The sequence below is a fragment of the Rhamphochromis longiceps genome, linkage group LG2, assembly GCF_057381845.1.
Source record: "Rhamphochromis longiceps isolate RC_006_pf linkage group LG2, R_longiceps_female_GT1.1, whole genome shotgun sequence".
NCBI lineage: Eukaryota > Metazoa > Chordata > Actinopteri > Cichliformes > Cichlidae > Rhamphochromis > Rhamphochromis longiceps.
In genome coordinates, this window is record NC_140558.1 from 33,103,289 (window position 1) to 33,215,216 (window position 111,928).

The window sequence follows — 111,928 nt, forward strand, 5'->3', positions numbered from 1 at the left end:
ACATACTTATTTCTGATTATGTCCATCCAGGTCACTCCAATGAACATCCTGACACATTCAACTTTGCTACCTCAAGCTCTGACTCTTGCCTCCATCTCCAAACTATAAATCAAAGCAGGTCTCACTTGCATCTTGTAAACCGGTGGTATCTTGTATTCTTGTGTCACAAATCTTCCCTGACACTTGTCTCCACCCACTCCACCCTACCTGCACTCTCTTCTTTACCTCTGTTGTGTACTGTCCATTCAATCAGCTTGGTGACGTTACATTTTTCAGATGGTCCACTTTAAAAATTCACCTGAAGAAATAAGAGAATTCAGTAAAGACGCTTCTAATCTTTTATCACTTCTTTTGGATTTCTGTAAACAGATGAAATTGATCAAACATAATTTAGCAAATATTTAATGTTTTACCAGAAAAGGTAAATTTTGTAATAATGAGATTATTAAGAGTTCAAAAGTTAACTTAAAGGTTAACATCATGTGATTTTACTCTAGTCTTTCGTTTTTGAAGTTTATGGTTTTAATGTTGTTTCATGGCAACACTACACATGGTGATAAATTACATTCACACTATGCTGTTGACTCACATGTGTCTGAACTTCATAGATTTTCACATTAATGTTCCTGTTCTGAAGTTGAGTAAAATGTCTCAGGCCATCCTCCTCTTTAAAAAAACAAAAACAAAATCAAATCGCCCGAATCTTCTAAGACAAAAATCCTTGTTTAAAGCTTAGTGAAACTAAATGTTTCAGATGTTTGAATTAAAAAATTGACTTGACTGATTCCACCTTTACCAAGTTCAGATTACATTCACAACCTTTGTAATCAAAGCTTCCACAAATAAAAATGCAGAAAACCCTCACAGCTTAATTCAGCATGAGGTGCTTAAGTGAGGAACATAATTTGCCAAGAATATAAACAAAAATGTGTTGTTTTGTCAAATTTCAGTTGATAAAAGGTGAAACTAGGTGTTGGTGTAAGTTGCAGAACTCATTTCAATCATCAGAACAGAGTCCTCTGGATCTCCTCTTGTTTGCGGGACAGCAGAGACTTCAGCTTTTTCATTTTTCTTTTTCCTCCAAGCGAAGTAGATGTAAATACCAATTAACAAGAGAATGACCACAACTGCTCTCAAACCACATATAAGCAAGGAATTATCTGTTCAGAGACACCAAAATCACATGTTAGGCAGAGCTGTGAGTTTTCACTTACTTCTCATGGTAAGAAAGAAGAAAGTGTGTGAAATGCACTTCACACACACACAGTTCTTTATAGCCAGATGACATGTTTATTTTGAGTTTTCGTTTGTTGTGACAGTCCACAGTCTGGACAGCTCCGGTCTCAGCTGTTGCCAGCTTCCCCTCCGCTCCTCTCCCAAAAAGGGGAAGGAAAACCGTCATCAGACCAAACGCCATCACTTGTGTTCTCACCTGCCACCTGCCAGCACCGCCCCATTGAGCTCACTGCACCACTCCTTCCCTGCAGCCCGAGCCCGGGACCACACCTCCGCCACAAAGTGATGTAAATGAATCCAATTTACTGGAGTTAGTTTTCACTTACTATTGTGCCATGTGCCATCGCTGCAGGTAGTTTGATTAAAGGGTGTTATACTGTATTTTTGTGAGTTAAATCATAAAGATTTTCAAAACCATGTTAAATTTCTATCAAGTTCTTGAACTCATTCCTTACCTTACCTTGAATGAACAACTGTAAAGACTGCTTGCCTGTTTCTTTTCCATCTAAATCAAAGGTTTGAAGGGTATATTTACCACTATCATTCCTGCTCAGGTTATTGATCCTAAATCTTCCATTACTGGGAATAAAAAGAGACCTACTTTGTATTATACTATAAAGAACCTTATTACACAGTCACTACAACCACAATTCACTCACAAAGTTACACTAACAATGAACGTCATTCATAACTAATTTATTAACTAACTAAAAAAAATAAGTCACACAAACTCTCCAGTTCAGTCTAAAACAAACACTACATGTTTGTTTGTTTTAAAAAAATGAAAACTACAGGAGTGGAATCATGACTGATGACACTGTTGGAGAAAACAACATTGTCACTATTTCTTAATTTGTATGTAGAGTTCAGTTAGTCAGTTGCTAAGCTTTTAAATGGGAAATACCATAATAACAAAACATGATATCCATAAAACTTGAAAAAATTATATAAACTAAAAACTTCTTATTCATTCTAAACCAACAAGAATTACCTTGAATTAACAACTGTAAAGTCCATTTCCTTGATGATGTTCCACTTGAATCAAAAGTTTAAAGGCTATGATTACCGCTGTCATTCCTGTTCACTTTCTTGATCTTAAATCTTCCATTGCATTGAGAAAGGAGAGATCTATGTGATGTGGAGTTAGAAATACCCCTTTCTCTCTCACATCCAGTATATTTAATGAATTCTTTAACAATTGGTATCTAGGTATTTCTGAGGAGCTCTACCAGAAAATCATCAAGAAGAATTTCAGGACATGCTCAGAAATACGACAAGTCCACCTCTGAATGGCTCAATAAATAAATATTTTTAATATATATATATATATTTTTTACAGTTCTTGCTGCTAAGGGTCACACAACCACTTGTTAAAGTTATGAAGTAATTACTTTTTCAGATAGGAGTGGGTAAGTTTGGGTAACTTTCTTTTCCTCAATAAAAAATTAATAATTTAAAAAGAATGGTGGCCACCTTCTCGAGTTATCGCATTCATTAGAGTTTCAGATTACTGGAGATGTTACCTTTACCTAGAGGTCAAGGTCGCTTTCAGCAACAATACCTGATTGTGGCCACAAGATGGCAGTAATGAAAAAGATGGATGGATGCAAGGAACTAGACAGCATTATGGCACTATGGCAGCTGTGATATCTGCCTTTTGCACCAGGGGGTGCTACAGCACCTGCAGCAATGTGAAGCAGACTCAACTTTTGACACTGGTCTAAAACTCATGCTTTCACTCTTTTCCTTCTCTGAAGCAAAACCTAAATTTATCATTATCATTTTTGTTAAAATATGTGCACTTTTTAAAACTAGACGTTTTACTGAATAATAAATATCTTTAAGCTACAACATCCAGTGAATCAGGAAGGGAAACTTCATGCACCCCCTTTTTGATAACAAGGCTGAAATGTATGCTTACTTTCCGGTGGGGAGTATTTTTGTGTTCATGTGTATGTTTGTGTGAGAGTTTATGAGTGGGTGTTTGGGAGTTTCCCACTAAGTGAACAGAAACAAAAGTAGGTCACATGGTAATGTTGGCCATGTCAAAAGCAGTTGTCACTTTTTCACACCCCCCCCCCCCCCCCCCCCCCCCTTCAGATTGTTCTAAGTAAGCAAATACAATGCTTCACATTAATACATGTTTAAAACCTGTGAAGAATTCCGAGTCCCCACCATAACAAACAGGAGAGGGCTGATCCACTGCATCATGCCCTAAAAGAAGACAGGACAAGACCCTGAGGAGGAGTGTGTGTGAGGGGATTACTAGTTAGATGATATTCTTTTGTTGGTTGAAGATAGGAACAGTGACCCTACAGTGTCTCTTTTTCATTAGTAGTGTAAGTTGTATTATTGGTGGTGACACAGCAGGCCATGATGCCGTCACATGAAGCTAAACAGGTAAATAAAACTGAATTAATTTAATTGACTTTTTTTTTTCCCAGTTATAATATTTAGCTGTTCTTTAGTGTTGTTAGCTGAACCCTAAATGTGTTTCAGACACAGACTTGCATGAAGCACCTTTGCATACCATGGACTAAGACAGATGGGTGCAACCAAATGCTTTTTTCTGTTTTTGGTTAACATTTACAAATTGTGGTCAGAGTCCTTCTGGTTGGGACTGATAACTCGAAATGGTGATGCTTGCTCTTTTTCTATTTGCAGATGAGGAAACCTTTTGTGAAGGCAGGATGCACTATGAAGCTTTGGGGTGATCTGTGGCAATTTAAGTGATGGATAACACTTTATTTAGATAGCATATTTAGATTCTAGCTGTTAAACGATCAATCAAAAGTACTCACTGGAAAAAAGAATAAGGTTCTACTTTATAACACAGAAACAGGTTTGTGGTCCCACTAATGCAATAATTAGGATCAATAACCTGAGAAGGACAGCTAGTGGTGAATATATCACTAAAAGCTTTTGTTCAAGTGGACACATATCAGGCAAGCGGACTCCACACCCTAATACCCACAGCCATGTGTCAACTGCTATAAACCACCATCTTAATAGATCTTAATAGGTCTCTAAATGTCCCACAAGTTTTTCACACAGGGCTATGTAGGTTTGGATTTTATCCTCCCATTTTCTGTTTATTTGTCTTATCATTGTCTTTTATTTAAATTTGTTTGATGATCTGATCTTTGTTGTTCCTGGGACTGTGCTCTTCTGGACACAGATCTCGGATGTTGTTCATGGAATCTCTGAGCTGCTTGCCCATTTTGGGAGTCACAGCCTCAAGTGTTTTGATTACCACTGGGACCACTGCTGGCCTAACCTTCCAAATCTTCTCTAGCTTCCCTCTCACCCCTAGGTATTTCTCAAGCTTCTTGTGTTCCTTCTTCCAGATGTTGCTATCACTTGGTATAGCCACATCTGTCACTACAGTCTTTCTCTTCTGCTTGTCCACCACTACTATGTACTCACTCTCAGGGGTATATCCCATTTATATTCTACAATTACACTGTTATAGTGTATCTGTGCAAAAACCAAAATATATGAAAAGCTACATTTTTGTTCACATAACAAGTGTGGTACAAAAGACGTTTTATTTACAGTCATATTTTCATAAATGTTAAAATGCTTTCTCTTTATCATGTTTCCATTTACATGTTGGTCGAACCTTTACCAAGTGAAGAACTAGTCAAAGGCTTCCACAGAGTACAGATGCAGAAAACACTCAGTGTTTGTAATTAAATCAAGAGGTCATGTAACAATAGTTGTGTTAATGACCTGATATATTACAAAAGTGACAGTTAAATAGTCCAATACATTAAACCTTATAAGCTATGGTTTGTATTTTATACGGGGAATTTACATTAAATGAAGGACCTTTAGGCATCTTAACATCAGCTCCTCACTCCAGCTACTTTCAGTGGAGCTGTCTGTCCAAAAGCACTGAGCACTTCTTCACCTGACTTTATGGACATTAGCATACACACAATCAGTTCCTGCTGGTTCAGGCCTCCGAGGTCGCTTTGCAGACTTTACTTGGCCGTACTCCACAGCAGCTTTTTTCTCAGCTTGGTTTGCCTGCCTTTTGACAAACTTGACATCAGCAAAGACTTCCTGGTCATCTTCTTCCTCTGCAAAGTAGCAAAAGGGATGGTTCAAATATAGTATTAAAATAAGTGAATGATTAAAGGAATACAAAGACAGTAGATAACATAAAATGAGTCACACAAAATATGACATGGGTTCTTTAGCGAGCTTTAGAGTTTATAGTTTGTGGATTTTGCTTTGTTTAGACAGAGCTGTTTCACAGGTTTTTGTGTTAATTGTAGCAGGATAGCAGTATCTGCATATTTAACTGATATATGACAGAGTTATCAATAAACTCTTGACAAGAAATCAAAAATGTATTTAAAAAGCTTACTATTCCGTATATCCTAAAAAACAAAAAAGCAATCTGAGCAAAATAAGTGATGAAATAAAGTGTACCCTTTTTTGTAGGTTTGCTGTTTTGCTTTTTCCTCAAAGCACATATGACTACTACACCAACAACCAAGAAAATTACCAGCGCTGAGAGAACACTACCGATCAGTGGCAAATTTCCTGTTTCAAAAATAAAAGGCACAAACAGATAGCAGGTTGAATCAGAAAACATGTTGGTTTTTTATCAAGACAGAGAATGAGCAAAGGAGAAAATTACATCAATGGATCTGAAGTTACTTTTTACTTACTAATGTACCATGGCTCATCACTGATGGTAGTTCCATAATCCTTACCCACAGAAGTCTGTTTTGGTGGAGTACACAGGGTGTTATTAGCTTTATACACCCACCGTGATATCTGTGTCCCATTGACTGAAGTACAGTTAATGAAAATAAAGCCTATGAGCAATAAAACACATAATTCGTGCAAAGTTACTGTATTAATTAATGAATTAGTAATTATCATATATATATCAGATTATTTATATTCTCACTCACCACAGGTCGATATTCTCTCCTCTTTGGAGACATTACTGACATTATTACTGACTGAGCAGACCAGATGTCCTGACACGTGCTGTTTCAGAGTGATGATGTTAGTCTCATTATTTCCAGAAAGGAGCTCAGCATCTGTCAGTGTGCGTCCATCCAGAGTCCAGCTGTACTGAGGACTGTCCCCTCCCTCAGAGGAGCAGGACACCCTCATCTCTCCCTGGGACAGACACTCAGAGAGCAGCACCACAGAGGACACAGGAGCTGAGAGAAACACACACACAGATCAGTTTTTTAAAATAGTATTTGGTCATTCTTTATAGTCTCTAATGAAAAACAGGGAACGCAAAAAACACATGTATCTGAAATTTTGTGAGATGTATTATATGGATTACCAAAAATCTATTAATGGCTTAATTTCCCAACATTTACCTTGAATGAACAACTGTAAAGTCCACCCGCCTGATGATCTTCCATCTGAGTCAAAGGTTTGAAGGGTATAATTACCACTGTCTGAGCTGCTCAGGTTATTGATCCTAAATGTTCCTCTACTGGGAAAAAGATCCACTCTTATAGAATTAGAAGTAACCTTATTATTTCTTACATTTAATATTTTTAATGTATTTTTTAACAAATTGTATTTATTAATTTCTGAAGTGTTGTCCATCAGCTGGATTTTCACAGTTCCTCCCAAAGGTCCATAACACTGAGCTCCATCCCATCTGCCATCACAGTGAGTTTCCACACCTGCAAACAAAAAAGGATACACAGTTGGTTTGTTTGTTTTTAAGTTACAAATTTGAGTTTGGCAAAATCTGCAAATGTCTACCTAAACCAAAAATGACGTTTTTATGTCCACTGTCTGTCACAGATGAACATTATACAGGTCTGTGAATCACAGTTAAGGTTCAGCTAGCAGCACTATTTTCCCTGTGCTGATGAACAGTTACAAACTAAAACTAGAAAATTACAAATTCAAATTATACAACTAGAAAAAGTTGCACTTCCTGCGAAAATGTAGTGTGAATGCCGTGTAGTGGAATCTGAAAACAGCAGAAGAAGGAGAGCTATCTGTTGAAAACAGGTATAGAAGCTGAACTCTGCTTTATTTGAAAGACTACACTGAAGAGTGTCAAGAAAGCAGATTACATGTAAGCAGGGAAGATGTGCAGCATCTGTCCCATGTAGTACTCGAACCCTTGCCACCAGATCTCACAGCAGCTGCGCATCCTACTGCGCCAAACCATTTCTTGTCCGAAACAAAGATATGATGAGAGGAAAAAAATGTGCACTGTGCAGAAGAAGCTAAATTCTGCTGAAAAGAGGTGAAAATGCTGAATGTTCAGCAAAAAAGAGATAAGGAACCTGAAAATTGTGCTGAAAAGAGGTGAAAAGGCTGAAAATTGTGCTTATAAGAGCAGAAGAGGATGAAAATTGTGCTAAAAAGAGGTGAAAAAGCTGAAAATTGTACTGAAAAGAGGTGAATCAGCAGACTTTCTGCTGAAAAGAGGAAAAGAAGCTGAAGTTTGTGCTAAAAACAGCTTAAGAAGCTGGAATTTGTGCTGAAAAGTAGTGAAAAACTGAAACTTTTGCTAAAAAGAGGTGAAAAAGCTGAAATTTGTGTGGAAAAAAGTTTAAACAGTTGAAGTGTTAACTGAAGAAAATGTTGCCATAAGCAGGATTCGAACCCTGGCCTCCTGGTCTGAGAACGGCTGCTCATCTCACCGAGCTAAAACATGGCTCAGCCCGGCAAGCAAAACTGGTGATCACACTGATAATGTGGTTCCTGTCAGCAAAATGGGCTGATTTCTTGACACTCTTCAGTATAGTCTTTCAAATAAAGCAGAGTTCAGCTTCTACACCTTTTTTCAACAGATGGCTCTCCTTCTTCTGCTGTTTTCAGATTCCACTACACGGCATTCACACTGCATTTTCGCATGATTTAGCTGCTGTAGCTTTAGGGTTTTGTTGATGAAACATGTTGCCTTATTGTTATACCATCATAGTCTTACTTCATTTTTATTGCTATAGCCTATATGGCCTGTTAATGAAGGTATAGCCTTCGTTAACAGGGCACTCAAATGAGTATGTTTTGTCACAAATATCAATAGTATTGATACCAGCACTGTTATTGGTATTGGATCGATAGTACGACAGGATCTATAGTTTGTGTTCAACATATGTTGAACAAAATATCTTTAGCTAAATATAGCTCTTTCTTCTCTCTCTCTCCTTTTTAATCATGGCAGGAAACATATTATTGATTATGAAATTAATAAGTAGAGACGACATGACAAAAATAAGTTACTCACCATGAGAGACTCCAAGCAACACCAGCAACAGTCCAACTGCAGCTTCCATGTCTGTTCAGCCTGTGTTGATCAAGTCAGCAGCTTTTCCATCAAAAACAAAGGTGGGTGTGGTGCTCTGAACGGACTCCAAATTGTTAGTAAGCAGCCTCAGAGGCGAGTGAAAACGTTGGCGTCCGGTTTTGAAGTTGTACTTGTATATTCATGCACTGAGGGGATAAAAGGAAGTGGTGTCGGTTTTCCTTCCTCTTTTAGCTTTCAAGAAAAAAGATTCATGTGTGATGGATTGCGAGGAAGGGAGGGGAAGCATTTATTATTTATTACTAAGTGATGTTTTGAGCATGCCTAAAATATAAATTGGCCCATAAAAAATAATCTATTCATCTATAAACACTGTAAAAAAAAAAACATGTCTAACCCGTGACAAACAGGTCAACCAGCACATTTTGTGTTTACACACACTGTGCAGTATAGCAGTTAACTCCATGTTTAAAATCTAAGATTACTGAATAAAATATACAGTTCTAAAATGTATTCTTGAAATTAAATAATGGTTCATTCATTCATCTTTAAAGCTGAACAAGGGGTCATTTCAGATTTTTAGCATGTGAAGTATAACTGTACAAATCTTAACAAGACGTATAATCCACCAAAATACGTCACCCATATACTGTAACAACTGCAATGAAGTTGGATTTCAGTTCTTATGATTTCATTTTAAAACCTGAACATTGGAGGAATAACTGTTCTTTCATATAATGGCACGCTCTCCTGGAACAGAATAATAATACTGCTTCAAACTTTTCATTGCCTAGTTACACCTTTGTTTCCATGAACACTGACAACAATTAGTTATGTGAGATTCTTTTTTCTTTCTTTTGTCCATGCCCTCTGTCCATGCTAAATTATATTTGGGCATTTTTACACTGGTTAACATAGTGACAATAATAATATTGATATTATTCTGTCATCAATCTGAGAACCCCTTATTGTCTAGTATATCATATTTGATACATACAGGTTTTTTTTTAGTTTTTTCTAAAATTCTATATCATCTGTGTGATTTTTTTTCCTGTGAAAGCCCTAAATAAATTGCACAATACACTTTTAAGCAATTGAAACTCTCAACTTTCAAACATTTAGAATTTTCTGGCACTTATCTCATGGCTCAGTTTTTAAAGGGTTAACATTTTGTCAGCTCTCTTATGTTGACGTCTTGTACTGACCCGTTTGTATATGATGGCTTCACAGTGGTCAGATGCACTGAGATGTATTACAATCAGTGTCGGATCCTATCACAATGTCATTCTGTTTAGTTAAAGACTCGAGTTTCACGATGTTTTGTTACTGAAGATGCTTGTAATTAGGCTGCGGGCCAAATTTGGCCCGCAGCCTAATTACATTTGGCCCGCGAAGCAATACCAAATTACTATCAGAGCTGGCCTACTGGTATTATACAGCTAATATATATATTGTTTAGTATTAAGCTTTGCTTGTTCCATATTCAGTTTTTAGCAAAATGTGTTTGAGTCCATAAGAAAAGATTCATTCTTATATCTGGAGGAATAAATATATTTCAATAAATATTAACGTTAGCCCGCGACTTTGTTCCAGTTTTGAACTTTGGCCCACTGTGTATTTGAGTTTGACACCCCTGGTTCACAGCAATGCAAAGGAAGTACACATATTGTACAAGGTGATAAAATATGTGCAGCCACACTGTGCTATTCACACTTTTCTAAGCATGCTTTTTCACTGTAATGTTCCTGTTCTCAAGCTAACTTAAGTTTCTCATGTTATCATGGTCACTTGGAAAAAAAGTGAAAAAAACTTAGAGCAAATGTATTTATTTGGTGTCTAGATATTTCTGAAGTGCTGTGCATCACTTGGTAGACCACAATTAGTGCACTAATTTATTCACGCTTTCTTCAAGCAGTTATCTAAGTTATCTCTAAAATTAGAAACACACAGTGAGCTCACTAACACTGTCAGAGAAAAGTTAAGGGCTTCTCTCTTTACCTGACAGAGGATAAATTATCCCCAGTCAGCCCTTCAGAGTCCACAGCCTGTGATCAGAACACAGTTAATGCTACATCTGTAAGTCTTCCATTAATTACTTATGTCAATGGATCCCCGAGGAAAGCCAAGAAAGCTGATGCTACACTTGCTAAATATTTTATAAAAGTAACAGAAACAACAAGTGAGAAAAAAGGCATCTTCTTGAAAGATGACCTGTTTATGCACAAATGGGCCTAAGTTAAAGCAGGAAAATCAAGATGAGGACTAGGGTGTGGTATGGCAGATGGTAGTTCCCAAGGGGTACAGCCAAGGTGTGTTGCAGCTAGCCCATGAACATTCACAGTCTGATCATTTAGAAGTTAAAAAAACACGACCGCATCCTCCATCATTGGCTGAGTGCTGGGAACAGTTTTTCTGGCTGGGTCTTAAAACTGATGTAGCTAAACCTGTAGCACTTGTCAAATTGCTGGTAAGTGTGACCACTTTGTGCAACCTGTTCCTATCATTCTGCAGTTGGTGAGTCTTTAGAGTGTGTAATTGTTGATTGTGTGGATCTGCAATCTTTAGGTATTTCGAAAATAAAATCTCTAGCCTCAAACAAACATCTGGCATCAAACTTTAAAGATCATGATGCACAAATACTGCCTTGAGACTGAGAGACACTGGGGTAAAGGTCTTGCTTTCCTGCTGTTTGCTGCTCACAAGGCTAAGCAGATATCTCTCAGTTTTATCCCTGCTGAGCTGCTGTTTGGACATAATGTGTGAGGGCTGCTAAAAGTGTTTGTCCTTGATGTTGTCACACAGTTCCGAGCCTCTTCTTTTCTCAAAGTAACATAAAAACGCTATATGATAGGAAAACTGTTCAGTGTTTTTTTTTTTTTCAACCTGCTGACAAGTGCTAGTGTTGGTACCCACACACAGTTGTTTTCAGCAAAATTTGCAGGTCAGGGTTAAGTTAAAAGCAGCATAAATTACACCAGACTCTCCACACACCTGCACGGTGGAAGCAGACACGCCTGTGTTATACTAACATGCTGAAACTGTTCCAGTGACTTTAGGGAAGATCCCCCAAAATTCCCATCTAAAAGACAAACCTTCTGAATCCACTTTCCCTGTCTCAGTTTCACTGATATCCGTGCCAGTAGATAGTGATGGTTCCTTCACTATTTTTATTCATGCAAACCTTTTCTGCTGTTTTGTTTTTCTTTGTTTGTGTTTTTTTGTTTCACTTTAGAGTTTAGTGTGTTCGTTTCTTTCCAGGAGGATTTTTTGTTTGTTGTTTTGTCCTTGGAGACCCTGAAGATGAATTTGCTTCCTTTTCTCCTCCTACTTAAGTTAATTGTAAATAGTTGTTTGTAAAATTGTAAAATAAATCTTTGACTCATCGTTTATGGGCTTATGTATGGCTTGTGCTGTTGCCCTTGTGTGTTACACCCTTGTGCCCCCTAGACTTCACAGACAAATGAGGGGTCATAACAGTGTAATGAAAATTGCAATGTGATTACAGTAACATGATATCAATAGATGGTGTCAAAATCACCCAACTTTGCTTCTCACAGAGTCTATTGACACATTCAGTAGCTGTCAAAGTATAAATATTAATTAGCCTCATCATACAGCAGCTACATCAGCCACAATTATAGTTACAGTCAGTGGTACATCAAAATGTACCAAGAATTACAATGAATTATTTTTTGTGTAAAGTTTTACAAGCATAGGTGAAGCTTTAAGTTGCAGAACTTAACACAAAGGATGTTATTAAAAGCTACTCAGTGACTGTACTTGATAACAGAGCTATTGCATATTTTAAATAATTAAACAGAGCTAAACATAAGAAACTCCTAATAGCACCACCCGCAGTCCAAATGTAGCTTCGTGTTTCCTCTCTGTTTGTCTGTGAAGGTTCTCAGTCATCCAGGTCATCGTAGTCTAAGGAGCTTGGAAAGAAAAGCGTCTGGACTTCTTTAAGTTCTTTCCTCTCTGTTCACTTTCTGTCAACTTAGCCAGCAGCTTTCAGATAAACTCCTCTACTTTACCAAGATGCAAACAGCACAGGATAAATGCAAGCAGGCCTCTTTGCACACTGTGTGCATAGAGGCACAACTGGTTTCCTGTTGGTGACCGGCTTCAAATAAAAATGTGTGAACTCAGACCAGGCAAGATGTATGTCAGAGAAACCCAATTCTCAAAAGTACTTTTAATATTTACAACTGATTTATATCCAGTTTGAAGCTAATTGAACACAGAAATGACAAAAATACGCTGTATAATAAAGCCATATATATATATTGTTTAATACATTTAAAAAATAGAATACTTCAAACCTCAGAACACATTCACAGACATTCACGATCGTTGTGTTGCTGAAGTTTTGTGTGTTAAGGTTATGTGCATGCCAGTAGATTCTAATAATGAATAAAATGAAGTCAATCAGCATTAATAGTCACCATACAAAACCACAAGTACACATGTAGCTGTTACATAATCGAGCTATTATTCGTATTGATTGTATTGTGCTCTTCCCATATATTATAAGTCTGTACTGATATATATATATATATATATATATATATGAGTGCTGGGAATATATATATCCATAGCAGCTGGATAGCGTAGTGGTTAGACTACACGCCTTTGGAACAGAGGATCGCAAGTTCGATTCCTGCCTGGGGCGTCTGTATCCAGTAAGGGTCCTAAGGCTAGACCCCCTATGCTAAGCAAGCCTACCGCAGACATGAGCGAGACAGATAAATATGAAGGCATGCCGGCTCGGACGTCGCCCGGATCAACAAGGTCCGCGTCAGGTGTTGAGGAACCAGGGCACCCTGACGAAAAGTGGGCTACTGGAACAAGAAGGCATCGGTGGGCAAGAGACGAAAACAGGGCGTTGTTGGAATGCTACTATGCAAGTAACCCCGGCGGAAGGGGCTACATGAATAGGATGAGGGACCTATGGATTCTTCGATACCCAACATCCACAATGACGGCGAAACAACTAGTAGCTCAGTGTTCCAACATTCAAAAGAAGGGACTGCTCTCACACCTAGAGATTGACGAGGTACAACACAAATGCTACGGCAAGGAGGAGTCAGGACGCCAGGTCAGGGGGGAGATATCATCACCCCCACCCGAGATTGGGTACATAGCCCCAAGTGCGATAGGAGAAGGATCGTTGAGTGCGAGAGGAACTGACCTGAAAAATAGGATAATGGCCAAGCTTGAAACCTGGATCCCACGTAGCCGGTTACCAAGATTACGTGAAGTTCCCTCGGAAGGTCTGCTAGATGATGTTAATGCAGCACTACGGGCAATACCTACAACCACGATTACCGACACTAACAAGCTGATCTACAATACGGCAACAGTGATCAGTGAGATGCTTGGCTACAAGTTGAACAGCGACAAGGGGCAGTACCCTCCATGGAGAAGGAGGCTAGAGGGCAAGATCAAAGTAGCATGGAGGGAGGTTAGCCAACTAACGGAGTTGCAGAAAGGTGCGACAAATAAGGTGCCTAAGAAATACAGCAAGCTGTCCATACCTGAGGCCTTGGAAACTGCCAAGCAAAGACTCACAGCCTTGGCCAGCCGCTTGAGGAGGTACACCAGAGAGATAGAAGGCAGGAGAATAAACCAGCTGTTCTCCACAGAACCAGCAAAGGTGTACTCTCAGTGGCAAGGGAACAATAAGAGAACAGCACCACCAAGGCTGGAGACGGAGCAATACTGGAAGAGCATATGGGAGAAGGATGCAACCCATAACGGCAATGCTCAGTGGCTAGAGGATCTGAGGGCAGACCACAGCGACCTCCCTGAACAGGGTCCAGTAACCATCACAGTGGCAGATATCCAAGAAAGGGTCTCCAGTATGAAGAGTTGGACAGCACCAGGGCCCGACATGGTTCACGCCTACTGGCTGAAGAAGCTGACTGCACTCCACGAGCGTCTGGCAGCACAAATGAACCAGCTGCTATTTAACGAGAGACACCCGGAATGGCTAACTGAAGGCCGGACGGTCCTGATCCCCAAGGACCCCAAGAAGGGACCGGTCCCCTCCAACTACCGACCAATAACCTGCCTCAGTACTACATGGAAGCTCCTGTCAGGCATCATATCGGCTAAGATGAACAGGCACATGGGTCAATACATGAGCGGGACACAGAAAGGAATTGGCAAGAATACCAGAGGCGCAAAACACCAGCTACTGGTAGACAGAACAATCAGCCGAGACTGCAAGACCAGACTGACCAACCTGTGCACTGCCTGGATTGATTACAAGAAGGCCTATGACTCAATGCCCCACAGCTGGATACTGGAATGCCTAGAATTGTACAAGATCAATGGGACCCTAAGAGCCTTCATCAGGAACTCAATGGGGATGTGGCGTACAACACTAGAGGCCAACTCCAAGCCCATAGCACAAGTCACCATCAAGTGCGGGATCTACCAAGGAGATGCTCTGTCCCCACTGCTGTTCTGCATAGGCCTGAACCCCCTCAGTGAGATCATTAACAAGACTGGCTACGGATACCGACTACGGAACGGAGCAGTTGTCAGCCACCTCCTGTACATGGATGACATCAAGCTGTATGCCAAGAGTGAACGAGACATCGATTCACTGATCCACACTACCAGGCTATACAGCAATGACATTGAATGTCGTTCGGACTGGAGAAGTGTAGTCGGATGGTAACAAAGAGAGGGAAGGTAGTCAGAACTGAGGGGATTGAACTACCAGAAGGCAACATTGCAGACATAGAGGACAGTTACAAGTACTTGGGGATCCCGCAGGCGAATGGGAACCATGAAGAGGCCGCTAGAAAAGCTGCAACCACCAAGTACCTGCAGAGGGTCAGGCAAGTCCTGAGGAGTCAGCTGAATGGTAAGAACAAGATCCGGGCCATCAACACGTACGCCCTGCCCGTGATCAGGTACCCTGCTGGGGTAATAGGCTGGCCAAAGGAGGAGATAGAAGCCACTGACATAAAGACAAGAAAGCTCCTTACCATGCATGGAGGGTTTCACCCCAAATCCAGCACCCTGAGGCTGTACGCTAAGCGGAAGGAAGGGGGCCGGGGACTGGTGAGTGTCAGCACCACAGTCCAGGATGAGACAACGAACATCCAAGAATACATTAGGAAGATGGCCCCAACTGACCGAGTGCTCAGTGAATACCTCAGGCAGCAGAAACCCAAGAAAGAGGAGGGAGACGAGGAACCATCATGGAAGGACAGGCCCCTGCACGGTATGTACCACCGGCAGATAGAGGAGGTGGCTGATATCCAGAAATCCTACCAGTGGCTGGACAAAGCTGGACTGAAAGACAGCACAGAGGCACTAATCATGGCAGCACAAGAACAAGCTCTGAGCACAAGATCCATAGAGGCTGGGGTCTATCACACCAGGCAAGACCCCAGGTGCAGGCTGTGTAAAGATGCCCCAGAGACAATCCAGCACATAACAGCAGGGTGCAAGATGCTAGCAGGCAAGGCATACATGGAACGCCATAACCAAGTGGCCGGCATAGTGTACAGGAACATCTGTGCCGAGTATAACCTGGAAGTCCTGAGGTCAAAATGGGAGATGCCCCCAAGGGTGGTGGAGAATGACCGAGCTAAGATCCTGTGGGACTTCCAGATACAGACGGACAAAATGGTGGTGGCTAACCAACCGGACATAGTGGTGGTAGACAAACAGAAGAAGATGGCCGTAGTGATCGATGTAGCGGTTCCGAATGACAGCAATATCAGGAAGAAGGAACACGAGAAGCTGGAGAAATACCAAGGGCTCAGAGAAGAGCTCGAGAGGATGTGGAGGGTGAAGGTAACGGTGGTCCCCGTGGTAATCGGAGCACTAGGTGCGGTGACTCCCAAGCTAGGCGAGTGGCTCCAGCAGATCCCAGGAACAACATCGGAGATCTCTGTCCAGAAGAGCGCAGTCCTGGGAACAGCTAAGATACTGCGCAGGACCCTCAAGCTCCCAGGCCTCTGGTAGAGGACCCGAGCTTGAAGGATAAACCGCCCGCAGGGGCGTGCTGGGTGTTTATATATATATATATAGGAAGCCAGACTAAAGTAAGAAAAAGGAAATAAAACATTAAATTTGCTCTGTCTCTTGTTTTTTTGACAACAGCACACTCTTCAAACCATGCATCATAGCAGGTCTCACTATAATCTCATAAAGCTTCCCTTTCACTTATGCTACTATTCTTCTGTAACATATCAGCCCAGACACTCATCTCCACCCAGTTTAACCTGCCACCACTCTCTTCCTTACCTCTCTAATGCATTGTCTGTTGCTTTGATTTTTTGTTATTTAAATTCATCCACTATCACTACCTTTTCTTGTTGCATTTTTACCTTTTCACCCATCTCCCTGACATCCACACACATGTATTATGTCTTGTTTCTACTGAATTTCACTCTTATTCTCTCCAGAGCATATCTCCACCACTCCAGACATTATTCCACAATGTGTTTCTACACCAATCTGCATTTAATTATTAGTTATTGTTAATCTCTGGCTCTCTTCTACAGTGTGTTTTTGTCCTGTCTTCATCTGCTCGCCCTCAACTGGTTGCGGCAGATGGCCACCCCTCTCTAAGCCTTATTCTGCTGGTTTCTTCCAGTTAACACAAATCTAACCAACCAACACGACAGTAGACATGATCACGATTACCTGCTGAAGTTCAAACTGAGCATTCAAATACGTAAGAAAGCTGATTTTGTGGCTGTGAACGTGGCATGGTTGTTGTGGCATTAGTTACTAGTTACTTCTTCAAAAAAGTAACTGAGTTAGTAACTGAGTTAAAATATTTTAAAAGTAATAACTCAAAATGTTAGAAATATTCCAGTGTTAGAAAATCAGCACTGCTCAGTGTTAGCCATTGTTAATCTTCAAAACTGACTAGGTTACTTTTAAACATATAACACTGTCAAAAGTGTTAATTTAACACTCAACAGTGATGTATTTAACACTCAGAGGTGTGGACCCATATAGACACTCTCTAGTGTTAATTTAACACTGGAGATTTTGCTGTGCACTTGTCCTGACAACCCAACAGAGTGAACATTATTGCCACAAACTGTCACCTTCAAGCATGAGCTGAGAGTAGCTATGTGTCTCTCCTGTGCCTCCACCCAGACCCCCCACACCTAGGCTATGCAAGAAAGGGTGGAGTTGGCTTAGGTTTCTCATTACTCATCTTGTTGCTTGTGAAACCTCCAATGGTGAATGTGCTGTGGTTGATAAGTCACTAAAAATCCTCCATTACCACGTTCTCTTCATCTTATCTTCATTTTATTCCTGTACAGGTGGCGTGGGGCACCCGCAATTAGGTTGTACATGTACAATGACAAAAACGGTCTACTCTATTCCATTTTATTGTACTACAAACTTTTCAAAAACATTTAAAGGAATAAATGTAAACAAATTGAGTACAATACTATTCCTTTCAAAGTAAATACCTTAGTAGAGGTTTGCACACTCTGAGTGCTTCTCGTTTCATTTTAAGACCTGAACATTGGAGGCATAACACCAAGACAACTATTGTAAATATCGCACATAATGGCTCCTTCCATTGACACATATAAATAATGCTGCTTTCATTGGTTTTTTTTTTTTTGGCCATTTAAAGCTTTGTCTGACCATATTCTGTTTAAAGTGATTTTATTGAATGTAGTTTTTATTGCACTACCTCAAAGGCCCTAAATGTATTAGAGGAACCCAAAATAAACAGCTCTTGACAATAAAAGGTTTTTTAGGGTATTTTACACTTGCTGTAACAATAAGAATACTCTTTATCATCAACGCTTTCTTGGACTGACCTATTTAATAGTTAACAGTTTTACAGTAGTCATCTACAAGTTTGAAATCTATTGCAGTTTCTGACCTCATCACAGTATCAGTCCATGTATCCATTTAAAAACAAAGGTTTTGAGATGTTTTGTTTACAAAATTGCTGGTTGAATTTAACAAAACTTGGCTAAGCAAGTGGACATATCTGCTTATAAGCAGAAGCTCTGAAACTGTACATCTTGATAAGATATGGACAGTCACACTGTGCTATTGTTTCACACTCTAAACATCATGCTTCCTGTGTCACATGTCACTGGCTGTGTAGCAGGAAGGTTAGGACGCAAAGACAGAAGTTAAACTCAAAACAGCTTTATTGCTAAATGAACAAAAACTAAAATACAGAATAGAATAATTCAATCAAGGTAGAAACAGGAACTAATGAACTAGGTTTACTTGGTAGGACACATGAACAGCAGAACACACAGCAAGAGGCACACTGTCTAGAGGAAGAACAGAACATGAAACTAAATGAGACTGAGGCCATACATGAACATATAGGAAGATGAGGGAACAGGCAAGAGGTGGGAGTACAGACACTTATCCCAGGCTAATGAAATAAGAGAAACAAAACAGAACACAAAGCACAAGGGATGGCAAATTAAAACAGGAAATGACTAACATTAATACCTAGACTATGACATATGAGCTTGACACAAAGACAGAAAGTTAAGGAAACACAGAAAAGGCAGAACCAGACAGATACACAAGGTAAGCAAGAAAATGCAGCAATAAATAAACCTGTCCTGCAAATATATTGTTACAGTGTAGCAATAACAAAAGAAAAGTACACAGTATGAATCAGTGATGTTGATTTCAACCACTTGCAACAGTGCTCAAATTCAGTTTAGTACAAACAGTAGTTTCTGGTGGGTTGATTATTTCTATTTGCAATTATGTAATATGTATTTGATTTTAGGCCAAAAAATGTCTCAGATTAAAAGACTACTCTACTTATAGTTACAACATTTGTTATATTAGTTTCCACAGAATACAAATGCATAAGATACTCAGACCTTCTCATGGTAATTCAGTGTAAGCTGTGTAAATGTAAAACATGATTAGTGAATAAAAACAAGAGATACGTGTCATCTAAGTGTTATTTTCACACGCACAGAGATGTGAAATGTCAGTAGATCAAAGTTGACACTACACATTGCAAGAAGTAGAACTTCTCATTTCAACCATCAGAACAGAGTTGTCTGGATAGTCCATCGTTTGTGGGGCAGCAGAGACTTCAGCTTTTTCAGTTTTCTTTTTCTTCCAAGCAAAGTAGATGAAAATCCCAATTAATAAGAGAATTCCCATCACTGCTCTCAAACCACATAAAAGTAAGGAGTTATCTGTTCAGAGACACAAATATCACATTAAATTAGAGCTTTGACCAGGTTCACTTATGTATAACTGAGTTACCATTGGAGTAAGTGATACTACTAGAGGATTGATTCCTTACCTAGAGGAGTGTCAGAGACTTTTATAGGGCCCATTGTTGGTTTAATACACAGGGTATTTTTGGTTGCAAGCACCCACTTTGTAATGTGTGTCCCATCAGATAAAGTGCAGTTAATGAATATGAATCCTGAGGAATTCATTTGCTGTTTCAATAATTTATAACAAATGTAAAACTCATAACTCTTAAGATATTTTTGCATCATGTTCTTACTCACCACAAGTGCATATCCTTTGTTCTTTGGAGACACTATTGACATGATTTCTCACTGAGCAGACCAGATGTCCTGAGACGTGCTGTTTCAGAATAATGTTGTTACTCTTATTATTTCCAGAAAGGAGCTCAGCATCTGTCAGTGTGCGTCCATCCAGACTCCAGCTGTACTGAGGACTGTCCCCTCCCTCAGAGGAGCAGGACACCCTCATCTCTCCCTGGGACAGACACTCAGAGACCAGCAGGACAGAGGACACAGGAGCTGAGAGAAACACACACAGATGAGTTTTGATATTATATGTCAGAACTGTTCATTCTTAATAGTATATAAGGAAGAGAATTGTAGCCACAAAATACAGTTAAATTTAGAATTTTCAATTAAATATTCAAATTCAATCTAACTTGGTTAGGGCATCTGACAAGGATGCCCCCTGGGCGCCTCCTGGGTGAGGTGTTCCAGGCATGTCCCACCGGGAGGAGGCCCCGGGGCAGACCCAGGACACGCTGGAGAGATTATATCTCTCGGCTGGCCTGGGAACGCCTTGGTATTCCCCCGGATAAGCTGGAGGAGGTGGCTGGGGAGAGGGAGGTCTGGGCCTCTTTGCTTAGGCTGCTGCCCCCGCGACCCGGCCTCGGATAAAGCGGATGAAGATGGATGGATGGAATCTAATCTAATCTAATCTAATCTAATCTAATCTAATTTTATTAATAGCAACAAATCACAACAACAGTTGCCTCAAGCTGTTTATGTTGTAAAGTAAAGGACCATCTATACCACACAGAATATGAGATATATTATATATAAGATGATATGTTATGTAGATTACCCAAAATAATGTTGCATTTACAGGGCTTAACACATTTATTAGGCTACCATCTAATGCAACGTTTATACCACACCTGCCTTAAATAAACATTATTGATGATTAGCAAATATATTTTTTATGTTTCTATGATTTTTCATGCACCAATATTTATTAGCCCTTTAATCCAAATTATATTTTAAACACTATAAAGTATTTATCTATAAAGTTTAAAATGTTTGATGTTTTTATACATTTGTTAAGCACTATATATAATAATTGTAGTCATTTCTTGAAATGGAAAAAATTACCTTGAAAGATCAACTTGAAAGTCCACTCATCTGATTATCTTCCATCTGAATCAAATGTTTGAAGGGTATATTTACCATGCTCATTCCTGTTTGGGCTACTGATCCTAAATGTTCCATTACTAGGAAAAAATAGAAATTTGTTCTCTGTGGTATCATGAAAACTCTTATTGTGTTTCACATCCAATATTTTTAATGAATCCTTTAACAAGTGGTGTCTGGGTATTTCTGAGGTGCTGTCCATCAGCTGGATGTCCACAGTTCCTCCCAAAGCTCCATAACACTGAGCTCCATCCTGTCTGCCATCACAGTAAGTTTCCACACCTGCAAATTCAAAAAATATTTTTGTAAAAAAAACAACAACAATAAAAAAAGATATTAAGCAGCACTGAAGCAATTAAAAAATAATTCTGAATATTTCACTCACAGTGGGTTAATTGGTTATAACGTGTAAAAACAAGGTATTATACCTGGCATTGTGTCTTATATGTCACAGGTAATAGAGGCACCAGTACACGGTCACTGCAAACATGGTCACTACAAACTTTGCAACAAACTTGCAACGTTACAGTAGTAAAGTCCAAAATTTAGAGATATCTTAACGACTAAATATACCATATTTTCAGATCATAAGGCACACTGGATTATAAGGTGCACTGTCCCCGAACGGGTCTGTTTTCATACATAAGGCAGATAAGCGTCAGATAAGTCAATTTTGCTCAACTCATTCTTCTTGCTTCTTCCATTTCTGTACCATTGATTCATGAATGTTGAATCTTCTTTCAGCTGCTCTATTCCTGTGTTGTTGCAGTATATTAATGACTAACCTTTATTGTGGATGGGTTATCTCAGTTGTTCTCCTGACTGAAGTTTGGTCTGTTTATAGCATCCTGCCATGCGATTGCATTTGTCCGAATACCATCGGGAACCCTTACATTAACTTTTATTGAGTGGAAAAAAGTTAGCATTCATCCTCTAGCTTCACTGTGTTTATGTTGTGCTAACATAGCTGTGTCACTAGCGATCATGTAGCAAATCATTATATACCAACCAGCCCAACTTTAGTAACCCTACAAAAGTCACTGCTATTTAGTTTTCTGTCTTCATCTATGTTGGAAGTGATAGCAGTCCCTAGTTTTATACTTGAAAGGTTTCACATCATTACTCTATGTAATAATACCAGTGACAGGCCTACATCTGTAATTAGAATCATATGAGACAAACACAATATGAGTTTTTAATAGTGTCAAATTGAAGGCTTCAACTTGATAGCTATGTTCATGTTTCGTCTTTTTACTACTGCTATTTGCAATTCATTTTATTTTTTATAAAATTTTTGTCCCTGGTTTTATACTTTGAATTTTGATTTATTGTATTATTTCATTATTTGATCAATTCATGGAGTCCTTTAAAGCTTTGCATTATTTCACAAATGTTTGTAAAAGTGGGCTGCATGGTGCTTGATTTAATATGCCTGCGGCAATGTAACTGAAAACACCTGAATTCAAATATTAAGAGATGCCTTTGTCTATATACACCATTTATATAGTGTACATTACCAGTGTTGGTCAAGTTACTTGAAAAAAGTAATCAGTAGCTAATTACTGATTACTTCCCCCCCAAAAGTAATCCCATTACTTTACTGATTACTTATTTTCAAAAGTAATTAATTACTTAGTTACTTTTTAAAAACACAATTTACAACCTGAATAGGTGATAAAGCGATAGATCTTTCAGCCCAATTCTACTTTTTCTACATAATCCATCATACAAAATGTAACCAAATGGAAAAGTCTCTTTTTAAAACTTGTTTTGTTAGTTTTAATCTTTTAACTTTATGCATCTAGCAAAAATTTAATTATATGCAACATTCTCTGACTGGAAGTTACTGCCCATCTCTGTACATTACAAACGTCACTGCTGTTTAGTTTCTCTCTTCATTTATGTCGGAAGTGATAGCAGAGCTGTACGTCTTAATTTGTTTACGAAATCTTTCAGTCAGAACATGGTATATCCTGTTTAGGTGGAAACTAGCGAGCTAACTCCCTGCTAACTTCTAACTCCATTAAATTTAATAAATTCTGTTTTCATGGATGCCTCGATTTTTAACTTAATTGTTACACCTGGTAAAGCAGCAATGCTGATCATTATATTAAAGATGAAAGCATTTAGAAGGTTTTTAACTCCCAGTGATGGCCCAGTGTTCATTTATCTTTAGGACCTGAACAGACTCCGTGAGGCTCCTGACTATGTTATCCATAATGCTCCGACAGCAGTGCGGCTTCGTAGCTTACCAAAGTCGTACTAAAAATCTTTTTGACAGATTTTTGAGAACGGTTTATCACATAAAATTGGTTCGAGGTCAGTAAGCACAACCAGAATTCATACATAAGGCGCACCGGATTATAAAGCGCACTGCTGATTTTTGAGAAAATGTAAGCATTCTAAATGTGCCTTATAGTGCAGAAAATAGAGTACTACTAAAGCAATTTGGTAAGTAAACAGTGTGTATGTCACCTATGACAACTACAATTACGAAATCATGGCAATAAAATTTTGAATAAACCAAGCTACTTTTTGTACCTTACGAAATTTTAATTTAAAGTTTTAACATTTAGTTGGAAAAGTAAACATCCTTAGATGTGGGAAAAAGAAAATAGGTAAAAAGATTCCATTATGAGGTAATTCCATTTCAACCACAAAAACTACAAGAAGAAGAAGTTGAAGAAGAAGTTGGTTTTGTGCAGCAAGGATGAACAAAAACTGCCTAAATTCTAAAAATGAATGCACAAAGTAAAGAATTTCTCCATTTATCTGCAGCTATATTTTTTCCAGTTAAAAACTTTAAAAAATATATCACTCAACACTACTGCATCATACCGCTACTGTAACTGATGAACACATTAGTCATGTTGGAAATCTGTATTTGCCAACATGACTATAACTCAGCACTGCTTGTTTTTACCTTAAGTGCATACTGTAAATAAGCTGAACTTATAAACAAATAAAAGACAAGAGATCCTTTGGCTGTTTTCAAGTAGTCAAATGTACTAACACATGCCATGGCTTCAAAACACACTGTTGATATATAAGATTTTTACATTATAAAAGTGTTGCATCTCAAAAGCTGAAAAACTCACCCTGAGCAACTCCCAGTAGAACAATCATCAATCCAAGCACAGCTTCCATCTTTTCTCACTGTTCAATGCGTGCTGGTACAGTTTTCAGCTGTCCGAGTGATTCCTTACATGTGATAAGTGTAAATAGTAATCATCCACAAACATCAGTGGAGATTGTAGCAAAGAGAGCTTTCATTTAATATCCAGGCAACTTTAAATCCAAGGAAAACTTATAATGAATTTTATTTTTGTATAAATTTATCATAAGTGTAGCTCAACCTTTAAGCTGCAGAACACTAAAGATAATATTATCATCGATTCAGTGACAACACTTATTACCCCAGCTGCTGCATATTTCAAACAATTAAATACAGCTCACCACAGATATGATGCAATAATAGCATCATCAGTAATATAAAATAATAATATGATATCAGCATCACCTACACAAACACAGCTTCTGTGTTTCTTCTCCATTCAGCCTATTCAGCAGGCAGCTTTCAGACAAACTCTTCTACTTTACCAAGATGTAAAAAGGCACAACCTACACTGACCATGTTTCCTGTTGGTGGAAGAACGTGTGAACACTGACCAGGCAGGATGTGACTACAATAGAGCTGCAAAGAGAGACAAAAGAAAGAAGCTGCCTACCAATTTAATGAAAAACAGTCAATTATTTTTACCTGTCAAACCTTGAAACACTTTCACAGGCATTAATGATTGTTGTGTTTTTCAGTGGTTTTGAAATGTACCAAATTTCTGTGTGTCGAGGTCTCATGTTAGGTTTCGCCATAAAAGGAGACATCAGTGTCATTGCACAGCAACTGTTACCATCACTGCACACAGAAAGAAGTGAAACACAAAAAAAGTGTCACAGAGCCTCTCAATAACTCTTCTTGGTTATATTGTGCTCCTGCTCTATGTTTATGTCTATGTTTAAAATGTAGACTGATGAGCACAGGGTACACAATGCCTTTTGATGTTTTATTTTTTGCTTTTAATTTTTAATAAAAATAGTTTAGGCAATGTGGGTGCGTTCAAACTATTACATCTGTATATGATACAGTATTTTGAGGAAAATAGATGCTGAAAGAAGAAATCCAAAGCAGAATATGTGTGTGGAGATTGAAATATAATCTCTGATATTATATATTAGTTGCCTGGGCAGATCAGGAAAACCACAGCTTTTTCATCTTCTTTTGTTTGCTCCCTCTAGAGGTCACCACGGTAGATTATCAACTTCTGCAGGCTTTCTGTTTTCCTCCTGCCTGGCAGCTCGATATTCAGCACCCTCGATTACACCTCTCCAGTATTTAAAAACCTCACCACATGTCTAAACCCTCTCAGACTTGCTTCTCTAACTTTGTCTCCAAAATCCTCAACCTGAGCTGTTCCCTCTGATATACTTATTTTGAGTCTTGTACATTCGGGTTACTACCATTGAAGATCTTAACATCCAGATCCAAACCATAAATCATAGCATGTCTCACTCTTCTTGCTATTCTTCTGTCACCCCTGACTCACTCAACAAAAACATAGTTAAGCCAAACTGGGTTTGAAATGTAACATTTGATTTTAAAACCTGAACACTGAATTCATAATGGAATCAGCTCAATTTTTAGATAATGGCGCCCTCCAGTGATTAAGAATTATACAGCTTCAAAGCATTTTTGCACTGATGTTTACAGGAATATCATAAAAACAATGCTTTCCCATATTCTGTCATCAATCTGAAATTTGGAAATTACACTTATTAAGTTTTGCCAGATTATTTGTTCTGAATTATTGCAGTGACATATTTGTAGGTGGCATCCTCACAGGGGCCAGGTAGGTTTGAAGTGTGTGTAACAGCTTAACTAAATTGATATTACAGTTTTTATTGATTGCATTTGCACAATTCTCACAGCAGAAATGTTATTCTCACCACTCTTAATACAGTTCTGAAATCAGTAACACATTAATCATTCTCATCATTTTCACACACTGCTGTTGTTTCTGCACATACTTCACCTCTAAGATATTTGTTACTGTTCTGTTACAGGTTGCTGTTAACACGGCCCCTGACACAAGTGATATGTGTTTGACATATTACCATATTTGACATGATGCAACATTCACCATTTATCCAGATTTGTGACTGGCACCAGCCACCCCAACCCTAACCTGCCTGTGGGATTCGTGTGTGAACTTCCCCATCGAGCAAACAGAAATTAAACAAAGGCAGGTCACAGAGTAAGTCTGGTCATGTCCGCAGTTCTTATCACTTACTTTTTCCTTTCCGTCACATCATCTTAAGTAACAAACACAATGCATCGCATTATTAGGATAAGCTAATTAGGTAAGTTCAATTAAACTAATATTTAGATGTTCTTTAGTGTTGTTGTCAGATCTCTGTGTTTTACTCACAGACTTATATAAATTTTGCATATAATTTATTTACTTCAACTGATACAAACAGATCCAGAAAAAATATGTTTGTTTTAAATAAATATTTAAATTCTTTTTGTTTTTGTTTTGCTTCCTTCCGGAGTAACTGTGGACCTTGAACTGATGGGCAGCAGCTCAGAAATATTTAGATACCAGATGTTAAAGGATCAATTCAAAGTATTCACTAGGAGAAACAAAACAGTTTTTCTTAATATGATAAAAACTGAGCTCTCTTTATTCCCAATAATACAAGGCAGCTTTATTGTGCTGTACAAACTTGGGTGTCAAAACAGGGAAACAGAACATATAAACTGGGATGGACGGAGTAATCTAACTAATCAAGAAATGGGAGAGAAGGGAAACACAGCTGGTACTAATTACACAGACCAGACGGGGAACAGAGGCTGAACATAGAGCAGAACAGTCAAAATAAAACAGGAAGTACATGACAGACACAGAGACCCACACTAGATACTGAACAGAGAGAACACTGAGTACAGGGACAGGAGTGACATGAGACACTACTGACTGGGGAACAAGACAAACAGGAGGACAGAACTAAACATAGACTAAACATGGGGGCACCAGAACAAAACTTAAAAAACTAGAATTACCAGAGCAAAGAAAGACTAGAGTGCTTAAACAGAAACCAAAACACTAGTAATCATAAACCATGAAGTCACAGATTAATAATAATAATAATAAAATAAATCCAAACTCTGGGTTACTGACCCAGGACTGGACAGTCATGGTTTGGCCTCCCCAAAACTTGCAACTCACCATTATTTAAGCAGTGTAGGATCATCTTGAAAGAACAGCAGAAATCACAGCCAACTTTCAAAGAAGAGCGTCGAATGTCCTTGAAGAACCCTGGATAACTATTCCTGAAAGCTACTTAAAGAAATTACAAGAAGATTTACTTAACAGAGTTCATACTGTGTTGAAGAATAATGGTGGTCATATCTGATATTAAGCTGCTAGAATTTCACTAAAAAGAGCCAGAGAGAACGAGGGAGAGATTCAATAAAGATTTTCAGTCCAGAGTATATTATTTGATATATTCTACAAATGAACAAATATTACAGTGTAGCTGTACGTAAGGAAAATATATGAAAGCCTGTATTTTCACATAACATCTTTGGTAGAGAAAGAAGCGTTATCTACTTTGTTGCGATCGTGGTTCAAGAGTTGGGAGTTCGTCTTGTAACCGGAAGGTTGCCGGTTCGATCCGCGGCTCAGACAGTCTTGGTCGTATGTCCTTGGGCAAGACACTTCACCTGTTGCCTACTGGTGGTGGTCAGAGGGTCTGGTGGCGCCAGTGTCTGGCAGCCTCTCCTCTGTCGGTGCGCCCCAAGGCGGCTGTGGCTGCATTGTAGCTTGCCATCACCAGTGTGTGAATGGGTGGATGACTGAACGTGTAAAGCGCTTTGGGGTCCTTAGGGACCAAGTAAAGCGCTATACAAATACAGGCCATTTTACTTTGTGACATTTTTATAAAGTTCTCTTTAAGAACACTATTTACACATTAATTCCTAAAATCTATATGCCCTAGATCAGGTTAACAGTTTAATTTTTATATGTAAATATGCCACAGATGTTTTCTGATGACAAGCAGAAAAAAGGAGAGACTACACCACTCTAACCATGCTGACAGTTTCTTTGTATCTAGTTTTTCATCTTCAGCTTCAACATGACTGTAGAAGCAGAGTTAAGCTGCATAAATCTTATTCTGAGTTTTTGTATTTTGATGATATTTGAATTGAGACTGAGCTTGTAATACAGTGTCAAAGATCTTCTTACCTAAAGGGTTCTGTGGTAAACTGGCTCTGAGCTAATTGAAAATACAATTAAGTTGACAAGATGCAGATCACGTAACTTCCCTAAATGACAGAATATAATCAATATTGTTATTGTGATCTCTATGATAAAAAATCAACACAGTCTGAGATTCAAATATATGATGCTGGCAGGTTTTATTGTGTAATGTTTCTTGAGATGACACACATTATGAAGTAATGTTACATAAATTTGAACTAAACTGTTGTAAACATACCACAGCAGATTTGATGATTCATACATGAACATGCTTTTCAGCATACTTTATTGACACTTTTACTCTCTCACGGTTGCTGTCACAAACACATGGCTGCAGCTCTACAGCTGCCAGCCACACACATCACCACCAACAGCAATGACAACAGTTATAACACAGACTTTAAGCTGGTGAAGGGTGATTGCGGATGCTGTTCAGGTGCTCCCTCTCCTGCAGTGACACCACTTACCACAACCCACCACAACCGTACTTAAATAAGTTAGGAAATTATTTTTGTTTCGACTGTAAAATTTATTATGCAGATATCAAAGAAAAAATACAACTACAAAACTTTAATATAACGTGTTCTCTTCTTCTGTAACTGAAAAGTCAGCTGTGGGCATTCAGATCTTTTATCAATGACCAAAACTTTTTCTGCACTGAATTTTTTACAAAGTGTAATGATTTTAAATGTAATTATTTAAAAATAGTGTGGAAAACAGTCACAGTAGTAGTGTAACAGTAAATGCAGAGGTTCCCTAACAACAGAACCATTTTGCACAATACAGTGAAAATAAGATAAATTAATAAATCAATAAGCATGATCCTTGATGGTTTATATTTGTACGATGGGAAATCACATTAACTGAAAGACCTCTAGGCATCTTGGCATCACCTCCTCCGTCCATGGACTTTGGGTGATGCAGTCTATATAAAAGTAGTGACCGCTTAAATTATCGTGCATATTTTGGATGTTAGCATAAACAAAACCATCTCCTGTTGTTTCAGTCTGGCAAGTTCATTTTGAAAACTTGATTAACTCCAGCTCTGCTATTTTCTCCCTTTGCTTCACCTGCCACAACACCAACATTAGCATAGACTTCTTGGCCATCTCCATTCTCTGCAGAGCAGCAAATAGAGTCAGTGAATGATTAAAGAATTTTTCATGTTCTATGAAACTGTTTGCTAATAGTCAAAAAATGTCACTGTATGGAAAAAGTTCGTTTTACCACAAAGATGCAAAATGATTTGCATTTTACATAGATAAATAAATAAATAAAACATGACTTTTAACATTCTTTTGGGAGCTTTAAGCTTTACAAAGCTGGGCAAAATTGCTTTCAAACACTTTGTGTTAAAGGTAGTTGGTTAACAATACTTGCATATTTAACTGACACATAACAGATATCAATAAACTCTTAGCAAGAATAAAAAAGAAAATTTTTTAAAAGTGCTCAATTATTCTGTTTATCTTCTTAAAAAATGCAAAAAAGAGCGACCTGAGTAATGGGAGAAAGAAAAAAAAGATGTTTGTTACCGTTTTGTTTTAAGCGTTTGTCGTTTTTCTTTTTCTCTGAGCAGATGATAACTGCACCCACAGCCATGAAAATTACCAGAGCTGAGAGTCCACCACCAATCAATGACAAATTGCATGTTTCAAAGATAAAAGACAACAAAAGATGAAAAAACTGATTTCATTGGATCTACTTAGTTTTCACTTACTAATCCATCATGATTCATCTCTGATGGCAGTTTCTTTTTCCTTACCCACAGAACTCTTTGCTGGTTCAGTACACACAGTGTTATTAGTTTTATGCACACACTCTGATATCTGTGTCCTGATGACTGAAGTGCAGTTAATGAAAATAAAGCCTATGAGCAAAGAAACCCACGTAATTTGCTAAAGATATACAAAGTGAGCATATCAATTGCTGAGTGATTATCAGATATTATTTACAAAGACCTCACTCACCAGAGGTAGATATCCTCTCTTCTTTGAAGACATCACTGACGTTATTACTGACTGAGCAGACCAGATGTCCTGAGACGTGCTGTTTCAGAGTGATGATGTTTGTCTCATTATTTCCAGAAAGGAGCTCAGCATCTGTCAGTGTGCGTCCATCCAGAGTCCAGCTGTACTGAGGACTGTCCCCTCCCTCAGAGGAGCAGGACGCCCTCATCTCTCCCTGGGACAGACACTCAGAGACCAGCAGGACAGAGGACACAGGAGCTGAGAGAAACACACAGATCAATTCTGATACCGTGACAGGATTTTGGTCTCCAATGAATAACTGGGAAAGCAAAAAAATATATCTGAAAATTGTCCACGGGAACTTGTGGATTTTAGTTTGTAGTCCCTGCCAGAAGGACTGTGGTTACATTTTCTGACGATTGTCAGTTTAAGTCCATTAATGTAAAGCTTTTATTTGTGAACAGATACGTATTATACAGGTCTGTGACTGAAACATAGTTTGGGGTAAGTTAGCAGCTCTAGTTTCCTTGTGCAGATATTCATCAAGATGAAAATTTACAAAACCTAGCTGGAAAATTGCAATTTTCCAAACGACAAAACAAATGTCTGAATTGTATTTAGCTGCTGTAGCGTTTAGACTCTGCAGCTGTGCATGTTGCCTTACCACACCATCATCAAATGTTTTAAGTAGCCTGTACTTTTCTACAAGAAAAAAAGTAAAAATGTCTGGTATGAAATAGAACAGTTGTTTAATGAGGTAATTTGTCATAGTTGTATTTACTTATATGTGTTTACTGCATATTCAATGATCTCAGAATGGCACATTAATGTTTAAAGAAAAGCAGGCCAAGCAAGCTGGAAAAATTTGTCTTTTGTTGTTGTTGTTCTTTTTGTTCCAAACTTATTTTATGGACTGTACTAGATTCCGTGGCTGCAAAACATCTCATTGTTATAAGATTAGGTATTAAGCAAGTTTTGTAGCTCACCATGAGAAACTCCGAACAACATCAACAACAGTCCAGCTACAGCTTCCATGTCTGCTCAGTGTTCAGCCTTTGTTGATACAGTCTGCAGCTTTCAACGTTTTTTACTCAGAAACAGGCGTGTGTGTGCTGGTCTGAACAGGCTCCAGTGTGCCCTGTTAGCGATTAGCCTCAGAGAAGAATTCTTAAAAATTTTGGTGTCAGGTTTCATTGATGTTGTACTTAACAACTTCTTTTCTTTTGTTTGTTTGTTTCTTTTTTTGGCCCCACAAACACAAATAAATATAGACAATTAGGGGGAAAAGATTTCGGAATTATTTATAAAGGTTTCATTTTCGCTTCATATCATTGGTTGCACTGGATTACTTTTTGATAATCAACACATTTTTAAATAGTCTGACTTTATGTCTTCACTGAGGCGACACGGTTATGCAACTTATTTATAACTGACTGCATTCATGTTATATTTTCGCTTTCTGTTCATGATGTTGAAAATACTTGTTTAAAACCAAAAGTATTTTATGTTCAATATCAGAAGTACTGTACTGTATATTAGTGTGAAATGTGGGGCACATCTTAGGGGCTCATGTAAGGCAGCCCACACTTAGGCCATGTCCACACTAATACGTTGTCATTTGAAAACACATCTTTTCTTTCTCCATTTTGGCGTTTCAGACAAAAGCACCATTTTCAAATTTATCGGGGCTAGTGTGGACGTAGCCTTAGAGCAGGGGTCACTAACAGGCGGACCGGTGTCCGAGTCCGGACCCAGACGCCATCCTATGTGGACCCGGACCTATAGTTAACAAAATATTAAATTATATTTAATTTTGATGGGGCGATTCAATTTTAAGCGGTAACATTACATTGTATTAGACCAGGGAACATACAAACCAAGCGAGTGCGAGTTAAGCCACCCACGTGACACTACTTAGCCAATCAAATCTGTGCATTCAAGGCGATCGCAACGCTGAATGCAGACACAGACAGACAGAGGAAAGAGACGGTGAGAGGCGAATGACAAGCGAGGCGATAAACGATACAGGGAGACAAGACGTGAGGTGGAGTCACAAGAGGTAAAACAACTATGGCGCTTTCAAAAAAGAGAAAATAGAACTTTCAAGACTGAATGGACCGACGCATATATGTTCATTCCTCCAGCCGCAAGCAGCAAACCAGTGTGTCTCATATGTTCAGAAACCGTGGCACTGATTAAAAGTGGCAATGTCAAACGCCACTATGAGGCAAAGCACAAAGCCTTTGAACAATCATACCCACCCAAGTCTGAACTCAGGTCCCAGAAAATTAGCAGTCTCAGAGCCCAATATGATCAATCCACAAGGATCTTAACCAGTTCTTTCACCGCCCAACAACGTGCTCCTGACACGGAGGACGTGTCCCGGACCTCTGCTTGAGAAGATTTTCTCCAACTGGACCTCCTCAAATTTTAGTTTAATACCCCTGCCTTAGAGTGTGGAAATACTACTATATGTACAATTGGCCCCACTGTGGAACCCTCTCTGCTTAGTATGGGCAGCCCACACTACGTGCTGCCCAACTGGGGCCCATATTTCTTCATAATTCAGGAAAAAAATGGAGGACCCGGCCCATGACTGCGAAGGCCGGGTCCTCTGGTGGACGCAGCTTCAGAATTTGGACACCCCCGGCCTGTTTCCGGCCGGACAATAATAACAGTGACATTTAACTTATTTTATTTGATAAATAAACACTGTAAGATTCAAGTTTTTTGTGTATATGTATACCACTCCCACCCCCCAACCCCCAACAGCCCTTTTGAATGTCTCCCTAATTCTGAGGTCTCAAAGTTGGTAAGTATGTGCTAGGCTTGGCCCACATCAGTCTAAAATTGTATGTAACCATGAATAACCTGTCCACCAGGAGAGACTGGACAGTATAGATGTAAAACAAATATGCCAGAAGTTTATCTCAGCTAACGAAAGGAGAAGGCATGTGTTTGGCTGCTTCACATAGTGGACATTGAGTTGTTGTGTGGGGCACCAGTAGTCCATGTCTGTTGCTGTAACAGTAGTTCATGTTTAGAATAAAAAATCCCAGCTCACAGATTTGATAGAGGCAGTAGTTTACCTAAAATGTTGCATAATTTTTCTGAGAGATCTTTTACTTTGTGGTAATCTTATATGAGTAGTTTTGTATAAGAGATGTTGGTGTACTATAATATGAAGTAATGTTGTTAAGTCCTTAAAGTCATATTCTTTTATTGTCATGATTGTATTTGAAACTATTTTTATTTTTGAATACCTGATTTATATGGAATATGGCCGAGGTAAACTAAAGTCTAAAATACTTAGTCATTTGTTTAATAGTAATTTAACATTATATAATTCACATATAAAACTATGAATTGTGATTTTAAATGGTTTAAAAGCATGTAGAATAGCATATGTAGGCAAGTATATTTCTCCTCTTTGTATTAAGAAGCAAAGACAAAAAAAAAAAAAAGAAACATGGCAGGGTTCGGTGGCTGAATCATCTGTCCCCACCCCCCACCAATGCCAAAACCAAATCTTCGACCTTGCGCTGATATATAACATGTAAATATATATTAATGATATGCCACATGTAAAAAGCTGAAAAAACTGCATGAATGAGGAAAGGAGAATGATAAAGAGCGCAGTGGACACTGATTAGCCCAAAGAAGGTGAGTAAGAAGATGATTGGACTAGAGTAAAGATGACGGTATTGAGACTGACAGCGTGGGAAAGTGGCAGTGAGGTAGAGAACAGAGAAGCAGGCAAATGAGTGACTACAGATCTTCCCTAGTGAACTCACACATAACGTTCATTACAATCTATTTAGTGATTGTCTTTAATATCACGGTTGCTACAGGTTTCAAATAATTAAACCCAGTTCACCACAAAGGACAACTAATAGTATCACCTACACAAACACAGTTTCTGTGTTTCTTCACTATTCAGCCTCTTGTGACTGAGCAGGCAGCTTTTAAGTAAACCTTGTACTTTACTAAGACACAAATAGGCAAAACCTCTGACCATGTTTCCTGTTTTAGTGATCAGCTTCTAAATAAGAATGTGTGAACTCAGACCAGGCAGGATGTGACTACAATACAACTGCAGAGACTGAGAAGACAGACTGCAGTCATTAATTTAGTAATACTAAAACTCTAAAACTCCTAAACCAATTTTGTAATTTTATTCAAGATTCAATTCAGGATTTTTCACGTACATAGTTATACAAGTATAACACGAAGTGAAATGTGACCTGATACGCTCCTCGACTGTGCAAAATATATAGAGAAAAACATTATATACAGTAAGTAAATAGATATATACAAAGATGACATTATGTGCAATATTGTCCAACTTATTATGCTTTTTCATCGACACTTGATATTTACAGCTAAATTAAATTAACAAGTTAAAGGGGGTTTTTAAGCACTTTGAAGTACACAAAAATTACCAAAAAAGTGTGTAATTAAGCCACAATTGTTTTTAATTTAAGAAATATAAATAACAGATTCCGTCAAACCTTGAAACACCTTCACAGACATTATTTCTTGTTGTTTTGCTCAGTTTTGAAGTGTTGTCTGAAGTTCTGTTCGTTGATGTTATATGTCAGGTAAAACCGTCATTGTGCACAGAAGGAAACACAGTGAAGCAATAGTAAGTGCTACTACACAAACCACAAGCACACATGCAGGTTTTAAAATGAAAAGCCTCATTTTTATTCTTTTATTTATTTTTGTTATATTCTACTGTGTCACTACATTTAAATCTGGACTGATGAACACAGACTGCAGCACATATTTTAATGAATTCATTTTTTAATAAAAGCAGTTTGTACAATGTTTATAACCTGTGTTCATGATTACATTTATATACAATGCAGTATATGGAGAAAATGAGATATTAAAATAAGAGGACAGAAACAGAAGATGAGGTTTACCCTTTTATTATAAACTGTCTGGACAGGTCAGGAATACCTCTTCTTCTTCCATCTGATACTTTTAGGGGCCATCCCAGCAGTCCGTCTTCCTATCCCTAGTATCCTCTCCTATCATATCAGCTCTCTGCATGTCCAACATGACAACCATGTTGTCTCCAAACTACTCAACCTGAGCTGTGCCTCTAATATACTAATTTCTACTCTTGTCCATCCTGGTTACTCCCAATGAAAATGAACTAAAAATATAGATCTATAGATGACACTCAAAGGTAAACAGAAGGTAGAATGTGAACAGAAGATTAATGAGCTTGAACACCAAACTCACCATTAACCACAATGAACCTAAAGCCCCATTGAACAAAATTAATTTGAAAAATGAGTAAAACCCCAAAACATCATAAAACTCACAACCCTGGGTAAATCACATGGGTGACTTGGGATTACTCTGTCTCCACCTCTATCTCCCCTCTTTGACAACTTGCTTTCCTTGCTGTTGTGTGAGACTGACATCAGTAAACATTATTACCTGGTCATCTTCTTCCTCGGCAGAGAAGCAAGAAGAATAAAGTAACATAAGTGAGTCATTAAAATAATCGTTTGAGGTCTAAACAGAAGTTTACCATCATTTCTTCAGCAGACTGAAAATTGTGAAATGGTTTCACTGATTCTGACCAAAATGCACACAAAACATGACTTTTAATTTTGCTCAGTTCTGGCTTTTTTGATGTATCAACAAACTTTTGGCAAAGAATAAAAATTGTTTATTTAAAAAACAGCAAACAGAAAAATTGTTATATGTAATTATTAAAAGAACAAAGTTTTTTTTACCTTCCTGTTTTGTAGGTTTGTTTTTTTGTTTCTTTCTCCGAGAACAGATGACTGCTACACCCACAACTAAGAAAATTATCAGTGCTAAGAGAACACCACCCATCAGTGTTAAAATTCCTGCTCCTAAAATAAATGAAATTTAAAAAAAAAAACAAGTCAACATGTGTTTTTATGGCAAAACACAAGGAGAAAATAAAGACAATTACATCAATAAATTCATTGCATTAAAGTTTTAATTTATTAATGTGCCATCAGTGATTATTATTGTCCAACTGATTAATATGCAATCAATGAAAATGAAGCTTATAGCCCATAAATAAATGATTTATGAAAGGTGTACAAATTGACCATTTTGGTCGCTAACTTCCCAAGGGCAAGTCAGAGCAGAGACATATTCACACTACAGTAGCAGTACAAATATCTAAAAAAGACCAGTTTCTGTCTTTTCTCAAGCTCTCGAGACTACTACCATGAGCTGGATGACTGGGAACCTACACTGACTGAATTGCTGATTCAGTATTAGATATTATTTACAAAGACCTCACTCACCACAGGTAGATATCCTCTCTTCTTTGGAGACATTACTGACGTTGTTCTTGACTGAGCAGACCAGATGTCCTGAGACGTGCTGTTTCAAAGTGATGATGTTACTCTCATTATTTCCAGAAAGGAGCTCAGCATCTGTCAGTGTGCGTCCATTTAGAGTCCAGCTGTACTGAGGACTGTCCCCTCCCTCAGAGGAGCAGGACACCCTCATCTCTCCCTGGGACAGACACTGAGAGACCAGCAGGACAGAGGACACAGGAGCTGAGAGAAACACACACAGATGAGTTTAGATTTTAAATCAGAATCTCTGTCATTTTCTATAGTCTCTAAAAAGAAACAAGGAAAGAACAAAATACATGTATTTGATATTTTGTGATATATTATTTAGTTTGCCAACAGAACAGAAAAAATACCTTGAATAAACAACTGTAAAATACGCTCGTCTGATCTTCTTCCATCTGAATCAAAGGCTTGAAGAGTATAATTATCACTGTCACTCCTGCTCAAGTTATTGATCCTAAATGTCCCATTACTGAGGAAAAGATACCTATGTTCTGTGGTTTTAAAACTGATCATATTCTTTTTCACATTAAATATGTTTAATGAATCCTTCAACAATTGGTATTCAAGTATTTCCGAGATGCTTCCCAGATGGATGTCCACAGTTCCTCCCAAAGCTCCATAGCACTTAGTTTCATCCTGGCTGCCATCACAGTAAGTTCCCATACCTGCCAATGCAAAGTAAACGGAAGCAAAATTGACACAATTTTGAGTGTTTAGTACCTACAAGAACTACAGTTTTTCTTTTCATTTAGCATTTGCACATGTTTAACAAAAACAGAAATTGTGGTTTTCTGTTTACTGTTTGCTAAAGTGTACACTATGCAATCAAGCATTTACGAGAGGACCCAAGTGCAGAGGCTTGGCGATAGTAACAATAACAAACAAGAAATCATGAACAATTAACTTTAACTTTACAATAGCTTAAAAAATATACAATAAAGAATAAGTTACAATAACTTGCCTTCAACTTTTCCATTGTCCTTAACATCCAGCGTGAAATGAATGTTTTTCTCTTGGACTCCATTTGAATTAAAGACCTCAATGCTGTATTGACCTGAATCATTCCTCCTCAGGTTTGTGATCTTGAGTGTCCCGTTCTTGATTATAAATGTTAGTCTGTTGTTAAATTCCTTGTCTGTTGTTATTTTTTCTTTCTTTATATTGAACACAGTTATGTTCCCCTTGGGAAGCACCTTCAAACACTTCATTTCACGGCCACTAGCATCAGTCATCACTTGGATGTACACAGTTCCTTTAAGAATAGGAGAGCATGGGCATGTGTTCGTCCTGAGGTCACATGTAGTCTCATCAATTGGAACGAGAGCTGGAAAAACACATTTAATAGAACATGAGCTGAAATTATTCAGACAACAAATGGAAATGATTGGCTTCATTACTGGCAAATTTTCTACTATAATACTTCTTCTTCACTGCCTAAAGTACTCATTTAGTGCAGCTAACACTAATCAGTGACCACGTTTAAAATTTCAGTGTCCCTTTAAACTTTAAAGTTAAAGATTAAATAATGAATATGGATCCCAGCCCATGTGTGGTGAAAAGAACTGGGAATGCCCATAGATAGACAAATTCTAAATCAAGAAATATCCCATTTGTTGTCTTCAAGAATTTGGAAAAATTAAGCAACATGAAACATTTATATCTATCTGTGTTTTTTTTTTTTGTTTTGTTTGTTTTCATCTTCTACCCTTTGTTGCACAGGGGTTGTGTACTGTGTTTTTCAGTTTTACTCCAACAAGATGGCTATATTTCTGATTAACTTTATAATAACTTCAAAAATATACAATAAAGAATAAGTTATATAACTTGCCTTTAACATCCAGCGTGAAATGAATGTTTTTCTCTTGGACTCCATTTGAATTAAAGACCTCAATGCTGTATCGACCTGAATCATTCCTCTTCAGGTTTGTGATCTTGAGTGTCCCGTTCTTGATTATAAACTGTAGTCTGTTGTTAAATTCCTTGTCTGTTGTTATTTTTTCTTTCTTTATATTGAACACAGTTATGTTTCCCATGGGAAGCACCTTCAAACACTTCATTTCACGGCCACTAGCATCAGTCATCACTTGGATATACACAGTTCCTTTAAGAAGAGGAAAGCATGGGCATGTATTCGTCCTGAGGTCACATGTGGTCTCATCAACTGAAACGTGAGCTGGAAAAGATGCATTCACATGAACATGAGCTGAAATTATTCACACTACAAATACTAATACTTGGCTTCTTTATGAAGATGATCTTACCATGAATTCCCCCTGCCACAAGCACAATGATAAGAAACTGCTCCATGCGCTTCATTAAGCCACGTTGTGATTTTAATCTTTAAAAATTACTGTAGACAATGATGAACAAAGCTGGGTATAAATCAGTATAACGTATATACTGTTGTTTACTGTTTTAGACAGTATTTTTTCAGCATACCTTTACATACATATCTTACTTTTCTATCGCTGCTCTAATTGCATCGGCAAAACTAAGTCTCTAGACAACACTGTAGGGTGACACTTTCACAGCATATCAATGCAAGTATAAAAAAGTATATGTCACGTATTCTTGACATATCCTTTTGAGAAAGAACAGGCAACATGTGCGGTGACAAGTTAATTCACAAATAGTTCAGAACTTCCTGTGGGGAGAGCTGTACTGCTGTACTGCACACCCTGTAAAGAGCACTCTTTACAAGGTGTGCAGGAGGGATGCCTTTTTATGTTTGTATGTTTGGATGAGTTTTCTTTCTGAAAGGAAAGGAGATAAACAGTATAGAACAAATAAAATGTAAATAACCAAGGAAAAACCAGCTTGTTAAAATGCTGCAAATCATTGGCACAAAATGGAACTATGAAGTAATGTTTTCCAGAAAATATTAAAACATTGAATCCTCATATCTATCAAAGCAGGCTGAATTCAATATGAAAATGTAGATGCACGACTCACAAGTATTCAAACTTGCCTACAGTATTTGTGTAAAGAAGACAAATTTAGGTATTCTAAATGTATGCATCTGTAATATGCCTTGAATCTTTATTGTAAATGTAATTAAATTAAAAATTGCAGACATGTTAAAGCAAACATTACAATTTTGTAATTACTTTTAATTTTTAATTGAAAAATAGGTTGAATATTTTGTACTTTATTAAAAAAATAAAAACATTTAATTTCTTACTTACATCAGTAAACAGCTGGAGTGATGGTTAAACATTAACAGAAGAAGAATTACCATCAAGGAAATAAGGATAAACATGATTCACTTCCAAATTAATGAATGCCTACATCAGCACAGGCTGAGGCAGTAACCCACTTACGAGCGCTCAACTGGAACCAGGCACAACTCATCTGTGAGAAAGACACCCACGCATGGGTACTTCCTGCATCACAGAGCAGAGATAGAAGCTAGCACTCTGAGAGAGGTGCAGTGAAACTGTTCGAGTGGTACAGGGCTACTTTGAACTAACAGACCAGTCACACACACACACACATATATATATATATATATATATATATATATATATATATATATATATATATATATATATATATATATATATATATATATATATATCAGCATGTGCTGACCACTCAGTGCATTTTATCGACAACTTTAATATTTTTTGGGAACGCAGGCATCTGTTCAAAGCAAATGGATTTAATTTTAACAAGTCAGGGGTGAAACTGTTCACCTCCAACTTGTTTTATTCCATACGTCATCCATCCGTGCTTGGTGCCAAGGCTGAGATAAACGAGGAGTTATCTCATAAAGAGGAACAAACAGTACTCCAAGAACAGACAAAGCCCAGCAGAAACCTTGAGGAGGAGCTCCATTTGCCCCCACCCGGGAAGAGCCTCAGAAAGGAGAGACATCCATGGCATCTGAGGAAGAGCCTCAGAAAGGAGAGACATCTAAGGCAAGAAGAGGGGTCCCTATTTGCCTCCAACTCTCTCAACAACACCAACGACCAGGACAAGGGACCACGACCTTCCCCAGTCCCCCAAACCCCTGACAGGCCATCGCCCTCCTCCCCCTCCCTTTCTCCCTCCTCCCCACACCTGAAATTCACTGAGGAGATGATGGAGCGGGTCAATGCTGGGCTCAGATCTACCCCCCGTCCCAATCCCTTTTTGTCCCCCATAAACCCCCCACCAGAGCGTCCAAAGGTTCGCCATCGAGCCCCCATCGATTGCTCTGTTAAGCCCCCACCCTTAACAGAGCAATCGAAGTCACATTGCCCAGCCTCGCCCCCCTTAGTTCCTCTTCATGCCCTGTCTCCGCAGTCTGATATGTGATATGTGAAGGGTCCGGGCTGTGAGGATTATGGCAGTGATGACTTTTCCCAGGAGAAGCTGGGACCCTGTTTACTAGAAGGTTTTAAAATTTCTGTACTTTTAGGTGACAGGAGACATGTGGCCTGGTCAAAACACAGAGAGCTGCACTCTAAAAGATCTTTAAACATAGTAAACATACCTTGTGTGCCACAGACTGCTCCCAAACACGAGGGGACAAGTAATACCTCTAAAACACTTAAGTTGGCTTTATTAAACATTAGATCTCTAGCTGGGAAAACATTTTTAATTAATGATTTAATCACTGAGCACAGCCTTGATTTTATGTTTTTAACTGAAACTTGGTTGGACCAAAGTAACAGTGGAGCTGTTCTCATCGAGACGACCCCTCCTAACTACAGTTTTATCAGTGAGGTCAGGGCGAGCAGGAGAGGAGGAGGGGTTGCTGTCTTATTTAATGAATCATTTCAATGTAAGCAGCTATCTCCTGGAAGTTTTCAGTCTTTTGAATATGTGGCTTTACAGCTGAAGGCCCCATCCAAAGTTGTGTTTCTTAATGTTTACAGGCCTCCCAAATACTGCACAGACTTTTTTAATGACCTCAGTGAACTGCTGTCTGTGATCTGTGTTGATTTTGACTGTGTAATTATTGTTGGGGATTTTAACATCCATGTGGACAACCCTCAGGACAAAGGGACTAAAGACCTGAGTAACACTCTGGGCAACTTTGGGCTGACTCAGCATGTAACAGAGGCCACACATAATAGAGGACACACTCTTGACCTACTGATCTCCAAGGGCCTGAGCATTTCAAAGGTTACTGTGTCTGATGTGGGCCTGTCTGATCATTACTGTGTTTTCTTTGAAAGTAAAATCTCAGCCCACACAAATATATCAACAACAGTGATCACAAAACGGTGTATAACTGAACACAGTAGTGAGATCTTTAACCAGGTCTTCCCATTAACACCTGACCTGTCCAGAGGGTCAGTCAATGAGATCGTCAATAGCTTCAATGCTAAAATGTTAAATGTAATGGACACTATTGCTCCCATTAAGGTGAAGGTTATCTCTGGAAGGAAAAAGTCTCCATGGAGAAACTCCACACTGGTGAAAAATGAAAAAAGAGAGTGTAGGAAAGCTGAGCGCAGATGGAGAAAAACAAACCTCCAGGTTCATTATGACATTTATAAAGAGAAACTTCACAATTATAATTTACAACTGAGGAATGCAAGGAGGTCCTACTTCTCTGACATCATCACTAAAAACAGCCATAATGCTCGGGTCTTATTTTCTACAGTTGACAGGCTAACAAACCCTCCTGTGTCAGTGGCAGCTGAACTTCATTCGACCATGGCCTGCAATGACTTTGCCAAATTCTTCACTGAAAAAATCCAAAAAATTAGACAAGCAATTGGTACATCAACAGCAGATCCAGGATATGTACTGTGTCCACCAAAAAACTGTTTAAACACCATGAAACAGTTTCAACCTATTAACAGCAAAGACCTGGAGGACATCTTAGGTCAACTGAACTCCTCCTCCTGCTGTTTAGATGTCCTGCCAACAAGTTTTTTCAAAAAGGTCTCAAAGACTTTAGAGTCAGACCTGTTACAGATCGTCAACTTTTCTTTATTATCAGGTGTGTTTCCAGAATCACTAAAAACTGCTGTAATCAAACCTATACTGAAAAAGGACAATCTTGACAAGACACAAATGAACAACTACAGGCCGATCTCAAATCTCCCGTTTTTAAGTAAGATCATTGAAAAAGCAGTTTCCCAACAGCTCAGTTACTTCTTAAAACAGAATAATTGCTACGATGCCTTCCAGTCAGGTTTTAGACAGAACCACAGCACTGAAACCGCTCTGACCAAAGTGTTTAATGACATATGTCTGAATACAGACAGTGGAAAAATGTCAGTCCTAGTTTTACTGGATCTCAGTGCAGCATTTGATACAGTTGACCACAACATATTACTCAAACGACTGGAGAACTGGACAGGTCTTTCAGGAACTGTACTAAACTGGTTCAAAACATACGTAGAAAACAGGAAATACTTTGTATCAATAGGTAACTTCACATCTGAGCAGACAAGTATCACATGTGGAGTTCCCCAAGGTTCCATCTTGGGACCCCTTCTGTTTAACATCTACATGCTCCCACTGGCACAGATTATAAACAACAACAAAATAAACTATCACAGCTATGCAGATGACACACAAATATATATCACAATGTCACCAGGAGACCGAGGCCCTGTACAGGCTCTTGGTAAATGCATTGAGGAAATCAATGACTGGTTGTGCCACAATTTTCTCCAGCTAAACAAAAACAAAACTGAGGTAATAGTCTTTGGCGCCAAAGAAAAACGATTACAGGTCACCAGAGAACTTCAATCTATACATCTAAAAACCACAAACCAGGCGAGAAATTTGGGTGTAGTGATGGATGCAGACCTAAACTTAGAAAAACACATTAAGACAATAACAAAGTCAGCTTACTATCACCTCAAGAATATATCAAGGATAAAAGATCTGATGTCTCAACAGGACCTGGAAAAACTAGTCCATGCATTCATCTTTAGTAGGCTTGATTACTGTAACAGCATCTTTACAGGTCTACCTAAAAAAATCAGTCAGACAACTACAGCTCATTCAGAACTCTGCTGCTCGAGTCCTCACTAAGACCAAAAAAGTGGACCACATCAGTCCAGCTCTGAGGTCCTTACACTGGCTGCCTGTCCGTCAGAGGATAGACTTTAAAGTTCTGATGCTGGCCTATAAAGCTCTGAATGGTTTAGGACCAAAATACATCAATGACCTCCTGACCCAGTATGAACCATCCAGATCCCTCAGGTCATCTGGATCCGGTCTTTTATCAGTTCCCAGAGTCAGAACCAGACACGGAGAAGCTGCATTCAGCTTTTATGCTCCTTATATCTGGAACAAACTCCCAGAAAGCCTCAGATCAGCTGAAACACTCAGTTTATTTAAATCCAGGTTGAAGACTCACCTGTTCTCAGCTGCATTTGAATAAAGCACCAAATCCACACTTTAAGCTTAAATTTCAAAACTTACATTTAACTACTGATTTTATCTACTGTTCTGATTTTATCTGTTTTGATTTTATATACTGTTGTTTGTTTGTTTGTTAATTAGTTAGTTAGTTTATTTGCTTGTTTTATTCAATTTTAAATCATGCTTTTTATTTGTTCTTGTTTCTAATGTCTCTGTAAAGCACTTTGAATCACCTTGTTGTTGAATTGTGCTATACAAATAAACTTGCCTTGCCTTGCCTTGCCTTGCCTACACTATGCCGGCCACTTGGTTATGGCGTTCCATGTATGCCTTGCCTGCTAGCATCTTGCACCCTGCTGTTATGTGCTGGATTGTCTCTGGGGCATCTTTACACAGCCTGCACCTGGGGTCTTGCCTGGTGTGATAGACCCCAGCCTCTATGGATCTTGTACTCAGAGCTTGTTCTTGTGCTGCCATGCCATGCCAAGCTGGACTGAAAGACAGCACAGAGGCACTAATGTATATATATATATATATATATATATGATTAAATTGCTGCTTATATTGCACCTTACAGCATATATAACTTTTATACAACTGTATATATCTCTGTAACTTTAAAATAAAAGATAAAAGTAATTTTAATGTAAAAATCTACATACTGCCAATGGAGAGATGCCAAACTGTCTTTCATTGTACTTGTAGTTGTCCATGCTAGCAATAACAGCTTCCTGTGACTGCGTAGGTTTGCTGACACAGCTGTTAATGGTGCAGCAGCTGCTGTAGTCACGATAGCTAGCATGTTGGTTAATTTGACACCTTTTGATGCAATTATTTCTATTTTTTTCTCTTTCTTTCTTAGCTTTTCAGCTCCACTTTTTCGCTTTTTTTTACCCATCTTTATTCTCTACTCCTACCACACTAAACTGTGTTCAGCATAGTGCATGAATGCACATGGAAGGGACTGGTTGCATTAGGATATTTGATTGGGTATTGCATTTGCTCATGAAAATAATGGACAGCAGCCCTTAATGACAGCTGTAGCCTGTATAATTACATCAACGCAGAGAAAAAATTATTGACCCATCAGCCCACAAGTGCATCAGCCCACCTGGAAAATGCCTGGTATGCTTGTTATGGTCCTGGATCTTTGACCCAGGGTTTAAGGTTTGTTTGACGTTATTCATTAATGGAACTATGAGATACGTATGTTTAGTTTCTAAGGGACTTCGAGTTTTGCATGCTTATGTTTCAGGTTTTCAGTTCGTTTCTTTTTATATCTGATCTCTTTCTCATGTCCAGTCTGTCTTTGTCTCATCTTCAGCGTCTTCTGTTTGTTTGATCTCCCTGTGTTTTGTCTACTTGTCTCCATGTTTGTTTATTCCCTTGACTAATGGGTTGGGACATGGGGAAAAAAATCTTCTTTGCCTTATTTGGTAAATAACAAACTGATGTTACATTTTTATATCCAAATTTGAGCCAGTTTCCCCGAGAAGTCAGATACTGATCAAGCATAACATTCAATTTCTGTTCAGAAAAGTAAATAAGGGCAATTTGCATCTGAAAACAGCAAGCAAATATTTTTTTCTTTAACTCTGTTTATGTGTGAGTGTTTGTGCAAGTATGTCTAAGTAGTGAAAGGCACATCTTCAGTGGGTTCCCAGGTAGATTTTTGGGTATTTCCACTGAACAAAAATGGAATATAATGATTTGACACAAATGACACAGAAACATTCAGGATGATTTACCATCATCATCTCAGTTCAGTAATTCAGACTGACTGCAGTAAAACACAAATTCCTGTTTCATGTGGAAATGCTTTTTAAAAAAATTTCCATATGAAAAAGAATTGTTGCTATATGTTATCACATAACAACCTGTTAAACTTGCTATAGAAAATACAAAAAAAATGATTAAAACCTAATACAACACAATAAAATTATAAAATGAATATAGGTGTGGTATGAGATGGTAAAGAATTTTGGTGTCAATGTAGCTGAAACATTTATCGGAGAAAGCGTTTAGCTGCATGTGGTGCAGAGGATGTTGAGCATCCATGTATTATCCACAGCCACAATCTTCTGATGGAGGAATCAAAATAGTGTGTTGATTCAAACTGAAACCAAAATGTTTGAGTACACTCAAAAGTAGGTATTGCCCAAAGATTTCCTTCCAATGATGTGAGGTCTAGTAGGAATGTGCTCAGAAAATTTAGTTAAGAGGTATTTTGATCTTTAAAGAAGCAGCAGTGCTTCCAAATGTTTTATGTGGCTAATTGACTCATATAAAGTCCCAGGTGTGAGAAATGCTACATGTGAAAGATATGTTGAAATGCTGGTGGTATACAAGTCTGGCCTAAATCTACTGTCAGAAAGACTGAAGTAATCCAGGAGTTCAATTAACTGTCTTTAATAAATTCATACAGACAAAATGAACAGCATCGTGTCTCTGTTTCTTGCCAGCCTTAATTTGAATTTTTTGCAGATAGAAGTGAATGTATGTGATAATTTGTGTGTGATTTTCTGAGACACAAACAGATAATTCTATAATTAGTAAAGTTATAAATACTGGCATGAATAATGATAATATCACCTTCTGCTGAGGTAGGACACTCTGCACAAGGCACAAGCAATATCTCACAATGTCTACAAGTCGTCTCACACGTGAGGTCAAAATTAGCAACAGTTTTGGAGCAGAACAGTCCTTTTACTTATTGTTAATACAGGCTGTAGCACTTGGGCACCTTGTGTGGCAGAGTGAAGTACAAGTATCTCTAGCTCTCAAGACTACCATGACCTGGATTGCTGTGAAACTACAGTGACTGAATTGCTGATTCATTATTAGATACTGCTTACAATGTTCTCACTCAACACAGGTAGATATCTCCTGTTCTTTGGAGACACTATTAACATTGTTCTTGACTGAGCAGACCAGATGTCCCGAGATGTGATGTTTCAAAGTGATGATGTTAGTCTCATTGTTTCCAGGAAGGAGCTCAGTATCTGTCAGTGTGCGTCCATCCAGAGTCCAGCTGTACTGAGGACTATCCCCTCCCTCAGAGGAACAGGACACCCTCATCTGTCCCTGGGACAGACACTGAGAGACCAGCAGGACAGAGGACACAGGAGCTGAGAGAAACACACACAGATGAGTTTAGATTTAAAAACTAGAATTGTGAAAATTCTTTACAGTCTCAAATGAAGAACAGGGAAAGCATAAAATACATGCATCTGAACATTTTTTATATTTATTGTATAGATCAGCAAAACATTGTTAAATTTATATCTATTAATAGCTTTATTGAGAAGAAAAGGAATTACCTTGAATAAGCAACTGTAAAGTCTGCTGGCCTGATGATCTGCCATCTGAATCAAAGGTTATAAGGCTATAATTACCACTGTCTGTCCTGCTTAGATCATTGATTCTAAATGTTCCATTACTGGGTAAGATTAGAGATTTGTGTGCTATGGTATTATAAATAGCCTTATTCCCTCTCACATCTAGTATCTTTAATGAATCCTTTAACAAGTAGTATCTAGGTATTTCAGATGTGCTGTTCACTAGCTGGATGTCCACGGTTCCTCCCAAAGCTCCATAACACTGAGCTCCATCCTGTCTGCCATCACAGTAAGTTTCCACACCTGCAAATAAAAAATTAGACAAAAAGCAAAACTGTCAAACTTTTGAGTGTTAAGTTACTACCAGAAAGACTGCAGTAGCATATGCAAATGTTTACAATGAACAGAAATTTGTAAGCTTCATGATTATTTATGATTATTTTCATATGGTTCCCACAGGTGGGCACAAATTAATGACTGAATTCCATCAGCAGAAATAGTGGTTTTGTGGCTACTGTCGTTTTGTTTTAGTAGTAGTTTGTTGTTTACTCAGGCCTGCTGGCAATCAAAAACAGAATATGTATCTAACTGTTATGCAAAACCTCAATTTTTTTGCTGTTCTTAGGGTCTAAAAAACTGACTTTCGGAAGCTGCTCTCATGTGGCAGTTATTCATTGAAAATGAATGCAGGAAGTGAAAATGGAGGAAATTTTAACCCACAAAGAAAAGGTTTGAGTACTCCTGAAACAGGAGATAGTTGTGCAAAAATGCTGCAAATCTTATCAAATGTATGTAAAGTAGCAGCATCACTTCCCAACAGGGAAAATGTTACCTTGAATAAACAAATGTAGAGTCCAAACATCTGATGTCCTGCCATCTGAATCAAAGGTTTCAAGGGTATATTTACCAATGTCAGTCCTGCTCAGGCCATTGATCCTAAATGTCCCATTGCTGGGAAAAATGAGATATCTATGTGCAATGGTATTAGAAATAACCTTATCCCCTCTCACATCTAGTATTTTTAATGAATCCTTTAACAACTGGTATCTAGGTATTTCTGAGGTGCTGTCCATCAGCTGGATGTTCACAGTTCCTCCCAAAGCTCCATAACACTGAGCTCCATCCTGTCTGCCATCACAGTAAGTTTCCACACCTGTAAAGGAAAACAAAAAAGTAAACAATTTATTCTTTTACTTATTATTTAACAAGTTCACCTCTCATAGCTGTATTTTTCAGCTCCATATTAATTAAATAGTTAAAAAAAAATTAAATATAAAGTAAGATAAAAATGTATTTGCTATTGTTTTGTTCAAATTCATTTTGATAGTCTCTAAAAAAGAACAGAGAAAGCAGAAAATGCTATATATATATATATATATATATATATATATATATATATATATATATATATATATAGATATAAAGATTACCAAAAGATCTTATATTTATATAAAGTAGCAGCTTTATTAACCAAAAAAAAGATTACCTTGAGTAAACAAATATAGAGTCCGCTCGCCTGATTTTCTTCCATCTGAATCAAAGGTTAAAAGGGTATATTTACCAATGTCATTCCTACTCAGGTCATTGATCCTAAATGTTCCATTACTAGGAAAAATGAGAGACCTATGCTCTATGGCATTAGACATAACTGTATTATTTCTCCCTGCTAGTATTTTTAATGAATCCTTTAACAACTGGTATCTAGGTATTTCAGAGGTGCTATTGATCAACTGGATGTCCACAGTTCCTCCCAAAGTTACATAACACTGAGCTCCATCCTGTCTGCCATCACAATGAGTGATCACACCTGCAAAAAAAAGTGAACAAATGAACAAAGTCAAAATCAAACCCAGATGATAAAATCAGTGTCTGAATTTAATTTAGTCAAAATGTAAACCCCGAAGGACTCTGAAAATAAGATTTGAATAAGGAAAATGAGTTTATATGTCATAGCTATATTTACGCATTTTCACATTAAAATGATCTCAGAATGTGTCGTTAATCTTTAAGGAAATATAAGTAAAGGAAGTAAAAATCATTTAAAGTGTTAAAATAAAACTCATAAACTGCAGTTCAACAAATCTTTTGGTGAATTCAGCTTAATTTTATTGATGGTGCTAGATCATGTGGCAGCAAAACCTCTTTTTTTATTATAAAATTAAGCATTAATGAAGAAGAACAAAAAGTTTAGTAGCTCACCATAAGAGACACCGAGTAACATAAACAACAGTCCAATGACAGCTTCCATGTCTGCTCACTGTACAGCCCCTTATGATCCAGTCAGTCACTTTTCCTTCAATAACAGAAGTGTGTGTGCTACACGCTGCTGTCAGCTGGTACTTCACTTTTCACACGCTGAGAGGATGAAAGGAAGTGACATCATATTTGATCCCCATTTTGCTATCAAGAAAAGAAAAAAAACTGTCAAAAAAAAGGGTCTTCAAAAGCAACATCTAGTGGTCGAATATAAATTGAATACATGTGTGAGCAGTGAAATGAACCCTTTCATGGTATTCAGGTCTGACCATTTTCAATTTTTTTTAAGTATAATTTTTTTCTGCCTAAAAATGTTTGAGATAATGTTTATTTTCTGCAACATTGTGTATATTACCGAAAGTAGTCACTCACTCATCCACATCATTTATGTATTCCAAACAGGTCTTGTCAGATAGCATGTTGGACATTAACTATCCATGCACAGTATTGTACACAATATTCACTAATTGATAGGGCATCACTCAAGGTTTAAACACTGAACTCCTCCACTTGGGGCAGGAACTCATCCCTGACCTGGAGTGGGCACTCCACCCTTTTCCGGCTGAGAACCATGGCCTCAGATTTAGAGGTGCTGATCCTCATTCCCGCTGCTTCACACTCGGCTGCGAACTGTTCCACTGCGAGCTGGAGGCCCTCACCCGATGAAGCCAACAGAACCACATCATCTGCGAAAAGCAGAGATGAGATTCTGAGGCCACCGAAGTGAAAACCCTCCGCCACTTGGCTGCGCCTAGAAATCCTGTCGATAAAAATTATGAACAGAATCGGTGACAAAGGGCAGCCCTGGCAGAGCCCATCACCCACCGGGAACGAGTCCGACTTATTGCCGGCAACGTGAACCAAGCTCTTGCAACGGTTGTATAGGGATCGAATGGCCCGTAGCAACGGGCCAGACACCCCATACTCCCGCAGCACCTCCCACAGGACACCCCGAGGGACACGGTCGAATGCCTTCTCCAAGTCCACAAAACACATGTAGACTGGTTGGGCAAACTCCCATGCACCCTCAAGTATCCTTGAGAGGATAAAGAGCTGGTCCAGTGTTCCGCGACCAGGACGAAAACCGCGTTGTTCCTCCTGTATCCGAGGTTCGACTAGCGGACGAACTCTCCTTTCCAGCACCCTGGCATAGACTTTCCCAGGGAGGCTGAGGAGTATGATCCCCTTGTAGTTGGAACACACCCTCCGGTCCCCCTTCTTAAAGATGGGGACCACCACCCCGGTCTGCCAGTCCAGGGGTACTGCCCCTGATCTCCACGCAACATTGTAGAGGTATGTCAACCAGGACAGCCCTACAACGTCCAGAGCCTTCAGGAACTCGGGGCGGACCTCATCAACACCAGGGGCTCTGCCACCAAGGAGTTGTTTAACTGCCTCAGTGACCTCGCCTCCGGAAATTGGCGGGTCATTCCCCTCATCCCCAGACTCTGCTTCCTCCTCGGAAGACGTGTCAGTGGCATTAAGGAGGTCCTCGAAGTATTCCTTCCACCGCCTGACAATTTTCTCAGTTGAAGTCAGCAGCGCTCCACCAGCACTATACACAGTGCAGGTAGAGCACCGCTTTCCACTCCTGAGACGCCTGACGGTTTGCCAGAATCTCTTCGAGGCAGTCCGAAAGTCTTTTTCCATGGTCTCGGGGTCTTGTTCGCGAGTGATGGGGGAAGGGAGCCGGAGATCAACAGACGGATTAGTGCAGCGGCTGCAGTGATGCGGACGTGTGTTTGAAGCACTGATTCACCAGCTAACCCTGTTCATGTTTTTACAGACGAATCACTGAGGTGATCACTTTAAAGTGTCTTTGAGTTGGTTTTCAACTTTGCTTTTGTTCTCAGCTTTGTGTTTATGTATAAAACACCAGGTTTCGAAATGTATTCAGTAACTGTACCTAATGCCACACCTGATGCAGGTTTTAAATAATTATACACCTTAAGAGTCTCCTATAGCATCACCTACAATCCAAACATAGCTTCTGTGCTTCTTTACTATTCAGCCTCTTTTGACTCAGCTGGCAACTTTCAGACAACGTCCTATACTTTACCAAAATACAAACAGGCCCAGCCTTCACTGACCATGTTTCCTGTGGTAAATACAGACCATCCAGGATGCGACTGCTTCACAGTTTTTTAATCTTAACTACTGAACACAGTTGTCATTGGTTTCCATTGATCACAATAGGCAGGATGTAGCTATAATAGAACTGCAGAGAGAGAAGAGAGAGAAGTTGTTTATCAATTTAGTGACACTAAAATTCCAAACCAAGTCATGTCATTTTATTGTCCAACTAATTAATGGACTTTAATTTTTACATTTGAATAAAATTAACCAAAAAAAAAAAAAGAAGTTAATGAAAAATTTGATTCCAATTTAACACAGACATGACAGTCATTATAATTTATAATTAAGCTATAAATATTTTATTTGAGACATTTAAATAACATATTACTTGCTCAAAACAAATTTACAGACATTAATGATTGTTGTGTTGCTCAGTGAGTTTTAAAAGTCCAATTTGTTGAGGTTACATGTTTCAACATAAAAGAAACGTTTGTCACTGTAACCACAAGGAAATGAAGCAGCAGCAAGGGTCACTACACAAACCACAGGTGCAGATGCAGCTTTTAGCATGAAGAGCGTTGGTTATATTTTGACCCTTCCCTATAATTAGCGGTCCAACGGTATGTTGCATTCATGTCCATAACAGTCTTACTGCTTTAGAAATCATTACAGCAGTATTATAGGGGTATACTCTCTCACATGTACTCACCTGTTACTTTTCCTTTTCCATAACCAACACTGGTACCAAAAAAAACAAAACAACTTCATGATCTCCCTGCCATGCTTTCCAGGTCCCAGATATCATTGATCTCCATTTCGCAGTTTCTCCCTTGCTCTGTTGCATCTATCCTGCTGTGCTGAACCCCTTGAGTTGGCCTCCTGTATCCATTTTTTCATAATAGGATCGGATTGAAACACAAACATGGTCTGTAATTGCCAATACAACTAACCCTTTAAATACATGATGAGCTGGCGTGTTGAGTTTTACCTGACCTCTTATGTTGCTTCACTTCTCTGTACACAACAGACAGTGTTATCAGGAGCACAGACTGGGATGATGACTGTTTTCAGATTAAAGCTGTTTCTCTCTATTCAAGTGTAGAATTTGGTAACAGTTTAAAAGTAAGTATTATTAAAAAGCTGTAGATACATAGCTGCTTCGGCACACCTCCATTGTTTTTTTAAGGTAAAGGGTTATTAATAGGACAGATTTAATCTTAAGGTTTTAGTGCTTAAATCTAACAAAAAGCTGATATAAGTAAAACTAAACTGTGTGAAACAGAAAATGCACACAAAAGTAGTAGCCTTCAAAGTCTGTGTAACTGTTTCCAACATAAAAGATCCAGCTAGGTTTTTTATCACGTAATGTATGATCCTGGAATATCAGGCTGCAAATGCAAAAAACAATGTGCACTTTTCTGCGCATTTTTCACAGATACTGTAACACAATTAATTTTGTCAATAATGAGACTGTCTGCTTTACTATCAGTATCAATAGTAGGCTTGGAGAATATATTCACCACTGACTATCATGCTTACTTTAATAATCCTAAATGGTCAACACAAAGTAGTTATTAGCCTTTGGAGCCAAAGATTATTGAAAGAGATGTATGATCTGTAATTATAAGGATAGCTCACTGAAACCTTTGTTTTTTGTTTTTGTTTTTTTTATTTTAAAAATGACACAAAAAGTCAACGAGATTAAAATATTAAATATTTAATAACTTTAGAGCTTTGTTCATCAGTAATGCTGATAGGATGTGGATGTGAAACAGACTCCAAAGACATCAGTAACACAATAATTATCAACATCATTCAACCATCTCAAAGTTTATGTTAGACGTGCATTTCAGTATATCTAAATATTTCTGTAAATTACCAAATGCACAATAATACAATCTTAAACAAAAAAGAATAATGTCACTGTCTCCAAATTTATCTCTACATGTGCATTTTGTTGTTTATCTAATATTGACATTGAATAAAAAAGCAAGAACATAATTATAAAAGCATAGTTGAGCTGATTAAATGTTATCTTGACTCTGAAGATCTCTTTGATATTCGTGCTGAAGCTTATTGTCAATTTACTGTCCAGTATAAACACATTCAAAGCATTTATAGGTTGTTGTAAGTGAAAAAAGGCTTCCACTGTGTTGCGCATGTGCCCATAGATCCAAAACTGATGCTTATTTTAATCACTATAAAAAGTAGTTTAGCAGTGCACAAATCTACAATACTCTAAGGTTTTACTGTGTGGTGTTTCATGAGATGTTATGATTTGGTGGCATATAAAGAAATCTGATCTGATTTGTGTTTAAATGTATAAAGAATGTGTGTTTGTTATACTGCCAGTACTGCTTAGTAGTGATGACACCAAATAACACAATGTGTTTAATTATTCTTTAAAAATAATAATTCTATAAGAGAAGCTGGAATTTGGATGTTTTATCACTGCCCAGAGTACTGGTTGCACTGCAGTCATGCAACAGTTTAATCTGATGATTAATTTCCACAATTACAAAGTCAAAAACTAGTCAATTTCAAATTAAAAGAAAGTCCCTTATTACAATCACAATCTTTGTTCCATCAGACCTTCAACAAAATACAAATGCAGAAAACACATACAGTGCTTCTGTAATTAAATATAGAGAGAATCTAAGAATCTAAGACTGGATGCATTGATGCCCTGTCGTAATTTGGAACTCGAAGTAATGAAAATCAATATTAATGAGCTTTGATGATTAGTCTGATGTGAAATCACATTAAATGAAAAACCTTTAGGTATCTTTCCATCACCTTCTCCCTCCATGGGCTTTCAGTGTTGCAGCCCACCTAAACTCAGCAATCACTTAAATTACCTTTATGGACCTTTGCATACAAGCAATCACCTCCTGTCGGTTTCATCTGCCTACATAGCTTTTTATTCTTGACTTGGGCGTATTGTACCTCCACCTTCACTACTGCTCTTTCCTCCACTTGGTCATCTTCTTCCTCTGCAGAGTAACAAGAAGATAAAATAAAACTCAGTAAGTCATTAATACAATAGTTTGACTTATGCAGACTGACAGGAGTTAAAAAGAAACAGGAAATGATAAACATGTTTTAATGTCATTTCAGATTCTGAGCAAAAATCACACACAAACTGATTTAAAATTGTCTTTTTTGTGAGTTCACATGACTTCTTTATCAACATGATCAGAATCAACCTTTTGGGATTTACTTAACTGAATAACTGAGCATGCATCAAGACATTCCTTATCAATATTTAAGAAAGTAAAACGGTTGTTTGTTTGTTTTTTTTTAAAAAAAAGCAAGAGCAAATTTTATTCTTTATATATTTAAATGTATTATCAATTTATAAAAAGAGCAATAAACAACCAGAGTGCAGTGAGCACAACGAAAGTTTTGTACCTTCTTGTCTTGCAGATATGTTGTTTTGTTTTTTCTTCTGAAAACAAATGACTGCTATACCCACAACTAAGAAAATCACCAGTGCTGAGAGGACACGAACCATCAATAGCAAAATTACTGCTGCAAAAATAAATGACATAAAAACAAATAAGTCAACAAATGAAGAAAACAACAAAGAAAATAAACATCAATGAATCCACTTCATAAAACTCCATTTTTATTTGCTAAAGTACCAGTCATCATTGCTGACATTTTGATTTCATGATATTAGTTGGGTTAAGTTAACTGGTTATTGTAAATATCCCATAGGTATAAGTGGAAATGGTTGTCTGTCTCTCTGTGTTAGCCCTAAATCAGTCTGGGGACCTGTCAAAGGTGTAGCCTGCCTCTTGCCCTAAGATAGCTGAGATTGACTCCAGCCCTCTCCACCACCCTGATAAGCAGAAGGGAATGGATGGATATGATATTTGTGCCCTGTTGACTAATGTGCAAACAATAGAAATGAGCAAACAATGGAAGGATTTCTGAAAACCTTACAGTGCCCATAATAAACACAAATTGCTTTTAGCTTTTATTAATAATGTGTTCACTCACCACAGATAGATATTTTCTCTTCTTTGAAGACATTACTGACGTTGTTCCTGACTGAGCAGACCAGATGTCCTGAGACGTGCTGTTTCAGAATGATTTTGTAACTCTCATTATCTCCAGAAAGGAGCTCAGCATCTGTCAGTGTGCGTCCATCCAGAGTCCAGCTGTACTGAGGACTGTCCCCTCCCTCAGAGAAGCAGGACACCCTCATCTCTCCCAGGGACAGACACTCAGGGACCAGCAGGACAGAGGACACAGGAGCTGAGACAAATAAACACAGATGACTATTGATTTTAAGATGCGCATTATTATTTATATTGTCCAATGAAGAACAGGGAAAATACAAAATACATGAAATACATGAAATATATAAATTACAAAAAAAATTTTATGTGTGTGTTTATATATAAATATATATATATAATATATATATATATATATATATATATATATATATATATATATATATATATATATATATATATATATATATATATATATTAGGGGTGCAACGATACACAAAATTCACGGTTCGGTTCGGTTCGATACTTTGGTGTCACGGTTCGATATTTTTTTCGATACAAAAAAATGTTCATGCATTTTTAATTTGTTTATTAAAATTATAAATATATATTTTAACTCAAAAGTACAGTTTTTAAATTTAACCCTAACCCTTGTGCGTGTTTTTTATTTTGACAGCGAATGCGCACCTGCGGACCACTTATGTGCAGCCCTGGTTATTTAGCTCATCATATTGCAGCCACAGAAATTCTTTTGTCCATGAAACCATGAAGCTGCACTTTCTTTTTGCCTTATAGTCTGATTTGTCATAACTTTTCCGTTTTGTGGTAAGCTTTTCTTTGGCTGTCACTTCTTCACCCTGACCTGTCTTATTTGGCTCAGCAGAACTGAAATGCTTTTACACACTCACTCACATAATGCTCAGCGATTCTCTGCGCGATCAACCTCTCACATGTTTAAGCTTGCTGCGGGAGATTTCACTTGTCATGTTTGCATAGTAAGCTAACGATTAATAAGACGATGTCAGAGGAATTGGTGCACAAATTATCATCACTCACAGATCAGTGCTGTCGCTCTCTATACACAGTTCGCACGATTGCAAAGTGAAAGCAAAAAAACAAGCGCAAATTCAAACGCGATTTCAATATGTCACATATTGACAGTGGCTCACCGATGCCAATGACATAATTACCCAGCTACATTTCCGAAAGAATGCAGAAGCATTGACATATATTTTTCCTACAATAGCCCGACGGGCAGGGAAGAGATAGATTTTGGTAGCCCGACTGAAAAAATCGCTAGCTCCGGGACGTCGGGCTAGCGATATTGCAAGCCCTGTATCTGATTGAGGAATCACTCATCTTTGGAAAAGAGAGTTTATTACAGAGAAATGGCTCTTTCCAAAATAAAAGCTATACTATCCGCTTCTTCTGGGCTATATTCTCAGCAGCATAAGGAGAATCATGTGCTAACAGCTGTCTAAATGACTCGGCTAAAGTTAGTAGCATGCTTGCTTTTTGGAGGCGTGGGTTCGAATCCCACTTCTGACACCAAAATTGAAGGAAATTGCCGTCCCGGGTTTCCTCCGTGGCGTGAGCGATAAGCAGAGTTTTGTCCTTTCCTTCTAAGATTCCTAATTATTTAAAGTAACACTCAGGTATGCCATTCAGCGTGTTAGTACGAGCTCGGGAGCAGCTTGGGAGAACAAGAAAACAGAGACTGCTTTAGGTTGCCTTCCCAATCGACTCAAAGGTTTATTTGATACACAGCAGTTTATATAGAGGAAAAAAAGGTTCGTGTGTCAGCAAGTTCTCAGTTCAAACCAGTACAGACCAAATAAGGAAACGTCTTCCTGCCTTGTGAGCAAAGAAGTATCCTGTGTGTAGTTTATCAGTTCAGCTACAATTTATGATCATCCCAGCAAAATACACAGAATACAGAGTTCTTTCATTAGTGAATTCTGAAACAAACCACCTGGCCTTTAACGAGCCTTTTTCTAAGAGATAAGGAAGGGAGGATGGGAGTAAGGAAGTGGTCTCATCTCTGTGGTGTTTTCGACCTTGGGGTACCAGCCTGTGAGTCTTACACCTTAATTCTTGGGTCAGAGAGAAAGAGAAAAACAACTAGTAGATGGGCCATATTGAGTAACAGTTTTCCTGTATAAAACAATATCCTGTAAATGCTACTATGGTATCAAAATATCATAACACTTTTTTTTGTCTGCTTCCACTTGTCTTTGCACTACGATGATGTCGGCGTAAATGTGCAGTCATATTCGTTGTGTTCCCGCTAGTGCTTTCAGGTTAATCTCGTTGAAATGACCTTAACGCCACAACACGGCAAATCTCCGTTAACGAGCTACCGCCGATCACTCCGTGCATGGGGCTAGATGGCCAACACGTTAACGAGCTAACTGCGCTAACACACTAGTTCACACCAATGTAATTGAGCATTGCATGGCACATCCAACATACTGTTTTACTTTAGTCCATGACTCGCTTACCTTCAAGGTCATACGTCACATGAAAACCAAAATAATTCCAAACGCCAGATCTGAATGAGGTTCAATTTGCCTGTTGCAAGGCGAGCTTAACTTCTGTCTCGCTAGCTTGCCCTGCGCTCTTCCTTCTGACTATGCTGTCTGTGTTGAGCGCTCAGTGGATCTGCGTTCGACAGTGCAGCCTAGGCGGAGTAGTCGAACACAGATTCACTGAGCGCTCAACACAGACAGCATCGTCAGAAGGAAAATTGATAAAATAAATTACAAATGTTGTATTGTTCGATACATATGCGTACCGAACCGAAAGCACTGTATCGAACGGTTCAATATCGATACGAATATCGTTGCACCCCTAATATATATATATATATATATAGGTGTGTGTGTGTGTATGTGTGTAATTGTTGTCGATTTCCCATATAGGATAGTTGTTATTATTTTTTATTATTAAAGTATTTTAACATTTAATATTTACTATTAATGTTTACCTTGAATACAAAAGGTAAAAAAAAAATATGATTAGATTTTACATCAAAATCTAATTCGTTATAGTCTCAAATGAAAAATGAATTTCACAATGTTAAATTTCTATCTACAAATTGTCATAATTTCCCAATCGGAGAAAAATTTACTCTCATTATTTACCTTGAATAAACAACTGTAAAGTCTGCTCGCCTGTTGATCTTCCATCTGAATCAAAGGTTTGAAGGGTATAATTACCACTGTCATTCCTGCTCAGGTCACTGAGCCTAAATGTCCCATTACAGGGGAGAATGACTGATCTATCTTGTACTATATTAGAAATAACCTTATTATTTCTGACATCTAGTATTTTTAATGAATTCTTTAACAGTTTGTATCTTGTTATTTTTGAGGTGCTGTCCATCAGCTGGATGTCCACAGTTCCTCCCAAAGCTCCATAACACAGAGCTCCATCCTGTCTGCCATCACAGTAAGTTTCTACACCTGCAAATAAATAGAAAAAAATAAACAAAATAAACACAATCAAAACATTGACAATTTTCATTGTTCAATGCCCTCCAAGTAGTAGTTGCTGTCGGTCACTGTAGCTTCACAGTCACATCATCATAAAATAGAAAAAATGTTAAATGTTGTACATAGCCTGTAGCCTTTCTACAAAAAAACAAAAACAAACAAACAAACAAAAAACCTTTTAATGGATTAATATCAGTAATTCAGTGATTTTCCAAAATGGGAAAAACAGAGGATTAAGCAAAGGAAAGTTTTAGATTTACTTTTCCATATAATTTGATAACTAAAATTCTCATTGCTATAATTAATTTAACCGCATACTCATGTTGAAGTTATCTCAGAATGAGGTATTATTGTTTTTTTAAACAATAATGCATCTGGCAGGAGTTTTTTAAAACACAAATACCATTAACTGACCTCAGTACAGGTCTTCAGAACTTTTTTTGTTTCTTTCATCGTTTCTCATTCAAGCTTGTTCTTATTTTTGAATCTTTTTTATTCTTTCTGTGCAGAAGCTACTTAAGAATTGTGCTATGTAAAAAAAAGTACATTATATTGTTATACCTCACCAAACAACACCAGAGATGATAGCTGTTAGACACCCAAAAAAAGCTGCATGGAAAACTTGTGTGAAAGCAGCACAATCACAACCACATCTACTATTATACTTGTGCTTGACACTTTAATTTTCTCATTTGGTGCAGCTAATAATGATTGGTGACCAAGTGGAAAGCTTCAGTATGACTTTAAAGCATAAAGTTTAATATTAAATCAGTAATATTAATAGCAGCCCATGTGTAACTAAAATAACTGGTAATACTAATAGATACACAGATGTTATATCACACATTCTGTTCATTCACTTCAAGAATCTGGAAACCTTAAACATTAAAGTTGTGTCTGAGTGTGGATATATGTTTTTCCTTTGAAATTCTGTTATATGTTGCACAAGTGATGTACACTGTGCTTTGCAGTTCTACTCAGATGGCGTTTATATGATTTGTGATAAACTTTACAATAACTTTAAAGCTATAAAATCATAAGTAACTTACATAACTTGCCTTCACCTTTGCCATTGTCTTTAACATCCAGGGTGAAATTAATGTTTTTCTCTAGGACTCCATTGGAATTAAAGACCTCAACAGTATATTGACCTGAATCATTCCTCCGCATGTTTGTGATCTTGAGTGTCCTGTTCTCGATTATAAACTGTAGTCTGTTGTTAAATTCCTTGTCTGTTGTTGTTATTTTTTCTTTCTTCAGACTGAACACAGTTATGTTCCCCTTGGGAAGTACCTTCAAAAACTTCATTTCACAGCCACTAGCATTAGTCATCACTTGGATATACACAGTTCCTTCAGTCAGAGGAGTGCACAGGCATGTGTTCTTGGTGAGATTACATGTGGTCTCACCAACTGGAAAGAAAGCTGGAAAAAATGCATTCAAAAGATTGTGAGCTTAAATTATTCACACTTCAAATGTACATTTTTGGCATCATTTTGAGGACAATCTTACCATGAGTTCCTGATACTACTAGCAAAAGGGTGAGAAACTGCTCCATGATCCTTATTCATCCACGCTGTGGTTTGAATCTTGAAAAGTAAATTAAAAAAAATGCACTTTAAAAATGAAATGACATTAACAGGAGGTTTCTTCCTGTTAAAAGGGAGTTTTTCCTTCCCACTGTTGCCAAAGTGCTTGCTCATAGGGGGTCATATGATTGTTGGGTTTTTCTCTGTATCTATGAAGCGCCTTGAGGCGACTTATGTTGTGATTTGGCGCTATATAAATAAAATTGAATTGAATTGAATTGAATTATGAGCAAATCTGGTTATAAATCTGCTGGGACCTTTAGTTCACACTGAAACAGTAAATGGGTGATGATGTAGACACAGTATTTTTGTAAAAAGAATAAAATAAGCTAAACTGTCTTACTTCTTCTCATTTTCCTCTTCCTGTTTTAATTGTACTTGCAAAACTGAGTCTAGACAACACTGTGTCACTAAAGCGAAACTTTTAAAGGGTGATTATCATACAATATCTCTTGTTTACGGCCGTCTTGAGTTTTCTTCCTAGAAAGCACAGGCAACAATTCACAAATAGTGTAGAAGTGTCCTTCTACACCAACTCAAAGCTACTTTAAAGTAGCTTTGAGTTGGTTTTCAACTTTTGTTCTCAGCTTTGTGTTTATGTTTTTGGCACTGATCACCACCTGCACTCATGTATATATCTATCTATCTACTTAGCACTTTTAATTCTTATTCTCATTTTTATTTTCATGTCTATTTAAGCTTAATTTATAACAGTATTTATAACAGTATGTTTGCACTGAAGCACCGCAGCAATTTCCTAATGTTGTAAACCCGCTCAACATTTGGCAATAAAACCCTTTCTGATTCTGATTCTGATGTATAAAACACAGGATATCGAAATGTATTCAGTAACTGTTCTGTCACACTGACTGCAGGTTATAAATAAGTAAACACAGCTCACCTTAAGAGTCTCCTATAGCATCACCTACACTCCAAACATAGCTTCTATGCTTCTTCTTTACTATTCAGCCTCTGTGGACTCAGCAGGCAACTTTCAGATAAGCTCCTTTATTTTACCAAGATGCAAATAGGCCCAGTTTAGAATGACCATGTTTCCTGTAAGTGATCGGCTTCAAATAAACTGTACTCAGTTTTCATTGGTTTCCATTGCTTGGTGTTACTGATCAGATTCAGATAAGAATGCATAAACTCACACGAGGCAGGATGTAACTACAATAGAACTGTAGAGAGAGAAGTTGTGTATCAATTTAGTGACACTTAAACTCCCAAAACCAGTCGTGTCATTTTATACTCCAACTAATAATGCAGTTTCACTGAGACTGTAATATTTTCTTTTAAATAGATATAACCCAAAAAAAGAAGTTTACAAACAAATTGATGCCAGTTTAACACAGACATGACAGGCATTATAATGTATAATTAAGCTATAAATATTTTATTTGATACATCTGAGCTTAATTGCTCAAAACACATTTACAGACATTAATGATTGTTGTACTGCTCAGTGTGTTGAGGTTAGATGTTAGGTTTTAACATAAAAGAAAAGATTGTCATTGTAACCACAACAGTAAGGGTCACTACACACACGACAAGCTCAGATGCAGCTTTTACCACGAAGAGCCTCTGTATGTTTCTTCTTGCTTATATTCTGACCCTTCACCATAGTATACTTTCACACTCTATCTGTAGTTTAGAACGATCTTCACATATACTTTTGAGAAAGAACATGCAACAACTTAAGTAGTACGACAGTAAACACACTGATTTGCGCAATCTCACAGCTGTATATCAAAATGTCAGAGGATCCAGTCAGTTCCCCCCCTGAGAGAATGAACATCTTCAGCTACAACTACAACTCGATCTTGTAGCACTTTGGCTTAATAGTAAAAATACGTTTTCATGTGTCCTGACAACAAAAAGAACAACTCTTGATTTTGTAGTCATGTCATAAATTCTATTGATAGTGATTAATGTTGAGTTTCCTGAAAAATTTAAAAAATTTAAAATAATGTTTTTGAGATTTTTAGTTTGTGAAATTGCTGATTTAATGTTTATAATTCACAACCTTATGAAATGGCAAAGGAAACTCTTCACACCTTCTTAGCAGAAAGGAGAAATATACATGCAAAGTGATCAAATACATACATTCACACTGTGGTGTTATTTCACACTTGTCTAACACCCATGCCTTTGCTTTGTAACTTTTCTGTTGCAGAGCTCAACTCACTCGCTCTCTTCTGGCTCAATTCCTTCACCCAACACTGGTTGTCTATGGTTTGAAGACATATTATGCTTTGAATTTCAGTCTTACATAGCTTTTCTTCTGTAGGTATCATTTATTTCAACTACTGGCACGTTATTAACAAAGAGTTTTACTGAGTACAGACATTATGTATAAACAACAGTAACCCCTCGGTAAACCAGTAGAGGGAGACCTCACACCTCTGCATACTGATGATAGGTTTTTGTTCAATGAAACAGCCCACAGTTGAAATGTCAGCAAAGCTTAACAGGATAAGCTGATGACACAGTACAAAGACAGTTAACTGAACAGGAAATAAAATGCTGTCAAAGATTTCACATCATTACTGCTTGAAATATTGATAGAAACAGGCCAAAAATAACCACAAACAATATTTTTGTTAGCAGATAATTAATAAATTCATATTTTATCAGTAGTATTCTGTCACGAAAAGCAAAGCAATTTAAAGCTACTTTGATATCAGAAAGCACTGCTCCTCGCCCGTCAGTTAATAAGTGCATCTATCCTTGACATTACTGCCACCTTGTGGCTACAGTCATCTGTCAAAGCTGTGCTTATTTCATCTCATAGCAAAGTGTAGCGCAATCTGGTTCCTGTGAATGATAACTGGAGCTGGGCAAACTGAGAGGTCAGTAACGTGTTCCTGGTCATTTGCGCATGTACTTTGTAGATAAACTTTTGGTCTGTAAACTGATGGTAGATCTGGTAGAAACTTGCCACACAAGCTTCCAGTGGCTCTGCTTTCCCTGTTCTGAGATCAGTTCTGACCTGCACTTCATATGGAAATACAGGTAGCATCAGGAAGTAAACAGGCTTCTTTTTTTTTTTTTTTTTTTTTTTTGAAAAATCAAGATGTAGGCCTGTGTTTCTGAGCTAATAAACAACTGCCACTACAAACACAAAATATGAAGCTTCACATTAAACACATAATAAAGTATTTAAAATTAGCTCAGCCTGTATGCACCAAAAATATTAATCAATTTAACACTGATGGGAAACACTTTTATGTAGAATAATAATTATTGTTGTTGTTGTTGTTATTATTATTATTATTATTATTATTATTATTATTATTATTATTATTATTGATTTAAATTAAGCAATTATCCATCAATTATTTAATTTAATTTAAAAAACAACAAAAACTGTAATGGTCCTTGTGTCTCTTACCCAGTGTTTAAAGTTGGTTTTGGACTAATGATTCTTTCTGTTAATTTATGACTTAAGTGTTACTTCTTTATAGTTTAGTATTTTTCTAGTGTGTACTTTTAATATTCATTCTGTTTATCCCCACACATGTGTGTGTCTGTTAGTCCCTGTTTAATTTTCCTTCTTCTTCTTCTTCTTCTTCTTCTTCTTCTGTCGGTTTTAACGGCAGCTTGCATCCAAAGATGTTGCACTACTGCCATCTCCTGGCTTTTACTCTCACTTCACTTAAAAATCATTGGAGCCTCTTCTTAAAAAAAAAAAAAAAACACAAAAAACAAAAAATGTTCCATTCCACCATTCATCTCAAACCTCAGCACTCTCCTTTGACTTACATACTTCCTGCAATTAATAAACACATGTTCAACCGTCTCCATAGCATTACACCAATCCCATAACCCAGTCGGATGTTTCCCAATCCTAAAAAGAATACCATTTAGAAAGCAAAGGCTCTTCACTTTCCTCTGACACTGTAGCCACGTTCGCCTTTTCCCTCGTTCAGCCATTTCTTTGGCAATGCACTCGAACACAGCCCGGTTACGATACGACCCTTCAAATTTAGCATGAAAAGAATTGTCTCCCTATGGTAATCAAGTCCAAAACCTCAGTTTCTGTCCATTGACTCCCTCCGTCTCCAGTTTCCGCCGCCATGCTTTCTCGTTTGTCTTTGCTGATAATTGGTGTCTGTCTTGTGTAAGTGACGTAAAAGATGGATTGAATGATCATGACCATGAACATGACCATCCAAACAGCAGTCGCTTTCTAAAACATCAGATATGTATCGGACTCAGTACCACATACGAAAGTGACATAGGTGGGATTTGAAAATATCGGATTTGTGCTGTCCACACTGTCATACCATGATCGTATATGGGTCGCATAGGGTCAAGAAAGTCGGATTTAATGCGCTTTCGCCTGCAGTGTGAACGTAGCCTAAGTCTTGTGTCCAACCTCTGGCACCCACACAGCCACCATGATAAAAAAATACTAACATATGTGCTTAATGTCTTTTTGGAATATATTTCAAGTAGACAGATGAAATGCAATTGCAAAATAAATAATACATGAAAGAAGGAGACAAAGATCTTTCTCTGATTTTCCACTTCGATTATATTTTGCTGGATTGCTGTTCTTGAATAATAAAAACACAAAAAACATATTGACATATACTAAAAATATACTAAGCTGTCAATAAAATGTGGAATGAAAAAACCCCCACTAATGCTTATTTACAAGCCTATGAGGACACATGAGAAATGTACAACAGGTGAAAAGTGACACTATGTGTTGGAGTGAGAACTCAATGCAATCATCAAAACAGAGTTATCTGGATATTCCATCCTTTGTGGGACAGCAGGGCCCTCCAATATTGTTTTTTTCTTCCAAGCAAAATAGAGCGAAATTCCACTTAATGATATAATTACCACAGCGGCTTTCAAACCAAACACGAACCAGGAAGCACCTGTGCAGAAAAACAAAATGTTTATGACAAGTTAGAGCGGTGAAAGAAGAGTCATTGTAGAATTTTGCTTATATACCATACTTTATAAGACAAAGGGAAAAAAAACATGAATTAATCCCCTTCATCAGAGTTAATCTTCCCTCTTTAATAATACCTTGGGTCATTATTGATGGCAGTTTAATCAAAGAGGATTATTTGACACTATGTTATTCTCCTTACCCACTGCAGTTTGTGTGGCCGTGGAAGGGTCTCCTGTTGGTTCCGGACAAAGGGTATTACTGGACTTATGCACCCACCCTGACATCTGTGTCCCATTAAATAATGAGCAGCTGATGAAAACAAAGCCTATGAGCAGATAAAGAGATAACTTTAAAAAAAAAAAAAATTACACTAAGAATCAGCTTTTATCAGTATTGTTCTCACTCACCACAGGTAGATATCCTCTCTTCTTTGGAGACATTACTGACATTGTTCTTGACTGAGCAGACCAGATTTCCCGAGACGTGCTGTTTCAGAGTGATGATGTTTGTCTTATTATTTCCATAAAGGAGCTCAGCATCTGTCAGTGTGCGTCCATCCAGAGTCCAGCTGTACTGAGGACTGTCCCCTCCCTCAGAGGAGCAGGACACCCTCATCTCTCCCTGGGACAGACACTCAGAGAGCAGCAGGACAGAGGACACAGGAGCTGAGAGAAAAACACACACAGATGAGTTTAGATTTTAAATCAGAATCTCTGTCTTTTTCTATGGTCTCTAAAAAGAAACAAGGAAAAAACAAAATACATGTATTTGATATTTTGTGATATATTATTTAGTTTGCCAACAGAACAGAAAAAATACCTTGAATAAACAACTGTAAAATACGCTCGTCTGATTTTCTTCCATCTGAATCAAAGGCTTGAAGAGTATAATTATCACTGTCACTCCTGTTTGATACTATACAGAGTTGGAAAGTATTTGTACTTTGTTATTGTACTAAAGTAGAATTCTCAGGTATCTGTGCTTTACTTGAATAGTTTTTAAAAAAATTTGTTCTACTCCTTACATTTTCAACACAGGCTTTTTACTATTGGTTTAACATATTTGAGAGGAGTTATTATTTCTCATCAGTGCATGCGTTCAAACATCAAACCGATTTGTGCCTAAGCAGTAACGCATGGAATACAATCCTGTTTGTGTGTTAATCACCAGGGGATGTCGCATAAAAAGAGATCAAAGAGGAAAAACTGTGTGCCACAGTCAAGGATTCAAGTGGCAGAGGAAGAAGAGGTTAGATATAAAGTCAAGGACTGCTCAGTGGTATTTACCCAATTTCGCTGTGCAAGAAACTGCACAATGACAATAAAACCAAGCACACCATTGTTTTTCTTGTGACATTACCAATAAGTTTGATGTGTCACATGGCCCTATTCCTATTGAAAAAACAAAAGTTGTATCCAAGATGGCCGACTTCTAAATGGCCCCCATGGTCACTACCCATCTTGAGGAGTTTGCCCCCTCACATATACTAATGTGCCACAAACAGGACTTTAATATCACCAACCATTCCCATTTTATTACAGTGTATCCATATAAATGGCCCACCCTGTAGATTAAACCTCAGCACACTACCATAGCTGGTAGTGTCAGACACCAATCAAAAAGACACACTGAAAACGTATGATACTTATATAGTTCTGTTTAACTTTATAACAATTTCATAAATATACAATAAAGAGTAAGTTGCATAACTTGCCTTCAACTTTTCCATTGTCTTTAACATCCAGCGTGAAATGAATGTTTTTCTCTTGGACTCCATTGGAATTAAAGACCTCAATGCTGTATTGACCTGAATCATTCCTCTTCACGTTTGTGATCTTGAATGTCCCGTTCTTGATTATAAACGTGAGTCTGTTGCTAAATTCCTTGTCTGTCGTTATTTTTTCTTTCTTCAGATTGAACATAGTTATGTTCCCCCTCGGAAGCACCTTCAAACACTTCATTTCACGGCCACTAGCATCAGTCATCACTTGGATATACACAGTTCCTTCAAGAATAGGAGAGCATGGACATGTGTTTGTCCTGAGGTCACATGTAGTCTCATCGCCTGGAATGAGAGCTGGAGAAGACGCATTCAAATGAACGTGAGCTTAAGTTATTCACACTTCAAATGGAAATGATTGGCTCCGTTCCTGGCAAATTTTCTACTATAATACTTCTTCTTCACTGCTTAAAGTACTAATTTAGTGCAGCTAACACTAATCAATGACTACGTTTAACAATCCAATGTCCCTTTAAAGTTAAAGATTAAATTATGAGTATGGATACCATGTGTGGTGAAAATAACTGGAAATACCAATAGAAAGACAAATACTATATCACAAAATTTTTCATTCATTCTCTTCAAGAATTTGAAAACATTGAGCAGCATGAAACATTTGCATCTGTCTTTGTAGTTTTTTTCCTCAGATCTTCTATCATTTGTTGGACAAGTGATTTGTACGGTTTTGCAGTTTTAGTGCAACATGATGCTTATATTTCTGATTAACTTTATAATAACTTCAAAATATATAACTTGCCTTCAATGTTGCCATTGTCCTCAACATCCAGGGTGAAATGAATATTTTTCTCTTGAACTCCATCTGAATTAAAGACCTCAATGCTGTATCGACCTGAATCATTCCTCTTCAGGTTTGTGATCTTGAGTGTCCCGTTCTTGATTATAAACTGTAGTCTGTTGTTAAATTCCTTGTCTGTTGTTATTTTTTCTTTCTTTATATTGAACACAGTTATGTTTCCCTTGGGAAGCACCTTCAAACACTTCATTTCACTGCCACTAGCATCAGTCATCACTTGGATATACACAGTTCCTTCAAGAATAGGAGAGCATGGGCATGTGTTCGTCCTGAGGTCACAAGTAGTCTCATCAACTGAAACGTGAGCTGGAAAAAAGGCATTCAAAAGAACATGAGCTTAAATTATTCACACTTCAAATGGAAATGATTGGCTTCATTCCTGGCAAATTTTCTACTATAATACTTCTTCTTCACTGCCTAAAGTACTAATTTAGTGCAGCTAACACTAATCAGTGACCATGTTTAAAAATTCAGTGTCCCTTTACAGTTTAAAGTTAAAGATTACATTATGAAAATGGATACCAGCCCATGTGTGGTGAAAATAACTGGAAATACCAATAGATAGACAAATACTATATCGCAAAATTTTCCATTCATTCTCTTCAAGAATTTGGAAACATCAAGCAGCATGAAACATTTGCATCTGTCTTTGTAGTTTTTTCAGTAGATCTTCTATCATTTGTTGCACAAGTGGGTACTGTTTTGCAGTTTTACTGCAGCATGATGCTGTCAGGGTCCCTGTTTCTAACCGGTCGGTTCAGTGTGACTACACATGTTTTTGTTTAGATTTTTTGCTCCTGCTCTCTCTCTCCCTCCCTCACTGTCCCTCCTTCCTCCTACTGCCTGGGGAGAGCTCACCTGTGGGCTCCCTCCCTTGGCCCACGCACCTGTTCGTAATCTCACACCTGTGGCTCATCACTCGACAATGTTCCAGTAACTATATAAGATGTCAGCTCTGTGTTTCTCGTCACTGGACCGTTGCCAACTCTTGTCAGTGTTAACCCCGGCCTTGTTTATTCTCGTATCTCTAGCGATCTTCCCGTAGTAATCTTCTCGTATCTTTGTGAATAGATTTCCCTGGACCTGTCCACGTGTTACCTGCGTGACTGAGTGTGTGAGAATTGGAGCCAGCTTTGTGTTTCTTGTGGATTGGTGGAGAGTGAAGAGGAGCATGTGGCGTGGAGCGTGAATGGAGTGTGGACCTAGGAGCGTGGACCTAGGAGCGTGTGTTGGTGCAAGTGTCTTTCCCTGTTCGTGTGGATTCCCGGAATCTGTCTTTTCCCTCACTTTGTAAATAGTTCAACTGGTGTTTCTGTAAATAAACACTCTTTATTTTTCACGACCCAGAGCCTGCGCTTGAGTCCCTTCAGTCCCGTTGTGACAGATGCTTATATTTCTGATTAACTTTATAATAACTTCAAAATATATAACTTGCCTTCAACTTTGCCATTGTCTTTAACATCCAGGGTGAAATGAATATTTTTCTCTTGAACGCCATCTGAATTAAAGACCTCAATGCTGTATTGACCTGAATCATTCCTCCTCATGTTTGTGATCTTGAGTGTCCCGTTCTTGATTATAAACTGTAGTCTGTTGTTAAATTCCTTGTCTATCATTATTTTTTCTTTCTTCAGATTGAACATAGTTATGTTCACACTGGGAAGCACTTTCAAACACTTCATTTCACGGCCACTAGCATTAGTCATCACTTGGATATACACAGTTCCTTCAAGAATAGGAGAGCATGGACCTGTGTTCATCCTGAGGTCACAAGTAGTCTCATCAACTGCAACGAGAGCTGGAAAAAAAGCATGAAAAAACACAAGTTTAAATTATTAATCCTAAAAATGTATATGTTTGTCATCTTTATGAGGAAAACCTTACCGAGTGTTCCTCCTGCTAATAGAACAATGATAAGAAACTGCTCCATGCTCTTCATTTATTGACTGGAAAATTATGAACAAATCCAGATATAAATCTGCAACAAACCTAAACCCAAACTGACAGGAAAAAGTAAATCGGTGACAACACATGATGTTTTCACTAAAACAGAAAAGAAACTATCACTTCTACTTGCCAGCACACAGAATAATGATACAGGCTGCTGTAGCAAACCGAAAGAAATATGTACCACATGTGAACAAATCATTTTCCTCCACTATTTCAATAACTAAGTTTAAACAACACTGAATTGGTCTTCACATAATGTATACTTTTGAAAACGACACACAAAAGCTAAAATCACAAGTTCATTCATAAGTATTACAAAAGTTCTTGTGAGGAGAGCTATACTGCTTAGTAAGCTTCATGGGTGTGCTGAAGAGACATTTTTATTCAGAAAGGATGGGACAATAATATTTCACTCAATACCTAGCCTGTATTAATTCATTAGCGCTTCATCAGTGTTACATAAACAATATATAAAGAATAAAATGTAGACAACCAGGTAAAAAGCAGCTTGTTAAAAGGATGCAAATCTTTGCCCCAACATGAATCTGTGAAGCAATGCTGTCCAGATAATATTAAAACACAGATATCCATCAAAGCACACTGTAAAAATATTATTTTGATAAAAGGAAATTAAAATGTATATTTTAAGCTTTACATCACTTGAAATGTGCTAATAGAATAGAATAGGCATGTAATAACACAAAACATTGAGTTAAATGTCAGACAGTCTGTATGAATGTAGTGTAATTAAATACTCCAGACTCTGTACAGTTACACACAGTAAACATAAAACGTGATGGTGAACGTCAACAAAAGAAGGATGCATATAACTTACTTACATTTGAATGGATGACCAAGCTAAGGCAGTAATACACATGCAACCACTTAACTGGAACTGAGAAAAACTCATTCGTGAGAAAAAAAACAACCTACATGGGTACTTCCCGTATTACAGAGCAAGGATGGGATCTTCTATTCTGAAAGCGGTAATAAAAGTTACAATTATACAACTATGTCTATGCACATGTCAGGCAACATACTTGTGTACAGCTGGGCATCTCATCAGTTTTTACCCTGGGACAATCTGGCAAAAATACCAGTTTTTTACAAATAATCAGGCCAAAATATATTAAGCATAGAAATTAGGGTTTACGTTTTGGAGGAGATGTAAACAGAACATACAAACGCACAAACGCACAAACGCACACACACACACACACACACACACACACACACACACACACACACATATATATATATATATATATATATATATATGCATTAATGAATGATGAAGTTTGTAATGTGACATTATAATCACAGATGAATCAAAACTGCAAATTCCCTTCTGCGATTTCAACTTGTTATCCTTGTCAAGTAAACATATTTTGATTTTGTGAAATAATCCTTACCAGTTGATAATAAACACACTAGTTTCCACATACTCACAGCTATAGCTTATAAAATGGAACCAGCCAATATTTTTGAACTTATAATGTTCATTTTGGTAACACATTATAAGCAGTATTTTATTCAAGCAGATCCAAAATAATAATAATGAAAACATCACTAGAGCCGGTCAGATTTTCTCTTTGGGAGACCAAACATTTACCTGCAGCTAGGAGATCAATCTTTTACAAACTTGACTCCTTGAGTGAAAACACATCTTCATAAGTTCCCACAACAATTTATTTACATGAATTTATTTATAGTGGATTAAAGCTTAAGATCAACACTTGCAACGTCCTGGTCTCACAGTACACAGGAGTATGCTGTGACCAGGGTGTGTGTGGCAGAGAAGATAAGCTAACAGTAAGGAGCTGGTGCCCTACATCAGTTGAGTTGAGTGGACAACATCAGAAGCATTGTTCATAGTTTGTAATAAAGAGTTACTCTGAGCTGGAAACGCTGCATCCTTTGCAGGTATGTTCAGGGACCAGATCAAGAAGTACATCACACATCACAGATAACATTTTTGTTAGCACTTTATTCTTAAAACAAATTCACAGTTTACTTTTTTACATTCTAAATCTACTTTTCTTGCCCCACTGATATAATTACTTATAATCTTGTGCATGCTGGACACTCAACTGTAAATCTTGATATTGTCAACTCTGCCACCTCCAGCTTTGTCTCTTGTTTCTGTCTCCAAATCAGCACTCCATCAATCATAGGAGGTCTTACTACCATCTTGGAAACTGTCCCTTTCATTCTAGCTCCAATATCCTTCTTTCAGAAATCACCCTGACACTCATCTTCACCCTCTCCACCCTGCCTGAACTTTCACCTACAGCTCTGTTGTGCATTGTCCATTGTTTTGAATGGCTGATTCAAAGTTTTAAATGAGTCAAAGATCCTTTGTTGTTTCCTTTATTACGCAGTCACATAACGGAATTGCATGTGGTCAGCTTAATACCAACTAGTATACAAAGCACAGAAAGATACATAATATATAAATATACAGAACAGGAAAATACGGTAGCATTGTAGTTACATGTTCCAAAGTGCAGTTGTCCTGTGTGTGTGTGTGTGTGTGTGTGTGTGTGTGTGTGTGTGTGTGTGTGTGTGTGTGTGTGCGCGCGCACAGGGGGTGATAGAGTTCATTGTTCTAGGGGAAAAAGTGTGCTTCAGTCTAATGCTTCTTGCTTAGTCCTAAACCACCTTCAAGAAGGCAGACGGACAAACAGTCATTTACTCAAGTGTGTGGGATTTGCACCAAAGCAGCTGGTTTTCTTCTGGACACAGCAAGCATACACAGAGTCCCGATCTGGGAGAAGATTTCCCACAGTGCCCTGTGCTGTTCTCACTACCCTGGCCATGTCATTTCTGTCCTGTGCCGTGCAGCTGCCATGCCATACTGTCATACTACAATAGATGATGCTTTCTGTTGCATATCTATAGAAGTTTGCCAGCAGTCTAAAGAGCCTTTGCTGGGCCTTATTTACATTGATGCTTTATCACTGTTTCAAGTTTTTGCTGCACAGAAATTCATAGAAATGTTCACCACACTTTTTACTTTAATCATTTTCATTTAAAGGATGACTACAATCATGACCTTAATTCTATCAGAGCTTTAACACAATGCAAATGCAGACAATGCACATATTGCTTGTAATTAAACATGGAAGGAACCTAAAACTGGATGCATTGATGCTCTGTTTTAATCAGCTGAGCTTTGTGTATTTGCCTGATAATTAAAAGTGTCTTTAGGTGTCTTGATGTCACCTCCTCATGTGGACCTTCAGTGGTGCAGTCTGTATAAAGACACCGACCATTTAAATCACCTCATTTTACGGACTGTTGCATATAAATAATTATCTCCTGTTGGTTGAGTGTGTCGAGGTTGCTTTGGAAACTTGACCTGGGCATACTCCACTTCCACCTTTTTCTCTGCCTCTGCCTCACCCTCGCCCTCACCCTCATCTTCATCTTCACTCTCAATCTCGACATCGAACTCCAGCTCAATCTCGGCCTGCAAATTCACTGCTGCTCTGAGCTCCACTTGGTCATCCTCTTCGTCTGCAGAGTAGTAAGATCAAATTAAAACATTAGTTTGACTTCTGATTTTCACTGTCATTTCTGATTCTGACTAAAAATCACAAACACAATGCCTTTATTATCCATTTCTGAATTTACATGACAGCGGCATCAACATAGTCTTAGCAAAAATATGATACTTCTGAGTGAAGTAAAAATGAGGTTTTGTACCTTTTTCTTTTGTAGGTTTGTAGTTTTGTTTTTTCCTCTGATCAAAGATGATTGCTATACCAATAACTAATAAAATTAGCAGTGCTAAGAGAACACCACCGATCACTTGCAAAATACCTGCTTCTGAAATAAAGTGACATAAAAAACAAACAAGTAAACAAATGCATGTTTTTACTAATTTACTAATATACCATTACAGCTGACCACTTGATTTACTGATGTGATATCACTGTTTTACTGATTGCTCATTTTAATTGAATGTACCTCAAACAGTCTGAGGGTTTATGAAAGTACAAATAATCAACAAAAACTAATTATCAACCTTTTTTCATCACGTTCTCACTCACCACAGGTAGATATCCTCTCCTCTTTGGAGACATTACTGACGTTGTTCCTGACTGAGCAGACCAGATGTCCTGCGACGTGCTGTTTCAGGGTAATAATGTTAGTCTCATTATTTACAGAAAGGAGCTCAGCATCTGTCAGTGTGCGTCCATTCAGAGTCCAGCTGTACTGAAGACTGTCCCCTCCCTCAGAGGAGCAGGACGCCCTCCTCTCTCCCTGGGACAGACACTCCAAGACCAGCAGGACAGAGGACACAGGAGCTGAGAGAAACACATACAGATGAGTTAAGTCTTTAAGTTGGCCTTTAATGAAAAACAGCAAAAGCAGAAAATTCTAAAGCTTACTAAAGCAATATTACATTTCTATTAATAAAAGGAATTACCTTGAATAAACAACTGTAAAGTCCACTCGCCTGATGCTCTTCCATCTGAATCAAAGGTTTGAAGGGTATAATTACCACTGTCATTCCTGCTCATGTTAGGAATCCTATATGTTCCATTACTGGGAGAAAAGACAAATCTTTGTCCTTCAGCATTAGGAAGAACTTTATTATTTCTGACATTTAGTATTTTTAATGAATTTTTTATCAATTGGTATTTTGATGTCTTTGAGGTATTGTCCATCAGTTGAATGTCCACATTTCCACCTAAAGATCCATAACACTGAGCTCCATGCTGTTTAATGTCACAGCAAGTTTCCAAACCTGCAAATAAAAAAAGTAAACAAAAGCAAAACTGTAAACTTTTGGAGTATTCAGTCCCTACCAGAAGGATTGCAGCAGCTTTTGCAAATGTTTACCTAAAACAATCGTCGATGTTTTGTGCCTACTGTCTGTCTCACTTCACACTATGTGAAGAAATATTTAGTGCTCATGCCGATGAGCACTACACAGGTTTATGACTTAAACACAGCAAGGGTTCTATTTTACTTGTGCTGATCTTTTTCAAAATGAAAATTTGGAAATTCTAACTGGAAAATCGAAACTCACAAATGAAAATGAAAAAAAAAAGACTGACTCTTGTAATCTTTTGTATTTTGACCTTTTACAGATTATTTAATGATCTAATTTCTCAAAGCTGTTTTTACTGCATATTCATTTTGAAAGGATCTCAGAAAGAGGCATCAATATTTAAAGAAAAGCAAGCAAGTAAGTGGAAAGGTGCAACACACATCACATTAGCTGACACAGCACTTGGGCACTGAGCATGCAGTGATGGGAAGGTTACTTTTAAAATGTATTCCAGTAGCCCAAACCAGGATCTTTTCCTAAAATGAATCAAGTGGTTTTAGTGCTTGAAGCAAACAAAGAGCTGGTGAATACAGAGCTAAATGAACCGCCCTACTCAAAGTTTACTAAAACCGTCATTGTCTTTTACAGCTACTGTATGTGCAGCTTAATAGTAACAGTTTGGTTCAGTTAAAAAAATATTAGCCTGTATGTGAAGATGATTAGACTTTTATTCAAACACAAACTAAGTCTATGTATTTGCAACATAGAAGTTTCAAATGTGAAACGAGCCACTTGGTTTTGAGGCTGCAGAATTAGGTTAAAAATACAACAATCATAATGCCTGTGTGGTTTTCTTAGGTACCGTTACGCAGTTTACATTGGGGTAGAAAACTTTATTAACTGACCCCAATTTCGGTGTCAGGAAATCCACGTTGATACACTCCAAGTACATCTTTTTCAGTGAGCTTTGCTTTTTTTAAGGTTTCCAATTTATTATTGTTCTCATCTGTTATTCTTTCCAACCCTATTTTGTGAACCCAGTTATTGAGAACTTCAGCTTTGTTTCTTCTTTGCTTTTTAATGGTTTCTGATTTACTTGTGTTCTTATCATCTGCTACAGTGCTTCTTTTTCCCACCTTAATGTTTAAATTTAATGCAACTAATAATAATCAATGACCAAGTGGAAAGTTTCAGTGTGCCTTTTAAGTTTACGTGGTAGTTACTGAGAAATAAAAGATGATTAATTTATGAATATGAGTAGTGGTCCACATGTTGCAAAAATAACTGGAAACATCAATAGATAGACAAATAATATATCAGGAAATGTTCTGTTCTATTCTGTTCACTGTACATTTGCTCTGTGCATATGCTTATTTTTTGTCATTTCATCTTCTATCATTTTGTTGCCCAAGTGATGTATACTGATTAACAGTTCTACTGCCACATAATGTTTACATGTCCGATTATCTTTATAATAACATCAAAACTATGCAATAAAGAATAAGTTATATAACTTGCCTTCAACTTTGCCATTTTCTTTAACATCCAGGGTGAAAACAATGTTTTTCTCTTGGACTCCATTTGAATTAAAGACCTCAATGCTGTATTGACCTGAATCATTCCTCTTCACGTTTGTGATCTTGAGTGTCCCGTTCATGAACTGTAGTCTGTTGTTAAATTCCTTGTCTATCATTATTTTTTCTTTCTTGAGATTAAACACAGTTATGTTCACCCTGGGAAGCACCTTCAAACACTTCACATTACGGCCACTAGCATTAGCCATCACATCACACTGGATATACACAGTTCCTTTAAGAAGAGGAGAGCATGGACATCTGTTTGCATTGAGATCACATGTAGTTTCATCAACTGGAAAGAAAGCTGAAAAAGATGCATTCAAAAGAACATGAGCTTATAAGAATCACACTACAAATGTGAATGTTTGGTGTTTTTTATGAAGACAATCTTACCATGAGTTCCTCCTGCTAATAACACAACAATAAGAAACTGTTCCATCCTCTTCATATATCAACACTGTGGATTTAATCTTAAAAGAATAAAGATAATAGAAAAATATTAACAAATGCTGAACCTCCTGTGAACCTCAGGCAAACTGACAACAAACAGTAGATGATACAGACAGGGTGTTTTCACAAGAGCAGGAAATAAAGTGACTCACTTCTACTTGCCCACACAAATAGAAGTGACATAGAGAGAAGTGAGGCAGGCTTTTGCTTGTGTGCTGTAATGAACTGATCGCAAGAAATATCCTCAAATGTTAATGAATCTTTTTCCCTCAACTGGTGTAGTTTGGGGGAATTACCTATGCAATCTATAGACAATCTAGGCAATACTCTTTACTGGGGGAAAACTTTCAAGTGTCAATAAAGCCTTCACATATGGTCTAAGAAAAAAAACAGGAAGCAATTCAAAATAGACCAGAGGTTTCTGTGGGGAGAGCTTTGTTGTTTCATGGTCTTTACAATGTGTGCAGGAGAGACATCATTTTATGTTTGCAGGTTTGCGTAAGTTTGCTTTTTGAAAGAAAGAGAAATAAACAATAAAGAAAGAGTGTAAACTGTAAATACTAAATGGATGCAAATCACTACCACAACATGAAACTGTGAAACAATGTCCTCTAGACAAAAACAAAAAACATATTTTTTTTTACCCATCAAAGCAGACAGACTCAAAAGTAATAGAACTCGCTTACAGTATTTGAATAAAGAAAACAAATGAAAACAATGCAAATTTAAATCTCTCTCCGTAAACGGCTCGTAATGTGTTTAGAATGAATGTGTAATAACACAGGTTTTCAGTGGTAAATAGCAGAATGTCACTGAATGTATTTAAATTAAACACTGCAGACTCTGCACACTGGAGGCTTTGCAATTTTTCACTTACTTTTGATTACTCTCAGTAAGCACGAGGAGTGATGGCGAACATGGATAGAAGAAGAATCATGATCAAGAAACATAGGATGTAAATGATATACTTATGTTGCAATGGATGCACACATCAGCAAAACCTAAGTAAGCAACATATTCAATTCAATTCAATTCAATTTTATTTATATAGCGCCAAATCACAACAAAAGTCGCCTCAAGGCGCTTCACAGATACAGAGAAAAACCCAACAATTACATGACCCCCCTATGAGCAAGTACTTTGGCGACAGTGGGAAGGAAAAACTCCCTTTTAACAGGAAGAAACCTCCGGCAGAACCAGGCTCAGGGAGGGGCGGCCATCTGCTTCGACCGGTTGGGGTGAGAGAAGGAAGACAGGATAAAAGACATGCTGTGGAAGAGAGACAGAGGTTAATAACAGATGTGATTCAATGCAGAGAGGTCATATATAAGCACTCTACTGGAAATGTGAAAAATCATCTAAGGAAATCATGGTTCACATACCCTAACTCCATCAATGCACTGAATACATCTATGAGAAAAGCAAACCCTGCATAAGTACTCTCTGCATTATAAAACAAAGCTGGAACCTTCAACTCTGAGGGGGTTGCAATGAAACTGTCCGAATGTTATGGCAGGACTATTGTTTTACATACTTCCTCTTACTCTGCCTTAAAAATGGAAGTAAGAACTATGTTTATGCACACGTGTCGACAAAACGTCCTGTTTTCTCAAATAAGAAGTTGAAAATATATTGAGCATAGAAGATATAGAATTGAGATATGAGATATACAATTTATTCATTTCATACTCTTCAGTTTGAAAAAATGTAAACAGAGTAGTTAAGAGGACAATCCCAATAAAGGAAATTAAGTTTGGTATATGTCATTACAATTGATGTCATGCTGACAAAACCGCAGAGAAAAGACTGGAGGAACAGAAAGGAATCACAAAAGGGAACTACTGAACCCAAAATAATCCAAAACTCAGCATGAAACTAAAGAAACAAAAAAACAAAGAAACCCAAAAAGTATCGGTGAATATGAATGAACAGAAGACCATAACCAACACAGAGTTAGAACAAATCCCTCGTCAAAACCACAAGAAATCATAAACTCGCAAAAACTCAAAGCATGGCGTTCTGAACTCAAATGTTTAGTTTCTTGACTGTATCCCAAATCCCATTTCATTTCTGCAGGAAGCCAGTGCGTGCATAGTTATACAAAGGTTTGATATTGTACAAGATCTCCAGCCTGGGCGATTCTTTTCCTTCACTGATGGCTTCCAACACATTATCCCCATCAAGCCTCTCAGTGAGGGACTCATCACAACCTGATAATCCCATTAGTGTGGGGTACCAGTCAGTAATGTGTACTGCTTTGCTCACCCTCCTTTTTGAGCGTAACGTGATCAGGCAGTTGGGCTGGAAAGGTCAGATCATGGATGGATTGTCAGATGAGTGTTGGAGTCCACTGTGCATTTTGTCATGTCTGTTTGGATTAAAGGGAGTGTATGGGGGAACTCTGCAGCACTGCAGACTGACACACGGGAGCTTTGTTAGAGGGGAATAAAGTGATTAAATGGCGTCCGAAAGGTCGATTTAATTAATTTTAAAAAGCCAGTGGGTGGTTAACAGTCTTACTTGAGTTGGGACTGAATGGAGCAGTGGAGGTAGTCTAAGGTCACCTAGATTAGCAAGGTTTCTGTGGAAGTACAAAGGAAGTAACTAAGAGAACTGAAAAGAGAACTGCTTAGCCCAAAACAGGCATTTGCAGGCAAGGTAACAGAAATGACTTAATGTTCCCTATTATGGCAACTATTGAGAGAAATATGTCTCAAACCTGAATGAATACTAATCACTACCCAGAATGTATTAAGTTCAAGTACTTTAAGCAGATCTGCCCCTGGTATTTATTCAGGTTTGGATGTATGCATTTGTAAAATATTTTTACATGTGGCCAAATTGCTTCAGATTTGTATGTGGATTGAAGCACGCACATGTGAGTCCTCAAAAGTTACACATGAATCATTGTACACATTTGTAAAGCCTAGTTTACGCTTGTGGGTCATATCGTACACATTTACAATGCTAATGAGACATATTTCTCTTAATAGACAATGATCCATGATCTATGATGAGAACTGCTGCAAGCTTCAATCTGAAATACTCCACAGTTGATTACAATATGCAAGGCAGGTGTGGAAAGCGCTGCTTGTGTGAGACAACACAGGAAGTCTGCACTTGTTACCAGACATGTTTAATTTCCTCGCTGATGTCAGCTTTAACTGACACCTTATAGTTTCTATTTGTTGTTGCGCCATCATCATTACTGGAACAACAGTTTATACCCCCGCACAAGGCCAAGGCATCCTCTCCCTTTCTGTTGTGTAAGCGTGTAGCAATTTCACCTAAAAACACTCAACTTTCTTACCTGTTAACCCTTCACACCATGGGATGCTTGTATCCTTCTAATGAGGAGTGTATTAACTCTATTATCAGTATAAATTGCAATTAATTTAAAAATGAAACATAATTAAACTTATTTCTAACAATTCCTTCCTTTCACAATGTCAGTTGTGAATCCCAATCATGCTTATCGTTTAACTCCTCCCTCCAGGATTCCCAGCCAGGTGTGATACTGAGCCTGAGGCCTTTCTCTCCTTAACTTGTACTGTGTCTCCCTTTCAGACAGGAGAGTTACCCTAAGAAGTTCAAAAATGTTGTTTAAGCATACTCAATAATTAAATCACTCACTGCCACCTTGTCCCTAAATGATGTCTCTACTGTTCTGTGGATCCTACCCACTCATCTTCATCTGAATCGCCACCCTTTTTATTATTACTGAGTCTTTTTCTTTCTTAAGCCTGTACTGCCTCTCCCTTTCAGACAGGAGAAATCTGTCTGATATAACAGCATCAATAACATTGTGATATTTAAAACATCCTAAAGGTATTTACAGTGCACTTTTGAAAGAAGGTTTAATCTGGTGGTTCAAAGCAAAATCATTTGTGAAATGACCACAAAATTCTTTTTAAGAGTTTCAAAGTGTCAGAAATCAGTAGATATAACAAAGGAACTTACAGCTAGTTGTTATATTTACAAGGGAAATGAGGATGATGCTCAAGTTTCTCAGGTGTTAGGAACTGGCATCACTGTATGAAGCAGTCTAGCTGCTATACAGAAGTGCAGGAGTCCAAAAGAATTTGTCAGTCAAGTAGCTGTGAAATTTGTATACTGAACCACTGCTGATAGTGGAGCCTGTCGCACAACATATTTGGGCATCCACTGTCAGCAATATGATCTTATGTCCAAAACTGTCTTTGTGATTTTGGAATGGACTGAATCGCTGCAGTCCTTTTTATACAGAGGGACTTACCATCTAATGTGATTACATGTCCCAAATAGGTTAATTACTCCGAAGCCCACTGTAATTTGGAGAGGCGCACTTTGTGACTGTTCTCAGTGAGGTGTTTTACAGCACTTTAGCAGGCCTGCTTATAAGGAGAACAGATTAATAAATGATGACATATGCAAAAATGTCTACCCCTCTGGAAGGATGAAACCTGACAGGTTTTCTTTAGGCGCCCTGGTTTAGGACATTTCATGTACATCCTGTTGAAGGACAGGACACCCGCCAATAAAAGTTGGATTTTTTTCCACCTGCTTAGGGATCATCAGATCACAGGTCAGGTACAGGCTAAGCAGGCTCATGATTGAGAAACTGATCAGAGCTGTAATGCCATGGTTCCTGTGACGCTTTAAACCATTTAAACTTGCTTGTATTCAGCATACTGTCTCTAAATCAGTGTGCAGTGAGACTCAGAGTGGTAAAAACCCTCATAAGATGTTGCAAATGGCCCCTTATGCACTTATTTGGCAGGTTAAGGAACCTAAAAAACTAAAAAAAAAGCTACACCTCCATCCTCGCTGAGGCTCCAAACTGCCTGCGTCATTTGTGCTGTTGTAGTGTAGATCAGATTTGTTTTAGCTTTAAACCTTGAATCTTTTGAATAATTCAAGGCCATTAAGGTCAAACATGGCTAGATGACAAAAAGCAAACAACAAAATGTCACAGTTTTGAGTGTTCAGTTCTTACCAGAATGACTGTGGTAACAGATGCAAATGTTGACCTAAAACAGAAATAGTGGTTTTGTGGCTCCCATCTGTCTCAGTTTAGACCATACAAACAAGTATTTATTGCCATACAGACACACACAGGTCTTAAAAACTTTCTCTCTCCTTCTCGCCACCCATTTTGGTAATAAAGGCTTATAATCATCTAAAACACTCTTAGTTCAATCTAAGAAATGCAGTGAAGCTTGATTGAAATGTGTTACCATCACTTCCACACTCATCGCAATGTGAAGCCATGTCCTTATTTAAACATTGTTTTTGAGATGTTTTATTTTTTGGAGTTGTGGATTCCCTGGATCCCTCCCTGGAGCACTGTTTCACATGCTACTTTGTTAATGTTAAATATATATTACTCCAGTGTAAATAAAATGCACTGAAGTGTGATCTCCTGAGTCCCTCTTCCCATTAGCCTTGACAGATTCAGATCATGTGAGCAAAGTACATATACAAAATAAAAGTAAATACTCTGATGGCCCACCAGAGGGCTCCACTCACACCCAGGTCAGTTCATGTTTTGTGGTGAATAAAGTCAGAGGAAAAAACTAGAGCACCCGTGTCGTCTGTGCCTTCATCCCACAATACAGCCACACTGTGCTGCCATTTCACACTTGTCTAAATGTCATGCTTTGTCTCTGTAATGTTCCTGTTGTGAAGCTCCCCTCAGTTGCTCTCCTCTGGTTAAATCATCCGATACTATTTATATGATTTAGAGAAACATGATGCTTTGCATGTAGGTTTTGTGAAGCTTTGCCCTGCAAGCACTGTTTTCATAATAATAAGTACACGTTTTTTTTAATAAGAAAGAAAGTAAGAAAGAAAGAATAAAAGAAAGAAAAATAAGAGTTTCTCTGACTCACTGAACTTATTTGTAAGCAAATGCAATACCTCTGTAAACCAGTAGAGGGAAACCTGACACCAAAAAGTCTTACAGTTCAACAGTTCAAATGACACATTAAATGACAATTTTCTGAACGGTTTCTAAATACAAAAATAACAGGAAACAACTATATTAAAGCTCCTGTTTTTAATACATCTCTTCTCACTGGTCAGTGTGTGCTGATGCAGTCAGCCGTGTCAGAGTGCTTCCTCACTAGTGACAGTTTAAGGAGAAAGAGTGATTATTCATAAACAGTTAAAATTACACCAAAAAAACATCCTCTTCCTTTGTACGTCAAAGTAAAAATTATAATGAATTGTTAATGCAGGGAGTAATCAAGTAATGCAGCATTATTTTTAAGGAAAATAGCGAGTAAAGTGTAATATATTATTTTTTTGACTTATGACTCTAACAGTCTACATCAAAATCTATACAGGGGCTGTTTCTAATACCACCGGGGTAATTAAAGGACTCCTAATAGCATCAACTACAGTCCAAACACAGGTTCCTTCAGACAAACTCTCCTTTACACAGATGCAAACAGGCGCACCCTACACTGACCACGTTTCCTGTTCGTGACCAGTTTCACATCAAAACATGCAAATTTAGATCTGGTAGGATGTGACTACTTTCACAGTATTTCAGTACTAACTGAAAGCATTTGTCATTATTGCCATTTCTTGTTATTACTAATCATCTTCAGATAAGAATGTGTGAACTCAGACCAGGCAGGATGTGACTAGAATAGAAATGCAGAGAAAGAAGCAATAAATGTTTAATTATTTTAAAACCTTTTTTTTTTAATCAATTATGTTGATGAACAATTGAAGTGAAAAAGACTCCAAAGAGATGAGAAACAACTAATTAATGGCATCATTCAACCATAGCAAAGTCATCAGTATTTATAAATATATGTCTGTGCAAAAGCAAACTGTATTAATATATAGTAAATTAAAATTCAGCAAATATAAAACAGAAGCTTTATTTTTAATGTCATAAAGAGATTTTAACACCAAGAATAATGGCACTGTCACTACATTTATGCTTAAATGTGTCTTTGGTTGTTTATCTAACATATGAACTGAACAAAGAAAAATCTGCAACATGATTACAGACACGGGACTGGGCTCCATAAATGTTGTTCTGCCTTTGAACATTTCTTTGATATTTGTACTGATGCTGATTTAAAAAACACTAGCACCTCTGAACAACAACAAAACTGTGTTAAACTTGCCCCAGGGGTATTGTAAGTCCAAATAAACTACAACAGTGTTGAACCTGTGCTGCCCCAGTGATCCCAGCCTGATGACCAAGTATCATAAATGCTGTTGGTATTATTATCTCTATAACAGGTAGTTTGACAGTGCTCAAATTTAATATACTCTAATGTTTTACTGTGTGATATTACTTGAGATGCTATGATTTGGCGCTACATAGTGACATCTGATCTGAACTGTATTTAAATTATGAAGCAAAAAGTGTTATGCAGCAATGAAACTAAATAACATGAAACAAAATGTACTTTGTTACGTCAAGTTCAAATTAAAAGAGAATTACAATCATAAACTTTGTTCTAGCAGAGGTTCATAGCAGGAACATAAGACTGGATGCATTAAAGCAGAATTCAAAATGTGGAAGAACAGTGAAATGTATGAAATTCAATATTTATGAGCTTTGATAATTTGTCTGATAGGAAATCTCATTATTTAATAGACCTTTCAGTATCTCGACATCACCTCTGTGGACCTTCAGCGGTGTAGTCTGTGTAAAAATGCTGATCACTTTAATCACCTGATTTTATGCATGCTGACATACAAACAATCGTCTCCTGTTAGTTCCTACCACAGGTAGATATCCTCTGCTCTATGTAGACATTACTGACATTGTTCCTGACTGAGCAGACCAGATGAGATGAGACATGTTGTTTCAGAGTGATGTTGTTAGTCTCATTATTTCCAGAAAGGAGCTGAGCCTCTGTCAGTGTGCAAAGTTCACCACAAAGAACTTCACACTATATGGCCCCACAATATAAGAAAAGACCCACCAGTAACAGCTCTCCTTACTAAATAGTGACTGAGAAAGAAGAGCATTTTTTATTACTTTAAATGAAAACAGCGCAAATCATGATGTATGTACAAAGGAAAGTATAGCATTAAAACAAAATTATATATACACTTTAAAAAGACAGGAAAAAAAATACCTTTTTTCAGATTGAGCAACAAAAGAAACTAAACAGAGGGAAATCCTTTTGACAGAGTTACTAGCATCCTGGTAACTCATATAGTGGTTAAGAGGTGGAAAGTAACAGAGTAAAAATACTTTGTTACTGTACTTAAATTTTTTTTCTGAGAACTTTTACTTTTACTCTCTACATATTTTAACATATATCTGTACCTTCTACTCACACAGACACACTAGGGTAGCTGTCCATAGCACTAAAACCCATGGTGTAGCTGTCTATGGTGCTGAAGTACATGGATGCATTGGTGTAGCTATCCATCGTGCCAAATCACGCAGATCTACATCAGATCTAGAACAATCTACATGGCTATCCGTGGTGAAAACACTCAATGTTGCTTTAAATAGCTAACTCTATGCACTACAAACCACCTACCTTGGGATAGCCAACCAGTCTGTAAGGGTCACCTCTAAAGCATCAAATCCACAGCAACAGTGGGTAGCTCTTCCCAACAGTCTGCGGTGCCGAATGATTTTAATGTACAGAAAGGGGTTTTTTTTTGTTGTTGATGTTTTTTTTTAATATATGGCTGTTTTGAAATCACAGGGGTACAGAGATGAGCGATTGGAGTGGAAAACAAAGCTCATTCTTGGGTGGAAGGCATCATGTTTAGTTTTATGAAGTTCATGAAGTTTTTCACTCTTGTTAGACTCAAAGAACACACTGAACTCATAATTATAAGAAGAAATGTGGGGGTGAAATGTATGTTTTATATTTAACTAATAATAATGAACTTCACTCAATACAGACGTTATCATAAGCAACAGTAACGCATCTGTAAACCAGTAGAGGGAAACGTCACACCTTTTCATACTTATCTGTTCACTTCTTACCTTTTCTTGAACAACTGTTTATCAAAATGGCAGCAAAGGCTTAAAAAAATTAATTTGTGGAGGACATCAGAAGGACAGTTAACTGAAATGTTTTAAATACAGAACAAGAAAAAACTCAATTAAACTTCCTACTTTAATTCTGTCAAATGTTTCATGTCATTACTGATTAAAATAATGATACTGAAAGGCCTACATCTGTAATTAGAATCATATGAGACAAATACATGAGTATATAATTGTGTAAAATTGTGAGGTTTCAACTAGTTTAAAATGGATAGTTACATATTTTCTATGGCTATGCTTATATTCAAGTATTAAAAATAACCGCAAATAATATTCTTGTTAGGACTTTGAGTAAAGTAAAGTAAAATTGTATTTATATAGCACCTTTCAAGACAAAAGATCACAAAATGCTTCACACAGAAATACCAAGGCATAAAACAAAGACAGATAGAAAGTTAACCAAAAGCAATTCTAAAAAGATGAGTTTTTAGTTATTTTTTTAAAAAAGACTACTGAGTCCACAGATCTTAAGCTCAGAGGGAGAGCGTTCCGCAGTCTGGGGGCCACAGTGGCAAAGGGTTTCTCAGGGTGAAGTTTTCCCCTGTCTCCCTTAGTTCTCCGTCTTGTATGCTGTGTGTGCGGTGTTTTGAACAACCTGCAGACACTCAAGGGAGTTTTTGCATAGACATATAAACAGTGAATTACTATGGTCTAAACGTGATGAAATGAATGCATGTGTAACAATCTCCAGCTTGGTGTGAGATACAATAGGGCTTAATTTAACAATGTTTCTTAGATGATAAAAGCAAAACCGAAGCAGAAATTTGACATGAACATCCAAAGTGAGAGCCAAGTTAAAAGTTTACCTCTAGGTTGCTGATAGACAATTTCACAAATGTCAAAAGGGGACCAAGAGCTTTCATTGTCTTAGGTGCAAATCTGTCAGGAGCACATTCAAGGACTTTAGTTTTTCCTTCATTAAGTTGAAGGAAGTTGTCAGCCATCCAACCTTTAATGGAGTCTAAGCACTGATTTAGAATCTACAGCTTAGAAACATCTTGGGGCTTAAAAGAAATGTTTAACTGTATGTCATTTGCATAGCAGTGATAGCAAATGTCCTTAAAGGGGTCAAAGTATGCTGAAGAGGAAGTAGATATATTAGAAACAATAAAGGTCCCAATACAGAACCACGTGGCACACCATAGGTAATGGAAGTGGAAGATGACCTGTACTTAGAAACCACCAAAGAAAAATAATTAAATAATAATATGGTCCATCTTATTTATTTCATACTATAATGGACTAAAACACAGTTCAGACTGTTTATTGAATGCATATGGGCAAAATCTTGGAGAAGCTAATGGCTCTGCAATGGGAATTGAGAGACCTGGTGACTAGTAATGGAGATTAGACCAACTGTAAAATTGGATGCAGTTTGTTCGCACTAACCAAAACAACTACCATCCTCAACTCATGCGGCCCCCCTGGCGCCAGCTGGTTGCTCAAGGCAAAAACTGGCAGAAATAACAAAATTCTCCCTTAGATAACAAGATTGTTGTTCTGACTCTCTTTCCCCCTCCCTTAAGGCCACCCCACGTCGACCAAAGATTGTTGACTTTTGCCTAACTGGGTGAAGGGACACTTTCTCTCAGCTGAACACGGAACACACACACACACACCCAATTTCCTTCAGGGCCAACCTTGGACCTGGAACCAGGATTAATACAATTTTATTGCATTGAATTGAGTTCAGCCAGAATTTAAAAACGGAACTCTGAAATAAAAGTAGGATTACTGCCTGTGACCATTTTATCCTTTCTATGCAGTAAATCATAACCAGCACTTCCTGTGACCTTCTATTGTTGGTGCACTGTTTCTGTTGCTTTACCGGGGAAACAAACACACACACACCCAAGGTAAACACAAATTTTAGCTTTGTCAAAAAGAAGAAGCATGAATTTTCCCTTCCTGTTTATGGGAAGTTTCCTTTCCTATTTCACAGGGTGATGATTGACATATCTAGTGTGGTCCTTACTAAAAATGTGCAAGTACACCACTTTAAGGAAAATAATGGGATAAAAATGGTTGCAGGAATAAACCAATGCAAAACAAGTAAAGCAAAATAAACCGTTAAGGTATAAGTGCAGGGCAACATGAGAGGAGCACAAACAAGAGGAGTGTAGTGTGAAAAATTGAGCTTGGTGTCATAACAGGAACAGAGAAAAAAAAAAAACACGAGTTTGTGAACAACCTTCTTTTTCTAAGACGTACGTAAACCCAGGTAATTGTGATAATGATGACTAATAATGAATAATAATGAGGGTTTTTTTCTTTAAATGGCCAGCCATCTCATGGTAGACTGAAGTGATATAGCTCAATCACCACTAATGTTACAACTTTCAAGATGAGCTAAACAAATTTCTGATGTATTTTGTGATAACAACCATCTTATAAAAAGTGCACAACAGCGGACCAGCAGGTTAACAATCCCCCTGTTCTGAGGCTGAAAAAGCCTGGAAGTGTCCCTCTGTTTACTAATATCAGTGGCCAAATCCAAGTAAAATCCAACTTGCAGCAATTTGAAACATGTTTAGATGAAAAAGTGACTCACACACCTGTCCTTTATGTAATTTGAACATCAGTGTTTTTAATGAGGACACTTGCCAACTAAAGGTGAATTGTTGATATCTGGATGTCTTATAAACATCCAAATGTTCAGCCTTTTTACTTTATTTGTGTTTTAAGGATTCTTCGTATTATTGTAGGGTCTTTACCAAATGATATAAAGCTCCTTGAGGCAACATGTTGTAATTTGGTGCTATATAAATAAAACTGAATTGAGTTGGATGATCTGGTCCAACTTCTACCAAGTCAAAAACAAGTCAAATTCAAATGGAAAGAGAAAAATACAATACAATACAATACAATTTTATTTATATAGCAAGTTTAAATTCAGGGGGTACACCAAAGTGCTTCACAGTAAGGAATAAACAGTAAAATGATTACACTAAACAGTAAGTCATTAAAACAAGGTAAAATAGAGAAACAAACAAAGGCATTAGTAAGTAGGGGTAGGGAGAATTCATGATAATCCAGAGAAATGAGTAACGATACAGCAGTTAGTGAGCGGTGAGAATTAGCAAGTTGGAAAAGCCAGGTTGAATAGGTAAGTTTTCAAGTGTGCTTTAAAGAATTGAATGGACTCAGAAACATGAATGGTAGCAGGAAGACTATTCCAGAGGTTTGGCGCTACAGAGGCAATGGCACAATCACCCGTAGTCACTGACCAGATGATAACAAAGAACAGCTGGGAGTATAAAGACTGAGGAGGTTGGTGAGATAGTCGGGCGCAAGGTTGTTTAGGCATTTGAAAGTAAGCAGCAGAACTTTATAATCAATACAAAATTTAATAGGCAGCCAATGTAAGTCAGAGAGCACAGGAGTAATGGAGGCAAACTTTCTAGTTCCGGTTAGAAGACGAGCTGCAGCATTCTGAACAAGCTGTAACCACTGGAGGTGAGCGAGTTGGAGTGCAGAGTAGAGAGAGTTACAATAATCTAATCTGGAGGTCACAAAGGCATGTATAAGTTTTTCAAGATCTTTGTACGGTATTACAAGTTTGACCTTGGAAATTTGGCGCAATTGGAAGAAGCCAGATTTAACCACAAAGGAAACCTGTTTATCCAGTTTAAATGAACTATCCAGGAAAACACCTAGATTACTTACAGTATCGTTAAGAAGCAAGCAAAGGGACCAAATCAGGCAGCTAGCTGATCTTGTGGAGTGTGACTATCAAACACCATAATCTCAGTTTTCTTCTCATTTAAAATGAGAGAATTGGCTGACAGCCACTGGGAACTCTCTCAAGCTGTCAGACAAACGATTCAATGAAGCTGGCAGGTCATCAGACAATTGGAAATGGATTTGAATGTTGTCAGCATAACAGTGGTAGGAGATCTGATACTCCAAACAGTAGAGGGCCCAGCCTGCCGAGCACACTGGCGCCATCTTGGATTAACGATTAGATCCTCCCCTCAATAACCTAAATAACAATGTTCTATGAGAGCTTCCACAGAATATATGCAGAAAGCACTCACAGTATTTGTGCAACATACTAAATCAAGAGATTGGAAGTGCAATGAAAGTAAATATCAGTAAGTATTTATATCAGTAAGTATCACCTTTGATAGTCTATTTTTCTGATGGGAAATCACATTTAACGAAAAATAGTTAGACATCTTGACAGCAGCTCCTCACTGATCAGCTTTCAGCTGTGCAGTCTGTGTATAAGCACTGACCACTTAAATTACATGGCTTTATGGACGTTGCCATACAAACAAGCATTTCCTGTTGGTTCCGTCTGCCGAGGACGCTTTGAATACTTGACTTTGCCAAACTCTAGTTCAGCTCTTCTCTCCAGTTGTTTCGCCTGCCGTTTCACAACCCTGATATCAGCAAAGATTTCTTCCTGGTCATCTTCTTCCTCTGAGGAATAGCAAGTAGAGCGGTGGGCCGGCAGAAAAAGTTGGTTAGTTTTATCACAAAGACTGGAAATAATGTAAAATGATTCACACAAAATATGACTTTTGAAATGGGTTCATTAGCAAGCTTTAGACTTTATGGTAGGGCAGATCTGTCTTCTGTGATAAAGGTAGCTGGTTAAACACTATCCACGTATCTAACTGGCATATCTTGCTAAGTCATCAAAAAAGTTTCATTTAAAAATTTCCAATAATTATTTATTTTTATAAAAAGAGAAAAAAGCAATCTGAGCATTGTGAGTGAGGAAAAAGATGAAGTTTTGTACCTTTTTGTTTTTTATGTTTGCTGTTTTTCTTTTTCCGCTGAGCACAGATGACTGCTATACCCACAAGTAAGAAAATGATGAGCGTCGTGAGAACACCAATTAGTGGCAAATTTCCTGTTTCATAAATTTTTTAAAAAGAGCTGTTATTTGAGTCAGAAAACACGATTTTATGAAAAAATTAAATGGGGATAAATAAGAAAATGACACCAGTGGATGTAGTTAGTTTTCAATTTCTAATACACCATATGTCATCACTTATGGCAGCTCCGTTCTCCTTACCCTTAAAAATCTGTGCTGGTTCAACACACAGGGTGTTACTGGCTTTATGCACCCACCCCGATATCATTGTCCCATTGACTGTGGTGCAGTTAATAAAAATGAACCCTATGAGCAAAAGAGATAATTCATGACCATTATAAAAAGTGACATTAATTGTCAAAGTTGTGATTATCGCCTACTATCACTCACCACAAGTAGATATCTTCTTTTCTTTGGAGACATTACTGACGTTGTTCCTGACTGAGCAGACCAGAGTTCCTGAGACGTGCTGTTTCAGAGTCATGATGTTAGTCTCATTATCTCCAGAAAGGAGCTCAGCATCTGTCAGTGTGCGTCCATCCAAAGTCCAGCTGTACTGAGGACTGTCCCCTCCCTCAGAGAAGCAGGACACCCTCATCTCTCCCTGGGACAGACACTTAGAGACCAGCAGGACAGAGGACACAGGAGCTGAGGAAAAACACACAGATGATCTTTATTTTAAAAAAAAAATCAGGATCTTTGTCATTCGTTGTAGTCTCTAATGAAAACCAAGTATAAAGCATGAAACACAAATATCTAAAATGTGAGATTTGTGAGATATTTAGATGACCAAAACAAGGTTAAATTCAGACCTTTTAATGGCTTAATTTCCCAACAGGGAAGCATTTACCTTGAATAAACAACTGTAAAGTCCGCTCGCCTGATGATCTTCCATCTGAATCAAAGGTTTGAAGGGTATAATTACCACTGTCTGACCTACTCAGGTTATTGATCCTAAATGTTCCATTACTGGGGAAAAGATATCTATGTTCTATGGTATTAGAAATAATCTTATTCTTTCTCACATCTAGTATTTTTAATGAATTATTTAACACTTTGTATCTAGATATTTCTGAGGTGTTGTCCATCAGCTGGATGTCCACGGTTCCTCCCAAAGCTCCATAACACTGAGCTCCATCCTGTCTGCCATCACAGTAAGTTTCCACACCTGGAACTTTTGAAACATTAATAAAGAAAAACATTTGTAATTCGTTAGTTTCTGTAAAATAGTTGTACGTGTTACAAATATTTCTGAACTACCACATTGAAACATAATACCAAACTGCATATTTGAATAATCCATTATTTTGATTGAGTGTGTATAAAATGATGAGCATTGTACTACTGCCATAAATATATAATCTCAGACTACTTTGCAGAAGTAGTTTTCCAAGGTGCAAGTAATCACCACAGTAATGTTTCCAAGAGTGCAATCATGTTAATAACCAAGATAAACAGTTAAACAGATCCTCCACAGTTTTGGCCAAAGCGAACACCATAAAATTTGTTGGGCAATTAAAACTAAAACATGGATACCATGTCTATAGAAGAACTTTTCAGACTCTTTTCACCTACAGATAGTTATAGAGAGTTCAGTAGGTCAGTTGAAATGCTAATATTTTCATGAAAAAATACAAATAGATACAAAAATGGCACAATAACATAAAGTGCTTATATGAACAAAGTAACATTTAACAGAAACAACAAAAAGAAGAAAGAAGCAGAAACAAAGAACAGTCTTAAATTTTTAAAATCTCATTATTATGTTTATCTTACCACTGCTACTATCCATCCATCCATTTCCTTCCACCTATGCAATTATTGCTCAAATTTACACTGCAGATAAAGTAGTGTCACCAATTAACCTAATGCCTGTTCATCCATTTTCTTCAATTTATCCAATTCAGGGCCACTGCTACTAAAATTAGAGACATGTCCATAAAGAAACTAAAGCTCTTCTCAAAGGGTTACAAACTGTAGATTTTGCCAAAAAGAATATAACCTGATTTTTTAAAACAAATAAAAGCACAAATCTCTTTTTTCAAGTATTAGTAGAGCTGCTTTAACATCCCTTATTTTAAAAAATGGTATTGGTTCAAAACACATTGCTTATATGTAACATATTATTAATAATTATTTATATTTAAAAAAAACCTTGATCAGCTCACCATGAGGCACTCCCAGTAGAATCACCATCAAGCCAAGCACAGCTTCCATGTCTCCTCACTGTTCAATGTGTGTTGACATAGTTGGAAGTTGTCAGAGTGCTTTATTAAATGGCATGCACATATCTCCAATACTTATTGGTCATAAATGGCTCCTTGGAAATTGTGTTCTCACTGCATATGTGTAAATCTAAAAAAGGAAGTGAAAGCAACATATACCTTATTTGGCATAAATAAAAGGAAGCTCATAGAGCTTCCACAGGCTTTTTCAGTCATTATTTACATTGTCACTGGACTATTTTTAGATCTGCAACCAACTACCACTATCCCATCACATAGTGTCTATTACATTCAGCCACTGGCTTAATCCAATTCAACAAAAGTCTCATTTAAAGTTCATATTTTAGTGACTTACATGTAGTTTATGTTCCTCATGCAGGTAAATGCATTTACATCCACAGTGGAAGCAGAAACACCTTAAACCATTTTTAAAAATTAACATCACCATTTTAAGGATTGTAGTTTATAGGGTGAATAGTGGTTTTCATGACTGTTGTTGCCAATATTCATTCATACCAGAATCTGAATACAGCCCTGCATTCAGTGGGAGAAATGTTTCATTGCTCATTCTCAGCTGTAAACACTACAGCTACATGATGACTGAAACTAGCACCATTGCCTGCCACAAGATCAGTTTCATGATCATTAAAATGTAAAATGTAACAACCCTGTCATAGTCCCTCAGTCCTCCCTGGCTGACTTCACCAGGTTGGCCTTCTGTCTGTCTCTTGTTGTTGTTGGCTGTGCTCAGGTGGGACTTATCCTGGATGCAACGAAGGAAAATATGTCTCAAAAGGATTCCAAATCTGTATGACATAATCCTCAAGCGTAAACTAAGCTTTACAAATGTATTGGAGGTAGTGTGTAGGCACCTGGCAATTATCAGAGAGTTGGGGGAGAAGTCCTTCTTGTGACAGTTTACAGAGAATTGGTGTCAGAACAGAAAATAGAGATAAATGTTTTTGCAAGCAGCAGTTGTCCAGATTGGCAAGGTTTCTGTAGAAGTACGGGGAAGTAACTAGGAGAACTGAGAAGAAACTGGGTTAGAACAAACAGGCATTTGAAGGCAACAGTTAACAGAAATGACTTAATGTATAATGCTGGAAACTATGGAGAGAAATGTGTCTTTAAAGGGTTACACATGTGTATGATATGATCCACCTGCATAAAATAAGCTTCATAAATGTGTGCTATGATTTGTGTGTAACTTTTGAGGAGTCACGTGCATGTGTTTGAATCCACACTCAAATATGAAGCAATTTGACCACAAGTGAAACTATTTTACAAATGCGTACATTAAAACCTGGATAACTACTCATTATTTTATTAAGTTCAGCTCACCTATCAAAAACCTTTCTGTGTGTACAAATAATTAACATTGCTCTTGGTTAAAAAAACGTTAAATTTGTGTGGACAAATAGCTTGAGATGCACATCACATTGCATGCCCAGTGGGGGTTTTGAGTAACATTTAATGCTGCCAGCTTCCCACAGATCCACAAATGTAAGCTGCTTTCAAGTTGCAGTGTAAACCTGGGACAACCAGGCTTCCACTATATACCTGCTGTCTTTTTCTCTTTTTTCCAGAGTGTAGTGTCTGCAGTTGATTAATCCATGTTTTTGAAGTAAAGGGCTATGAGCTGTTGTGTTCGTTTAGAAAGAAACGTCCATTTTATTTAAAAACAAACAAACACACAAACAAACAAACAAACATGTATTTGGATTATTGGATGCTTGTATTCCTTTCCCTTCCTCCCTGGAGCAGGATTTCCCCTTTTTGCACTGTGTTTAACATTATCGACTTCATTGTGAATAAACACACTGAACTTTTACTTTGAGACGTATGTTTGAGTTGAGCCTGCCTCATTGGCCATGAAACTTTGTTTAATTTTGGCTGTTTAATTATGAAAAATGTAACAATTAAATTAAATATTTTGGTGATTAAGTTTTAAAGCCTGACTATATCTACATCTGTAATTGTTGAAAATAAATTAAATGAGAGAAATAAATACAAGTAAAACATGTTGGATTTTGGGTTCATCATTTAGTTTTTTCCTTTGGAGCACAGGTGACTGCACAACTAGAGAGTACACCCGTCATCACTTTTTCTTTATGCAATACCAAATCTGATAAGCATGTGTCGGTAACCAAGCTCACTGGTCATGCTCGCCCTAACTTAAATGCATTCTTATTAAAAATATATCTTTGCCTTCTCACTGTTCAGTGTGTGTTGACACTGTCAGCAACAGCCTCCAACAGCATCCTGTTAGTGAGCAGCCTCACAGGAGGATGTGTGAAAACTCTGACCAAAAAGAGCATTGTTATATTCGGTGTATTGTTTGAAATGGGGTAAAAGCAGTTGACACATTACTTCTTCTTTAAACTTACAAGAATTGGAGATTTCTGAGACACCCATTTGGACTGACATGAAGAGAGGGAAATGATCTTCATGGTTGAGAAAACAAGAGCTGGCATTTTTAAAAAAGATCACACTACAATCACATCTGCATGTCTTTAAGTGTGCAGTTACATTTCTTTAGCATATTGGCAGGAAGTCAGATGCGACTCTTGTTACTGTTGTCTAGGGCACCAGTTTAGCTCACAGGGGTGAGGAGGTAACTATAAAACAAACCCTCACCCTTTGCTGAGTGTCCTCTGCACACTCCCTGCTTGCCTTCAATAAAGGCAAAAACACCTGATTTTGTTTGTTTGTTTTGTTGTTGTTTTATTTAAGGCTTATGTCAGTTATGAGACTGTTCACTTTGAATGAGTGTGACTGCAGAACCTCAATGAACCAACAGAGGGAAACATTACACCTACTACTGTTACAGGAATTTTACTCCAATCTAAAAAAAAAAATGCTCAACATACAATTAAGCTACAATTTGTGATTGTAAAAGTAGCTCATGAACGCTAAAAACACCTGACAGGTCTCTACTCCTTTTTTTTTATGTTTGCTTTGAGAAAAGGAAAATAGAATTACACACTAGTAAGGGAACAACCTTTAAATATATAGATTTTTTTACGTTAAAAATGACAACTCTTATTTATATCAGTGAACAGTGGGCTATCATTGTTCACTGTTGTAAATTAGACCTAAACTCAAAAGGCTAATGTTTTAGTCGATTTTACACAAGTCTGTTGTTTTTTTTTTTTTTAATGAAAGAAAAGCCCCTGACATCTCAAGCATGACCTAACTTCATACTGCTGACCCTTTTCATTTAGCTTTTTTATTTTTATTTTTTTAACTTTGCACTGTCCTGGTTGAATTAATGTATAAAGCTCCTTAGCCATTCCTAATGTCTTCATATATTGCTAGGATAATGAGAAACAGGTGCAGTGACTTGTTGAAATATGTGCAAACATGCGCTGAGAAAGCAAAGACAGTTTGCACAATTCTAAAGCACTTAAAAGTCAATTTTTTGGTATAACCACCTAAAGAAATGAGGGATAGTTCAAGACCTTTATATCGTACTGTATTTCAGCTCATCAACAAAGATCGGACTGCAGAAAAACAAATTACTAATGCATAATATGACATTATCAGACCTAATTTATGAGAGTTATTATAGGAGTTAAATAGTCACCAAAGTTTGCTACTGGATGCAGCAATAGATGCATGTCAATAAACAATCTAGTGCTTTTTAATGGATCCTGTGTCCCTGAATCACATGTTCACAGCCATATCACCAGGCTTCAGCGCTGATGTACTTAAATTCTTGATTTTGTATCAACTGAATAACCTAAGATTGTTGGGAATCATGAACTGAATTGCAGAGCAACAAAGAGCGTCCCCCTGTAACAATATTTATTTATCCTTGCATGGTAATGTGTGTAGACATTCTGAGAACACAAAAGGATAGCGACCATGCTATTGTTTAACCAAGACAAGCATGGTGTTTTCATAGTGACAGATATCTGGTTGTTTCTTGCCATTTCTTTCTTGCTAATATAGAAAAATATTTTTTAAAAAGTTTGTGTTTCAGTTACATGAAAAATAGACATGTGAAACAACATGAGAAGTGTGTGAATCCTTAGCTCAATGTGTGACTTCTATCAAGAAACATTCTAGAAGCACCGAGAGCCTCAGTGTCATGAAATGATCTGCCAGACCTAATGACACGCCTGGTTTCACCATACAAGGAGAAATCTTTATTGTACCCAGAGACTATATAAAGGAAGTGAAACACACTCACAAAAGGTCAACATAAAAACTGCAGTCGCACATGCAGTTTTTTCTGTTATGTCTTGAAATTTTAGTTAAAAAAAAATCAGTCAGTTAAAACCAGACTCATTAACATGCAGTCCTGATAGTTATAATTAAAACAGGTGTACTATCTGCATAAACTATTTTACAGTGTTATGCAAAAGTTTGGGCACCCCTGATAATTTTCATGATTTTCCTTCATAAAACACTGTTTGGATGAGCAATTTCATTTAAATATATCATATAGCAGACGAACGCAGTGATATTTGAGAAGTGAAATGATGTTTTTAGGATTTACAGAAAGTGTGCAATAGTTACTTAAACTAAATTAGGCTGGTGCATAAATTTGGGAACTAAATCTGAATCACATGATTAGTTCATTACCAGGCCTCTGGAGAACTGCAGGAGCTAATTTAGCCATTTAAATCAGTTGTGTTGGTTCAAGGACACATCTAAAACCTGCAGGGACACTGGCCCTCGAGGCCTGGAGTTGCCCACCCTGCCCTAAACTATGATGTTGAACAATCTTTGTTTTCAGGTCATTCGAGAGTTGTTTTAAGGTTGCTACTCAGAGAAGATGCAAAGAGGAGAAAAACTTGCAATTGGCCACCTTAAATACCCTTTCTTATAAGTGGATTCACCTGTGTATGTAGGTCAAGGGTCAATGAGTTTACCAAACAAATTTTGTGTTCCAATAATTAGTACTAAAGGTATTCAAATCAGTAAAACGTCATGGGTGCCCAAATATACGCACCAGCCTAATTTGGTTTAAGTAACTATTGCACACTTTCTATAAATCCTATAAACGTTTGACTTCCCAAATATCATTATGCATGTATGCTATATGATATATTTAAATGATCCAAAAAAACAATGATTTATGAAGAAAAATCCTGAAAATTATCAGGGGTGCCCAAACATTTGTATACCACTGGATTTGGTTTCCTCACTGAGTTTATTGTTACTTAGAAAATGAAATAGAGGGGAAAGTTTCCTGACTGAAAAGGAAAAACACTGAGTGAAATACATTTTGATTAATTTATCAAAAGAATGTTTCACTTAAAAAGATCTCTTCATAATGTCTATTTTGTTAATGTTTTTTTTATTCTTTTTATTCTTTCTTTGAACCATCCTGTTAAGTAAAAACGTGCTCAGTGAATTAAGTTCATGCCTTCTTTGTTGTAACTTGCTAAACCTCACCATACTGCACCCCAGCTGGTTAGACACCCATGAAACGAGCGCAAATTTCCTGTGACAGAACCACACCAGCTATAATACATCATTTTCACAGCTTGTTGCACACATTCAGTGCTGCTAATAATAATCAGTGAGTGGAAAGTTTCAGTAATGTCAACAGTCATTTTGAATGTAGTAAAATTAAAAACTGCAGATTCTGCACTGATAGAAGCAAACTTACTCCTAATGAGGCTCACTGAGCATTATGAGTGATACATTAACAGAAGAAGAATCCTCATAAAATATAGAAGGATGTACCCGACTTACATACATTTTCATGGACACACAAAAACAGACTAAGACAGTATTACACAAATAACAGCTGGAACAGACAAAAACTCATCTGTTAGACAAAACAACTCCTGCATCACAGAACAGAGATGGAACTTAACACCTCTAAGAGGCATGCAGTGAAACTGTCTGAATAATACAAGGCTGTAAAATACTTGACTTTATTTTGAGTACTTTTTCTTCCCCAGCTCTAAAAATGGAGGCAAAAACTGGTTATGTGTCCCCAAGTGGCCTCTCCCTACTTCCTTTTTGTTAAAGTTAAGTTGAGCTGCTGGTTTTGGCATTGGAGGTTTCGGATTTTGGCCTTTTAAAAATTTGTGACATTAATGAATTAATATTCCATACCATCAATGATATTACTAATTTCTTTGTTTGTTTTGTTTTTGTTGGTTTTCTTTTGTTTGTTTTTTTAAATCTGTTTTCCTTTGTCTCATCATTTGATTTACTTCAAGAATAAATAAACTATTGGAATTTTTATTTCACACCTACTGTCTGCTTTGCTATAAATATAATATAAATAAGGCTTGGGCTTGATAGGCTTGAAACAAATAGTCATCACTGTCTGCCCTGGTTAGTTTATTGATATGTTCCACACCCAGTAACATTTCTTTTAAGTAATGACCCAACAAGTCAACTAAAATATTTAATGTTTAATTATTATAAAGATGTATACATTAATAATGATAATAAAACATGGAAGTGAAACAAATGATGAACAAAGTTAAATTGAAAAGAGAAACTGCTCCATTGCAACCATATAACATTTGTTCAGAGCTTCAACAGAATAAAAATGCAGAAAACACTGACACTGGTAGTATTTAAACATAGAGGAAACTTAAGACTTGATGCATTTTCTCAAAATATTCATCAGTTTTAATATTTTGTATTCCTCTGATAGGAAATCACCTTTAGCTATATTGACACGGACCTTTTGTGCTCGTGGAATAGATACAATCAACTCCTGTTAGTTCAGTGTGTCGAAGTCGCTTTGAAAACTTGACTTGGCCGTACTCCACCTCTGGCTTTGCCTCCACCCTTTGCTCTACTTGCTTCCCCTGCTGCTGCAGCATAACCCTGACATCAGCATATGTGACTTCCTGGTCATCATCTTTCTCTGCCTCTGCAGAGAAAATAAATTGAGCAAATAAAGTCAGTGAGTCATCAAAACAATAGTTTGACGTTTCATGAAACTTGATTTCTTAACAAGAGTTAAATAAATTAGACACACATATATATTACTGGTCACTTTGAGAATGAAGTCGAAATGTGCAAATTACATTTCTTGTTTCAAAACAATTGCCACGGCTGTTATACCCTCGACAAAATACCTCGTTTAGATGAGTCTTGTGATACAACAAACATGCGCTTTATTGCACAAGGGTGGAACCATCGCTATCCTTGCATCTGGCCATTGCCAACCATTTAAACCCAGTTAAAGACAGCGGGTATCAAAAAGATCAAAAAGAATCACAACTTTCTTGGTAATATTAAATAAAGGAAAATATTTTTTGTCAGACTGAAGTAACTTAAAGGAAGTTTTGTACCTTTTTGTTTTGTAGAGAGTTTGTTCTGTTTTTTCCTCTGAGCACAGATGACAGCTACACCCACAAATAAGAGAAATACCAGTGCTGAGAGAACACCACCGATCAGGGGCAAAGCTGCTACTCCTAAAATGAAAGACATACGAAAACAAAACAAAAAAAAAAACTCAGTAAAAACGTTTTTTTGTTTTTGTTTGTTTTGTTTGCTGGTTTTACAAATGTATTTGGAAATACAGTGGAAAAAAAGAGCCATTCACATTAATGTCCCAGGTGCAAACAATGGGAAAAAATGCAGCAAACAATTAGATGAGTTATGACATTTGTACAAAGTGGTCATAATCAATACAAACCGAATATTACCTTTTGTTTATAATAATCTCACTCACCACAGGTAGATATCCTCTCTTCTTTGGAGACATTACTGATGTTGTTCCTGACTGAGCAGACCAGATGTCCTGAGACGTGCTGTTTCAGAGTGATGATGTTACTCTCATTATTTACAGAAAGGAGTTCAGCATCTGTCAGTGTGCGTCCATCCAGAGTCCAGTTGTACTGAGGACTGTCCCCTCCCTCAGAGGAGCAGGACACCCTCATCTCTCCCTGGGACAGACACTCAGAAACCAGCAGGACAGAGGACACAGGAGCTGAGAGAAACACACACACGCAAATGACTTATGTTACTATCATAGGATATTGATAATAATTTTCTGATCACCTGCTAAATTTACAAGTTTGCTCACTTACGGACACAAGACCTGTAGGACACGATTAGTCTCTAATTCTTATGGTAGTTTTATTATAATGAAGAGAGAACCAATCATCCAGAAAAAAAACACATTACATAAATGTTAGAATTTGATTTAAATTGATCGAATGTCATTCATAAGTATTTGATCTTCAAGCAAAGCATGACTTAGTACTTGGTGGAGAAACCCTTCTCAGCAAGCACAACAGTAATTCATTTCTTACAGTTGGTCACCAGGTTTGCACACATCTCACAAGGGGGTTTTGGCCAACTCCACTTCACAGAAACTCTCTAAATCTTTTAGGTTTGTTGGCTGCCACTTGGAAACTGAAAGCTTCCTGTCATTCCACAGATATTTTATAGTAGTGAGGTCTGGATACTAGGCCACTTCATGACCTTAGCATTCTACTTTAGCCACTACTTTGCTGCCTTGGTTGTATGTTTTGGGGCATTGTCTTCCTGACAGACCTATCTCCTCCAAAACTTTATACGTTTTATTCATGTGCTTTTTTCTGAAATTTTTTTGGTTCAAAAATTCACACAAAATGTGTGTGAACAGTGAATAGTCTCTGGGCCAATAAGCACATGTTCAAATGTAACAAGTTGTGAGTTGTATTAAACATATCTGTTCTCAGAGTGTATCAACTACATAAAATTGTCTGTCTTTGAAATTCACTGTTCCCTAACCACAAATGAGAATATCAGTGCATAATTTAGTATTTGTAATTCAAGATTCTGCTTTTTCATTAATTGATCAATATCATTTTTAATCCAATGTTAAAAAAAATATATAAAAAATAGGTTATTTTCCACCCATAAAGGTATTTATAAATGTCTTTATTATATTCAACAGCCTTACAGTACTCATTTAAACCATGTGTTTGACCTGAATTCCAATTTTTGTTTCCAACTCAAACCAATTATGCTGTGTGCATTCATTTTTTGTTTGCATAAAATCGTCTGCAAGCATTTCTTTGTGTGTATCTTGTAGGACCTTTAATCATGCTCTACAATTTTTATTTTGATGTAATAATTTTAAGTTTCTGCCTATTTGCTTTGTTTAGTCAAATTGTATTCAATTAAATTGTATATAGTTTCATTACAACAAGAGTATATATTACATTCTCGAATTAAGAACAGGGAAAGTCCAAAATGCATGTATCTGAAATTTATTGGCATATATTATATACATAGTAAATAAAAATTTTAATTCGTGCTTCGTTTTCCAACAAGGAAAACTTACCTTGAAGAAACAACTGTAGAGTCCGCTCACCTGATGATCTTCCATCTGAATGAAAGGTTTGAAGGGTATAATTACCACTGTTATTCCTGCTGAGGTCATTGATCCTAAATGTTCCATTACTGGGAAAAAAGAGATATCTATGTTCTATGCTATTTGAAGAAAACGTATTATTTCTGACAGTTAGTATTTTTAATGAATTCTTTGACAGATCATATCTAGATATTTCTGCAGTGCTGTCCATCAGTTGAATGTCCACAGTTCCTCCCAAAGCTCCATAACACTGAGCTCCATCCTGTCTGCCATCACAGGAAGTTCCCATACCTGAAAATTTTGAAACATTAATAAATATTTGTCTCAGTTCACACTATGTGAAGAAGCATTTATTGGCATGCAGATTAACATTAACATTACACAGGTCTGTGAGTGAAGCACATTGTGTTAAGGCTCAGCTAGCAGCACTATTTTAGAATTAGTGTCACGTTTTGACATTTTTGTCTGGAAGTCCAAACAGTAAAATGATTTTAATTTAGCTTGTACATGCTGGCTTATCATTACTACTGAATCATCTACTGTGATACTTCAGATAGTACAACAGAGTATTATAGCCACATTAAGAAAATATATATATTGGTGATCAATTATAGTTGTTGCTACGGTTGCAAGACTCTCTACAAAATGCCTGGTGTAGATGAATTAGTGAAACAAACTAATCAGCCGTATAACATCACATAGCATACATCCTCTTTATTGCACAAGGGTGTAACCATCGATAGCCTTGCATCTGTCCATTACCAGCCATTTCCTTTCCAGCCAACTCCAGCAAGTTGGATTGTTTTTCCATCAGATACAACTTTCTGCACCATCTTTTCAAAGTCCTTATACTGATCACCACACTGTGTTTATGAAATAAAAGAGGAATCATTTCCTTCCTCGATTCTAAGGTACGATTTCACTAACTCAGTGAGTATAGCTAGTCTAGCGGTTTGTCTTAAAACAAGTGTACTCTCTTCATTTGGATTTGAAATAGATTTTGATATACCTTTATTAGTCCCACAAGGGGAAATTTCATAAGGCTGCCGACCTATTGCACGCAATGGCGGCGCCATCTTACCCTCCGACCATACATACATTACACAAAACATCACATGGGGAAGACAGGTCAGAGAGGTATAACAATGGAAAATGCACCACATGAGGAAAGATAAGGAGAAAAAAATAACTCCCCCCAGACTGAGCTCCAACAGGGAGATCAGTTTGAGAACAGAAAAAAAAACACCTCTGCACATAGCACATGAAAAAATACACCAAAGAAACACATGACAAGCAACAGCGACCGCGACCGCCTTCGTCAAGAGCAAGAGCAAATGGTTTTCCACTTTAATCTCACAATTTGGACATTATTCTTGCAATGATCAGTAATATTTTTTTCATAATGTGGCTCTAAGCACTCCATCATAATACAGCCATTTTAAATGGTTGTGGTCTTTCTGCAAAATGTAAAGATGCCTGCTGTGACAAAAATGAACAGTTCCGACACTTTGATGTTTCAGTTAACTTGCCCCCATAATTATGACAAGTTGTTGTTAATGTGAAATCTGTTCACATATACCACAGTTGTAGTAGATACCCAAAATAAAAAATATGATATATTCCAATAAACAGTGTTTGCACTGATATTACACAGACAGTGTCTGAAAACTGCATTTAAAACACATTTATATTGTAGATAACTGAGGGCTTTTCCAAAATCTAAATAGATTAAATAAATAAAAATTCTAAAAATGGTACATCTTCCATCATATTTGATTATTAATAAAACTGTGATGGAGCTAATTCAGGTGATTAAAATTAGTTATATATTATTTAAACATTTCTTCTTCCATAACTGTATTTACTTTAAGTGCATATCCACATGAAATTGATATCAGAATTTGATATTATTATTACAAGGAACCAAACAGTGTAATTTAAAAACAGTTAAAGCATTCTGTAATTGTAATTATATTCAACAGATCTATTGTTGATTTTTTTCTGTGTTTGAGATTCTTCATCCATAAGAAAAAAGTCAAACTTTTTCACTGACTTTACTGGATCCCATAGCTGTAAAACATGTTATTCTATTTTGAAATGCAGAATTAAGCATTAATTTTAAAATGTTACTTGGCTCACCATGAGACACTCGAAAGAACAGCAACAATACAACAGCTTCCATGTCTGTTCAAGGTTCAGCTTCTGTTGATCCATACAGTGGCTTTCAAGCTTCAGCTCAGCGTATGCTGCTCTGAACAGACTGCTGTGTCCTGTTAGTGAACCGCCTCACAGAAACCCTTTGTGTTAGGTTTTATTGATGAGGGGATGGAAGGAGGTGGCATCAGTTTTTCTTCCTTTTTAGCTTTCAAGAAGAGAGGGAAACATCTCATTGATACTAAAAGGGGTTTTGAGAATAATTTCTTAAATTCCTAAGAAATCAGTTCACCTGTATTACAGAATTTAGATTTTAGTTATAATAATTTAGTTTTTATTAATAATAAATTTTCTCTCTCTTTCAACAAAAAGTCACTCCGGATGACCACTAACTTTTTAAACACTATGCAAAGAATTGATATATTTTATACTTATACAAATAATTATAGGTCATCTTTAAAGCTTGGCAAATCTCAAGTTTTAATAGTACAAATCTTAAAGTCCGATAAGCCACTAAAACACAGTTAATCCAGTAATAGCATGCTGCAAAATAGCACCATCTCTTGGTAAAGAATAATGTCAATGCCGCTGAGGCCAAGGAGCAGAATGGACCTAATATACAGATGGAAACACAGAGGCTCAAAAAATGGTGTGAATAACATTTATTTACAAAGATGTAATTTTTAAATATAAATGACAAATACTAGTGCACGGGAGCAGGGAACTGTTTACAGGGGCTATGTATATGAAGCTATGTATATCAGTGAAGGCAACAAAAGATCCTCAGCACTTAGCTCTTGCATTTATATACAGTGTTATGAAAATGTTTGGGCACCCCAGATAATTTTCATGATTTTCCTTCATAAAACATTGTTTGGATTAGCAATTTATCAAATAGCAGACGAACACAGTGATATTTGAGAAGGGAAATGACGTTTATAGGATTTACAGAAAGTGTGCAATAGTGCAACAGAAAAATCACATCAATATTTAGTAGATCCTCCTTCTGCAGGATTAACGTGGTGATTGTGGCTCAAGAGTTAGGCGTTCACCTTGTAATCGGAAGGTTGCCGGTTCAAGTCCCGGCTTGGACAGTCTTGGTCGTTGTGTCCTTCACCTGTTGCCTACTGCCGGTGGCGCCAGTGTCAGTGCGCCCCAGGATGGCTGTGGCTACAATGTGGCTACAATGTAGCTTGCATCACCTGTATGTGGATGACTGGATGTGTAAAGCGCTTTGGGGTCCTTAGGGACTAGTAAAGCGCTATACAAATACAGGCCATTTACCATAGTTGTCTTGTTGAAATATCCACCCCTGGCACAACTTCAACTTGGTGACTGATTCTTGAACATTGTTCTCAAAAATCTGCTGATTTTGACCAGAACCCATTCGACTCTCAACTTTAACAAGGTCCCAGTACCTGCACTGGCCACCAGTGTTGGTCAAGTTACTTGAAAAAAGTAATCAGTAACTAATTACTGATTACTTCCCCAAAAAAGTAATCCAGTTACTTTACTGATTACTTATTTTCAAAAGTAATTAATTACTTAGTTACTTTTTAAAAACACGATTTACAACCTGAAGAGGTGATAAAGCGATATATCTTTCAGCCCAATTCTACTTTTTCTACATAATCCATCATACAAAATGTAATCAAATGGAAAAGTCTCTTTTTTTAACTTGTTTTATCAGTTTTAATCTTTTAACTTTATGCATCAAGCAAAAATTTAATTATATGCAACATTCTCTGAGTTGAATAAATGAGTTTAACATTTAAACCTATTTTCTGCACATTCCAGCACATAAAATAAAATATTTTTTTTGTTTACACTCACTCTTTCAAATAGATGCAAGTAAAACACAGCAGAACATAAATAAAGTCAAAGACTCAGCGGTCCTGTTGCTCTATTTTCACCTGTAAAGCAGGACTGCGGTAGGCGGAGGTTTACCCTGGTGCAGGTGTGCAGCGGTCAGTGGAAGGATACGGCAGTGTCTCTGTGAGTTTCCCATTACGTCGGTGCGCTCTCGGTGCTTGCTTGGAAGTTTAGGGGTTTTTTTCGCTGTAAAAAGAAGTTTTCTTCCCACGCACGATGGACGCTAATGTTTTTGTCACTTTTTATGGAATCAAACTCAAAGTAAGGTCAGTACTTCCACGCTGCACGCTCATACTCTCTCCCACAATCGATGTGATCCATTGTTGATCTGCACACAGCTGTTGTCACTAATGGCGCACTCGCTTTACGTCACTGTCGTGAGACATTCTCGCAAAAAATCACGGTTTTAGTAACGCAGCGTTCCTACGGGAAAGTAACAGTAATCTAATTACCGTTTTTGCAATAGTAATCCCTTACTTTACGCGTTACTCGAAAAAAGTAATCAGATTACAGTAACGCGTTACATGTAACGCGTTACTGCCCATCTCTGCTGGCCACACAGCCCCACAGCATGATGGAACCACCACCAAATTTTACTGTGGGTAGCAAGTGTTTGCCTTGAAATGCTGTGTTCTGTTTCCACCATGCATACTGACTTTTGTTATGTCCAAATAAGTCCATTTTTGTTTCATCAGTCCACTGCACCTTATTTCAAAATCAAGCTGGCTTGACCAAATGTGTGTGAAACATACCTCAAGTGACTCTGTTTGTGCGAAAAGGCTTCTTCTGCATTTATCTCCCATACAGCATCTCCTTGTGCAAAGTGTGCTGAATAGTTGAACAATACACAGTGACACCATCTGCAGCAAGATGTTGTTGTAGGTCTTTGGAGCTGCTCTGTGGGTTGACTGTGACTGTTCTCACCATCCTTCACCTCTGCTTATCTAAGATTTTCCTTGGCCTGCCATTTTGGGCCTTAACCAGAACTGTGCCTGTGGTCTTCCATTTCCTCACAGTGGAAACTGACAGCTGAAATCTCTGAGATAGCTTTTTGTTTCCTTCCTCTAAACTATGATGTTGAACAGTATTTGGTTTCAGGTCATTCGAGAGTTGTTTTTAGGCTGCTACTCAGAGAAGATGCAAAGAGGAGAAAAACGTGCAATTGGCCACCTTAAATACCCTTTCTTATAAGTTTATAAGATTCACATGTGTATGTAGGTCAAGGGTCAATGAGTTTACCAAACAAATTTTGTGTTCCAATAATTAGTGCTAAAGGTATTCAAATCAATAAAACGACAATTTGGTGCCCAAATTTACGCACCAGCCTAATTTTGTTTAACTATTGCACACTTTCTGTAAATCCTATAAGTGTCATTTGACTTCCCAAGTATCACTGTGTTTGTATGCTATATGATATATTTAAATGAAATTGCTGATCCAAACAACCAATGATTTATGAAGAAAAATCATGAAAATTATCAGGGGTGCCCAAACATTTGCAAACCACTGTATATAAATGCAAGAGCTAAGTGCTGAGGATGTAAATCATAAAGAAAGCTATATACATGAATGTGAGCTAACGCTGATAGCAGACAATCTGGCAAAGAGTAGTGGTCAACACTGGTCTTAAATACAGCCGTGATAATGAGCTCCAGGTGTGATTCAAGGTAGGAAATGAGGTCAGCTAGAGGTGGAGACACGTAGCTCTATGGAAAAATGCTGCCACTCACCTGGACCATGACAAATAATACTGCTTCAGACTGATTTGGTGACCCCTTACACCTTTCTTAGACATTATTTTGAATATTATAATAATCTCTTTCAGTGTGTTTTTATTTTATTTATATAGTCCGAAACACAACATATGCCACCACAAAATACCTTAATCACTAAGGCCTCCCAGACATAGACAACCTACAGGTCTCTTTATTAAACAGTATGGACCATAGTGTCTTCAGAGGTGGCAAAAGTACAGTTATTCTTTACTTAAGTAGACGTACTAATACATGCGTTAAAAAAACACTCTGGTTTATGTATTGATTCAACTTCTTTACTCGAGTAAGAATGAAAAAGTACAGGCAGCACAGGCTGTGGAATGTATTCAAAGTGAGAAAGTAAAAAGTGCCTCTTTGAAGGACATCTGTTTTTGTACAAAGATAACTGAACCACATGCTAGAGAAATCTAATGGGCCTATTAAACAAATACAAACATTTTTTGTTTGCCTACACACCTACACAGAAAAATGAATATAGTCATGAGCTCTGTTTTTGCTGCTCTAAGATGTACTGCTCTTTATGGATTTACATTATGCATTACGTTCTTGAAGGGTTTTTTTAGTCACAAGTTTCACTTGGAGCCCTGTCGGGGCGCAATTGTGTGCATCCCTGACCAAATTGCATGAATTACCTACCTTGTTTAAGAATTTGATTGGGCAATTCAACATCATTCACACATTGTCACAGCACAAGCATTTATGAAGACGAACTGGAACTTACTCATTAGCTCTTGACAGGATGGTGACTTCAAGTGCTGCTAATACAAAGTTAAATTCAGTTGTTCAGTTGGTATAAAATGGCTACTGGACCTCTTTAGGTTTCCTTGAAGATGTTTCATCTCTCATCTGAGAAGCTTCTTCAGTTCTAAGAGAAAGTGATGGAGAGTTCCAGATTGGGTAGTACCAGGGGAACAATATGAGAACAGCACCACCAAGGCTTTTGGCGGAGCAATACAGGAAGAGCATATTGGAGAAGGACCAACCCTTAACAGCAATGTTCAGTGGCTAGTGAATCTAAAAACAGATCACAGCAACCACCCTGAACAGGGTCCAGTAATTATCACAGTGGTAGACATCCAAGAAAGGGTCTCCAGTATCAAGAGTTGGACAGCACCAGGCCCCGACATAGTTCACGCCTAGTGGCTGAAGAAGCTAACTGCACTCCATAAGCATCTGGCAGCACAAATGAACTAGCTAGTCGATGGGAGACACTCAGAAAGGCCGGACAGCCCTGATCCTCAAGGACCCCCAGAAGGGACTGGTCCCATCCAACTACCGGCAAAGTTGGATGGGACCAGGCCATTTAAGATGAACAGGCACATGGCAAGAATACTAGAGGCCCAAAACATTAGCTCCTGGTAGACCGAGCAGACAGCCAAGATTGCAAGATTAGGCTAACCAACCTGTGCACTGGATTAATTACAAGAAGGTTTATGACTTCATGCCTCACACCTGGATTTGTCCTGCAGACAGACAAAATGGTGTTGGCTAACCAACCAGAAATAGTGGATGTAGAAACAGAAGAAGACAGCCGTAGTGATAGATGTAGCGATGACAGTAACATCCGAAAGAAGGAGAATGAGAAGTTTGAGAAATACCAAGGGCTTAGAGAGGAGTTTGAGAAGATGTAGGGGGTTAAGGTAACAGTGGTCCCAGTGGTAATCGAAGCACTAAGTGCAGTGACTCCCAAGCTAGGTGAGTGGCTCCAGCAGATCCCAGGAACAATATTCGAGATCGCTGCCCAGAGAGAGAAAAAAAGAAAAAAAAAGAATACTGCTAGCATAATGGACAGGTTTTTGATGGGGGCTCTCACATAAAAGCAAAGCAGAGGTTGAAGCATCGCAAAATATGCTTCCAAACCAACTTTCTTCCAAGCCAAAGGCTAGAAAATATGATGATGCATATCTTGTATTTGGCTTCACCTGCACAACGACGGTGCCAATGTAGGTATACTGACAGAATTTGTTTTCCCTGCGTCGGGAGCACGCGCTGGGCTGTCCAAATCACGGACCAACAGTATCCCACATTATGGATTTTCAGTTCACAAACACTTCTAATAATAACATTTTGGCAATGTTGTAAAATAAAAGGGGGCCCAGCAAAAAAAAAAAAAAGTTACAATGGAACCAGAGAGAAAAAAAGTACACTTTCTCCAGTCTGGAATCATTGTAATCTCATAATGTCAAATAAGGTATATGTTTTTCCGCTCCTATGCTTTTGTATTCCTGCCTCATCAGTACCATGTGGAAGAGTTTTTTCCAAAGCAGGAGAACTGATCTCAAACAAAAGCTTCTGATTTCTTAATAAAAATCTGCCTTTTCCCCTTACACACACAAGTACACAAGCACTCCCACAGTCAAAAGCACTTATAATTCCTAAACCAAACTTCCCCTTTATTTCACATTTTTCTCTTATACTTCCTTGCATAACAATAAAGTATAACGTATTTTTTCTGTTCTAAACATTACATACTGTATTAGTCAATTATATTATTTTTATTATATTGAAATTAATTGGAATATATAGACTTCTTTCATTTGGATTAGCACTTTATCATCAGCTGGTTTTGTAAACAGGAAAACAGATGTCAGAATAAATATACCTAGTTCAGTTTCTTGGCACAAGTTTTAGCCACTTTGCCGGCAATACTTCTTTTGTCCTGCAGATGTCGGTATTGAACGATACACTCCACTAGAAGTAATCTACCCATCATTACTCTCCGCCATATGTTAAAATAGCTAAGATAGCTCACTAAATGTAAAGCTATAACAGTTTTTTTTTATTACACATTAAAACAACTAAATAAAAAAACTTTAAGTTTAGTTATTTTAATAAGGACTTGGACTTGGGCCCCTGATCGGCACCGGGCAAAGTGGTCTGGTGCGGACCAAGAGAAGGCCCATGGTGGATGTTGGCACAATGTGAATTCTGCCCAGTGCTCTGTCAAAGTGAAGAAATTCAATGAAGTGCGGGTAAACGGCGATAGTAACTATGATTCTCTATAGCCAAATGCTTTGTCATCTAACTAGTGAAGTGCGTTCAATTCCAGAGAGAGTTCAATTCCCACCATCAGGCTGGGGTCTTGTTGTGCTAGTCTGCATGTTCTCTCAGTGTTTCTCTCCGGGTACTCCAGCTTCTTCCCACAGTCCAATGACATGGAGTTAGTGAGGATAGGTTAATTGGAAACTCCAAATTGCCCATAGGTGAGAATGGTTGTCTGCTGGCGACCTGCCCCTGCACCCTGCCTCTCGCCCTAAGACAGCTGGGATAGGCTAAAAAAGATAAGTGGCAGAGAATGGATTGATGTAGTTTAATAAATTTTTGGCAGTGACAATAAGCATGAAACAGACTGAGTACAAAAATCCTTTACTGTTTAATGCATGATTATTTAGTCAACTAAAATATTTGTTCTCATAAATATTACTGAGGTGTATAACTATGTCTGTAAATCACCTAATGTACACTATAAATGTTAATATGTTATACAAAATTTTTTTGCAGTGTAGAAGTAGAAGTTAAAGCAAAGTATACAATATGAATATTTACTCAATTAAATGCAATCTTTAGTACAATGTAAACTTATTTTATA

At 37.5% G+C, this 111,928-nt stretch overlaps 6 protein-coding genes and 2 pseudogenes across 8 annotated transcripts; all 8 read right to left on the reverse strand.

The window, feature by feature from the left end:
* Positions 1-966: 966 nt before the first annotated feature.
* LOC146677579 (uncharacterized) lies at positions 967-8,664 on the reverse strand. Of its 2 annotated transcripts, XM_085424146.1 has the most exons (6): positions 8,474-8,664; positions 6,594-6,908; positions 6,168-6,425; positions 5,919-6,068; positions 5,677-5,790; positions 4,777-5,321 (listed from the first exon to the last, which is right to left on the reverse strand). In XM_085424146.1, exons 1-6 carry the CDS (start codon positions 8,520-8,522, stop codon positions 5,146-5,148), a joined length of 1,062 nt encoding a protein of 353 aa, XP_085280272.1. In that variant the 5' UTR covers positions 8,523-8,664; the 3' UTR covers positions 4,777-5,145. The 2 variants fall into 2 exon arrangements, with proteins under 2 accessions (XP_085280280.1, XP_085280272.1); XM_085424154.1 differs by lacking the exons at positions 4,777-5,321; positions 5,677-5,790 and adding an exon at positions 967-1,160 and having other exon boundaries at positions 5,964-6,068.
* A 10,681-nt stretch (positions 8,665-19,345) lies between these two features.
* On the reverse strand, positions 19,346-24,744 carry LOC146677580 (uncharacterized; annotated as a pseudogene). Its single transcript, XR_014913857.1, has 6 exons — positions 24,681-24,744; positions 24,255-24,357; positions 21,118-21,438; positions 20,008-20,265; positions 19,772-19,919; positions 19,346-19,718 (listed from the first exon to the last, which is right to left on the reverse strand). The product of XR_014913857.1 is annotated as an uncharacterized LOC146677580 (transcript).
* A 4,480-nt stretch (positions 24,745-29,224) lies between these two features.
* Positions 29,225-39,117, reverse strand: LOC146677581 (T-cell surface antigen CD2-like; annotated as a pseudogene).
* A 7,453-nt stretch (positions 39,118-46,570) lies between these two features.
* LOC146677582 (pregnancy-specific glycoprotein 22-like) lies at positions 46,571-49,793 on the reverse strand. The gene is made up of 5 exons (XM_085424093.1): positions 49,665-49,793; positions 48,952-49,272; positions 48,298-48,618; positions 47,448-47,768; positions 46,571-47,255 (listed from the first exon to the last, which is right to left on the reverse strand). Exons 1-5 carry the CDS (start codon positions 49,711-49,713, stop codon positions 46,990-46,992), a joined length of 1,278 nt encoding a protein of 425 aa, XP_085280219.1. The 5' UTR covers positions 49,714-49,793; the 3' UTR covers positions 46,571-46,989.
* Positions 49,794-52,803: 3,010 nt separating this feature from the next.
* Positions 52,804-60,877, reverse strand: LOC146677583 (uncharacterized). Its single transcript, XM_085379726.1, has 7 exons — positions 60,829-60,877; positions 60,375-60,740; positions 58,966-59,286; positions 55,803-56,060; positions 55,209-55,328; positions 54,656-54,790; positions 52,804-52,811 (listed from the first exon to the last, which is right to left on the reverse strand). Exons 1-7 carry the CDS (start codon positions 60,872-60,874, stop codon positions 52,804-52,806), a joined length of 1,254 nt encoding a protein of 417 aa, XP_085235852.1. The 5' UTR covers positions 60,875-60,877.
* A 5,101-nt stretch (positions 60,878-65,978) lies between these two features.
* Positions 65,979-70,350, reverse strand: LOC146677584 (immunoglobulin superfamily member 10-like). The gene is made up of 7 exons (XM_085379737.1): positions 70,296-70,350; positions 69,847-70,209; positions 68,355-68,717; positions 67,620-67,894; positions 66,637-66,706; positions 66,225-66,482; positions 65,979-66,142 (listed from the first exon to the last, which is right to left on the reverse strand). The coding sequence occupies exons 1-7, from the start codon at positions 70,348-70,350 to the stop codon at positions 65,979-65,981; spliced, it is 1,548 nt and encodes a 515-aa protein (XP_085235863.1).
* Positions 70,351-73,350: 3,000 nt separating this feature from the next.
* LOC146677585 (uncharacterized) lies at positions 73,351-75,052 on the reverse strand. Its single transcript, XM_085424183.1, has 4 exons — positions 74,797-75,052; positions 74,417-74,674; positions 74,070-74,192; positions 73,351-73,880 (listed from the first exon to the last, which is right to left on the reverse strand). The coding sequence occupies exons 1-4, from the start codon at positions 75,035-75,037 to the stop codon at positions 73,642-73,644; spliced, it is 861 nt and encodes a 286-aa protein (XP_085280309.1). The 5' UTR covers positions 75,038-75,052; the 3' UTR covers positions 73,351-73,641.
* Positions 75,053-90,442: 15,390 nt separating this feature from the next.
* LOC146677586 (pregnancy-specific beta-1-glycoprotein 4-like) lies at positions 90,443-104,803 on the reverse strand. The gene is made up of 7 exons (XM_085379750.1): positions 104,678-104,803; positions 102,509-102,829; positions 100,907-101,164; positions 91,872-92,189; positions 91,412-91,669; positions 90,944-91,057; positions 90,443-90,621 (listed from the first exon to the last, which is right to left on the reverse strand). Exons 1-7 carry the CDS (start codon positions 104,718-104,720, stop codon positions 90,443-90,445), a joined length of 1,491 nt encoding a protein of 496 aa, XP_085235876.1. The 5' UTR covers positions 104,721-104,803.
* Positions 104,804-111,928: the final 7,125 nt, after the last annotated feature.

Coding starts and splice junctions, on each gene's coding strand:
- LOC146677579 (XM_085424146.1), bottom strand. CDS start 8,522: ATGGAAGCTGCAGTTGGACTGTTGCTGGTGTTGCTTGGAGTCTCTCAT. Junction 6,069..6,167: donor GGAGAGAATATCGACCTGTG/GTGAGTGAGAAT, acceptor TATTGCTCATAG/GCTTTATTTTCATTAACTGT. Junction 5,322..5,676: donor CAGCAAACCTACAAAAAAGG/GTACACTTTATT, acceptor GCTACTTTGCAG/AGGAAGAAGATGACCAGGAA.
- LOC146677582 (XM_085424093.1), bottom strand. CDS start 49,713: ATGGAAGCTGTCATTGGACTGTTGTTTATGTTACTCGGTGTCTCTTAT. Junction 47,769..48,297: donor TCTACATTTGTTTATTCAAG/GTAACATTTTCC, acceptor TTTTATTTGCAG/GTGTGGAAACTTACTGTGAT. Junction 47,256..47,447: donor TTTACAGTTGCTTATTCAAG/GTAATTCCTTTT, acceptor TGTTTCTCTCAG/CTCCTGTGTCCTCTGTCCTG.
- LOC146677583 (XM_085379726.1), bottom strand. CDS start 60,874: ATGGAGCAGTTTCTCACCCTTTTGCTAGTAGTATCAGGAACTCATG. Junction 59,287..60,374: donor AGACAATGGCAAAGGTGAAG/GCAAGTTATGTA, acceptor ATTTATTTGCAG/GTGTAGAAACTTACTGTGAT. Junction 56,061..58,965: donor TTTACAGTTGTTTATTCAAG/GTAAATAATGAG, acceptor TATTTGTCTCAG/CTCCTGTGTCCTCTGTCCTG.
- LOC146677584 (XM_085379737.1), bottom strand. CDS start 70,350: ATGAAGAGCATGGAGCAGTTTCTTATCATTGTTCTATTAGCAGGAGGA. Junction 70,210..70,295: donor ATTAGCAGGAGGAACACTCG/GTAAGGTTTTCC, acceptor CTTTTTTTCCAG/CTCTCGTTGCAGTTGATGAG. Junction 68,718..69,846: donor AGACAATGGCAAAGTTGAAG/GCAAGTTATATA, acceptor CCTTTTTTCCAG/CTCACGTTTCAGTTGATGAG.
- LOC146677585 (XM_085424183.1), bottom strand. CDS start 75,037: ATGGACAATACCTCAAAGACATCAAAATACCAATTGATAAAAAATTCA. Junction 74,193..74,416: donor GGAGAGGATATCTACCTGTG/GTGAGTGAGAAC, acceptor ACTTTATTTCAG/AAGCAGGTATTTTGCAAGTG. Junction 73,881..74,069: donor CAAACCTACAAAAGAAAAAG/GTACAAAACCTC, acceptor ACTACTCTGCAG/ACGAAGAGGATGACCAAGTG.
- LOC146677586 (XM_085379750.1), bottom strand. CDS start 104,720: ATGGAAGCTGTTGTATTGTTGCTGTTCTTTCGAGTGTCTCATG. Junction 101,165..102,508: donor TCTACAGTTGTTTCTTCAAG/GTAAGTTTTCCT, acceptor TGTTTCTCTCAG/CTCCTGTGTCCTCTGTCCTG. Junction 91,058..91,411: donor AAAGAAGATATCTACTTGTG/GTGAGTGATAGT, acceptor TTTATGAAACAG/GAAATTTGCCACTAATTGGT.